The sequence below is a fragment of the Phocoena sinus genome, chromosome 8 (genome assembly GCF_008692025.1).
Source record: "Phocoena sinus isolate mPhoSin1 chromosome 8, mPhoSin1.pri, whole genome shotgun sequence".
Lineage (NCBI taxonomy): Eukaryota > Metazoa > Chordata > Mammalia > Artiodactyla > Phocoenidae > Phocoena > Phocoena sinus.
The window spans coordinates 69,939,872-70,084,050 of NC_045770.1; positions in this window are offsets into that span (position 1 = coordinate 69,939,872).

Here is a 144,179-nt window from a genome sequence, read left to right on the forward strand (position 1 = left end):
AACCAAATAAACAAACACATGGCAGAACCCCAGGCGTGCTGCTCCTACACTTGGCACCGCTAGCTGGCACGTGGCTGCCCCTTCCCAGACACCCCAGCTCCTCCCTCCAGAGTTACGATGCCGCCTAGAGGCTTGGCTGTGGACTTGGGAAGCCCCCTCCCCTCTCCGGGGGCAGCAGCAGCAGCAGGACTCCAAGCACACACTGACACGCTCCTTTTACTTGGAGGGAATTTGAAATCACTTTTGTCTTAAAACTCCGGAGAATTGGTTGGCAGCCCCTAAGAAAATGAGGGCCCACCGACAGCGTGGTGACCACAGTACCAGGACAGATTTCTGACCTCCTGTCTCCAGCTGAGCTTCCTGGCTCCATTATACTCATTCCAACTGGATTAACTGCCCAACCCCTACTGACTGCCCTCGTGACCCCTAGGGTTTCCTTCTGTGGGGCATGTCTGGCTCTTCGAGAGCCCCCAAATCTGTGGTCTCAGTACGGTGCTCACCCTCTGAGGTCTTCTTGTATTTCCCCCAAATCAGTAAATGACTGCCCGATTTCTAGGTCAGGAACTGGGGACTAATTCTAGACTCCATTTCCCTCACTCCACAGCCCTAGTCACCAGGCATTGCAGAGTTGCCCACAGAGCTGCTTCACAAATCCATCTCCCTCTTTCTATACCCTAGAGCTGCTGTCCTAGTTCACGTCCCCCTCATCTCTGTTTGGACATGTACAACTACCTCCTACTGGTCTCCTTGCCTCCGTCTCCCTTCTATGATCCCATCTTCTTTCTAGGCGCCATATCACTCTCTCTAAATTACTGATGTGATTCAGTCACTCCTTGACCTAAAGACAAAAATAAAATATTAAAAAATAAAAAACCTTAAATGGTCCCTATAACAAAAACTGTATGTTGTTCTTCAATCTCCATTTTTCTCTAGTAATACAACCCCCACATTTTAGGGGGCTACTCGAATTAAGACTACATTTCCCAACAACCTTTGCAGCAAGGTGTGGTCACGTGACTCAGGTCCGACCAATGAGATCTAGCTAGAAGTGCAGTATGCAACTTTTAGCAGTGTCCTTAAAGGGAAGTAGTGTGCACTTCATCTTCCTTTCTTCCTTTCTGCAGGATGGAAAACAGATGTGATGGCTGGAGCTGGCGTAACCATCCTTGATCATAAAGTGCCCTTGGCAGTGGAGGTCACACAGGGTAAGATAAAAGTGTATCATGGATCACCATACAAATCCTGCCTTTTTCTTCCCAACTTGCACATGAGAAAGAAACCACCTTCTATCCCAATGAAACCACTGTTATTTCAGGGTTTTCTGACACTCCAGCTGATCCCAGTTTTAATGAATTACCACCTACAGATGGAGTCTGGAGCACAAATGCCAGCAGGAGCCAGGTAGGCAGCATGACTTAGTGATGCCTTCAGGGAACAGGAGACTAGGAATGGATTTGTTTATTCATTCATTTTTATTTATTTATTCATTCAGTTTTCCATTTAACAAGTATTTATAAAACCCGGCACTCTTAGGCACCGGGAAGGCAAAGACAATCATATCTGGTCCCTTCTTAAAGGAGACCTAGTCTGATTGGGGAAGACATTTTAAACAGATAAATGTAGAAGAGTGTTATGGAGATTGTAATAGTGATGTAAAAATGTGGTAGAAGCACAAAAAAGATTGGATTCTAAATAAAGATCTGAAAACAAAAACTTCAAAGAGAAGGTAACTTCCTCCCAAAAGATGAGTGATGAAGGGAACTATGGATAAACAAAGGTTAGGAGGATTCTATTCCCTGTTGTTGCAATTGCCTTCCCTTTCGGGGAATTGCAAACATTTTGGTGGAATAGAGCCCAGGTGGGCTCCACCCAGAAGGCAATGGGAAGGAACATTAGTACAGCATAAGGAACTCTAGGACTTGATCCAGTTTGTTCTGCAGACATTTTGCTCACTGAGCCCTTTACAGGATTTGATAACGCTGGGGAAATCATAGCTCCTTACCAACAGCACTACATTGTAGAAGAGCTGATGTTTAGCGACTGCAGGCACCATGTCTAAAGATCTGACACATAGTAGGTGCTTAGTAAATTTGGGTGTAGTAAGAGAAGACTTCCTGAGGGGTTTTGTCTCTCTGTTACTCTCTTGCTCCAACACCCCAAGTAGAAAGTCCTGGAAGTTTGGGGGACATTACAAATATGTAAAAATCCAGTATCACATAGGACTGGCTAACCCGATCAGAAACTGGGTATAAACAATCCATTTGTCACTATCTGTGTAGACCCGGTGTACATCAGCCCTGCCTGGTGGAGGCTGTTTAAAATAACAGTGTAAAATTGACTTACCTGCATTTTTTATGAGCATTGAAAGAAAACGTCCAAAGCAAGAACTACAGAAAGCACGAGGCACATAGACGATGACCTCTCACTAATTTTCACTTTGCACTTGTTGCTACTTAATCTTGGGATGCATCCCTACTCTAATTTCACCCTAGTCCAATGGAGTCAGTTTCCAGAGGCTGGACAGGGTGAATTAGAACCCTGAGCAGATCAAGTCATCTCTGGGGCTCTCAGACTTCCCTCAGGGGCTCAGAGCCCAGCTCCCTGCACAGTGGTCCTTTTCACTCTTCAAACAGAGCATCGGATTCTCACTACAGACACAGCATGACCCTTGCTCTTGCCCTTTCCATCTTTTACAATTTCTTGTGCTCCAAATGGCCCTAAAGATAACCATGGGGAACACATACCTGACATAGTTTCGTCTCTGAAGCACTTTCCTCATGGGAGAACTCTCTTCAAAGAATGCTTTAAGAGAATAGAAAAGAACAAGGCTGGGCTGCATTCGTCAGCCAATAAGGAGCTTGGAAATAACTCCTCCAGCTGCTCATTTCTAAAAGTGGAAAGCTGAGACCCAGAAAACTAGAGTGGGTTGCCTAAAAACACACAGAACACTTCAACACAATTCTTCAGCAGTTTGAAGTGTGTGTACTTTCCAGTCCTTTTCTCTGCCTACACCTTGTAAACATGTTCTGAACAGATGGAAGAGTGATCCACCCCAGTTAACCCTGGGCACACACCGAGTCCCCAAGCTAAGGGCACGGTTCAGGACAGAGCCCTCTGGGATCCTCCTTGGTCCAAGCATGTCGGGAGACCTGAGTGGCTCTGGAAAGCCATGTGGATGGAGGGGCTGGAGTTGGGGTCAGCGAAGCAGCAGGGAGCCCAGGTGATGGGAGCAGGGCCGGCCTTCTCCTCCCTGGTCTGCAAGCTTTGAACCTCTTGGGCCCAGCAGGTGGGCATCAGGGTTGGGGGCATTACCATTTGTTTTTCCACTTTGATCTTTTGTCTTTTAAGTGTTGTGGAAGATCTTTTTGGCTGGAGCCTGAGAAACTGAGCATAAGAGGCTGTGGCTTCAATACTGTGAAACTCTTCTCTTTGCAAAGCCCACTGCCTGTCTCATTGCATCCCCACAAGTCATTCCCTTGCCCTTCCTGCCTCTCAGTTTTCCTCATCTACAAAATAGGAGGGTTGGACTCATCCAGTGATTTTCAGACTTCACCTTTTAGCAGCAGAACCTCACCTTTTTCCCCTCAATTTACCCCCGGAAACCCAACGCTCAAAGCAAAGTGCAGCTGCTCTGCCTGAAGCTGGAGGTGGGGGTCTCTGTCTACTTGGGTAACCTCGAGGCCCCTTCTTTAGTCAGTTGACCCCCAGGTCCTGCTAGAAGCACTAAGAACACAGTTTGAAAATCTCAGGACTAGATGACCTTGAAGTCCCCTTCCGGTTCCCCTTTATAATTGTAAAGCGAAGCCCTAGGAATTGTGGGAAGGGAAGCCAGGACCTCTAGTCTGATTATATAAATGAACTGGCTGAAAGTCAGAAGTGGCACGTGACCGGCCTAAGTTATAGGGCAGCTCTGCCTCTTTCTGTCAAGTCTTACCCCCTGTTCTGCCTCCATGTAGAGACCATGCATGCAAGCATGCAGCCAAATAGAACTACTTAGAGTTCCCCAGACATGACACTTTTACCCCTCTCTGCTCCTGTTAATGCTCTGCCTTCTACTTGGAACGCAACTCATACTCTTTTCAGACTCTTGAATGGGCACGTGTTTAAACGGGGTTCAGTAGCACCCCTTCTCTGAAGACTATCCCAAATCCTACACCCTTTTCTTTGTGCATGCATAATTCTCTGCCTCTGCCGTAATAACAGTCCTTGGTGATTTATCCCCTTAACTCTTCCACTAGAGGACCCATAATGTAACTGATTTATATTTTGGGGACTTTTCAGGGTAGCTTGCACATTGTAGATATTCAAATATATGTAGTGAATGAATGGATAAAGGAATGAGGGGCATTGTTGGGACTGGCTGAAGTGCTGGCCTTCTGTCACCACGACTTCGCCATCACAACAATCATGGAGCGATTTTCGTCTTCCCCTCTTTGATGTTGCCCGATATCTTCCTCCATAATATTTCCTAACATTCAGCTCCAAGGAGCAAAGGCAATTTAAATCTAAGGTTGTCCTCAGCTTGCTTAATACAACCAACCTCATCTGCTAAGGATAGATCAGTGTGGTCAAAACTCAAAACCCACAGGGCAAATTTCCCCCAGGGAAGTCATTCAGCATAGGTCGTAAAGGAAGAAAGAAATGTTTATCTATTGGTGCCCTTCTGTGTGATGGATGCTTTATGCAGGCAGAAGAACCAAGTATGCTACCCTCTTCATCCCTTTTGTCTTGCCTACTACCACCATCCACGTCCCCATCTGGGAGAAAGTTGGTTTTGGGCACTTTGAAACATTAAGATATTCCTAACAAGGTGACCCCTATTTGGGGAGTTTGTTAGCCTCGTGTAAGCTTCTCTGAAAATTATGAGATGAAAAGGAAAAAAGGACTTGCCTTCAGAGATCACTTCCAGCTGCAGCAGTGGGTGTCCAGGGCCTGCAGTCTGGAGGAAGTGTCCAGCAGTGCCCAAGTGTCCTGAGACAGTGGCCTCAGCAGTGGTGTTCTAAGCCAACCATTCCTGGGCAGGATCTGGGCTGTACCAGCCATCTCTTGCTTCCCACTTCATCCTCCTTGATCTCTCTCCTCCTCAAAGTATGAGCTACCTGATAAAGTCTAATAAGTTCCTTTTGTGTTTACACTTAAAAAATAAATAGAATTTGCCAACTTAGACTCAAGGGGTCATAACTTGGAACAGAATTTGCAGACTGGAGCACAGTGATAAAGCCCAGATTCTTCAGAGACAGGATAAGAAAGAAGGGAGGCCAAGGTGGAGGGAGAGATCTGAGGAGCTCTATTCAAGGTGAACTTGACAGAACTAGAAGAGGACCTAAGGAGAACAGTTAAAACATGTTTGCACCATCTTCTATATTCCCAGTAGCTTTGGTGGTGGACTGAGCACTCATGCAATTCTCACGTTGGAAGACAAAGAACCAGCTTTGCATTTCCTCATGTCATTCTCACAACAGCCCTCAGAGGTAAGTCCTCCTGGTCTAGCACTACTCAGAGGACAAGAAGCCTTTCCTCAATGGCCTTTTGCCATCTGGCCTTTTCCTGGAGGCCAGGACCTTGGGCCAGAAGTGAGGGGCAAGTGGAGGTCTGGAGGAGGGCTTATGTTCTGATATTGAAAGAGAGAACGGAAAAGTAGTTCTCTAAGACTTTTTGGGGTGATGGTGCTTCCATCACTGAGAAGTCTACCAAAGTCGGGCAGGAGGAGGCATTGTCTACAGAAACTTAGTTGAGAGGCTGGTGTTGGGGAGGAAGACATTTTCCTCTACCCTTCTAGGCTTTATTGGCTGGTCTAAGAGTTAAACTGACATGAGACAGATTAACAGGAGAAAATTAAAAGTTTAATAACATGTGTACATGGAGGAGACCCAGGAGAACTGAGTAACTCATCAAAACAGTCAAAGCCCTTACCTTAAATACCATCTTCAGGTAAAGACAAAAAAAAAAAAAAAGGATGTTGGGGATAGTGGTTTGGGACTTCAAAGGAGAGAAAGGAAATTCACATGGATGTGGAAAGCAAATGTTTGGCAAGTAAATGTTTCCTGGGCCTTGCAGAGACAGTGGGACACAGAGTGGATGGTGATCTCTAGGGCCCGCTGAATGTCCCCTACCACACTTAGCCCATAGTTTTTGCAGATATCTCTGCTGATTGCTCTTTTCCAGGGATAGAAAAATTCCCTCTATCTAAATTCGATTAGGCAGTTAGTGAAGGAGGTCACAGTTTTGTCCTGAGTCTTTCGGGCCTTGATTGTTTTCAGCCTGAAATAATCCACATGCTAAAGATTTTGGGGTGGCAAGTTTTGCTCCCCTACACTGGTGAATTTGTTTAAGCCCCTTTCACGTGATGACAGGCCAGAGTTCAGATCCTGGAAGTGTATTGAGTTCGTACCATGTGCCAAGCACAGTGCTACACTGTGCGGCAACAGCTGTGAGCAGGACACCCCTGCCCTTGACGGTCTGGAGAGCAGATGTACTGCCTCTGGGGGTTCCTGGGCTCTTGTCTCTTTCTCGCCAGAACATTGTTGGAATTCTTTATCAAAAGTGAACCAGAGGGATCTTGTGGTCCATTCTTTTATCCTCACCCTCTGTTGTCTGTTGACGTGATTGTGTTTTTGTCTGAGAGCTGAAGCTCTTTGCAGTGTGTTCTCAGTCTTTCATCTGCAATTGCTCAAGCTTACTTTGCCTTCATCATTTTTCTGCATCAGCTGTGCTTACACTGCTCAGTTGTATTTACATTGCTTGAGCCTCTTCTGTCCTTGTTTGCCACAGAACCAGTACATGAAAATGCAGCTCCAAAACAATGGAAACAGACTACTGTTCTCTTCAGTGATGTCCCCCATTAATAACTGGTGCAACGGAGGATTCAATTAAATGAAATAATATATAAAATGTATTAAGATTGTGCCAGGCATGTGGGAGGCACTCAATGTATGTTAGCCATTATCATTAGAAATCTGTATTCTTCAAGCTGACGGTTACCTGGAAGAAGTCCATTATGCAGAGGTCCTTCTTGGCTCTCATTAGCAAATGGCCTCTTGACCATAGCAGCTGGGGTTTGGGCCACCTGCTTCCTGCTGCTGTTGGTTTCCCTGCCTAGCAGTGTCATTCTCACCTTCAAGCAGATCATCCCTGCTCTTTACTCCTTACCACACACTTACCTTGAAGTGTCACTGGGGGCAGAGAAACACGCATTCCCTATTAAATTTTAACCACACATTGGGGACAATGTGAAGTCATTTATCCATTCAGCGAACATTGTGAGCACTTACTCTGTGCTGGGAACTGTGCTGGGTGCTGAGGCTACAGAGATAAATGAATCACAGCTCCTGCCCTTCAGGAACTCCAACATGTAAACAAAGTGGAACATGTTAACTATGTCCAGGTATGAACAAAGTATCCCTTTGTGTTATGGCAAGTGTTCCTGGAGATTCCTATTCAAATGAAATTATCCCACCTAAAAAGATGAACCAGCAACAGCCCCCCCCACCCCATTTTCTCCAGAATCAAAACAAAATTGCATGGTACTTGTGATAGGTTACAGAATTTTTAAACAGCTATTAACTCACTCCCCCCACCACCTCCTATGGGAAAGAGCTCTTTCTCCCCATTCATGTTGAGTATGGCTATGTGACCTGCTTTAGTAGAAGTGAGTATTTAAGTTCTGAGCCCAAGCTTTGAGAAGTATCCTGTGTTTCTTATTGCTACTCTGAGAGGTTCCAACCCCTTCCATAAGAAGAACACAGCCCTGATAGCTGCTACCTTCTGTCCTGGACCCACAGTGAGATATATGGTACAGACCTGAACTTGCCCCCAAGCCTGAAGAAGAGCCATTACTATGACCTAAAGATGCATGTGCAAGAAATCAATGATTATTTTTTATGTTCTGTAACTCTGTACTTGTTTGTTATGCAGCAAAACTGACTAGTACTGTCTTCAAGACTCAGTGCTCTATATGACTACACCCACCCTCTCTGGCCTTCTCACACTTAACAATTCACCTGTTCCCAAGCCCGCTGTGTGAGGTATTCCCTCTGCCTGGGCTTGTCTTCTTCACTTACGTATGGTTCAAAGCCTGGATCAAATGTTCACCTTTTTAATGATACCCTTCTTCTTTTTTTTTCTTTTTGCGGTACACGGGCCTCTCACTGTTGTGGCCTCTCCCGTTGTGGAGCACAGGCTCCGGACGTGCAGGCTCAGCAGCCGTGGCTCACGGGCCTAGCAACTCCATGGCATGTAGGATCTTCCCGGACCGGGGCACAAACCTGTGTCCCCTGCATCGGCAGGCGGACTCTCAACCACTGTGCCACCAGGGAAGCCCAATGATACCCTTCTTAATCCCCAGCCCCCAAATAAAAATAAATATGATGATAATAATAACACTGATAATACATTGCTAATTCATTCAGTAAGTATTGATTGGCTGCCTGCTCCAAGCAGATCCACGTTCTCCCTGTGTGCCTCCCAAGGTCTTCATCCAAATTCATCAGACCCTCACCACATTGCCTTGTAATTTGCTGTTTAGGAGGCCTGTTCTCCCACCAGCTGTTGCCTCTTCCAGAGCAGAGGCTGTCTTTTTTGTCTCTGTGTCTGGGAGTGAGGACAAGCACAAAGTAAATGTCAGTTGAATTCAATCTCCCTGTGAACAGTAGTTGACAGTGTATGTGGCCACTTCCCTGAATGAGAGAGAAAGAGGCCAGAAGGACCAACAGCTGGAGCTGATGCTGTTCCCACCTGCAGCCCTGGCCCTGCCTCGGGGCCAAACCAAATCTGACCAGGGCAGGAAGTCCTCAGGCATCTTCAGGATCTAGTCCAGTGGAGCTTAATGTTGATTCACCCTGTTTATTGGCCTCGTGTGTGAGTCATTTTCCCAGCACTGAGTGCAGGACTCCACTATTTTATCTGGATCACCTCTCCACTGGCCTGACCTGGGAGGTGGTCTATTTTACCCCCATGCTTCTGGGATGCCTCCCTCACACTTCCCACTAGCTAAAGCACCTCCACAAAGAGCAGGTTCTGAGCTAGACCCTCTTGCTAGGAGCTGTCTGGACAGGACCGGTCTGTTTGGTCCCAAGTTCTGGTAGCTTCTCTAGTCACTAAGTTCCTCTAAAGAGGGATTTAGCTTTGTTTTTGCCAGTCCTTTCTCTTGTTACTACGGTTCTGCCCCCTGGGACCCAGCTGGTCTCTGGGGCCTGCTCCCAGATGGCAGCCACCTCTGACTTTGAGAAGGAGAGTATAAAGTACCCACTAGGACTTGGTGAATGCGACCACCACTAAACACTCAGATCTTTGAAGACGGGGAGTTCGTTCCAAAATAGAGATAGGGCCTGTCTTCTATATGCCACTGAAAAAATATTGAATGAATAAATGGAAGGATGAATGCCCAGCCTCAGAACTTACCTTCCAAAGGATAAGGGAACCAGAGTGAACACAGTATTTGATATTTCAGGCTGAAACGTCATCTTTGTCTCTCTTACTCTCCGCTCAATCTGTTCAGCACCTCTTCCTGATCCTAACTCTCAACCTAAGCCCTCCTGCATCCCACCACCCCCAATTCCCAACCTCCGACTCTTTTCCTGCCTCCACTATTTTGGCCAGTCCCTTCTGGCACAAGGCTTGTGTGGGTGGATCTGCCAATGGTGAGGCATGTCCCCATCTGGTGAGTTCTGGGACCCTAGTCCTTAGGTCCTGCCCATACTGGCAGGTCCTGGTAAGATCCCCCAGCCATTTATACTGTGTCTCTAGGGCCCAGTTCTGTACCACTTGCCCTTCCCAAAACCATGATGCTGGGCTGGTTGAGGGGAGGAGACTGAGTGAGGCTTTGGTGGAACTCAGCACTTCCCCACTTCTCTCTAACATCCTGGTTAGCAGCCCTACCTCATTGCGGAATCCTGAGATGGGCCACAGAAAAGGAGAAAGCCCAGAAATCCTGTTCCATCCCTGTGCTACAGGTCTCCGTCCTCACAAGACCCTGAAGCAAGTGATTCTGCTAAGAACCCTCAATGTAAGATCCTGCCCCATCTGGAGAAGTTGAGAAGTCTGAGACTATCCCCTACATCAAGCAAGAGGAAGGTCCCTTCAGAGGGAGTGTTGAATTTCAGACATAGGACCAGTGAGGGCTTCAGAGGGACACCAAGAGGCAGACAGCACAGGGAGCATAGCTCCTTTGCTCACCACACAGCTCTGGCCGTTTCAGCTACACCCAGATCCAGTTAGCTGCTGAGGACCCCCAGCTCAGGGAGGCCCCAGGCTAGCAAGATGCCCCAAGAAACAAAGTCATGGAAGAAGAGAGGGCAGCCTGGACTAATCTGAACCACACAATCTCAGAATCTTGGAACTGAGAGGAACAGAGCCACATTGCAATCCAGCCAGTCCTCTATAACTCCTCTGATAAAAGGCCATCCTACTTTAGAATACCTCAGGCAGCAGAGCCCTTACTACCTCACAGAACCGTGCACATCTTCTTCTTCACACATTATATTCGCCCTTAAATTGAGCTGAAACCTGCCTCCATGTGAGATGAAGTGTCAGACTGTCACTCAGCTCTTCCATCTGAGCTCCCATGATGCCCCAGCTTTGGGAACATTTAATAATCCCCCAGTTTACTGCACTCTTCTAAAGCGGCCAGAAGGCTATTTCTCTTTAAATGTCCCTCTGGGGCTAAGAAGAGTGTCTGAGAAGAAGATAACATTGTGAGTTGGGTCACTGAAACACGCTGATGTCTTCAAGGCATTTGTTTATGGCCCTGTCCTAAAAAGAAGCATCACCCCAGCCTTAGTTTGCTGGTTCCCTCTCACTCCTGGTCAGGGTAGGACATGTGGCAGCTGAGGGCAGCCCCACCCCACAGACCCCCCTTCTCCCCCTCCCCCGGCTCCACACCTGTGCACACACTTCTCATCCCTAACACCCCTTTGCCCCTGGGGCTGCCTTTTTTTACATGCAAATTTCACAAAATCCTTCAAATGAAAACAGGTACTTTTCATTTTGCTCCCATAAACAGACACTTTCTAAATATTTAGACATCTGTATATAATGCCCTTAAACTGTTTGTTCTGAAGCATAAATAGGTATCTCCGTGTTTGAGTTAGTGCCTGATATGTTTCTCATTTAAAGAGAAAACGTAAAAAATAATTGGAATAACTACAGCCAGGAACAATGCTTAACACAGCATGTCAGTGTCTTTTATTGTGTCTTAAAGTAAAAGCTTCAGCTGTAGGAGTATTTTCTTCCCTGTCAAACAGAAGCACAGCTCTTACTTTTAACCCTTCACAGGACTTGGCTGCCTCAGGAAAGGGGGGCCAGCAAAGGACCCATTTTTTAGGGCCTGATTTGCTATCTAGTTGCATTCACAATTCTTAGGGGCAGTACACTGATTCCTCATCCTCAACTTTTCATTGAGGGGAATGAATTCCCATTTTATTCCCAAGGAGGAAAAAGTACAAACCCTTCTCCAGCCCCTAACTGCTTCTCATGGAGCAGATGAAATGAGGAAGGACTCCAGCACTTAGATCTGCCCTTCTGAGTTCCCTCTTTTTGGAGTCTACCAGAGGGATCTGTGATTGTCCATCCACCTCTGCCAGAACTGGGTGGGGAAGTACAGTTCAGAGGGGGAGGAATTAGGGAGCCGGTATGGATAGACATCTAAGTTATTTCCTCCAATCAGCTTTATACTAATTTTTTTAACTCCATCTCTCTGATTCTGGTTGCTTTCTTAAATGGTCTAAATGACAGTATGAGTAGAAGTGGAATTAATATTACCCCCAATCCTTACTACCAAAAATGATATTCCAAACACTTGAAGCTCCCCTCTGAACACACAGATGAAACATTATATTTTTGCTGCATCTTTAAAATGGAGCCTTATACAAGATCATTATTAGTGAATGGTGTTCCTGGGGACCTAATTCAGCCTTCACTGGATTGTCTTTAATTGTTCTTCCAAACAGTTATCTAGTCTTGCTTGGACCTCCTAGTGATGGGGCATTCTCTATTTTTAGGAGGTAGCCTCTTCCATTGTTGGACAGCTCTGACTGCTAGAACTTATTTATAAATAAGTTGAAATTTCCTGTAATGTCCATCCATTGGCCCTGCTATGGACTGAATTGTGTCCCCCCAAAATTTATATGCTGTAACCTTAATTAACTCCAATGTGATGAGATTTTGCAATGGGTAAGATGAGGTCATGGGTGTGGGGACCTCTTGATGGGATTAGTGCCCTTATAAAGAAAGACACCAGAGAGCTTGCTCTTTCCTCACAGGTACAAAGAAGAGGTCATGTGAGCACACAGCAAGCCCGTGTCACCCACAAGGTGACACTGAGGAAGCCTCAGACTAAAACTTACCTTATTGCCACCTTGATCTTGGATTTCTAAGCCTCCAAAACTTAAATTTCTATTTAAGAAATACCTGTCTATGGTATTTTGTTATAAGAACTTGAGCAGATGAAGATAGGTCCTGTTTATTCATTCTTTCACTTATCAAACATATAATGAAACTCTAGTCATGTAAGACACTCTGCTGGGTGCTTGAGATTAAAATAAAAATGAGGAAGTTTCCATTTCTGCAGAGTCAGTTTGGAAAACAGACCAAAAACCCAGTAATTTCAGCACAAAGTATACTTTAGTATAAAGACTACTGTGATCAAGTGAGGACCCAGCAGAAAGATCCGTTTGCTTCTGAGGCAAGGCCAGCCTCTGAATCCACAGAGGATGAGGGCAAACCATGCCGTCTCACTTCCATAGCATAGGACCTGATCTCCTCCAGGAAATGCGGAGCAGGGTAAGCATCCCCACAGAAGCAGTGTGGGCCGGAGCCCCCAAGCCTGAAGGAGAGCCCAGAATCCCATGACAATCCAAACATTTGCAGAGTCAAGGAGTGGGTTCTTCACCTTCATTTGGGGAGTGGCTGCAGGACGGACAATGGTGCCCATGAATCATGCACTCTCTGTCTCAATGCAGCAGCCAGAGGGATCCTTCTAAAACATTAGGGCACATCATTCCTCATCACATAGTCTTCCATGAACTCCAGATTGCTCAGAGGAAATGCCCAAATTCTCACATGGCCGATGAAGATGGTACAGTCCTGCCCCCATTACCTTTCTGATTATTCTCTTGATCTCCTGGTCACTCACTCCTCTCAGCCATGCTGGACTCCTTACTAAAATACCCCAGGTCTGCCCCACCTTAGGGCCTTATCATAGGCTGTTTCCTCTGCCTGGGACACTCTTCCCCAGAGAGAGCTATGTGGTGACCACCCTCCCCTCCTTGACATCTCTGCTAGAATACTGCCTTCTCGGTGAGCCCTCCCTGACCACGCTTTTAACTACAGAGCAGTCCCACACCGTCTTCCTTACTCATAGATCTATTTTTGTTTTCTCTTAACAGTTTTTATTTTCTAAAATAGCTTATTTGTTTATTATGTCTGTTTGTATTTCTGCCCCTCAACCCCCTGCAACACACACATACATATGTACACACATACACAGATCTAAGTCCCTAAATGCAAAGCTTTTAATCTGTTTCATTCACTGATACATTTCAATTATCTAGAGCTGTGCCTGGCACAGAGTAGGTACTTGCAATGGACTGAATTGTGTTCCCCAGAATTCATGTTGAAGCCCTAACCCCCAATCAGATGGTATGTGGAGATAAGGCCTTTGAGAGGTACTTAGGTTTAGATGAAGGTGGGGTCCCCATTATAGAATTCGCATCCTTATAAGAAAAGACCAGAGAGCTCTGTGTGTGTGTGCATGTGTCAGTGTGTGTGTGTGTCATGTGAGGACACATCAGGAAGGTGGTGGAGAGCCAAAAACAGATTCTTCAGGAACTGAATTGATCTTGAATTTCCCAGCCTCTAGAACTGGGAGAAATAATATTTTATTATAGCAGCCTGAACAGACTAAGATAGTACTTAAAAAAAAAAAAACTTGCCAAATGAATGAACAAATGAATAAGTGTAATCAAAGGGACAGCTCAAACCAAATACTGCTTTGATGTCAGACTTTTCTCTTGATTTCTCTTACAGCTTGTGGAAAACCAGAGCTTGCCAACCAATAATGCACACAATACACATATATAGTAAACCTCTCTGACTCATTTAAGCTCAAGTAAATTCCTCTGTTCATTTTTTTATTTAACAAATATTATTTCCTTCCTATCCCAGACAAGCCCTCTAATCTGGCTACTAATCTTCTGCTTTGGTTTCCTTTTTACACACTTATTGCCTCTGATCAGAGCTTTGACTTGATGCTGCTATGACTTGGAGGGAACAAATGCAGTTTCTTTGTGGACAAGCAGGATGACAGCTCTTAGATCCAAAATCCAAGGAAGCCCATGTCTCCATCACCCACGGTGGCCTGATGCCTGCAGATAACTAACTCCATTAGCCCCTTCCGAGGCAGAGGGGGAAATCAACTCCCATGAAGATACCAGCTTGTGAAGTTGAAGGGTCTCATGGGACAAATCCCATATAAACACAAGAAAACCTGGTGTGCAAATCTTTTCTTTTTCTTTTCTGAATTTCAGGCTTTTCATCTGTACAATGGAGTTAAGAAGTGCCTACCCTATAGAGTTGTCGTGAGGATTAAATGAGGTCGTCTATGGTGCAGACCCAGCACAGCATCTGGTTCATGACAAGGTTAGTTGCTATTAGCTTTGATCTGAAGCAGCCAGAATGGCACCTGAAGGTATCTTGATTTCATTAACTCAGGACTCTGTCCACCTACATCCTGGCAAGAATCTAGGATTTCATTCTTTGTTAAGCAGTGTTCTGTATAATTTACATATCCCTACAAAATAAGGGCTGGAAGTTTATTAAGGAGTCCCCTTGGGTTCAACACTTGAGAAAGGGAGGGGAAGAAACTAACAGAAGGAGAAGTCTAGCTGTGGTGCAGGTCCAGTGGCAGCCTTGGGCAACCACTTGGAGGCTGTGGAGATGGAATTGCCCTTTAGGGTTGTCCTGGGTGGGCTGAGATGGCCAGGTCTTTACACTCCTGCACTGATCAATCACTGAATGTGGGCTTGGTGGGAAGGGTGTGACCTTGGACAAGGGGATCTCTACAGCCAAGGCAGATCCTAAGGGATTGACAACTGAAGGCCCATCTGCCAACAGCAGTCTCAGTGGCTGAGGCAACAAGCTCTTCACTGAAGAGGGAACTGGGAGGCGCATCACGGCATCCACACCGTATGCTCCCCAGCCAACTGGGCTTCAGCCTCAGCTTCCCATTCAGGGTACTAGTTACCCAAGCACACCTTCAACCCTAGCTTATTTGGCCATGGCCCAACAACTTTCAGGTTCTTCCTGACTTTGGGAAACTGGACAGAATCACTGTGTCCCAGCTCCTTGGCTGGCATCATGCTCTCAATGGGATGACCACTTCAGACCTGAATGCCAGTACCTCTTGGGCTTTGGCCATTATATGCTGCTTAGAAAGTACAGCTCTGTAACCTGCTGGGACCTCCTTGGACACTGACCCCAGCTAGGATAAAGCTTAATTTCTATACCCATGGCCTATGCACTGGGTCACCTCTCAGGCCACAAAACCCTCCACAGTCAAGTCGAATTCCTCGAGCCTTGTTTCTATTCAATGGGGCTGAGTCTGGGTTTATTCCATTCTCAATATATTTTTTAATAGATCTTTACTGGAGTATAATTGCTTCACAATACCGTGTTAGTTTCTGTTGCACAGCAAAGCAAGTCAGCCATATGCAGACACATATCCCCGTATCCCCTCCCTCTTGAGCCTTCCTCCCATCCTCCCTGTCCCACCCCTCTAGGTCATCGCAAAGAACCAACATTCTCAATATTTTTACAAAGTAATAATAATAGTAATACCAACACCTCTCATTTTTATGATACTTTATAATTTACCAGATTCTTTACCGCCCATGATCTGGGCTTTCTGTAGAGTACCCCCGGAAGATAAGCGTCACTCCTGTTTCCCTTCTCTAGCTGAAGTTCAGGGTGACACAGTGACTGATGTAGCCCCAACAAGTGGAGTTAGAAGTGAACCCAAGGGCTTTGACTCCCAACTCTTCATGGCCTGCTGACTCCTGCTGCCACAGTCAGCTCAGCTTCGTGTCCTGTGTCCCCTCTCCTCTCCTTTTCTCTGCTCATTGCCCTCCCAGGTCTCCCTTCCTCCCAGCCTAGGTGCAAGCAGGAGCTCTTCTGAAGTTGCCTGGGTTAAACCAAAGGACAGATTATTTTTAAACTTTAGCAGAGAGGGGTGGATGCTGAGGATTTCAATTGTCGTTTGCACTCAACAGAAAAGCCTATGGAGCGCCTTGTTTAACCCAAAAGAAAGACTACTAGGTTGTAAGACTTGAAACAGGCCAGGAGGCCCCTCCAGTAGGTGATCAGGCACCATGGGCAGCAGTGTGATGCGATGCGATGTGGAGGGCTCTCAAGTTAAGTCGAAGTTGGGTGCAAATTTCACCCCCCTTCTTATTTATGTTTGTGACTTCTCTAAACCTTGGTTTCCTCATCTGTTCAATGAGGTTAATATTTTCTACCTCATAGAGCTTTGTATTTATTCAAAAAATGAATGCAAAGAACTGAGCCCAGTGCCTTGTTGTAGCATTCACTTGTTTCTCAGAAAATGGAAGCTCTCCCTCTTCTTCCTTTAACTCCCCTCTTCCAACCCTGGCTGGGAAATATGATGGGAGTGAGTTTGAATGGGAAAGAAAAAAGAGTATTCCAGGAAGGAAGAGCAAAGTATGCTAAGACCTTAGTCGGGAAAGAGCTTGGTGTCCGCCTGTGGGAGGAACAGAGAGGTCAGGGTGGCTGTGTGTCAGGAGCAAGAAAGATGGTGGCCCAAACTAGGTGGCCATTGGGCGGGTACTAGATCACACTAACACTTTACCAGCCAGAAATTTGTTTTTATTCTGAATACAAGAAGAAGCCACTGGAAGGTTAAGAATAAGGGGAATGATGTGATTTGGTTCTCACTGTAAGAAGATCGCTTGGGCTATTGGTGGAAATATTTACAAATCAAGCCTTCCCTCCTATGATATCAGCTCTTTGAGGGCAGGAAATAGAACTTGTATTAGTTAGTTAGTGTTTTAGTTTCCTAGGCCTGCTATCATAGTCCATTTGGGCTATTATAACAAAGTACCATAGACTGCGTGGGTTATAAACAACAGAAATTTCTCACAGTTCTTTTTGGAGGCTGGAAACTCCAATATCAAGGCACCAGCAAATGTGCTGCCTAGTGAGACCTTGCTTCCTGGTTTATAGATGGCTGTCTTTTCGCTGTGTCATCTCATGGTGGAAGGGATGAGGGAGCTCTTTGAAGTCTCTTTTAAAAGGGCACTAGTCCCATTTATGGTGGCCCCAGCCTCATGACATAATCATCTCCCGAAGGCCCTACCTATTAATACCATCACATGGGAAATTAGTTTCAATGTATGAATTTTGGTGAGATATAAGCATTCAGTTTATAGCAACTGCCATAACAAAATACCACCGTCTGGGAGGCTTAAACTACAGAAATTTATTTTCTCATAATTTTGGAGGTTGGAAGTCCAAGGGCAAGTGTCAGCAGGTTTGGTTTCTTCTGAGATCTCTCTCCTTGACTTGCTGGTGGTCACCTTCTCACTGTATCCTCATATCTATATGTTTCAGTGTGCATGTCTTAATTTCCTCTTTTTATAAACACACCAGTCATATTGGATTAGGGCCTACGCTAACAACTTCTTTTTAACTTAATTATGTCCTTAAAAGCCTTTTCTCCAAATACAATCACATTCTGAGGTCCTGGGGGAGGGCACAATTCACATTTTGTGTCCAATGATGGAATCCATCATACGTGATTTTTTTTTATGGGACGGGGGTAACATAATTTAGCCCATATTAGTTAGTTGATTACTCAGTCATTTAGTAGACTGAGTAATAAAGCTAAAACAAACTAAATTTGTAATTCCTCTATATCGCACAGTGTAGTGTTGGGTTCCCATCAGGAATTCACTATAGGATTGTTGAACAGACTCAGATCTCTGGCATGTAAACAAACGTACAAAGGAAAGCTCTTATTTCGGTCCATATACTTTGGTGCCATGAGTATAAAGACTGTGTCATGAGACCAAGGACAGACTTTCATTCATAGGAATTCAGGTACCTACAAAGCCTAAAGCATGGTCAAAACTTCTTACCTGGTATAAGAGGCCCCTTGTGTGGCATCTCTGACCCAGATCCTGCAGCTTTTGCTTCAGTAGCACCAGGCACGGAATCCATCACTCAGCAGGCAGCCCGTTCCATGCAGTTCTGGGTGTATTAAAAACAGGGCTAGCAAACTCAAGTTTTGGTACTTGAGGTAAAGGATTGGGGGTCAGGGGACATCTTTATTTCTCTAAAGGGAGCAACCATTCACTTACCCCCAGCTAATTGCCTCCTTGTTGGAACATGGGGGCCAGTATTATCAGATTTCCCAGTTTTTCCATAGGGCTCAGAAATCTGGATTCTAATGCGAAATCTCTCAGACTTTAAAATTTAACAGCTAATCAATCTAAAAACAAAACTAACTAAATAAATAAATAAGTAAACAAATATAATATACAGGACAACAAAGAATATCAGTAGCCCACAGTTTGTCATGGGCCACAGTTTGGAGACCTCAGTTCAGGGCCACTACCAGATTATATGATGGCTTTGTGCAAATAGAAAAAGCACCGCCTTGAAGCAGATGCAGCCCTGTAGTTGCACAGTTTGAGGAGCAATGTAAGGCCTAGATTTCAATCTTCACGCGTCCCCTCAGCTAGAGCCTCTGTGCAGTACACAAACTGCCTGACTACAGGCAGTTACAGGCCTCTCTTTTGATCATAATGTGGAACTCAGTCACCCTACAGTTCACATCCATTCGTCCTATTTCAGACCAGTTACAAAACCCCACAGTGCCCATGACCCTCCTTGTTTAATCTTTTTATTACCAATCATACTTAAAATTACTCATTCAATGTTTATCTTTCCAACTAAGTTACAGGCTCCAGGAGGTCAGGAGATCTCTTGTTGCCCAGTCTACTCTCGGTGATAAGCACAGAATCTGGCACATAGAAGACACTCATAGATGTACATAGCCTATTCCCTCAAGCACTGAGGGTAAACATAACCTTCTAAGATTCTGGGAACAAAACTGGTTTCGTCTTCTCTTGGGTTACCATGGGACCCCAAGGGGCCTCAGCTACGAAAGTGGCAGAGTATGGGGTTATGTAGACCTGCACCTTGGAATCCTTCTAGTCCTCATGACTGAGCTTCTTAACCCACACATGCATGTTCTGTCCTACCTCAAGACCAGATCACCTCTTAGAGAAGGAAAGAGTCCCGTGGCAGCTGCTTCTGGTTTTTGCATGGAGGTGAGCATGTTGGATGTCTCCAGGAGCAAGGGGTTTGCCTGACTGGTGCCATGGTCCTCTCCCCTGCCTCACCACCACCCATTGACCAAGATGGACTCCTAACTCTGAACTCTTAACTAGTTCATCCATGGGGGATCTGGAAACTACCCACTAAGATTTGAACCAGACTCCTGCCCTTCTCTCATGGGGATAGATATGCTGGGTCTTTAATTTTGTTTGGACTTTCTGTTAAAATGTGCGCGTCTTACCCACACTTTGCCTTGTAAACTGATTTTCTGGTTTGGAATCTGATCTAGTAGCTACTCCCAGAATAATCAACCCAGGATGGTGTGTCCATGTTCAGACCTTGGCTCCTTTTCAACCCTGCGGACCTAAGTGGACTCCTGGTCATAGCCAGGAGAAGTAGGGTGTTGGTTGGGGAAGTGGCGGCTTCTTTCCACCTTATAATGTGTAAAATATCTCATTTATCATGCCAACCTGTTTAAGAATTACTGATCTTAAAATCCCAGCTATGGAGCCCCAATGTTCTCTTTAGTAATGGCTCACCCAGCCATTGTTACCAAAGCCCCAGGGTAGAAATAAAAACTCCTTCCTAGCCCAAATATAAGTATTACTGGGAAAGAGTCCATTGAAAAAAAAAAAAAGAAGACACTCAATAAATATTTCTTTAGTAACAGAGGAAGAAAAATAGAACAAGTCAGCTCCCTCTTTCAGATTTGAGTGAAGCATAGATGTGAAGACAGTCATTATAGCTCCTTGATCTTCTCTACACAAAATGTGTTCAGTTGTTTCACCGGCTCCTCACAGGGACTGGCTTCCAGACCACTCATCATCTTGGTGAGTTTCCTCAGGACCCAGTTTAGTTCATCAGAAATATTTTGAAAATGTTGTTTCAACACTTGAGTCTGTGACACTAGCAACCAATGGAATAGGAACTTGAATTTATGCTACCAGTCACTTTGCATCTGATACTTTATTCAATCCACAAGACAGCCCTCCAAGTAGGAATCACAAGGAGAAATGAGGGCTTCTGGAAGTTAAGTAACTTGTCTAACCATTGTTTGTAAGCAGAGGGACTGGGATTCAAACTTAAATTGCTCTGACTTCCCGAAGCCATGCGCTTTCTACTATGCCAGGCCTCTCTGTTCCATTAAGTTATATTTAGCCACCAAGTCAGGGACTGTCTTGGGTCTAAATATCTCAAGCATGAATGAGCTGAGATTTTCCAGGCTTGAAGGGTCAGAATTGGTAGTTGGGTCCATGGAGAGCAATGCACAGGCCACTCCATCGAAAACCATGCAGCAGCCTCACAAAGGGAAAGATGTCTCGGGCCAGGACAGCTGAAAGGATGTTTATGGGAAGAAAACCTGGCGGAGATTAAGTCCTGTGCACCAACAACACCCTTGATCCCAGACTGTTGTTTATGGCCAGAGCAGCAGAAAGCCAAACAAACTTTTTTTTCTTTTTCCTGGTAATAGCTTTTGGGATTTATCTTAGGACAAAGAAAAAGGGTTGCTGACCTGGGCCAACTGTCCCCACCTACCTCCCTCCACCCTCCAAAGAAACATAACCCCCAAATCACAAATGGAAATGAGGGCAGATGAAGTCCAAACTCCTCAGCTTTTCCCTTTCAGCCTGGTTTCCAGCCCTGGGTCTTTGGGAGTTGTCAGTGACTAGATGAAGTATTTGAATTTGGGGGTGATTGTTGTCATTCTGTCTCTTTATGAAAGACACTTCAAGACAGCTGGGAAAGAGAAGTGAAGCCAGAATTATTCTTATAGTCCAGTTATCTTTGAACAAGTCTCCAAAACCTCAGTTGGAAAAATATCAAAATAATGTTTGCAGAGCCAGCGAGCATAGTTTCTGTCATTTCCAATCTTATTTTTATCTTTAAAAAATTTAAAAAGAAGACAAGCACATTAAAAAGAATTGGAGAGAAATTTTGCAGAAGCAAATTAAAAAACAGACAAACGTTACTTCTAGTCCCATCTTCCTTAACCAAATACTCTGCATTAGTGTGTGTTTTCTTCCCATCTTTTTTCTCTCCTGCATGTTACCAGGTTGCAGTCACAGTGTTCGTACAACACTTGTTTAGGTCCACATATTTTCAATTAACATTATACCATAAACTTAAAAATTAGTCTCTATTATCATTGAGAGCTGCATAATATAGCTTAATTGTTCCTTGACTCCAGCATTTAAACTGCATTTTTATTAACGCATTAGATTGCTATTATTAATCTAATAGACTGCTAGTAAATTAATTATTGTTTAAATTTAGTTGTCGTTCTCAAAAACCAAAGATATATGACAAAAGAGCCCTTATTTTGTAGGGATATCTAAATTACACAGAGTACTGATTAAAGAAGAATGAAATCCTAGATTCTTGGCATTAGCAGGAGATGTCAAAGTCAAACTTTGAATGAAAATTCAAAATTCCAATTGATGAAGGTCTCCTTTATGTTTATGGTGAACATGTTCAGTCACGGGAAGCTCTCTCCCAAGAGAGGCAGCCAGTTCTGTCTTGAACAGCTCTGATGTCTTTCTATCTATAACTTCCACAGGGTAACAAGAAAATGTCTCCACCTCTTTCCATTAGTGGTAATCACTCTTCCCCCATCCCAATTAAGGGAGCAATCCCACACGTCACTTAATTTGTATCTAATCATTCCATAAGTGTTTATTGAGGGCCTTCTATATGTCAAACCCTTCAATAGGCATTGGAGATAGAAGGAGAACACAACATGCAAGGCCTTTTATTCTGGTGAAGACAGGTCTGGGAAGTAAAAGACATATAAAATGGGCACCTAACGCAGACCGGAGGCATGGGGAAGGCAGCCTAGAGGAAGTACCACTAAAGCTGAGATGAGAAGGCTGAGTTAGCCAGTCAGAAAGTATGGACAGTGTTTTAGGCAGAGGAAAGTGTGCGTGCGTGCAGAAGCCCATAATAGAGACACTAGTCAGAGATGCAGACACTAACCCAGAGATTCAGGCAGCATGGGTCTTGCTCACGCCCATCATGATAAAGATTTTTGTTGATGATTCTCCTGCTAGAGAAGCACATACTATCCTACGACCTCAGAGATTATCTAGATCACCGTTTCCCTGAGGGCACAAACAGCAGTGCCGAGGAGGATTAGTTCCTTGGGTGATAAAGGCTTGTACTGGAAAAACAGGACTCCTATGTTTAAAGATATTCTGCAAACACAAGGTTAAACAAAGAGAAGCAGATGTTTTCATTGCAGGGTTTTTGGAGCCTTTCACAGGCACATCAGTGATGTCATTCTCTGCGGAGCATCACTACACATGGTGTTTCCAAACATATTTTACCATGAAATCATTTTACGTGAAGTACCTAATGGGAATAGATTTCCCTGGAACTTTCTTTATAAAAATGCAGATATAGACTAATCCTGGATTTTTACAGATGAAGAAACTGAGACCTAGAAAGAAAAAGTAACTTTCCCCAGATCACACAAAGGAATAGAACAGTAGCCAGCTTCTCATGACTCTCAGACCATTGCATGCTCCAATATAACTTAATATCTCACTAAGCTAATGTCACTATAAGCTCTTCTTCAGCATGTACTGGGAACCTGGAATGTGTCCATTGCATTGCCCATGTCATATTATGCAGTTCCCACAACTGTCCTGAGAAGTTCTGGTTTGCCTGCAGAGAGTTTTAGTGGATACCCACACCTGGAGTTACAATTATGCCTGCCATGGGGGCGTCTTCCTGAGGACCTACTCATCCCTGACAGCTGTACCTAGGCTCCATATCCTATTGGGTCCTTCCTTGAAGAACCTTCTGTTCTGACGCCATTTCAAGACAGGTGGCAAAGGGGCCCCGGATTCAGGAGTCTTCTGAGTAAAAGGGCACTTCAGCAGTCATCCAGTGTAATTCCTCAGCCAATTGAGGTGCATTTATCCTCTATGCAAACCTTTCCAGGAATGGGGAGCTCTCTACCTCAACCTATTCTGGGTCTGGATGGCTTCCAGAAAGGACAATTCTATAGGCCCATTATAGAAGCCTAGTCAGCAACCAAGCATGGACTTCCCCTTTCACCCTAGAAGACAGTGGTTCGTGGGTACGAACGTGCACCCTCAGACACCACCGCTTCTCCTTCCCTGGCTTCCCAGCTGTACTGCAGAGGCAAGGATAGAAGCTGACTCTGGGAGCTCAGTGTTGGCAGCCAGCGATCACCATTTCTGACTTGAGTAGCAAATGGTTTGAAGTTGATTTGTCTCAAGAGAAGCAGCTATGGCTTTGTCTTTGATTGCTGTTAATTCTCTTAATGAGAAAACCTATAAAGAGAACTAGGAGGAAGAGAGATTTTTATTGTCTTTCTTTTATTTTAATGACAACAGGAGACATAATGAAGAAAAAAAAGGCTTTCTTGTGGGCACTGGGCCTATTCGCCACAAGAAGAGGCTGGCTGAGTCCCAGCTCCCCAGGAAGGAACTTGTGAGAAAATGAGACGGTGGGGGAACAATAAAACTTCTAGGAAAGGGCATGTGTCTTCAGAAGGAAAACAGGAGCAGCTGAGGGAACAGAGAGCTCCTGATGAAATCAAGATTTGTGTGTGGCTTAGGCCTGGGGCCTTGGGACAAGGGAAAGGAGAGGCTTGGTGAAAGAATCTTCCCTGAGAAAACACGGGAAGCTTATAGACACCATAAATTTGCAGTGGGCCTTGTTCTTAACCTAATCATCACACCTTGAGAGGCTGCAGTTGCCCTGTCAAGGAGAGGGTCAAGAGGTGAGAGTGAGGTGTGTTCATCCATGTATCTGTCTGTCAGCAGCTGGTGTGGCCAAGCCCGCCCTAGGCCCTGACTTTGTGGGCACAATTGTTTGCTTCTCTAGTGCCTGTGGGTTCTTACCTCCCTGGCTGCCCTCAGGTGCCATCCCAGAACAAGGTCATGACTATAAATCAGCCCCCAGAGACCCAGGAGGAAGCTTCCAACTTCCAGACCTGGCCTAGCCCTTGCTGGCCTTGTCACAGGCCAGCCTAGAAGGACATCAAAGGAAATCCAGCTGCTATCTAATGGATTCATGGACTGGTGGAATGTTAGGGCTGAAAGGCACCTCTGGGATAATTCATTTGCTTGACCAACTAACAGATGAGGAAACTGAAGCACAGGCAGAGGGAGTAGTTTGCTCCTACTCGTATGGTTGGCACGAGCCAGAGCCAGGTGTTGGATCTCATGTCAGCTCCCTTTCCTGGATTCACGACAGAATGGCACCAGGTATAAACAAAGAGAGTTATGCTGCCTTCTCACACATCCCCAGTCCACACAAACACACATGCTGACACACCATCAACTAGAGCTAGTGGGGAGAAGCATGACAGCAGAGCTGGCCTCCACTTCAGGTAATCAGACACCTCCAGGTGACATCCTCAAAGCAGGATCACATTAAAAAATGAGGTAGTTATCAGCATCACTGCTGGATAGGTTTCTGGGTTCCCAATATGCAATTTTCCTTAAGTATTCCTTTTATTGTGTGACCTTCTAGTCCAGAACATTCAGAAGCTCTCCATTGCCCAGCATATTAAGCCCCTGTATCGGTTTACATTCAGTCAAGAAAATTTAGCCTCTGTGCTATTATGGGAAGAAGAGGATTAATATTGGAATTAGGACTTAAATGTAGGAAGAGTTGGGGGGGATGAAGACGTAGAAGGATCTACCATCTGAGGATCAGAGAAACATTCACTAGAATGAATCCTGATGAACTGGAGCAAGGGTGTTCTCCAACCACTGCTACCATGAAGGGGTTGAGAGGGGTCTGAAAGCCTACAGTGTCTGACTACCACAACTTTCTGAAAAGAATGACCACTCCATGTCCACCTTCCAAATCTCATGCATCTTCTCATTGGCAAACTAACCCAAACTCTACAGGGAAGGAAATTCATCTTTAGAGGGATTTGGTAGTTATGCTGCCAAGACGGCAATAACACAGTCTTAATTCTGCAACCTGGTTTTAAAAGGCATTTACAGCTCAATCCCTCCAGTCTGATACCCCTTCTTAATAAGACAGGGACGCAGAAACATGGTGCCCCATGCCAGCAGTTATGTGTGTGTAGCTGAGGTTATCACAGGGACCTTATGTGGTCATCACTGCAGAACCCAGGTCAGTAGTCTAAATTTAGGTGATCACATCCTAGTGGAGCAAAATGAGATAAAAGAAGCCAAGATGGGCCCAGTGGCTGGGACCATGGGATACTGAGTGGGTGGTGAATAGAATAAGTAGAGGTGATGTGGAGCCAGAGGCCTGAGACAGATTCCCTAAGCTGGGTTTTAGGTGTCTTCGGGGTTTCTTTCGATCAGTGGTTCATAACAGTGGCTGTGGATCAGAATCACCTGGGGAGCTTTTACAAAATACCAATGTCCAGGGCCCAAGCACATGGCGAGTGTTATAAAGTACAAGAAAATGCTATTGGCTGAGAGTTGGGACGGTGTGGGGTAGGTAGAGGCTGACTAGGAGGCTTGCAGAGTAGGGAAGATTGGGATAATTTTAAAGAAATTGCTAGAAGAAATTGAACAAAGATGAGGTTAAAGACCATGAATTTCTAGAATACCAAAGTTTACGGTTATTTGTTTTTCTCCAACATTGCTCAGCCACACAGGTGTAGTAGACTAAAAAGAATGTGAAATAGATCTAGAGTTGAAGTTTTATCAGGCAGATAAAGCAGAAAAATACAAGGGCAGGGAAACTGAGGATGCCTTTGAGAAGGTAATGGCAGTGATCAACCATGGGGTCCTCGATGGATAGGGAACTAGGAGAGAGAATGGCAGGACCAAGGAACAGTCTGTGCGGGGATAGTGACAAGGGGGAGATGAAATTGATAGCAGGGATTGGGAGTTGTGGTCAAAGTAAGAAGCAGAAGAGGGACTTTTCTGAGGGAACAATTCCAGGTGATAACATGTGTCTCTGAAGCGTTGTAGAGAGGGTGGTAAAAGAAATCAAGGAGGCCCAGAAATTAGGAAGCAGGTCATTTGATAGGTGACCTATGTAGATATTGAAATTGCCTGAGGTTGTGGAATGGAAGAATTGTGGTTAAATCTCCAAATCCTCAATAACAGCAAGGAAGGGCCTGGACGTCAGCAGATGACAACTGTAGGTGGGGGACAAGGGTCTCAGAGTGGATACTCTTAGACTGCTTGGTCTCAGCCAATACGTAGCCACCAGACATGTGAACTGTGGTACTAACTGACCTTGTCTATGACTCAGAAGTCAACACCTGAGAATGTGTTTGGGACAAAGTAAACTACATTCATAAATTCTTATTATGTGCCAGGCCCTATATCAGGGGCTTAGGAAGGTACAAAGATGAATCAGTGATGGACTAAAGAACATTCTCTCAGCTTGAAACATATTTTCTTCCATGACCCTTTCTGTGTTGTTTAACACTTACTGTACTCATTCTTATCAGGTACGTTATGCTCAAAGTCATCATCTTATTTCTTGTTATATTTTGAAGCATGTCTTTGACAGGCAGAGAGGGAAGGACTGCCATCATGTGATTTTCCAAGCTTGGATTTGTAGTGGAGAGCCGGTGGCATTTCATACCTTCTTTACTGTCTTAAAGAATGTTGACTGGAAAACAAATGCACAACCTAAAAGTTGAGAATTATGTTTTATTCAGCAGCCTAACGGAGGACTATAGCCAGGGAAAGCAACCTCTCAAATAGCTCTGGCAGACTGTTCCAAAGTCTAAGGGCGGAGCTAGGATATATAGGAGTTTTTGATGAAACAGACAAACAAACAAAAACCATGTAGTCAAGCCTCAAAAGATTACTGCTAATCACAGAAACAGACATCTCAAGTTAATGATTTTAGTGCTTTTCTATGTATGGGAAGATGTAAGAGTCTGAGTTCATTGAAATGATCCCTTTGGCATGCCCTTTAACTATCTAGGCCAGTATCCTGTTTTTCCCCTCAGGGAGCACCAGGGGGCTGCCAGATGGCTTTATGGCTGCAGCATCCTTCTTTGTTTACCAAGACGATAGACAACATTCTTTGTCTACAAGAAGAATAATGAAAAATCAGAAGCCCAAGCCTTCAAGAGAACACAGTTTTGCATATTCCATCTGAACCATCTAGCCTCCAGGATGTGAAACTTATATTAAAGAATGTTAGAATGGATTCTTCTGTCTTAATTTTAGCTGAAGACAATATATGCAACATACCAGAGTGAGGTGAGAAGCCACGAAGCAGGAATTGAAGAAAGATATGCAAAAGCCGGGCTATGTAACTCCTTTTTTTTTTTTTTTTTTTTTTTTTTTTGTGGCCTCTCCCGTTGCGGAGCACAGGCTCCGGACGCGCAGGCTCAGCGGCCATGGCTCATGGGCCCAGCCACTCCGCGGCATGTGGGATCTTCCTGGACCGGGGCACGAACCCGTGTCCCCTGCATCGGCAGGTGGATTCTCAACCACTGCGCCACCAGGGCAGCCCCAGGCTATGTAACTCTTAACTCTTACCCACAAGAAAGATTAAAATGAGTTGAGTTGAAGATTAGAAAGGGATTTTTAGAGGAGTCTATGTATTTTGAGTCTCAGCTCCCTAAGGGAGAAATTGGAAGGTTCTTCTACCTTTACCCTCAGGTCAAAAGAGAGGAACTTAAAGGAAATGACTAGTGAACCTTAATATGTGTCCTCTGGGCATGGGGTGAGGGGATTTAGCAGTGTGGCTGTATCTAATACCTCTATAGGAACAGATATTACAGCCAATATGCTGCTCACATGGAGGAACAAAGGAGGGAGAGCTACATTTGGGGTAACCTCTTCAGATTGGAAGAAACAAAGAAAGCTGGACCACACTTGGGCCCATGTAAGAGAGAGTCTGCATGGGGTCATCTTAAGTCTCATCTAAGAGGACCTGAAGGGATAGAGAGAACTTAGCAGAAACAAACTAGGGACACCATTAAGTGTCAGGAGGCTGCAAAGGAGTAAACAAGGAGCTGGAAGGAGCTGGAAGAGAGCCTTCATCAAGAGTGCAGCAGGGCTTCCCTGTTAGTGCAGTGGTTTAGTCCGCCTGCCGATGCAGGGGACGCGAGTTCGTGCCCCAGTCCGGGAAGATCCCACATGCCGTGGAGTGGCTAGGCCCGTGAGCCATGCGTGGCCGCTGAGCCTGCACGTCTGGAGCCTGTGCTCCGCAACGGGAGAGGCCACAACAGTGAGAGGCCCACGTACCACAAAAAAAAAAAAAAAAAAAAAAAGAGTGCAGCAGATGAAGACCTCCAGCAATGAGGGTAGGGGTGGAGACTCCAACCGTGTGTGCTCTCACTCAACAGGACTACTCATTTAGGAACTCTTTTGCATCTCTTCCCTCTTCTGGTTCATTGTGTTCCAGCTCCAGAGGTATAGAAAGCAGGAGGGGGAGAGAAGAATAAAACTACTGTGTAGGGAAAGAAGAAGTGGCCACCCATACCCTGCTGTCTCACCACAGCCTGGCCTCTGCAGCAGACGCAAGGTAGGAGAAGGAGAAAAGTCATAACAGTAAATCTAGATGGAAAATTTCACTGTTACATGAGATTGGATTATTTGATTTATAAATTGAGAACATGTTTTGAGACTTTAAGTGACTGGTAAACATTTTTTATTACTTAAGAATAATTCAAGGGATAGCCCAAGTTTTCATCCAAGGGCAGAAACGCAACTGGTCTCACAAAATAAGCTTAAAGAAGAGTAGACACTAAAAATTAAGTTGGTTTCTAAGGGTTACAGAGGGTCATAAAGAAATTCTGAGGAGAGATTGGTGTATGCACCATCTTGAGGGTAGAGATGGTTTCATGAGTGTGTATATGTTGAAAGTTATCATTGTGTCTTCTAACATGTGAAGTTTATTTTATGCCAATTATATTCCCCAAGAAAGCTGTTACTAAAAAAATTTTGCTTTCTGAATTTACTGAATTTACACCAGTTGAACTTGTTCACTGTAACACATGTGAAATTCCTTCTACTCCAACCTTCCTTCTGTCCAGATCATCCTGTCCTAGGGACAGACTTTCAGTAAGTGGGCTCCTGTGATACTTTAATTAAGTCTGGGCAAGAGTGACTATCCAAATCGTATATATATATTTTTATGTAACACATTTTAAGTATTATTAAATGTGTTTCAGAGCAATGTTGATGGATAAAAAATTTAGACGGTGAAGATCTGAGAAGTCTTCATTTCCCTTCATAAGTCTTCTCACCATAACTTGCACTTTTCCTAATTTAACTTAATCCTGACTTTAATTCAGAATATCTGAATACACATGTGAACCCACAAAAACAAATCCTTCTAGGCTTCAATTTCTATGAATATTATAGACCTAACTTTAGCCATGTGGAAACCCAGGAGTCAACAGAATTACAAACTGTTATGAAGAGCAGAAGAATAAAAATGATTTGCTTCCCTTCTTTCTTAATCTACCAACCAGAGACACAGCATTATTTTCTTAAATGTTATTTCCTCTGCTGGTGGTTTTATAGTGCTTCTGTTATACCCCCCCATTTTTCTCATGAATAATATTTTATCACTCCCTAAGGAACTTTGTTTACATTCTATTATAAAGAGTCTGGAAAGGTTAGAAATCTTTTGAATCCAAATTGTTTAATTGGAGTGTCAGGAGAAAGTATCAGAAGTCACTCCCACTGACCCCCCATCTGTATTACAAGACGTGAGTTATCACGGTACTGGGACTGGAGTAGAATCAGGAGGACATTAGAAGAGCTACTATACTATTTTGTGGGATCTCATCCATAAAATTTCTGTTAATGTTTCTTCCCTGGGATTGTCTCGTAACCAGGTACCCATTATAGTTTGCTCCCTTGATGTCCGTGAAAGCTTCAGTCAAAACAATCTGCTAAGGTTCAGAAAGAGACACCCGTATCTGTCTTCCTTACATCATTATGGGACCCAAAGAAGAAATAATGAAATGAGGGTGGGGAAGGATCATGGTCATACTCTGCCTGCAAGGGACAAAGCACATTTTGTGTGCTAACCACGTTCCTGGGTTGGGATCCATCCACCCACTGGCACTTATTAAATAACATTTAAGAAAATAATGCTGTGTCCCTGGTTGGTAGATTAAGAAAGAAGGGAAGCAAATCATTTTTATTCTTCTGCTCTTCATAACAGTTTGTAATTCTGATGTCACTGATGTAGACCTCAGCCCGTCAGCACAACTCCATCCCCTTCCCTTTGTGATTGTTCAGGGGTGGGCTTTGACTTAAGCTGGTCCAATATGGAGCCCAGATTGTTTGCTCGTTAGGGAAGAGATTCTGTGGACATGGACCGAGAGACAGTACAGACCCAGGAGCTATTGGTAGACATCTCATGACCATGGAGCCAATCTGAAGGTGAAGATGAACTATGAAAGGTGAAACAAAGAGATGGAAAGAAGCTGGTTCTTGTTGATATCTTTGATCCCCTGAACTAAACCTGCCTCAGGACTTTTCCTTTACACGAGCCAAGGTACCATCTATCGATGAAGCCAGTTTGAGATGGTTCTGCTCCTTGCCACATAAAGAATCTTAACAGATATAGTTAGTGTATGCAAAGCATTTAGTGTAGGACCTGACATATAATAAGTGAAACACAAATGGTGCATATAATTACACAGAAGGAAATGATGGAGAGTGAAATTAAATCTTACATAAACCTCTCAAAGTTGTGTGTTACATTTGTATACACATGGGAATAAGAAGAAGGTATATAAAGACATGAAGAAGATAGTACATGATCAAAATTATCAGCACCTGCCCATCTCAGCCAGCCAAGCCTGAGAAAATGAAGAGCTTCAACATACCCCTAAGTCAATGAGAATGCCCACTGGGCGGAACTGCCCATCACCCCAGCAAGTGTGATTAATCTTGCTAGCCAGGACGTGGAGGAAGTTCCTACTCCCCTAATGCCCACTGCAAAGGCACCCCTCAGGGGTCTGCTTCCTCAGTTCCTGCTTAGCCTCTAGCTCCCTGCCAAGTCTGCAGCTTGAGCTGAAATCCACACACTTGGCCTGGACGCTAGCAACTAGATCATCCCAGCTCCGTGCAGCCAGCTCGGCTTATCTTTCACATGCATGCTCCTCCTTTTCCCAAGGAGCACCCACTGTGGCAGGGTGGCTGAAGTTGAGAACCAGCTCTCCCCCAGGATTGTGGGGTGGCGTCTGCTCTCCCTGAGTCCTCAGATTATTCTCAGTTCCCTGAATTGTTGCTTGTTAAGACAAGCAGTTAGGAAACAAAGCATCCACCACACTTACTGTCCCTGGAACTACCATCGATGGCCCAAGAATAGAACAACTTGAAGTTAGGGGCACAGCTCACCTGGCCTGCGCCATGAGTCAGAGTCACTCACCCCCAGAATCATTTCCCAGTCTCCCAGGGCATCCCCATCCCCCCATCCAGCCCCAAAGGCTAGAGGAAGTATCTCCCTTCTTTGTATCTAAGATTTGCTCTATTTCCCACTCCAGGACAGACTCACAATTGAAATTCTCATGATAGTCTCCATTATTTCTAATAGACAATTGGGAGAGCAAAATAATCTGAGATGGTTACATTTATCCCCAAAGTTTAAGAGGTACAGCCATATACCATGGTTTCTTCATTACATAATTATATATAAATGTGTCTTCCCCTCTCTTTGGAAAGAAGGTCGTTGGAGGCAGGAATCATGCTATATCTAATTCATGCCAATATTCCTAGCTCCTGATTGTATATCTGGTACATAACATAAAGTCAATCAACATTTATTAAATAAATAGAAAGCTAGATAGGGGGATGGAGACATGGATAGATAGGTGGGTGGAGAGATGGATGATAAATAAATAAATCTGAAACTATCCCAGGAGCGAAAACAATGCCTCATGGGCCAAGCCCTTTGTCCCAGAAAAGAGTAACAAACACCAGTATTTTCTATTAGAGCTTAGAAGACTTTCTTGCAGAAAATCATCTGTAGACCACACCCCCCATTACAATGTATAGATTCTTTTTTTTTAAATTAATTTATTTATTTTTGGCTGCATTGGGTCTTCATTGCTGTGCACGGGCTTTCTGTAGTTGTTTCAAGCAGGGGCTACTCTTCATTGCAGTGCACAGGCTTCTCATTGCAGTGGCTTCTCTTGTTGCAGAGCACGGGCTCTAGGTGCGTGGGCTTCAGTAGTTGTGGCTCGCGGGCTCAGTAGTTGTAGCTCGTGGGCTCTAGAGCACAGACTCAGTAGTTGTGGTGCATGGGCTTAGTTGCTCCACGTCATGTGGGATCTTCCCGGACCAGGGCTCGAACCTGTGTTCCCTGTGTTGGCAGGCAGATTCTTAACCACTGCACCACCAGGGAAGCCCCTGAAATGTATAGATTCTAATCTAATTTTATAGATGAGGAAACCAAAATTCAGAGAAGTTAAATAATTTGTCTAAGTCAAATAGCCAGCTAACTACGGTTGCATCCCTGGCCTAAAATCAAGTCCTATGCTCCAGGGTCCAGACTATCTACCAGTGAATCACCTCTCATAAGAGAGAGTGGGAAAACCTCTCATTTCTTGAAATTACATTAGACTTTTTACAGAAATAAATGTTTAGTGTATAGATTAAGGATCTGACGGTAACATGAAAGAGTACAGGGTAAAATGAACATAAAAACAGAGTGAGGTATTGCAGAAGAAATGCACATTTGTATTTAATGTGATTTTACTTTCTTTTCTATTCTTTTTTTATAAACCACCAACTTGCAACAATTAGGTTATAGTTATAGGCAGCTTGGAGAAGGATGTTTTGAATTAACAACCAAATTGTCAGATTTCTTTGTGGAGCATTTTATTGTTGGGTACAGTTGGAGGGAATCAGTCCTGGGGGGAGGCCCATTTGTCATTCACATCATTCTGCTGAACAGATGACTTAGCCACAAAGCATTCCTCTTGCCTTCCTCCTCCCAGCTCTCGGCACTCCAGCCATGCTTCCTTGAGCCACCAGGACTGTGCACAGAGTTTCAGAACTGGAAGGGACCTCAGAGAGCAGTGAGTGTTAGCCTTGGTTCACATAGGAATCCCTCTTCAGTTCCTCCAACGTGAGGTCACACAGACTCTGCTTGATCACCTACCATAATAGGGTCCGTGTGAAGTGATGGAAGTTCAAATCCAAGCTCTTCGCTAGCTCTTCACTAGCTCTGGCATCTCAGACAAGCTCTATAACTTCTCTGAGTTTCAGTTCTCTCGTCATATAAACTTTCAGAAACAAGGTGAAGACTTCATGATCAAAGGCACACAAAATGCCTCATACAGACCCTGGCTCATAGAAGGCGCTCAATAAACAGGAGTATTCCATTTCCCCTCCCTTCATTGTTGGAACCCTTAAAATGTTGTGGGAATATTTTCATTTGCATCTTTCTAGTTCTAGGTTCTCTGATTGAAGAGCAAGTCTTCCTCATATTCACACTTCAGATATTGACAAACAGCTCTCATTGCCCTCGTGCCATATTTTCTTCCACATTAAACAGCTCTGGGCTTTTCAGCTTTTTCTCGTGACATGGTTTGTCATCCCCCCTGTATCCTGATCTCCCTGATCTGCATGTATCCTGCTTTGCTAATGGTCCTGGTACAGTGTCATAATTCTAATCAACAGATCAGCTGTGAGGGTGGTAAAGTTTGTCTCTCGCATCTCTCCATCTTTTCTTCTCCCACCACAATCCCAAACTCTTTGTGCCTTCATGTGCCCCTGACATACCTACTCACTGATGGCCCGGCATAAGGAAGGCCATATTGTTGAATCTGGTTCAGTTGCAAGAGAAGATAGTGAGAGGAAGGTGGGCCTCCCAATGTCCCCATGAGCAACTTCCCCCTGTGTCCCCATAGCACCAACCGTCCCCACCCTTCTTAATGGGGAGGGCCCGTATCACCTCCCTTGCCTTCTGATGATGATGTTAAGGGTGATTTTACTTCTCCAAGGGCTTCTGAGTTCCCGGAACACATGAGAAGAATCTGTGGATTTTTCTACAATGCTTTTGATTCCTCTTAAGCATCAGGAGTTATTGCCAAGAGAGGTCAGTAGTTGGGGCATCAGCTAAAGTCGGTCCCTTCTCATTCCCATGCCAATTAGTGATGCATTAGTAAAAAGCTAAGGCAATGTTCAAAACCATAAATATGGGCCAAAGACTTTAATGTATATCCAAAGCATCTGAACATATAAAGAGATTTGCAATAAACTGAGGGCAGATTTCTGAGATTTCAGCAGCTCTTACTCTAATCTGTGATTTATTTATTATTGGAAAATCAAAGATCCCATATACTTTATGCCCAATGAAGTCTCCAAGCCAGGCCTTAAAATGTGTAGACCTAAAAGAGAGCTCAAGGGGGAGGTGTAAAATTTGGCATCAGCTCCAGCCTAAGGGCTCTAAACCAGGCCTGGGAAAGCCAGGGCTGGGCGATAGGAGGCAGCGTGTTTCCTAGGATCCCCAGCTTGGTTCAAAGCTGAGGCACCAAAGGTGAGTAGAGGTAAGTGGGACAGAGAAAAGCACTGAGCTCAGTGCACACTGCCGTAGTTCCTGTTGCCTTCCCTCCTCCTAGAAATGGGGTTAGAAGGCTGGCATGGGTCTTCATTCAAGCGCTTAGAAGGGAGCAGACTGGAGAGTCATAGTCACAAATGATATCTTGCAAACTCAGGGGTTTGAAAATCCAGCCTTTCTTTAAAATCAATGGTCGGTAGCAAAAATGCCTACTCACTTGGATCATTTGGAAGTTGAATACTACTCTGATTTAAAGACTGATGTTTAGAAATGATCTAATAGTACATAATGCACTTTGAAACAGACTAAGCTGTCCTTTTGTTTTCAGGATGGAAGAAAGAAGTGCCTCTGCTCTTTCCTGCCTTTGGGCACAAGCTGAAGCCCAGAATGGTGAGAGAGAGGGTAGACTGACCCATCATCCTAGAACAAGGAATTAATTTCTTTCGAGCCATTTATTTTGAGACATTTTATATATGTTCTAACAATTACTTCTTACAAAGTCCAGTCCTGTAAGGTCGAACTGACTTCTCCCCAATGAGAGCACCAAGATACAAAAAGTCTCAGAGTGATTTTCCCAAGGTCCCAGGGCTTAGTCACTAAATCCTGCATGATTTCCACTAGACAGTGTCAGTCAGCGGTGTCCTCCAAAGGCCTGGATCTCAAGGGGAGAAGAGGCAGCTTGGAGTAGAGGAAAGAACTTCAGTGGAATGTGTACTCACCAGTTGTGAGGTCTGGGCAAGTCATTTTCCCTCTCTCAGTCTCAGGTTTCCAATTTAGAAAATAAGAATGTCCTTCCTTACTTTACAGAGTTGCTGTGATGATCAAATGGGGCAACACGTAAGAACATTCTGTACATGCTTACTGTATATGGTCAATGTTCCATGTAAGTAAGTGGAATCTGATTCTGTCTCCAGAAAATAATTTCAACAAAGAAGCTGGGAAGAAGTTACACAGAAGAGGCACAGGGCATAGTAAGTGAGAGGAGGACCCATGGTCCATCCTGCAGGGCCCTCAGAGGCCAGCTGCCAGGGCTCTGACATCTGGACATACCTGGTAGAACTGGGAAAGCATACCAGAAGCTGTCTTGCCACTTCCTCGGCTTGTAGAGACCAAATATCCCACTGTGCGTGATGTCCAAGGAAGAACAAATATAGATGCCCTCATCTTCCCTGAATCATTGATTGTGTTTGTCTTGTGAAAAGTCCTATTGCTGTCTTTATGGCAAACTGTAAAAAAGTATTTTTGCTCCTTGTTTATCCAAGAATAACACAATCCCCCCTAAATAGCTATTTTATTATGACCACAATCAAAGCTGAAAACAATTTCATTTTCCCCTTTGAGGTCCTTGGAAACGATTTTAATTTCATAATAAAGTGAGGCAGCCCAGGGTTTGCTTCCCAGAGACAGCAGCCGAGGGGTATGAATCCAGGAACCCAGGAGTCAGAGTTGGGCCCATGCTGGGGGGCTTCCCCTCAGCCTGTGCTCCAGATGGCTTGGAAAGCATTGCAGAAACCATTTGCAGTGTTCTTCCTCAGCAGGCTCTGACCGTATAGGAGGGCAGAGTGTGGATTCACATCACTTGGAAGCAGGAAAAGAAATACCCCATGCAGGAGAAATCTAGCACTTCAGCAGATCTCAGGCCACGGTGGGGATCCAGAGAGGAAAACGGATCTGTGGCAGAGGATGGGTACTTCACCGTACTGCCCACTCAGCAGCAAGGCTCCACCTGGGACCCCATGCAGGAGAATGGCCTCACCACTCCCACTGCCCCAAGTTAGAAGCCTGAGTCCTACTAGATATCCCCATGTCCCCACATGTCTTCAAGTGTCAAGTCTTCCTTATTTCTCTCTTGGTTTTTTCCCTAAATTCACCTCTCTCCCTGTGACCATCTTTACTCTGACACTATCATATCACTCTCATCTGGACAATTACAGCATCCCCTAATTTGTCTCTCTGCCTCCCCTTTGGTCCCACCCGTTCTTCCTCCATGTCACCAGGCCTACCTTACATTTTAGTCCTCTACTAAAAATCTCCAAGATCTCTCAATTACCTGGAATTAAGTCCCAATTTCTTAGCCTGGTGTACAAGATTAGGCATTATTTGGTCTCTGCATACCTCTTGTTACTTAGGAAGAATTATCCTTTTGTGAGATTATTTTATAAAAGTGAATCTAGATCCTTATTGGCATATTTCCAGACATTTTGTGATGAATATTTTCAAACACAGAAAAGTTGAAAGAATTGTACAGTGAAACCCATATACCTGCAACTTGGATTCTACAATTAACATTCTACAATATTTGTTTTATCACATATTTATCCATTCATCCATCCCTCCATCCATGCATAAATTTAACTTATGTTTGATGCATTTCAAAACAAGTTCTGGACATCAGTGCTTTTCACTCCTTAACCTTCATCATACGTATCATATGACCATTAGATTTGTTTACATCACCTTTTCCTCCAAAATGGCTTCTGAAAGCATAGATATGCTAGGACTAACGGATTTGCAAAAGGCAAGTTAAGCATAAAAAATAAAGGCGAGAGGGCTTCCCTGGTGGTGCAGTGGTTGAGAGTCCACCTGTCGATGCAGAGGACACGGGTTCGTGCCCCGGTCCGGGAAGATCCCACATGCCTCGGAGCGGCTAGGCCCGTGAGCCATGGCCGCTGAGCCTGCGCGTCTGGAGCCTGTGCTCCGCAACAGAAGAGGCCACAACAGTGAGAGGCCCGCGTACCGCAAAAAAAAATAAATAAATAAATAAAGGCAAGATAAGGGAAGAGGTAAAGTTTATAAAGAATCTCTGACTGAAGAAAATTATGCAAATGAATGCAAAAATACCTCTGAGCTTCCTAAAAACCAAAAATCATATTAGGTATATTGCTTTAATCTTCTTGTAGAAGGCCTAGTAGGGACAAATTTTTCAAGTCTTGAAATCTTTGAATTTGTCAGAGGGGTATATTTTTCAAAGGGCACTTAGAAATGTAGGAAACAACGTTAATAGCATATAATGGTTAAGAACTCAGACTCAGAAGCTGGAGGTCTTGGGTTCAAATTTATCTTCCACCACTTACCATGTGTGGGTGCTTACGCAAAGTCTTTTAACCATTCAGGTTCCTCATCTGCAAAGTGAAGATCTCACAGGGCCACCTTCATGTTGTTTATTTGATGACTTTAATCAGATAATACACTTAAATCACTTAATATAGTGCTGAGCACATAGTAAGCACTCAATAATTATAGTTGCTATTTGAGCGAAGAAAAGAAATGCTTCAGTGGAAGGTGAGATTATAAAATTAAAGCATGGTTTTATAAAAGATTTTATATGTAAGTGGACATGTGATAATCTTCAGAAAAATGTTTTCTTTCAATCTGGCTTAGGACAGTGAAAAAGTTAGCTACTCTCTGAGGAATGTAGAAGATACCATTGATTGCTTACCCACTCATGATCCCTGCTTCTACTTCTAGGAGAATCTAAATTTTGTTCAGGTAACAGACACAATTTAGGGCAATATATTCACCGCCACAACATGAATCATTCCAGTTCAAAACCAGTCATGCTAATTCCATTCCCATAATGTAGTGATTGATCTAGAAACAAATAATTAGTCTTAAGGAGCAGCGTGCTGGAGTGAGTGTGCAGAGAACCATCTTGATAAAAAGAGAGAGAAAACTTCAAGGGAAAGGCCAATTTCTCACTTTCTGTTTTAGATGGTATGTGAGGATGTGATGCATGGTACTGCAGCAGCCACTTTGTCACCATGAGGAGAAAGCCAAGGAATTGCAGAGAAGCTGACCCAAAGCTTTGTGTCCCGACTTCTTGTTATGTGAGCTGAATGAATATCTTTAAGCCATTCTTAGATAGTCATTCTACAATATTCAGCTGTAAGCATTCTTAATTAATTATAAAACAAAGAGCTAATATTTCCCTTTAGCTTATCTCTGTTGTTCACTGGCTTTCTCTGGCTGGTTTGACAATAGCTGAAAGGGCTTTAAAATGGGTTATTCTTGGGGCTTCCCTGGTGGTGCAGTCATTGAGAATCTGCCTGCTAATGCAGGGGACACGGGTTCGAGCCCTGGTCTGGGAAGATCCCACATGCTGCGGAGCAGCTAGGCCCGTGAGCCACAACTACTGAGCCTGTGCGTCTGGAGCCTGTGCTCCGCAACAAGAGAGGCCGCGATAGTGAGAGGCCCGCGCACCGCGATGAAGAGTGGCCCCCGCTTGCCACAACTAGAGAAAGCCCTCGCACAGAAACGAAGACCCAACGCAGCCAAAAATAAATAAATTAATAAAATGGGTTAGTCTTACATTGTACATAATCGCTGAGAGGAAATACCAGCCATGTTACAGGAACCCCAAGTTTGAGTAGATCATGGTGGTCATTTTCTGCAGCAGTTGCAGAAGCCCTGCTCACTGATTTTGGCAAATGTTTTGTCAAATAGACATACAGTAAGTCCCACATACGAACCTTCAAGTTGAGAACTTTCAAAGATGCAAATGTGCCTCTGTATGCCACCTGTTGTACTGGACTACTGTACTTTTCAAGATGCTGTACTGTAAGATTAAAGATGTTTTGTTTTACAACCCCATCCAAAAATGGGCAGAAGACCTAAATAGACATTTCTCCAAAGAAGATATACAGAATGCCAACAAACACATGAAAGAATGCTCAACATCATTAATCATTAGAGAAATGCAAATCAAAACTACAATGAGATATCATCTCACACCAGTCAGAATGGCCATCATCAAAAAATCAAGAAACAATAAATGCTGGAGAGGGTGTGGAGAAAAGGGGACACTCTTGCACTGCTGGTGGGAATGTGAATTGGTTCAGCCACTGTGGAGAACAGTATGGAGGTTCCTTAAAAAACTACAAATAGAATTACCATATGACCCAGCAATCCCACTACTTGGCATATACCCTGAGAAAACCAAAATTCAAAGAGAGTCATGTACCAAAATGTTCATTGCAGCTCTATTTACAATAGCCAGGACATGGAAACAACCTAAGCGCCCATCATCGGATGAATGGATAAAGAAGATGTGGCACATATACACAATGGAATATTACTCAGCCTTAAAAAGAAATGAAATTGAGCTATTTGTAATGAGATGGATAGACCTAGAATCTGTCATACAGAGTGAAGTAAGTCAGAAAGAAAAAGACAAATACCGTATGCTAACACATATATATGGAATTTAAGGGAAAAAAATGTCATGAAAAACCTTGGGGTAAGATAGGAATAAAGACGCAGACCTACTGGAGAACGGACTTAAGGATATGGGGAGGGGGAAGGGTGAGTTTTGACAGGGCGAGAGAGAGTCATGGACATATACACACTAACAAACGTAGTAAGGTAGATAGCTGGGGGGAAGCAGCCGCAAGGCACAGGGATATTAGCTCGGTGCTTTGTGACAGCCTGGAAGGGTGGGATGGGGAGAGTGGGAGGGAGGGAGACGCAAGAGGGAAGACATATGGGAACATATGTATATGTATAGCTGATTCACTTTGTTGTAAAGCAGAAACTAACACACCATTGTAAAGCAATTATACCCCAATAAAGATATTAAAAAAAAAAAAAAAAAAAAAAAAGAGAGATATCAAGCAAGCGAAAAAAAAAAAAAAGATGTTTTGTTTTTTGTGTGTTTGTTTTTTATGTATTATTTGTGTGAAGAGTATTATAAACCTATTACAGTACAGTACTATACAGCCGATTGTGTTAGTCGAGTATCTAGGCTAACTTCGTTGGACTTATAAACAAATTGGACTTAAAAACGCACTCTCAGAGTGGAACCCATTCGTATGCAGGGGATTTACTATACCACCAAATGGCCAATTACCCAGAAACTTTAATGAGAGAGTAAGCTTATAACCTGTCAAAGGCATTGCCTGGAAGCATCTGAAATAGTATCTTCAAGAGGCTCTTGCAGTTAGGGATTCTTGCTAGCTGCTAGCAGAAAGACCAAGCAGCTGTGGCAGATGGATAAGTCAAGCCCCATGGAGTAGGGAAATGTCCGTTGACCCTATGCTGTTAATTTATTGAAATCGATGTGTGAGGTCATAGAAACCAATTGTATATTTGGTCACCATATAGCAGGGTTTGAGTGGGAGGAATCAAATTCTATTGTCAAAGTTGGGGTACTAGTTGGTGTAAATGTAAGTATTCATAAGTGGGACCTGTATTCTGTGTTTGGTAACATATCTCCAGAATCATTATGGAAGTAAGGGGGAAATACATGGTTAAATATAAAAAATACCTGGAAACATGAAACTCTTCACGAATGCCTCAAATATGAGGGATGCCTATGAGAGGGGTTGTGTGCACCCCAGCACAGTTGTGATCAATGTTCTCTGTAGAGCGTGAGGAGGGGAAACGGGAGGGAACTAACTTTAGATTGATGTGGCACAAACTGCTTGTTCTCCACCAAAACCCATTCCTTCTTCTTCCTGGGCACACAGCAAATGCACTTCCCAGTGGCCCTTGCAGTTGGACATGACGATGTAACTAAGTTCTAGCCAGTGGGATATGAACGGAAGTCATATGTTCAGCATTTTCAGGCCTGAACAACAAAACCTCCCACATGGCCCACTCCATGCTCTTTCTGTTTCTGCCATTTTGTTGCAGACGATGGCCATACCCTACAAGACAACGGAGACTCAATATGGAAGAGGGATGGATCCCTGAACTGCTGAGCGGAAGAGAGCTGTCAAGCACACACCCTGGACACCTACTTGGGATTACCACGTGAGTGTGAAATAAGATCACATTGTGTTTAAGCCGTCATACGTTGTTTGGTTCTATTTGTTGCAGCAGTTGAGCCTGCACTAAGGGATACAATTGTGTATCTGTTAAGTGCATGGATATTTTCCCCCTCTGGAGTCCCATATCTACTAGAATATATGTATGAATACATACAATAAGACCAATAGAAGTATATTGTGTTATATATATATTGTGTATAAAGACTTTAGTCTTTAATAAGGTAATTTCCCCTAGAAACTCGATTTTGTTAAAATAAATAAAAGAATGAGTATTTGAAAAGCCTGGTAGGAGCAGAGGTGGCCTCCTGGGGCTTTGGACTCTACAGCCCCTTCCTATCAGGCAAGAAGAGGGTCCAGAAGGGGAAAGAAGCAAACTAAATTGCTGAAGCCAAGGTACCAAATAATGTTATTTTTCCCCCTTGGACCTCATATTATTCACAAAATTTGCATTGCTCATGGATACTTTTGCTTGAGTAGTACATCCCTAAAAATGTTTATTTCTAGAGGGCATCCATAAAGAAGTTTGGAGTTCTGCATTCACTTGGATATGGAGAAAGGGGCAGGCATTTCAAATACCCACTTAGTTAGAACTCTTCCAGAAAAATGCACAAAGGGCTCTCAGAGTGCAGGAGAGGAAACGTTTTCCCTGGCAAAGTCAGAGAAATCTTCAAGGAGGAGCTGAGTCATCTTGAGAGATGAGTCGGAACCCACCAGTCTAGAGAAGGAGCAAGGGCATTCGAGACAGAGAATAACAAATGGATTTCAGCCTTGTCAGGCCGTGGCCTTCACGGATTTCCCTGATTACTGGGCCTAGGTGTCTGACCCTGTCGCCTTACCGTGGTAAATGCAGTTAACATCACTCTTAGCATAGCGGCTTGTATCTCTGTGGTTACCTAAGGACAGGGCTGTAAAGCTCCTCAGATAAGGGGCTCGTGTGCATCTCAGCAATCCTGTCAATTATCCCTGGGCTGATTTGCACGCCTGCTCCCTCTCAGCGTTAACACTGGCTGGTGAAGGAGACACTTCCTTTTATCGGTGCCTATTGTGCTGTCAGTCTTGGTTTACAACACAATAAGCTTACAGACATTTACAATTAATGAGCTTCTCATGAATGTTCACAAACACATTAAAAATGAGCCGGTAGCAAATTATCTATGGATCTCGATAATCTGCACTTACATACACATCCAGTTCTAGCCAGACTGGAATTGGCTAAAAGTCTGCCATTTGTCAGGTGATGTGTCAGCTTAATGGGCCCCGGAGCTCATTTATGGGTCACCATCTCCCACTAAACTGTCTAAATTGTCTGCCTGAGTTTCCAGAAATGCTTGCAGGGGTGGAGCTGGAACATGAGCCTTATCTGAACTTGACATCTGTGTGGGCCCCAGTTCTTAGGGAGTCCATTATGGAATTCAGGGAAAAGTTACCTGTTTGTTTTTTTTTTTTTTTTTTTTTCAAAATGTACATCCACGAGAAAGATACAAGTGTGGACAGTATGGGGAAAAGCACCCATGGATTTGGTTTGAGTCTCTTGGTTTACTTGCTGTGTAATTTTGAGGACTGTTAATGTCTCTGAGCATGTTTCTTCATCTGTAAGTGGAGATAATCACAGAAGATTTCATATAAGGATTAAGTGAAAGAAAGAACGCAAGGCATACCAGATTTACAAAGCACTATGTGCGAAGTGTTGTGAGCACTTTACATTAACTCAGTTTATCCTCCTAACAATCTTATCTGAGGAAAGTACTCTTATGTAATCCCATTCTGCAGCTGAGAAAACTGAGGCCCTGAAAGATTTAAGTAATTTGTTTAAAGTCACATAGCTAGTAAGTGATGGACCTGAGATTCAAACATGGACACCGTGATGCCAGAGACCTTTCTCTGTTGAAGAATACTATGCTGGGGCTTCCCTGGTGGCGCAGTGGTTGAGAGTCCGCCTGCCGATGCAGGGGATGCGGGTTCGTGCCCCAGTCTGGGAAGATCCCACATGCCGCGGAGCGGCTGGGCCCGTGAGCCATGGCCGCTGAGCCTGCGCGTCCGGAGCCTGTGCTCCGCAACGGGAGAGGCCACAACAGTGAGAGGCCCGCATACCGCAAAAAAAAAAAAAAAAAAAAAAGAATACTATGCTGTGCTACCTGGTGCAGAACCTAGAAAGGGGTTAGTTCATGCTCTGTGAATGTAGGGGAGCTAGAGAGATGAATAAGATATGCACCCCAGCTTTAAGAAAATACCAGTCTGTCAGGGAGATTTGTCTTGACCAGTCTGTCAAAGCCATTTGAGCCCTTGGTTAGCGTTATAACTGGGGCAACTGCATGCATCAGTTTTGATTGCTGCAAACAAATGACCACAAACTCAGTGGCTTAAACCAACACCCATTTATTAACTCACAGTGTCCATGGGTCAGGAGTGTAGGCACAGCTCAGTTGGGGCCTCTGCTCAGGGTCTCAAAGGTTGCAATCAAGAAGTCAGCGGTTTTCCTTTCTGGAGCTCAGGGTCCTCCTCCGGCCCACATGATTGCAGACAGAATTCAGTTCCTTGCATCTGCAAGACAGAGGCCTTCAGCTCCTAGAGGCTGCCCAGCTTTCCTGGCTGCAGTTCCTGTGGCTCTTTCCACGGGCTGCTCAACCCTAGCAGCTCACTTCTTCAAGGCCCATAGGAGAATCTCTCTCTTTAGTCACTAAGACGGAGTCTTAGATAAGGTAACATAATCAAGGGAGTGACTATCCTGCCACCTTTGCCATATCCTGTTGGCCAGAAGCAAGTCACCATGCATGCCTTCATGCAAGGGGAGAGGATTAGAGAAGAACGTGACTCAGTAGGGGTCACCGCAGGGTGTGTCTGTCACACCACACAATCTGTTGTTCAACTGGGACAATTTGGAGAGCAAAAAAGATGCTCTTAATAAATGCCGGAAGAACAGGAATAAACTGGAACTGTCCCAAGCAAACTGAGACGCATGGTCATCCAAGCTAGAAACAACACGAGCCACTTACTATGGGACCAGTGGAGACACAGTGTAATTCTGACCAGGTGGATCTGATAATACCCCTTTGAGCGGATGATTTCTCAATCAGGCTGTGAAGAATGGGTTAAATTTCTACAAGCAAATATGGGGTGGGGCAGGAGAGCATTCTTCCAGGTAGAGAAAGCATTTTGGGTGAAGATGTAGCAGTGAGAAGGAAACAGGCCGGGTTCTCAGAATGAGACATTCCAGGAGGGGCTTGTGAAATGTGTTTCAAGGCCTTTTATTCCAGGGAGGTGGGCATAGGGGTCTATCTTGCTCTGTGGTCTTTGGCTGTGGTTTCTGAATAGAGGGCACCTCTCTAATCCTTAATGCATCTTGGATATTCTAGGAGACCCACAGATCAGGAGAGAGAGGCCCTCAGCTTTCTGTTTCCTAGGAGGGCTTCTCTTGTACATACCTGTGGCTCAGGAGCGCTTCACTTCATCACTGTTATGGAGAAAACTCTAGAGAAAGGAACAAAAAGGGGTCAACTAATTCCATAAATTTGATCAATGATTTGTTAGAATTGAGATTCAGTAGCCACATTATTCCACGGATCAGCTCTGCAATTGTCTTATTCAGAACTGTGGTAAGTGCAATTTCTCTGTGTCATTGTTTCTGCTGGGTTATTTCTGTGAAGCAGTGTGTGCCTGGCTAGCCTCCCTGCTTCAGGGGAGGTCTTGTTTATTTCCCATCCATCCGTCCCCTTCTGTGACTCAGTGTCTGCCATGAAAAGGGGGTTTCCTAACCTCCCACCACTTCATCCTTCACTTAGATAAGCAGGAGGGATCCTTGACATGGCCACCGATGGGCCCTCTGCTGTCACTAGCCCACTGGCGGGCACCACATGGTTCCCTGGAGTACCACATCCAGGGAAGGGCCAGAGAAGGTGCCATGGAGGATGAGGCATGTGGTTCAGACAGGATCTGAGTCAGGCTGGAGCAGAGAAGTTGGGATGGAGATATTGAGTCACATCTGTGCCAAACTGCCATGGCTTTGGCTTCCTGCTCAGGGGCGGCACACTAGCCGTACCCTATAGCCACGGGGAGAATGAAGCCAGTCCACATGGTTGGAGCAAGGAAGGAAGAGGGAGAGCCAGACAAGTCCAAAGAGCTGCAGCACATGTCTTCTTCTCCACCATAAGGCAAAGGATACACATTTCCTGGGATGCATTTACTCCTTTACTCAACAGCTAGTGACTGAACTTCATCTGTGTGCCAGGCACTGGATGTTCAATGGTGACCAAGACAAAACCTCTGTCCTCGTAGATCTTACAGTCTCAGGTCAGGGCGGAGCAGACATAAGGAAGAAAACAAATAAATACAAGGTAGAATAAATAAAATGGGGTGGGGGGTACCTGGTTAAATAAAGGGAAAGGAAATTTTCTCTAAGGAAGGGACATTTTACCTGAGATGAGTCAGAAACATCAACAGCATTGCAGAGAGAATGTGCACAAATACCCTACAGTGGGGAAGAGAAATTGGGAGAACAAAACAAAACAAAACCGTGTGGCTGGAGTTAAGGCGTGAGCGAGAGTGTGGGCTGAATGAAGTACAGCTGGAGGCAAGTCACAAATGCACCTCCACTCTCAGGGGGTGTTGAAAATGGGGGTGGTTATGCAGGTGTGAAGGCAGGAGGTATATTCCTATATCTCTATACCTTCCTCCTGATTTTGCAGTGCACCTAAAACCGCTCTAAAAAAACATAAAGTTTAAAAAAAATGCTAGGAGGAAGTTGGGACTCTCTTTCGAAGGTAGAATACTGGATGATTTAGATATAAGCTGTATTCCCTGGTGAAAACAATCTGACAAGGAACAGCATTCCAGGGGTCAGAAAGCCACAGTCATCACCAGGGAGACTGACAGAGTGGCTAGACAAATATTCTGACTGTCAGGGGCAACAGACACAGGATTCTCCTGAAAAGGCAAAGCAGGATGATGAGCGCAGCCCCACCGGTGGAGCAACTTTTACGGGCAACAAGTCCCCTCTGGTCTTCAGAGGACAGTGCCTTCAGGGTAAAGGATCCATGGACCCCTAGTGAAAAACAGAGCTTTGGAAAATACATCTGAAGGGAAGAAGCGGGCAGGGAGGAGGTGAAATGGTCCAAGACTGGGGATGGGGCTTCCAGCAGGTGACATCAGGAGAGGGGTTTCCGGCTGCCTGGGGCAAGTGACACTCCCAGCAGGGCGGCCTGGAGGAGCACAGAGAGAGATGGGAGAGGTGTGCTTCCTTCCTTCCCCATGCTTCCAACAAGAGAATGGCCACATTCAGAGTTCTGGTCCATGAAGCGCAGACTCTTTTAACTGAAAGGAACTGTTAGTTTTACCTCTTTCCCAGAAGGCATTTCCCCATGTGAAAACAAAAAGACCAATGGTGTGGCAGACACTTCTGCATGTAAATTCACTCCAAAGAAAGAGTTAAAGTGCTTTCTAATATAAATTGGTTTTCGGTATTTCAGTGCCAATATAATTAGATTGTAACAAGCAAAGCCCTGTAACATAACACAGCGAAAATTTGAAAATTTGATTCTGTCTGGCAAACAACCAAGTCCCTGCGTGTGCGCAAACCTGACATTAATAAGCTACAAGAGATTACATGATTTAGAAAAGAAGCACTTGGTGTTACCAAATCAAATAATAGATCTCTAGGCTATAATTAGGAGAATTGGGACTCAACAATGAAGTCATAATACTGTAATTTAGCTGTGAGTAACAGCCATGGAGGCACATTAGGAGGTGGGTGGTGTCTCCGGGGTGTGCAGCTCCTGGGGGGCGCCTGCTCCAGCACCCCACACGCAGACACCTGTTGGCACCACGATGCCACAGGATGGACCCTGGTCCGCCTTGGCTGAGTGGCAGGGGCTGGGGCCCTTGTACTTAAGATGTATGACTTTAAAGATGGAGCTCCCCAGGGACAGCTGAGGGAGGCAGAGAGGCCGCTAGAGCGATGCGGGCAAATTGCTACCCCGCGGTGCTTTCCGGGCTAACGAAGGACACATTAAGAACGCAGAAACATAAACAAGGCAAAATAAACACTGGAAGAAATAAAAAGAGAGTGAGAGAGGCCAGCAGCCTCATTCACAGTCCCTGAGCTGCGGGGGATTGCCAGTTTGGGCGAACGCATTTTTCCTCTGAAATAGTTTCTGCAGAGGCTGTGCAGAACTTAACCACCTCCTGGCAGAGTAACACAATCCATGCTCTTAGGTCATCAAACCATATAATTTCACGTTGAAAAGAAACCTTAGCAGGGCTTCTTAATCTGGGGTACCCCAAGGGGCCTGTGGATAGAACTGAATTTCAATGTAATTGGTTTTCATTGTAATCCTATGAATTTTATTTTATGCATTTCAAAACATTATTCTGAGAAGGGGGCTGTAGCAGATGTTGGAAGCGCCCCTCTTCATATCCCCGGACCTTTCTGGATGCTCCAGCTGGCTTCTAACTGCCAGTCTCTGCATCTCTGGGGCTGACAACTCTCTACCCCACCAACTATGCAAAGCAGCATTGCTTGGTGCCCACGTGGTGGACAGGCTGGATGTGCCAGGGAGGTAACACCCAGGAGCAGGTATGTCATTACCCCAGCTCCATTCCCCTTCCGGGGTGAAAATGCTGAGAAGTGGTTTTGCCCTCCTTGTCCCAAAATAGCCCGCAGGATTAAGCTCCAGTTGTCCATCTTTTTGGCTGCCTTTCCCTTCCCACTTCTCTATGGTTATTTCCTATATCTCCCAAATAAATTACTTGCATTCAGGATCTGCTTCTGGAAGAGCCCAGACAAAGATAGGGCCAACAGGTAGGTCAACAGACTGCCAAAAGTGTCAAAAATAGATTAAGCAGCCCTGCAAAGTGTGATTCAGGTCTTCTCACCCTCATCGCCGTTTCACAGATGAGGACACCAGAGCACAAAGAGCTAAGTGTCTTGCCTACAAAAGGGAGTTATGAAGTATGACATTCACTTTCTATGGCTATTGTTGTTACGACGATTTTCCACACTCCATACTTTCAATTTGACTTTTCTTTTCTCCTCATTCTTTCCAAAATCCTCTCCAACAGCGGCCATTGGCCTACGACTGCTTGAAAGCAGGGTCCGTGGCTGGATGCCCTTTTGCTTTCTCCCTGAATGCAGGCATCTGGCAGGGGCTTCGTACTGCATGACCCTGTTCCTGTTCCCAGGCCTGAGCTGAGTTCTGGATGTAGGATCAGCCACAGCAAAGTGTGGGAGAAGAGTCTCTCCTATCACATTCAGCACAAATACCTTTTCCATTCACTTACCCCTTCAGCCAGATGGTACCTGTGTCTAAGCTTTATCTGGTCCAGGATTCCACAATGGGATTTAGCATGGGGGTGGCAAATAGTATTCTTTTTTGTTTGTTTGTTTATTTTGGTCACACCGTGGCATGTGGGATCTTAGTCCCCTACCAGGGATTGAACCCACGTCCCCTGCTTTGGAAGCGCGGAGTCTTAACAACTGGACCTCCAGGGAAGTCCCAGTGTTCTTGTTATATTTACATATTATATATTATTTACTTATAAAGGACATTGTTCCAATTATTATTTTAAACAGATTTTAGAAATACTACAATATAATAAAATGATACAAGGATATCAAGTAGAAGGAAAATAGAGATATAATTATAGTAGGAAGCCAGCGTTAAACTACGCAGAAACACACAGTAGTAGTAGTAGTAGTAGTAGTAGAAAGGCTCTTTAATATATTGATTATCTCATTTAATCCTCAAAAAAACCTCAGGAATTTGGTATTACTATTTTTAGATGGGGGAACTTCCTCAGATGAGAAAACTTCCAGGAAGCGGTTTAGTATTTTGCCATTCATTCCTCATTCTTAAAAGTTACCTCTTTTTCCTTTATTTTCCCTTCTCATAATAAAAGCCCCCTTCCCCTCTTCTATCCAAGTTGAAGGATTAATCTTGGCTTGCTGTTAGGACAACAATCTGATTAAATTTTTTAACCTTATTTTGAATGATTTGTTAGATCTTCCTATGATTGCTTCTTAATCAATATGAATCTCTAAATTTTATACATTTTGACACAGAAAATAAAGCAAAACAAAAGCCATCTCAGGTATCAGGGTAAATTGTCCTCAGGCAAGGTGACTTTCCAAGAATTCCACAAAGCCAGGAATTCCAGCCAGGTAGTAAGTATCAGAAAAGGAAAGAAGCAAACAAAAAAGAAAACCTAGGCCAGGCAGACTTTATATGTGGGTCTTGAAAGGTGGTTCCTTTGACACAACAGCCTTGCCCTCCATTGTTTATTCCCCAGCACCTCAACGTGATGATTGAAAAGAAGAAATCCAACTATGTGATTTCCCTGCCCTAAAACTTTCAATGCATTATCAGAGAGGATTAAGATTCAGTCTTCTTAAAATAGCATTCATGGCCAGCTCCTGCCCGTGTAGCTTTACTTCCTTCCTCCCTCCTTTTTACTCTCCTCCAATCAAACTCTAACAAATGCCTCCAAATACACCATGTTTTCTTATACTTCTTCTCATGATGCTTCCTCTTTCTGAGGAACCACTTATACCTCTTTCTGTTCTCACCCTTCTAAAGGTTTGGCTGCCCATCCTCTGAGAACATACCGTAATAATATGTTCAAATATCTGACCTCTCCCCATTTCACGCTTGTCTCCCCCTGTTTCACTCTGCTCCAAGCAGATCCACTGTGGATGCCTCCTCCTACTCATAAAGGATTCAGCTCAAGTGTCACTTTCTCAGGCAAGCCTTCTCTGACCACTTTAAGTAATGTTTTTCACTCACGTGTTCTTAAAGTGGGAAAATATTTTGAAAAATAGTGATGTAGTTCCCATTTTTGATTTTATGTCCATGACCTTCTCCTTCATTTGTCATCTTCTGAACATGTGGAGGTGGGATGGGAGGGGGGTGAACTGCAAGGAGAATTAAGAACGTTGCAGAAGGTAAAGGAAGGAAGGAAGGAAGTTGATTTGTTATCTTTACTATTTTGAACTTTTCAAAAAGTCAGGGCTTGCAAGTCAGACTTTTCAAGATTGTAGAGAAAGAGAGATTTCTAAATCCCTCCTGTTTAGCATGTCACGTGCCAAGTGGGCTAGACTAGATCATAGTCCCCACAGCCCCGCTCATGTTTAAGCCATGAGCACTTTTTTCCTGTTTTTTTTTTGAACACAACGAAGTTTTTATTTCTATGTTATTCCAAGTTTCTATAATTAGCATAAATTCATTTCATAATTATAAAAAATAAAAAGATTGTGGCAAATGTCCACAATGGTTCTCTAGGAGTAGAAAATTTCTGCTTGTTTCCTTAGAGCTTTTGTCCTTATTTTTGTTATTGATGACAATTTTTTTTTTTTTTTCGGTACGTGGGCCTCTCACTGTTGTGGCCTCTCACACTGCGGACCACAGGCTCCGGACGCGCAGGCTCAGCGGCCATGGCTCACGGGCCCAGCCGCTCCATGGCATGTGGGATTTTCCCGGACCAGGGCACGAACCTGTGTCCCCTGCATCGGCAGGCGGACTCTCAACCGCTGCGCCACCGGGGAAGCCCATTGATGACAATTTTTTAAACAAAATTTTTATTTTAGAAATTTTACATTTATAGAAAAATTGTGAAGATAGTACAGAGAGTTCTCATATGCCCTACACGAAGTTGCCCCTATTATTGACATCTTACGTTTGTATGGTACATTTGTCACAATTAGTCAACAGTGATAGATTGTTAACTAAAGTTCATACGTTATTCAAATTTCCTTCATTTTTGCCTACTATTCTTTTTCTGTTCCAGGATCTCATACAGGATAGTACATTACATGTAGTCATCCTGTCTTCTTAGGCTCCTCTTGACTATGACAGTTTCTCAGACTTTCCTTGTTTTTGTTGACCCAGACAGTTTTGAGGAGTACTGGCTAGGTATTTTGTAGAATGTACCTTCATTGGGATTTGTCAGATGCTTTACTCATTATTAAACTAGGTTATGTGTTTTTGCAGAGAAAAGCCACAAAGGTAAAGTGCCATTTTCATCACAGGAATATCAAGAACACCTGCCATTAACATGACTTATCATTGTTGCTATGAACCATGATCACTTGCTTGAGGTAGATAATTGTCAGGTTTCCTCACTGTCAGGTTCCTCTTCTTTCTCCCTTTCCATGCTGTGCTCTTTGGAAGGAAGTTACTATGTGTAACCCATACTTAAGGAGCAGGGGTTTATGCTCTACCTCCTTGAAAGCAGAGTATTTACATAAATAATCTAAAATTATTCTGCAAGGAGATTTGTCTCATTTCTCCATTTATTGTTTATTCAATTATTTATTTATATCAGTATGGAATCATGAATATTTTTTATTTGGGGTTATAATCCAATACTATTTTATTTACTTGTTGCTCAAATTGCTCCAGCTTTGACCATTGGGGGGCAATCTTTCAGTTGGTTCCCGTGTCCCTTTAACATAACCTCTATCATTTTGTGTGTGTGTGTTTGTGTGTGTGTGGTTTGAAATTTTTTAGCAATTACTTAATTTCTCTCACTACGAGATATTTCAGGCCCATCTTATATGTTTGCTGCCCCGCTTCTAGAACCACCCATTTCTCCTTTTATTGGAAAATGTTATTAGAAACTAAGAAGACCGAGGTACTAGGGGTGCTCATTGCTACTGGAGTGTCATTGCTTCTAGGCCTTCTCAGCTGACAGAGCAAGGAATTATATATGTGTATACTAACCTACATTTATACACATATCTATAAATATTTCTTTATGTAACCATCTATATCTATATGAAGCTAAACACGAATTCATACTGATGTCTCCAACACTAATCAATTACCACATGGGTCATTCTAGTCTCTTTCCTTTGCTTATCTCTAACCTCCTACTCCAACAGTGAATCTGGCTCCCACCATCCACCATCCATTTATTCATTCAATTCTAGATACATGTATAGTGGTATCAGAATTGTTAACACATACTAGCATGGGGAACAATTTCATCAACTAGAATACAGTGTTTATGTACAGTTCATTGGACTTTAGTCTTCCAGGATCCTCTTATTTCCGAAGTTACTTCTGTCAGCACCTTTTTACCCCAACCCTTTCAATGAAGTTGTTTCACACATTTGTAAAACAGTCATATTGTTCTGTCACATTCTGCATTCCACCTTGGGGTCCCTGACCTCCTAAATGATTTTTAATTTGCATAATCAAGGATTATTCTTTTGCTATAAAACCTTTATAAAGGGTGTTTACAAACGCATAGTGTAAAGGTACTCACCATTACAGCATCACACAGAATAGATTCACTACTCTACAAAAATCCCTTGGATAGGGACTTCCCTGGTGGTCCAGTGGTTAAGAATCCATCTTGCAATGCAGGGCATGCCAGTTCCATCCCTGGTTGGGGAACTAAGATCCCACATGCCGCGGGGCAACTAAGCCTGTGCGCCACAACTACTGAGCCTGTGAGCCACAACTAGACAGAAGCCTACGCATCACAACAAAGAGCCCACATGCCACAACTAAGACCTGACACAGCCAAAAAAAAAAAAAAAAAATCCCTTGGATATCATCTATTCAACCCTTCCTCTCTCCCCCCAAACCTCTCTTGACCACTGATCTTTTCACTGTCTTTGTACAATAGTTTTGCCTTTTCCAGAACATCTCATAATTGGAATAGAACTTTATGTGGTTCCATTTATCTCCTCTCTGAGCATATCAATTATACTTCTTTAAAAAATAATTTTAGTAGTTTCCCTGGATCTTCCAGTATACATTTTTACCTAGTCTAATTACACCTTCAAATAACACTTTACTGCTTCATATGTATATAGAAAGACAAAGAGTATTCCCAATTCCTCCCTCCCTTCCCTTATGCATTGTCATCATTCATCTCACTTACCTGTATGTTATACATTGCTATACACCCAATACATTGTTACTATTATTACATTAAACAGCTATCAATCAAAAGTAAGAGAAATTTAGAATTTTTCATTTACCTTCATTTATTCTTCTATGTAAGTCCAAATTCTTACTTATAAAATTCTCCCTCTACCTGAAAAACTTCTTTTAACATTTCTTGTGATGAAGATTTGTTGGTAATGAATTCACTCAGTTTTTGTCTATCGGAAAATATTCTTATTTCTCTTTCACTTTTGAGGGATAGTTTTACTGGATATAGAATTCTAGTTTGGTATTTTTTCTTAAAGATTTAAATAGTTCACTCCATTCTCTTCTTACTTGCATGGTTTCTGAAATCTGCTACAATTCTTATCTTGTTCCTTAATAGGTAAGATTCTTCCCACCACCATCCTGCCCTGGTTTCTTTATTTTCTCTTTGTCCTTTTTTTTTGGTAGCTTGAATATGATATGCCTAGGTATAGATTTTGGGTATTTATTGATGTTCTCTGAGCTTCCTGGATCTGTGATTTGGAGTTTGTCATTAATTTTGGAAAATCCCCAGCCATTATTAATTCAAATATTTCTTCTGCTCCATCCTCTCTTTCTTTTCCTTCTGGTATTCCAATACACATATGGTACACTTTTGAAATTTCCCAGCAGTTCTTGGTTATTCTGTTGCTCTTTTCCTTTTTCTTTTTTACATTCATTTTTCTCTTTGCATTTCACTTTCAGAAGTTTCTGTTGACCTATTTGCAAGCTCACTGATAATTTCTTTGGCTGTGTCCAGTCTGCTGATAAGTTCATCAGGTCATTCTTCATTTCTGTTACAGTCTATTGAATTTCTAGCATTTCCTTTTGATTCTATCTTAGAATTTCCAGATCCCTATGTATATTATATTACCCATCCTATCTTTCATGTTGTGTGCTTTTGCCATTAGGCCTTTAACATATTAATCATAGTTATTTTAAATGCCCTGCCTGATAACTCCAACCTCTGTGTCATATCTGAATCTGGTTCTCGCGCTCACTTTGCCTCTTTGGACCAGGGTTTTACTTGACTTTTAGTATGCCTTGTAATTTTTTTGTTGTTGAAAGCCAGACATGTTGTATTGAGTAGTAGGAACTGAAGTAAATAGGCCTTTATGTGAGAATTTCTGTTAAGTTGGCTAGGATTTGGCTATGTTTAATGTTTGCTGTAGGTGCTAGAGATTTTAAATTTCCCCCATGTCTTTGGTTTTGTCTCCCTTGTTGTCTTTGGGCTTCCCTAAGTACTTTTCCTCAGGGAGAATCTTACAGTTCTTCCCAATAATATCCACCATTATTATGCTGGAGCCCTGTGGGTGTGGTGTCCAAGTAGGTAGGAGGGGAAGCATGGTATAATTTTATGATTAAATCTTGGTCTTTTAACAGGCCTGTGTCTCTGGGCTGTGACGTTTACAGTGTTTATGTATTGGTATGGCTTTTTGCCCTGTTAGGTGGGACAGGAAAACTAGAGAGGGCTGGAGCTGGCTACTTGCCTTTCTCCTAGGTGGGATAAAATTCTGGATCCCTCCTGGAGAATTGACCTTTGTTATGAGGAATACTCTCTATATGGTTCACAATGATTACTCTTCCCCTTTCCCTGCCAGAGCCACCAGGGAATTCCTGGATCTTCACCATGAGAACCTAGAGGGGTTCCTAGAAGGAAAAGCCATGAGAGTATGGCTCCCCTAAGACTGCAGCCCCCAGGAGTTTTCCACCCTCTTGCTAGCTCACAGTCAGCCTCAAACAAATCATCAACATTACCATTTTAGTGTCCCTACAAGTTTATGGCTCCAGCAGCTCTGGCTCTAGGTAAGTAGATCTCACCTGTATCTCTCTGGATTCACCCGTCTCTCCAGATCTTGGGGTGTTGGCTTACCCTGTTACTACAGGTCTCTGATGGGTCTAAGAAAAGTCATTGATTATTGGTTTTCTCTGCTTTTCTAGTTGTAAGCATGGAAGTGATGACTTGTAAGCTCTTTACAGTCATGAGGCTTTTAACCTTAGAGTAGAAGGAGGTTATGATGTAGAAGAAGGAGAATTCTATTCTACCTGAGGGATTTTGAGAGAAAAAATAGAGACAGAGGGAGACGAACAGAAGGTCTGATGTCAGGGTTTTCATTTGTCCCTCTCCTCATCTGAAGGCTGAACTTTAAAGAGAGAGGCTTAGAAACCGATTGGGGTGAAGAGAGCATGGACAGGGGGTTTTCTGCCCTGCTTCCCTCATAGGACTCTGGGGAAGGAGCACCTCCTGGCAGCTGTCCCCTCCCCTGCCTCTCTGACAGTGCAAAAGGGTTATTAGAAGGAGGTGCTAGCTTACAGCTCTGCTAGGCTTCTCCTGGTTTCCATGGGGTATGTAAAAAACTCAGCAGTTCCTGAACAGTGACTCAAAAGGCAGTTGATGTGCAAGCCAGTAGACCTGCCACGGAGTCTGCCATAACAATGGTAGCAGTGACTCCCAGCAGAGGATACAAATGGAGGCCATGGCTGGTGGTGTCTTGGCAGAGGCAGAGCCTCAAATGCATATGTGGTGCCAAGGAGTGCTGAGATGAAGACCAGTTAGCCAGAGAGGGCTAGCAAGTCCAGATTAAGCTGAGAGAGAAGCAAAGCCAAGAAAACACTCAGGCACAAATGGGATGAATGTCATTAGAGAGAAGACGACATTGCTTCAAAGACCAGAGAAGCTGGAGGATAGTACAAGAATGCCTCAAGGATCTGAAGACCCTTTCTTCTAGAATAGCTCAAGGTCCCAGATAAGACACACTCCTCTAAGTTTTTACCTTGATTTGCAGTCAAAGGTAGGGCAGCAAAATTCTAGACTTTTTAGATTTTTGCATCAGATCAAAATTACAGATTGGACTAAGAAAGTTAATTATTTTGCACGCTAACCATCAGGAAACACAAGAAGAATGGCAAAGAAGTTTTAGATAAAAGACGTTTCTCTCTGCGCATCTGAGTATAGTGGGCAATTTGTGACTCCACTGCATTCTCCGTTCCGTTACTCTAATGCATGTTCTTTATAACATCTTTTATTCTCTAAAGGCATCTTATTTATTTGTCTGATTAGGCTGTCTACCTAGCAGAAAGAGAACTTAGAAAAAACAGTAGCCTGGCCTGTCAGTCACCACTGGGTCCCTAGCCCCTAGGACAGGGTCTGGCACATTGAAGGTGCTGAATTAATACTTATCAAATAAATGGTGGTCTTTATCAGGTGAGACAAGTGGGTATAGGATTTTGAACCTTCAATTATTATATTAACTAATTATATTAAGTGCTATCTCTTGATTCATTTAAATACTTAAAGCAACACCATGAAGCCAGTTCTATTATTATCCAGTTTCCAAATGAGGAAATGGAGACACAGAGAAGTCAGGCAATCTTTCCAAAGTCACAGAGCTTAGAAGAGCAAACAAGGCAATCTGACTGCAAAGCCTGCGTGCCCATAGACCACACCGCACTGCCTCTCAAAGTCTCCTGTGTGGCCTCAGCTCACCGCCTCCTTCCCCTCCTCCTTCACACCAGATGAGCCACAGACGGCTAAGTAGGCAGCGAACACTCCTCAAGATGTTTTCATCGATTTTGCCAACACTCAGCTGCTTTATCGGCTCTGATGAAACATTTGTGACAACCACAGCAATTGCAATGATCATTTCCATGCTGAAAACATTTGCCTACAAAGCAGACATTTTCTCTTCAAAGTAAACATTGGTGCTGCTGAGAAGCTGCCACCCACGCCCATACATGCTGCTTCCTTAGAATTCTGAACGCCTCCAAGGCAGAATCCCCCCGAATCACTGATGGCAACACACAAGAGGAGGTGGACTTCTCCAGGTGACCTCACCTGTCACTCCCAGGCCAGTCGTGAGGTGTCGCTCTTCATCCCCATCCCCCCAAACCAGCACTTGCTTCACACACACTAGTAACAGCAGGCACAGGGATTAACCCTTCCTTATGACGTGTCTACTTCCTGTCTTGACTCGGCGTGATATGGATGATGCTTTATTGATCTTAAGCCCAGCACTTAGTTCCTTTGTTTAATTAATTAGTTAATAGTAAACAGAAGAAGACCGTGAAACCCCCTAAAGCTGGTCCTTTTAGTGTCCAGAGGGAAATGAGACAGAAGGCAATAGAACTGGATAGAAGGAGAGCTTCCCAAAGTATGTTTCAGTAAGTCCTACTCTAAAGGATATTAATAAGGCATTTGGGGTGGGGTGGGGTGGGGTGGGGTGGGGAGGCCCTCATTGCCAAATAAGATTAATAAATGCAGAGTTAAGCTGAATTTAAAGTAAAAGGATTTCTCGTCTGCAGGACTTTTCAGAGCCTTTGGCATGCCAAGGTGCATGGTGAATCTCTAAAAGGGCCATGCCACGTGTAGCGTTTTGCGAATGTATTTGACTACAGAGACATTTCTTTGCCAGGCTCTTCAGGGTCCTAGTGGACATAAAACCAACTGAAGAAATGCTGTCTGCATAGGCAAGGGGAGAACATCCACGGTCTAACAGTGCTTTGCATGGGCGTGTATGGGCAGACCACTGGGAGCCTACCGTTGGCACGGATGAAGTCTTTTTGAGAATGGAAAGCCCCTCTTTAGGCCCAGATGGCATCTCTGTAGGAACAGTCTCCCAGATACATGGAAGAATGTGCTGTAGACAGGACCCAATGGACAGTTACTTGCAGGCATCGTGCTGGGTCCTCTCAGGCAGCTAATGTAGCCCCTGACAGCCCTGTGAGATTGGCATTATCTTCCTATTGCACAGAAGAGGAATTCAAGGAGGCTGGGCAGTGGGCTTAAGCAGACAATATAAAAGTCTTCTGGATACCAATCCAGCCTTCTCTACTTCTCCTAGCTACTCAGATAGAAAGTAAAACCCAAAAGGTTGGGTCAAATTTGGGAGCAGTTACCTCTCTTTCAAAGGTCTGGCATCTGCAAGACCCACTCTCTCCTGCAGAACCTGACCAGAAATGACCTTTACCTATAGGGCAGCCAGTAGGCAGGATGGGGACCCCCTCCCCAAGGCAGACAGAAGCCCCTCCTCGTACTTCATCTACACACCAAATCACGGACTCTGCCCGCGCTCTTAAGTGATTGTGACTGTTTCGTTTTCGAAATATCACTCGGCCTGTTTGAGTAATTTTATACTTAAATTATTTAAATGCAATCTATCCATTGAAGCAGTTTCCCCTGCACAGGAGAAGTGTTTTCTTTTTTAGGGAACTGAAGCATGATAGATAAATGAATAAAGACTTGTAGCAGTGTCTCTCTCTCTCCTGAAGAAAGCACTTCGGCTGCAAGCCCCTTCTGTCAGAAATCTTGGAACTCGTAATATTCCCTGTGGTTCTGCTGCTCAGCATTAAAAATAACCAAAGACTCAAGTCACAGGTTTTTTTTTTCCCAGACACGAAGCACATTTTGCGCCACAATGCCCGGGATGACACAGGGACTTCTCAGAGCTTGCTAACCTTCTCCTCTGCCTCTCTCCCCAGGCCTGCAAGCAGTTAGAATGGCTTAGTGGTGATCACAAATGCTGTCCCATTTGGAAAGCACTTCTTTAAGGCAGCACGGATTAAAATTCATGAAAGGAGGCTTGCTTGCATAAATAAATTAAAAGCTGCAAAACTAAAGTTTAAACACCCATACACAACTAGCATTTTGCAAACACCATATGCATCGTGGTTCTTAATTCTGAGCTGTCATGCAAGAAGTCGGGAAAGAGGCCTCATTGGGTTTGAACGCATAAAACTGGAAGCACCTTGATCACCTTTGGCACAAAGGAGCCTCAGCCGCAAAGTGTGAACTAATTGATTTGAACCTTGTCTAAATGCATATGGATTTTAGGAGAGCATGCCAATATCTGGAGAGTATTGTAAAAAGGAACCGAGAGAGAGAATGAGCACAGGCTTTGTGATCAGACGATGCCAGGTTCAAAACCTAATTCTTGAAATGACTTTGTTGCCTTGCATAGATCATGGGAAGTCTTGGATACCCAGTTTTCTCAACTGTAAAACAGATGTAAGAAAATTAACCTCTAACCTTAGACTGTTGTGTGGACAGTAAATGACATGCTTGCCTAAAGCAGCTGGCAGAGAGGAGGCACCCACGAGCTGTGAATCCCCTTCTTCCTGCTTTTATCTTACATTGTACAGTGGTGGCATAGTGGAAGGGAATGAGCTCTGGGGTTAGAAGCTTCAGGTCTGAACCCCAGCTCTGCCACTCACTGGCTGTGTGCCCTCAAAGAACTCATTTCCTCTCTCGGAGCCTCAGTTTCTTCATTTGTAAAGATAGGATGGTAACATTACCTCTCTCCCTCACATACATAACATCTGTGAGGTATCTGGTCCTGGCAACACTACAGGGTAGGAATGGTCAGCAACTTTATCTCCATTTCCTTAGTAAAGAAACTGATGCTTTCTTAGAGGGGGCAGAGTGAGCCCAGAGTGATTTGTCAGATGAGTGGCAGACCTAGGACCAAAGGGCAAATGAGCCTAACTCTCCTGCCAAGGCATCCTGGGCCCTCCTCCCACTTCAGTACCTTCTAGCTGCCCCATAGCTGCTCAGGGTCTGCTAGGGAAGCACCTGGTCCCAGATGTAGGCATTTAGGGGTCTTCCCCACCCTGATGGAATGAATATATCTTCATCCCTGTGCTCCAAAGCCTTGCTGCCAAATTCTGATTATTCAGTGCAATTGGCAACAATGGGTTGAATTTCAGTCCCTCCTAAGTAACAAGTATGCTTCTTGGTATGATTTCCTGAATTCCCAAGCTGCTAGTTTCAGACAAGGTGAGTGCTAGAGCCAGAGTTCCACAACGCTGGCATATGGGAGTAGTGATCTCATGGGGTAACTGCCTGAGTCGGCTTACTCTAGTAGGAGAATCATATCAGGAGCCTGGAAGTACCCATCTGTCATCGTCTAGCTAGAGCTCTCCAGCAAGATGTTAAACCTCAGGACTCAATAAGAATCAAGCTCAGGCCCAGTGGGGGCAGATTCTGAAACACAGATTGTATCTGCCAGTAGTCTTGGAGGCAAGCAACAGAAATAAAATTCTAGCTTTTATACTCAAATTACAAGTGTGAAAGTGTAGACTGGTAATCTGAAATCATCCTGCTACAACATATCTAGAGATACTGGAAAGATATGATAAACACAGTATATATGAGCTTGTAAGAGTTGGTGAGAAAGTAAAAGAAATCCCAAAGTGGATTAAAATGAAGAAGAAACTATACCCCTATAACTGCCTTGGTAAATAGGTGGGGGTGGGGAGGTGGGAAGGGGCCCGAGGCGGGGTCAGTCTCATTGACCTAAAGGTTTGGATTTACTGCCTACATTGGAACAAAAGACCAAGCCCTGGGCCTGTACAATCTGACTCTTGAAAAAAGTCCCTAAAAAAAGCCAGGACCCTCAAGGTGTTACTCTATGAATAAAAGAAGTGACTTAAAAATCTACTCAATTCATTCTGTGTACAAGGTTGCTTATCTTGATTGAGTTCTAGGAGAGAAAATATGATCTTCTCTAAGACTATGTAACCATAAGGATATAACTCACCCAAGTTTGGAGTTTAAATTTAAACTATCCATGTTGCTTGGTGACCCTGCCCTCCCAACTCAAGAAACTAACAAAAAAATTAGATCCCGAAAAAGGGATACTTTGGGGCACCTAGTAGAAGCAAGACTCAAAAACTCTTTTAAAGGATGACCCTTCAATCCAGGTAGTATGGAATTTATACAAATAAAACCCCACTAAATGTGGGCACATAATTCAATATTATGAAATATTTGAGTATAGGGGAGACTCTCTGTTGCTTATCCCAAGAATTTCCATCCTCCCTTGCTTAGGTCCCTGGCAACTGCGGGTAGCCATATGACTAAGTTCTGGCCAATAGGTTATAAGCAGAAGTATTATATGAGAGCTTCCAGGAAATTTCCTCAGAAGACAGCTGCCATGTGCCTTTTGCTCCTTCTTCTTGCCCATTCTGCTATCTGGAGCATGGGTGTGATGGCTATTGTTCCATCTTGGACCACGAGGACTACTGTGGAGTGGCACCATATCAACGTATATCACACCAGGACTTTTATATGAGAGAGAAATAGACTTCTATTGTATGAGTCATTATTTTCCTTATTTTTGTAATTCACAGTAAAACCACATCCTAACTTAAGCAATGAGGGAGAAAATCTACCACAAGTCAAGTCAGCAGGTAAAATAAACAACAAGGCTGTTCTCAAAAAAATTAGATGATATAAATATTGGAAAGTGATTACAAAATAATTGTCTATGTAGTTAGAGGCATAAAAGAAGAAATGGACTATATTAAAAAAAAAAAGTAAGACATTAAGGAAAACAGGCAGATTTTTAAAGAACCAGTAATTGTAATAGAAATTAAAAATGAAGTCATTGAAGCAAACAAAAACCCCCAATGGCTGAATTAAATAACCCATTATACAGAAAGGAAGAAAGAGTTGGTGAACTTGAAGGTATAGCTGAGAAAATTACATAGAATGCAACACAAAAAGAAAAAGAAATGGAAAAAATATAAAGGAAAGTTGAAAGATGTAAAGATCAGAATGAAACCGTCCAACACACATCTATTAGGAGTTCCAAGACAGTATAGAGACTGGGGGAGAGGCAATATCTGAATAGCTAGTGGCTGAGAATATTCTATAATTAACAAAAGCCATATGAAAGAGATCAGATAGACAGATAGTATAACTAGATATCCACAGAGATAACACTATAATGAAACTGTGGAACTCCCCAAAGAAATCTCAAAAGCAGCGAGAGAAGGAATAGATTAACTGACAGAAGATTTCTCAATAGAAACAAGAAAAAACAGAATACAGTAGAATAATGTATTCAAAGTGCTGAGTGACAATAATTGTCAACCTAAAATTCTATGTCCAGCTAAATATCATTTCTCAATCACAAGACTGAGGACAAAGACATTTCTGGACATACTAAAACTAAGAGAATTACCACTAATAGATTTTCATTAGAAAAGTTACTAAACATTATATTTGAGAACATTTAAAGAGTGAATGATGACCAAGTTGCAAAAATGAACGGTGAGCAATGCATTCGGAAAACATGTGAGTAAATCTAAATAAACATTAAATTATTAACTTTTTAAATAGATAATATTAATTAGGAGGTATAAAAACAAGGTCAAACTAAAATACAGGACAAGAATGACATGTGAATTGGGAGAAGTGTGATTGGCACTAAAGCACCCTAAGATCCCCTTTTTTGCTGTTATGTTTACACCCTGGTGACATCAGGCAAGCATGTTAAAAATTAAGGGTAATAATTGAAAGAATAAATATAGTATAAAAAGTTTCCAAACAAGTACTGGGGGTAGGAGAATTAAAAAAATAAACATTGTCAATTTATTAGAAGACAGGGATTGAGAAAACAAGAAACAGCATAGAAAAATAAGAGGAAATAGAAAAAGTGAGAAAATAGAAATAGAATTTATATATATTTAATATAGATTATATATAGATTTATACACATATATAGAATTATATATATATGGGGGATTGCTGAATATATATATATATCCCCAAATAGAAACATACTAAAAATATAAACATTCTCAAAAATATAAACATAATAAATCCATAACCTAAAAGAGAGTATCAGGTTAGATATAAGATAGAAGCTTATTGGGAACTTAAACTACCTCCAATAAAGTCAGATTTGTAAATTCAGGCTTTGATGAGACCCTTCTCCTCTAAACACATTGGTAATATTAGGCCTTTTGGGGGCAAATGCATAATCCCTGCCCCCATCCAAGTTCAGTACAAACTGAGAAACAGACATAACAGTCAGACGTGTGGAGATCAAAGCATCACTTTTATTACTGATAATAGCTCTGTTGTGTTCTCAGGTGTGTGACAACATAGGCTTCCTTATTCTGAACCCCCGAACTTAGACTGACTTGCCCACGCAGTGACAGAGTGCTAGGCTGCCTTAAGCCTTCCCCTAAGGGACAGAGTCTGCCGTGTTAAAAGTTATGACATTGGGAATGAGAGAAGAATCCATGTTTTCTGCGAGAGATAAATAAACAAAAGAGAGAGAGGGAGGAAGGGTCTGAGCTGACCATGCTCAGCTTCAGCACCCAAAGTCTCTGGCCTTTGGAATGAAGGGTGGGGCAAGAGAGCAGGCGTGTCCTGCAGTGGCGCATCAGCCACAGGGCACCGTGAAGTCTGGAGAGAGTAGATTCCTATCCAACAGCCTTAATAGGCAAAAAATAAAAACCGAGAATCAAAAGCAGCATAGCCAGGCTAAGAAACAAACAGCTGTGTACCAGAAACAGAGCAGAAAGGTAAACCCCTAGTGGGTAGGTCACATGGGCCTGTGGTGCTTCAGGTCAGAAAACAAGCCGTGATGTTCAGTTTAGTTCCAGCAGGGCAAAGGGGACTTAAAGTGCTCAGTACAAGATGAAGAAATGTGCTGTGGTGTGCTGCTCAACTTGGAAAAGAAAACTGAAAATGTTTCCAACCATCGACTGAAGCTGGGGAGGTTAGTAGACACGTGTATAGCCTCTTAATGAGGAAAGTGCTGGCTCAGTGGCTTGCTCATCAATAAACCCAATATTCCCATGTGCTGGAAGCCCTGAAGTATTGCCATGTGACAGGAGACCTGATTCTTGACTGGGGATGTGAGGCCCAGTAAAAGTGACCAGGAGAGCCTCCATGTAGGGAAAGGGAAGCATCCAGAAGGAGAAGGAAAATTAGCCTAAAATAAAACCTCCAACTTAAAATGATCATATTAACCAAAAGTATAAAATACATTTTAAGAATCCAAACCTAAAAAAGACAGAGAACAAAATTAAAAGTTAGTACGTGTATTCTCCCCATGTAAAATTGATTTTATTAAATTGGTCTGCCAAAGCTATTAAAGCATGAGTATTTAAAATTCTCAAAGAAAGCACTAAGAAATACATTCCATTAAATAAAGAGCAAGAAATGAAGAAACCAAAAAAATCAGGAAATGAATGAAGCACATATGTGAAAGGGAGCCAACTCACATTCTTAGAAGTAAATAGTCATTAAAATAAAATACTAAATAAATTCTGAGTCAGACAGTTGAAATGAGAATTAACAAACTACAAGATAACCACAAGGAATTCACCCAGACCTCAGCAAAAAAGAGAAAAAAAAATTGTTTTTTTTTAATTGGTGGAAAGAACTGTTAAGAGACATAGAGAAGCTTTAACATACATCTAATTGGAGGTTCTGATAAAAGAATAAAGGAAATGAAAGTGAAGAAACATTTGATAGAACAAATGTCTCCAGGACTGAAGAAAGATGTGAGGACTTTTGGTTAAGGACAGAGGACTGGATGCACTCATTAAACTTTCATCATTCCCTAAATCTCACTAAAATGATAGTAGAGTGATTTTAAAAGCCATATATTAGCAAAGGAAAAAAGAAGAAAAGGAGGGAAGGAAATAGCAACAAAATTTTGGAAGCTAGAAGTCAAAGAAGAAAAATCTGACTTTGTAAACTTGAAAAAGCTGAATCTTAAACCAGTAGTGGGAAAAGTCAAGACTCAGTTAATATCACGGAGCTATCCAAAGGCTCAGGAATTCACAGCAGCTAAGAACTTCTGAAAACCTCAGTGAAGATGGGGCTAAAAATAGGTGAATTGGTTGAAAGTCTGTTTAAAGATCAGTTAGACCCCATACTACTCTTCACAGCCAGGCAAACGCTGCTGCTCACCCAGCGGAAGATTGGACTGTCGTTCTCTAAAACAGTAGTCCTCACAGTATAGTCTCAGGACCAGCAGCTTTGGCATCACCTAAGAATTTGTCACACGTGCAAATTATTGGGCCCCATCTCTGACTTCCTGAAGCAGAAACTTCAAATCTGTGACTTAACGGGCCCTCCAGGTGAAGTCTGAGAACCACTGTTCTAAAACAAAGGGCTTTTGAACTGCAGGGCATTAAACACAATTGAGATAGATGCACATACTAAAAATAGGGAGATTTAGGAAAAGTTTATTACCAAATGTTGAGCCTGAGAATTATGTCCTCCTTGACTGCAGAATACTGGCAGGTAGAATGTATACAATCCCAGGAAAGAGACCGATCTTCTCTGGGAAATCTGACAAACACAAAGGGAGATATCTTAAGATGCTGACGTGGAGGGTTCTACAAGTTAAAGCCCACCCAGATCGCCCTACTTTAAAACTCACAGTTGACAAGTCTCATATGTGCTTACCTCCTCTATTCAGCTTTGACGTCCCCCATTCTGAAATATGATCAGACAACTGAGGACCATCAGAAATCCATCCAGACAACAGGTGAAAGCTTCTGACATCATAGATATTAAAAGGAAAAAATGGTGAACATACAGGACATAGAGACTGGGGAGAAGCAAACTTTGAAAAATACCGATCATTCATAGCTTTTGAAAATTAATATTGCGACCATGCAGAGAAAACTGGAGATTGAGAATATTCAAGGGACAAAAGGGAGATCTTGGAAATTAAAAATAGGATAAAAGAAATGAAAAACACAACAGAAAATTTTAAATGTAACATCTCCAAGAAAGCAGACAAAGATGAAGAGAGGAAAAATTAGAAAGTAAAGTATAAAGTAAATTAAAACATAAATCTAAGAGATCTAATAACCAAATAGAATTTCTAGGAAATTTGAGGAAATAAGATGAATGCAGCCAACAAAAATGTAATTCAAAAAAGTTTCCCAGTACTAAAGAACATGAGTTTCTTGATTAAAAGTTGCACCAGAACAATGGAATTTTTTAAAACAGACCTACAACAAGGCATATTATTGTGAAATTTCCAAATAATAGGGACCATTAAAAGAATTCCCTAAGTTTCCAGAGGGAATAAAAAAGGTCACCCAGGCTTGGGAATTAGAATGGCTACAGGCCCATATCAAACTGGAAGTTGGAAGACAATGGTGCAATGCCTTCAAAATTCCAAGGGGAAATAATTTCCAACCTCAAATTCTATTCCCAGACAAACTATAAATAGATAAAATAAATAAAGTACAAGGGTAAAATAAAACATTTTTAGAACAGCCCAGTCACAAAAAAATTACCTTCCATTCAACTTTCTCAGGAAGCCACTAGAGGATGCACTCCAATAAAATGAGGGAATAAGAGGATATCATGGGGTACAGTAAAGGGGAGGAGCAGCCTAGGACGGAGGTGAAGGCAGCCCCTAAGATGATGCAAAGGCAAGTCCCAGAAAAATCGTTATGCACAAAGCAAAGGTGATTGAAGTGTCAGGAGGTTCATGGAGAAAAAATGCTGGAAAACTTGATGTAAATGGAAATCTTGAGGGGAGAATTAGACATTTGGCAAAGAGTTTGGAATTTCATTACTGATTTGTACATACAATCCTGAGCAAGTGAAAAGTATGACAAATATTAACTCTAGGAAAAACCAAACCTGAGGGAAGGAAAAATAATCAGTTTGCTAAATGAATCACCTGTAAAGATCATTACATGGAGATAAGAATATAAGCACTGAATATTTATCTCTCAAAATTGTAATATTACTGTATTGTAATTAGAAGGATGTGCCGTGTGGGAAGAGTGTGAGGTGGGTTAGGGGGAGCAAAGATTGTTAACTTCTCCTTTTCCGTTGTGGGAAGTCCTTAGATAATGCTTAAGCCGAACACTCAAAAAGTAGCAATGTGAGCATGTTGCTGAGAGGTATGGGGTAAATAACAAAACTGTCAGATTTTAGGGTACAGTGGTTGCCTCTGGGAAGGTGGGGGTGACCACATGGGGACAGGATGCTTCTCTTTGAGGTAGCTGACTTTATAAAGTTGTTGAATTCTCCAAATTTTGTCCATAATTAACTTAAAAATATAAAACAAAAGAAAAATTTAAAGGGGAAATATAGCTCAGATAAAGGCCTGTGATTTGGGTTAGGACTTTACCTAAAGTATTATAATCTTGTGGGGACAATGTATCCCAGGAAGATGTGTTAATATTTTGCCTACTTAAATCAGTTCATTTTCGTAAATATATTTTTAGTGGGGAGAAAAAGGTTGTTTTGCAGATGAAGTGAAATGTTCCAAGGACAAGTTGGTCTTTTGACTGCTCTGGGAAGACAAAGTAGGGGAGAAGGACAGGAACCCTTTCTTTCGGTTGCTGGGAGACCTTTCTGGAGTAATGTGAGAACACCATTTGAGACACGCCTGATGATGTCAAAACAGCAAGTGGCCTCATCTTCCACTTTATATTCTGAAGTAGGAAAGAAAACAGATGAAATAGCTTTTTCATTATTTTCCATGTCCCCAAAGGAAATTCACTTCAATTTTAATAACATCTCTTTCTTATTTATCATCATACAAACCTTATAAAAATTGCAAACTCCAAATGTGGGGGGATAGTCTGCAAGATGAAAAAGAAAAAGTTTCTGTCATCTAGTCTTTTTTTTTTTTTTAGTATTAAACTAAAAATAAAACCTACGTTATTTTGAAGGAGAAAACAGATGGATAATAGCTAGTTCAGCGAATGGCCATAAAGTCTCAGGAACCTGGCTCAGGGCTACACAGCCAAGAACAACACCCAAGGTCACAGCACAGACACAAGTCCTGCCTCACCTTGCCCTGACCTTTCAGCTTACACCAATGACACAGCCAGCCCTGTCCAATGTCCACCACCACTCCCACACAGCCACGAGTGACACTGCACTCTTCCACCACCAGGCTACAAGAAACACTTCCTCCTGGTCCCTGCCTCTTGCATCACTAGAAATGATTTGAAGGCCAGGTAGTACTTCTACACCTGGGGCACATAACAATTCCAGAGTTACAGAGAAAGCTAGGAGAAAGAGTATCTGGCATTTTCAACTACCCACTAAGACTCCTAAGTGGAAGAGGGGCTTGATATGAACAGCAGTGACATATATGCAATGATATAAGAGCAATAATGACTATTATACTTTGAGCCCCATTCGATGGTAGTGAGGCATATAGACTCTGTGGTCAGACTAACTGGGTTTAAACCCTAGCCCTTCCTTTCCTTAGCTATTCAGCCAAGCAGATTCCTTCCTCAAGGCCCTTGTTTCCCGCTGTTCCCTTTCTCTGGGATTCACTTTTCTCCAATATGGGGTTCTTCACCTGCCTTATTATCTCAGTAAGGCATGCTGTTCAAAGCCACATCCTCCCTGACATTCCCAAGTCCCCTTCCAGGATTTATGTTTCTTCCTAGAATTCATCGTCATGGGATAACCTATATGGTTGACCTGTGGATCTTTTTCCTTCTTCTTTCTTCCCTCCTCCCCCACCCCGCTTGGAGGTAAGCCCCATGAGAGCAGGGATTTTGTCTGTAGAGTTTATTGCTGTATTCCCCAAAAGCCAGAAGAGTACCTGGAACCTAGTGGACATTCTGTAAGTATCTGGTGGCTGAATGAATTGGCTTTGAACCTTACCTCATCAACTGTAAAGTGGGGTTAATAATATTAGCTAGAGGAGAGGATTGTGCGAAAAATTAAATAAGACTTTTTGTGTGTAGGAGAGTGAGTGTCCCCTAACTCAGCCACCTTGCATTCCTTGCTTCCATCTCAAACTCCACCCCAGACTGAGTCAGACGGAAACACCTACCACTTTAGGAAAACTGTCTTGGTAGAGCCAGAGAACAGGTATCACATTCTGGGGTTTTAGGTTCAAAACTCTCAGTCCAGGAGTAAGACAGAAAATATTCAGGAAAATCTGTGATCCACTGGAACCAGTTTTTCCTGCCTTACCACCCATCCCCATAAAATCTTCCAAGGTGTGGAGGAAGGGGAGAGCATGTGAGAGGAAGCAATAGGGCTCTCATAAGTGGCTCTTCCATGCTGCACCATACTCCCTGCCCCCGAGTGTCAGTTGCAAAAGGGGAAGAGTGGTCAGGATACTCAGGCAGAAGCTGTGGGCACTCAAGAGTCTCCAGTGGCCCCAACATGTCACTGGAAAGCAGCCAGCATTTCCTGTACCCCATAGCATTGTGTTAGGAGAGAAAGAAGCCACAGCAGAAAACAACAGAGACCATGCAACCAGGGACAAGGTGGGACATAGCAGTGCCTGCATGCCTGGGGCAAGGATGCCAGTGACCAAAGACTAGGAGATACATCTTGGCAGATGCCATCATTGGAAAAAGAATGACCTGCAGCCAGAAGCCTCAGCCTTTCCCCCACCCACACTCATGCCAGGATACTACTCAGAACCAGAAGGCAAACACCACACCAAGGGGAAGGAGAGAAAGGGAAACATTCTGAATTTACTGAGCTTAAGCCCAATGCAACTTAGAAAACACTGAAGTGACTGATTCCCCTGCCAGGACTAGAATTGGGTGTCTGCCATCACACACAATGGGAGCTTGAAATAAAGTTTTATAAACAAGTAATTAATAAATAAAAATAATAAAAATGAAGATTATAGAAAAATACACAGAGAGTTATATTTATTTGACTTGCAGGATGTGTGGCCTATGAAAACCACCCCTACTCAAACATGTGAAAGACGTTTTACAGTGTCTGGTGCTCAGTAAGCAACAAAGTAGATGGCAGATGCTATTAGCACTGACACGACCAGCTAGATACCAGGCCACTCATTTGACACGCATCATCTCTAACTCCCCCAGCAATCCTGCAAGGAATCTTACAAGACAGGGAATTATTATTTATAATTCTTATAAAACAGATTATTACTTCTATTTTGTATTTAGTAAAAATGGGACTTGGAAAGATTCAGTGATTTGGCCAAAATCCCATGCTTGGGAGAGGTCAGAGGTGGGGTTTGAACCTGGGTTGCCTGTTTCTCTCCTAGGTGCTCAGACAACACACTGAATCATAGGGGAGGGCAGTCCTGCTCAGTTAGATAGGTGTTTGCTCTGTTGACAGGCTAGATGGGGCTGCCCTGAACTGGGGGGCTTCTAACAGTTAAGGCAGGGGTCCTAGGCAGTGAGAGGAAGTTCAAATCCACCTGGCCTTTCCAGGGCTACCCAGGTAGACAGGCATTGCTCCATGATGTAGAGAGAATCCAGGGGCCTGTGGACTTTGAACTGGAACACTGGTGGATATTCCCTCAAGGGTCTTCTTTTTTGTTGTTTTTGTTTTGAATTGTCTATTTACTTATTAATATTCAGCTTTGATCCAAAAATTTAGGAATAAGCTCTGATGATCTAATTCTTTCACAGCATTAATAAATGAGCTTTTTTTCCTTTTCCATTATGGTTTATTACAGGATATTGAATAGAGTTCCCTGTGCTATACAATAGGACCTTGTTGTTTATCCATTCTATATATAATAGTTTGCATCTGCTAGTCCCAAACTCCCAATCCATCCCTCCCTTCCCCCACCCCCTGGCTACCACAAGTCTGTTCTCTATGTCTGTGAGTCTGTTTCTGTTTTATAGATAAATTCATTCATGTTGTATTTTAGATTCCACATGTAAGTGCTATCATATGGTATTTGTCTTTCTCTTCCTGACTTTGCTTTGTATGATAATCTCTAGGTCCATCCATGTCACTGCAGATGGCATTATTTCATTATTTTTTGTGGCTGAGTAATATTCCATTATATATATATCTTCTTTATCCCTTCATCTATCAATGGACATTTAGGTTGTTTCCATGTCTTGCCTATTGTAACTAGTGCTGCTGTGAACATAAAGGTGCATGTATCTTTTCGAATTATAGTTCTGTCCAGATAGATGCCCAGGAGTGGGGTTGCTGGATCATATGGCAACTCTATTTTTAGTTTTATGAGGAACCTCCATATTGTTCTCCGTAGTGGCTGCACCAATTTACAGTCCCACCAGCAGTGTAGGAAGGTTCCCTTTTCTCCACACCCTCTCCAGCATTTGTTATTTGTAGACTTTTCAATGATGGCCATTCTGACCAGTTTGAGGTGGTATCTCATTGTAGTTTTAATGTGCATTTCTCTAATAATTAGTAATGTTGAGCATCTTTTCATGTGTCTGTTGGCCATCTGTATGTATGCTTTGGAGAAATGTCTATTTAGGTCTTCAACCCATTTTTTTTGATTGGGTTGTTTGGTTTCTTGTTACTGAGTTGTATGAGCTGTTTGTATATTTTAGAAGTTAAGCCCTTGTTGGTCGCCTCATTTGCAAACATTTCCTCCCAGTCCATAGGTTGACTTTTCATTTTGCTTAAGGTTTCCTTTGCTGCACAAAAGCTTATAAATTTGATTAGGTCCCATTTGTTTATTTTTGCTTTTATTTCTATTGCTTTGGTAGACTGACCTAAGAAAACACTGGTACGATTTATGTAAGAGAATGTTTTGCCTATCTTCTCTTCTGGGAGTTTTATGGTGTCATGTCTTATATTTAAGTCTTTAAGACATTTTGAGTTCATTTTTGTATATGGTGTGAGGGTGTGTTTTAACTTCATTGATTTACATGAAGCTGTCCAACTTTTCCAACACCACTTGCTGAAGAGACTGTCTTTTCCCCATTGTATATTCTTGCCTTCTTTGTCGAAGATTAATTGACCATAGGTAGGTGGGTTTATTTCTGGACTGTCTGTTCTGTTCTATTGATTCATATGTCTATTTTTGTGCCAATACCAGGCTGTTGTTTATATTTAAGATTTTTTTGTTGTGGACCATTTTTAAAGTCTTTATTGAATTTGTTACAATATTGCTTCTGTTTTATGTTTTGGTTTTTTGGCTGCAAGGCATGTGGAATCTCAGCTCTCTGACCAGGGATAGAACCCACACCCCCTACATTGGAAGGCAAAGTCTTCACCACTGGACCACCAGGGAAGTCCCAATACCAGGCTGTTTTGATTACTGTAGCTTTGTTGTATTGTCCAAAGTCTGGGAGGGTCATGCCTCCTGCTTTGTTCTTTTTCCTCAGGATTGCTTTGGCAATTCTGGGTCTTTTATGGTTCCATATAAATTTTAGGATTATTTGTTCTAGTTCTGTGCAAAATCTCATGGGTAATTTGATAGGGATTGCATTAAATCTGTAGATTGCTTTGAACAGCATCCCTCAAGTGTCTTCTAATCAATCACTCAGGCCCAAGATCCTTGAGACAAAAAAGTATGGATGAGAAGGGCAAAGTCCTCCACTCGGAAGCCTAAAAAATGAATAGGGACACCAGTGGGTGGAAGTCCTTTCCATCTCAGCTAGGGAAGTATCTGGGCAGCACAATCTAAATGCAGTGGCAATGATGGGCTGGCCCCACTTCATGAGAGCAAGAGAGGCCCAAACAGGGACTCAGCATCCAGGGCAGGAGCTGCAGAACCCAAATGCCCACGAAGGAGCACCAGCGAGTCACGTGGGTCTGTGCTGGAGCTATGAGGGAACCGGCTGGGGAAGTCAGGTAACAGCTCCTTGGGCATGAGGAGATGAGGATTTGGGACAATGAAGCTGTAGACTGTGGAGGAGTTTCTGTTTTTCACAAGGACCAAGTACCAAAGCCACAAAAGCGGGTACCAGAGTTAAGGCCAGCTAAAACTGCCTGATAAAGTTCCACCCCTTCCCTGTCTTATAAGATCTCAATGTCCATACATAATGGAGGGTGGGGTTAGGATTCTTTGAATGGAAACTTTCTAGACAGAAGCACAGGAGGGCAGAAACAGACTCCTTGGCACTAGGATACTTCAAGAGATGAAGTGAAAGACTGGCCAATGACATGTGCTTACCACAATCAGCAAAAGAAAGGGGTCTCTATGTCCAAGACACAGGCTGGAGTGTGTGTGTGCTCTAAAAGGGGGAGGGGGCGTGTGTAGGGAGGTGGTGGCCAAACCTGCTTCAAAGTACACCACCAAAAACCTTATGCCACCGCCCACCCCCACCAATAGTGGCTTCTCTGAACCACGATGTCTTCATTCTCATAAAAGCTCACCACTCTGACAGAGAAAGAAATTGCCCAAAGCCAAAGCATCAGTTAGATCTCAAAGAGCTCCAAGATAATAACTGGGCTTTACTGAGCCATTACAACGTGCCAGGCCCCATTCTAGGTATGATTCGGTTCTTACGCCATGGAATCCATACACCTACTCTCTGAGGTAGGTACCATTTATTATCCCCATTTTACAGTTAAGGAAACCAAAGCACAGAGAGGTTAACAAAGATTACAGAGCTTGAGGTCACACAGCTAGGAAGTGACCAAGCTGGGATTCGAGCCCAGCAAGCTTGGCTCTAGCACTGAGAGCTTAGCTACCTCACCACACTGCCTCACCTGTGCTTAATTCTATCAGAGCCCTCAAGCCAGTGTGTTGCCCTTTTGTCTTCTGCCCTTGATCATGAGCTCCTTGAAGGCAGACACCACATCTTAAAAAATGACTCTAGTAGGCATTCAGTAAATGCTGAGTTGAACCGATGCGTTTAAGCAATCCTTATAAGGCTTGCACTATTGCAGAGGAGAAAGGTGACTAGGAAAACAGAATATTTGTTGAACTCTTGCCATGTAAACAGCACCATGCCAAGAATATTGCATTTATTTCCCCCCTTAATTCCTTAGAATTCTCTGAGAGGTAAATACCCTAATTAGCCCAGTTTTGCAGAAGAGAAACTGAGGCACAGAAAATTTAAGTGGCATGCACAAGACCCCACAGCTAGGATTCTCATCTAGACATTTGACATTGCCCATGCACTTAATTACGACCCGAGGTACTGCTCTGGGCTACAATGGGCTACAGGAATGAGGCAGGACAACGAACAGTCTAAGGAGGAGGGTATGCTCTCCAACCAGAGGATCAAGGAAGTCATTCTGGAGGAAGCGGCATGTGGCCTAGATCTTGAAGGATGGGTAGGATCTGGACATGCAGAGATGGCAGGGTGGGCATTGCATGCAGAGGAAATTGTGCGAGCAAACACACAGGCAGAAAAATACAGCATGTGCAAGAAAATCAGAATTCTCTTCACTTGGCTGCAGCTCAGAATGAGTGAAGAGGAATGACTGAGGTTCAGTCAGGAAGGAAGATGGGAGCCAAACTGAGGAGAGTTTGAATGATAAGCCTGATGGAGTTACTAGGCAATAGGGAGCCATTGAATGCTTTTGAGGAAGGAGTGATATATTAGAGCTGTGCTTAGGATGACTTAGCAATCAGGAGGAGGATAGTTGAAGGCAGGGAGATAGGTGCAGGATAAAGAGCAATTAGGACTACTAGAAAAATGAGCCCAGGGTCTTAACCAGGCAGGGAGAGGAGAGAATGGAAGTAATAGATAATCTGAAGCCAGAACCCATTACTTAGCTCTGGGTAAGGTGTGAGAGCTGTGATGGAGGAAGGAGTTAAGAGAGATGTTAAGATTTTCCTCGGGACTCAGAGAATGACAGTTCTCTTAGCAGAAGACGTGTACGTGGGAACGCAGACCTTGTCAGGGCTGGTGGGTGAGTGAGGCTAATGAGTCGAACCCCTCACACTGAGAGCATCTTCTAAAGGGTCAAATCTAAATTCCAGGCCATCTGCCCCCTCAGCCAGCAGAGCTCCAATTGGTTAGTCAGGGCTCCACTTCCTTTGCTTAGACAAATTCTCTTTCTAGATATGATTTATGCGGGGCAGTGTATATCCGATATTCGTGTCAGGCATCAATAGCTGCCCGACACACACACACACACACACGCACGCACGCACGCACGCACGCCCACCACAATTAATGACCAGCAGCTTAATGAAACCCCCTCCTCTGTGTGAGCATTAGCGAGTTGATCCAGTAATAGAAGACAAGCCGTACAAATTGAAAACTAAAAACTTCCAGATTTCATCCTGCTTTTCCTTAGGTCACTTATTTTATGCTGCATGAATTGGATATTAGTTTCCCCGTTTCGCTGAAATGTCGGATCACTGGGGTAGCTTGAGCAGACTCAATTTCGCTTCGAGTAATAGAGTGAGATTATTCCAAATTATTTCCAGTGGGCTGAGCCTGCCTGTTCCTTCTATTATGAGAATAGAAGTAAACAACTCGCCACCCTCCTCGCAAGCTGACATCCTTGACACAGCACCCCTTTGCCTAGCTCCTTAATCGCCAGAGCATTTTGGTTTTAGCCACGCTCAATTAATTCATCCAGGAAAGGGTCCAGTCAGAAAGAGTTGATTTAATGTGAGATAAACTGGGCATCTGCTTGGAAAACCAGATGATCCCAAATATGTCTTTCATAGTAAGAAAATGAAGAGCTCTCTCCACGTTTAGAGCAGTAACTTCTCAGCAGCATTTTCTTTTTCCTTGAGAGTTGAAGCAGTAGCAGTGGCTGAAGTGATCAGTGGGCTTCCTCTCCTGGAGTGTGACGGGGCTGTGCTCCTGGGGATGAAGAGACCTCCAAGCCACCCACCGCCTCTGCTTGCCTCTGGGTCTGGCAGGATCAGGTGAGAAGGGGTGGGAGTCAGAGTAGGGTTTTTATCCCCAACTAGATACACAGCTGGTCCCTCTCGCCACTGAACACAAAACAGCTGAGCTAGCACATGGGAAAGTGGGATGTCAACATTTTTTGCTCAAATTTGATAAGCAGCGGAAGATTAGCACCTTCCTCAAGTCTCTGTTTCAAACAATGTTCCTTTCAAGGCATCCAAATTTGGCAGAAAATCCAGACCCTGCAGACAGCCCTGAAGCTTGTGGGGAGAGGAGAAGGGTGGGAGGAATCTAGCATGGGAGGGAAGATATATGGTGACAAACCCCAAACCCACAGCTTTTAATGCAGCAACGTTCACTTGGGAGATGAAGGAAGCTCTACCACGTGGATTTTCCACCGTGGGAGCCCTCCTTGGGCTGGTTTCAGGGTGTTCCCAGCTAAGAAAGGAGGCCAGACAGCAAAGCATCTGTCCAGTGGGCAGGCAGACCCAGGCCCCTGGTGGCCTCGAGTCACCCCAGGCATCCTGCTTCACTGTGCCGAAAGCATTACATGGCACAAACGAGCTGGGGAAATCAGGGACCAATCAGAGCATTAAAAACAGGCTTTTCTGGGCTCCCAGGGAAGGCTAGGATTTCGGCTCTGCTGCCATCTCCTCACATTTTCCACTGATGTCACCCCAGGCAAATAATTGGTGGAGAGGAGACTTAAAGGGGAAGAGAGGGGCTGTGTGAACAGAGCAGTGGGATGGAGAGGAAAACAGGGCTGGGACTGGCCCCAGCTGTGACCATGGGGATCTCACCCTCACTTGGGAAACAGGCATGAGGGCCAGCCATTTGCTGCAAAATGAAACCTTTCTCTTGTTCCTTGATCAAAAACATGCTAGAGAAGTTTGCTTCTCTCAGGAGTGGAGAGACTTCTGCTTCTCGCCGGCCCTGGCCATGGCTCCCACTGTCCCAGACCATGGTCCCACTGGAGCAGCCAGCAAACACAAGGCTGCTGATCGGGAAGGGGGTTCTGGCCCTGCCTCTACTGCCCTGTGCGGCGCTGGGAGATCCTGGGCCCTCTCTGGCCTCAGCTGCAATGAGTGTGCTAGGCCTTCAACTTTAATTGGGTAATCAGCTGTTCAGTGAACTTCTTCAAACCAACTGAAATTCAAGAAATACTAATTAAATGTCTCCTATGTGCCAGGCATTGTGCTAGATACCTTCATATTAATCACCGACATATTTATTTAAAAAAAAGTATGAGTGGCCTGTGTTGTGTGATCACTTTGCTAAGCTGGGGATGGGGGGTGAGGGTGGATAAAGCAATAAGCGAGACAGATGCCTCTCTTACCTCTCAGAGCTTATGTTCAAACTCCCCCATTCACACCTGGCAATACCATGATATAGTATATTAGCTGCGTTTTACAAATGAGATGGTAGCAGCTCAGAGAGGTAGAGTGACTTGCGCAAGGTCACAGAGCACTCAAGAGCAGAGTCAGGAGAGGAAAATCGGCCTTCTGGCTTTAAACTCACATCTTTTCCCATTATGCCATCCTGAATTCCCATGCACAGAGTAGCAGGGGATGCTGAAACAATCTCACCAGCCATCAGGAAGAAAGGAGAGAGAGAGAGGGAAGAGAGAGTGAGAGAGAGTGGGCGGGAGGGGAGAGAAGAGAGTCAGCTTCTGCTTTGAAATTCTCACAGCAAAATATTTCTTTAAATGCTGTCTCCAGCCATCACTCTCCAAGAGGCCAAAGCTCTGACCTGCCCAAATTCTATTCCTCTATTCCAAATATTTCTTATACCAACCAGGCAAGAAATGCTGAAGAGGCCGACCAAAAAACTAAGGCTCTAATAATAATAATAGGCTTACATTAAACCAAATACAGTCATTCTGAAATGACCTAAGAGAAATAGCAGAGGAGAAATGCCCCTGGGCTCCCACTCTGTTTATGCACCGCACATACCTTTTCATCACAATTACCTAAAGTGGTACATTTGTACTTCCATAATGTATGGAATTCATTACATAGTTTTGCAATGAAATTATCACACTGTACCTGGGACACCTGCACCCTGTCATACATCATTCTATTCATTTCTAGTTAATTTAATCCCAATATCTGCCCACATGATAAGACAGATGTTCAGCTACACTGCAGCTTCAGTGGTTTTCTGCCTTGAAGAAACTTGAAGCCGTTGAAAGAAATGACATCTTTCAGGCAAAAAGCTTACAGTATTACGAAGTTTGGGGGCTTTGCCACTTGACTCTTATCAGCTTTATCATCGTTGGTCTATCGCAGTGACCTCTGCTGTGAGGATCAACATGTGAGATTAACAGAGGCATAAGTCTGTCTAACGGGAGTACTTCTACAAGCATTTCTACAGCCACTGAAGATGAATCCCCATCAAAACTGGTTTAAGGATATCTGCATGTCACTCAAGTAGAAAGAAAATCTAGACATTTCACACATTATATTAGTCACATTTGCTGTTCACCGGGGGAGGGAAGGAGGCCATCGTTGCTTGAGTTTTTAACCGTTGGCCAGCATCAGTCTGGACGCCTGGCTCACATGATCTCCTCCACTCTGCATTGCCATCCTGGGAGGTGACCACTACGTGATTTCCCCACCAGAGTCTGTGACTTGTATCCCTCCATGACTTCCACTACTTCCCTGATCAAGTGCCCCATATGAGTAAGTGCACGGGCCTTGGAGACAGCTCTCTGTGGGTGTGAATTATGGCTCTTCCACTCACTGTCTGGGTAACTTAGGGTGAGTTACTCAACCCCCTCGGAGCCTCGAATTCAATATTTGCATAAGGTAAATAATGACAATTATTTCATAGTGATGTGACGATTAAGTGAGATAATACATGTAAAGTATTGAGCACAGGGCTTAGCTCAATAATATCAGTAATACTTTTAACAATAAAAGTAGCACTTTTCATATAGGAAAAATGTCTAGCATAGTCCCTACCTGGTGGGTAGCCTCCAAGGATGTTACAGACATACTATTCCACAATAAATCCTGTTATACAGAAAATAATTTTTACTCCCCAGAAGCCCCAAGTTAAAATCATTTTTGATATTTTGTGATGGTCAAGTATTGTCCTTATTAGATCACAAAAATATTGCCGTGGACCCTGGAATTCTGTGTGCATTAAAGCAGCTTTAGGTAAGGGAGTCAGAGTGAAATAAAAACATCATCTGGAGCAGGGACAGAAGGGCATAAATGCATCATTTGTACAGCCTTCAAGTAGGCTGTCCCCTGAGGACCGGAGGAATCATTGCACTATAGAAAAAGAAACATTGTTTCCAACTCCATTTATTTAAGAAACATTCAGTGAGTAGTGAGCCCCAGCTAAATGCCAGAAACTGTGCTGGGCTATTTCGTGAGACAGGACTGATAAAGATACAGATTCTATATTAATATGATCATGACGATAGTTATATTGTATATATACATTATATATATATACACATACATATTTTTATATGTGCTATCATTTTAATATAGGGATATATTTTAGAACAAAATCAGGGACTAGCTCATGGGTCTAGACGGGCCTCTTCATATTTTGAGATCCCCTACTACCTTAGCAGGCAAGTTGCAGACATGACGCTTAGGAGGTATAATGTAGCTTCGCAAGAGAACCTTGCAAATCCAACCTGTTGAACTTTGTCAGCAGAAAACTTTCGACATCCTTTTTCTACCATCTGGTGAAATATCGTTCAATATAGGCTTTCCATTCTCTGTTCTTACTTCTTTTCTGTTCTGCTCTGAACTCCCTTATTTATATACTCATGCATTTATGGCTCTTATCTTCTTCATTGTACTTTAAACAGACCTTCTAAATACATACATGTATACAGTGTTTTCCTTAATTTTCTTCCTTCTGACTTGGTCATAGGCACAGGGAGTAGCTTTTTGTTTATTTCACTGAAGGAGTGCTTAAAGTCTGGCTCTATATCTGCCACCCAATTCCACCACTGAAAATTACTCCTTCTTGAGTTGCTCTTTAGTGACTTTGAGAGGAATGGTACACTCAACAGCTAACCTACAGAGGACCTGTAGTCAGGGAAGGGACAAGGAAGGTACATACACTGTCTCTGTTTTCTCTCATTTAATAGGAAGTCAGAAGGCATGTGCCACGGGGTGGGCCAGTAGGAGATAATGATTCAAACACTGAGCCAAAATGGATTAAGTGTCTCAGTGTTTGAGATGCTGGACAATGTTATGGGAGGTGGGGCGTGGGAATGGAATTCACCCTCAGGCAAGCAATCCTGACCACCAGGCCTTCCCAGCCAGCAGAATCAATGAAAAGCCAAGATACAGAATGACCTGGTTCCCTGGCGAGAGTCAGGAGTCCTGTTCCTGCGATGGCTGCCCTACATGGTATAGAATATCAGAGATGAAAGTGGCCTTAGGGATAGCTAGTCCAATCCTCTTTTACAGAAGAGAAACGTGAGACTGAAAAGTATCTGTTTCCTAATCTAACACCTCTTCTCCCTGTACGCATCCTTTTGTCTTTGTGTCCCAAATGCCTAGCCCAGTGGTAGGCCCGTGGCAGAAGCTCAGTGACAGTTCAATGAGCTAAAGTGAGGCAAGGCCCAGAGAGCTCCAAGGGCTTACCACATAGTGGCAGAGTCCTCAATGGGTCCCAGATTCCCCAGCCCAGATGTCCTTATTCCTGGTTCTGGTCACCAGACAGATTCACCTTCCCAGAGCCGTGAACCCAGAAGGCCTTGTGGTCAGGAATGACATGCTGAGGGCCAGTCTTATCTCTTCCATCACTCACAATATTGCTCATCATTCCAAGCCCTGCCACATGTACCTCATCAGGAATCCAAGGTCCAGTCCCTTTGCTCTCTAGGTGTGTTTTTCACCATCTGTAGCTTGAGGGGATTGGTCTACATCACTTGAATATATCTTCCAAGACTATACATTTCTGTTCACTTCTGAGTCCCCAGTACCCATCATCACATAGTAGGTTCTTCACAAATATATATAAATAAATATAAATGAACAAGTGAATGAATATACCAGGCATTCAAGGAGGTTTCAGCTCATGGGCCAACAACTACTAGAAACAAATTCCTAGAGTTCTGTTTAAGAAGATATCTAGGGCAGTCCCTGGGCTTTCTGCGAAAGAAGGTTGTAATTAATTAGTAAGACCTGGCCTGGGCTCAGGGACACATGGTATGGCTCGGGTATTCACTGTCGCCAGACAACATAATTAGGTGGTGCAAAGAAGAGAGTAAGGAGAGGGTGCATTGTGGTTTTACAGAAGGACACAAAGAGTGAAAATAAGAACCAAATGTGAGATGAAAAATAAAAGCCACTGTCTTCCACCTCCAAATGACTCTGCTGACGATGCCGGGTCATCGGCATCCTTGGCGTTCTAAGTGGCGTTTCCCTTCTGCCCACATTTGGCTTTCACTCGAGGCCTAGCTAAGTGCTCCCATGAGCCCCTGGTATCTCTGATGTCTAAGTGGCGGAATCTGATCACACTGGCAGCAACATTTCCAAACAACAGTGGAGCCCTGCCTGGAGACTGGTTCTGGTTACAAGGAGATACCTAGCTCAGGGTCTGGAGTCAAACAGATCTGGCTTCAGCAACCAGCTCTGCAAATGATGCCTTGCTTGACATAGTTACAAGCTACATATCTTCTTTGTGCAAAATGGAAAAACTTATAATGCTACCACACCTTAGGAGTGGACAAAATGAAACAATCCCTTTAAAGGGATTAGCGTGCTTTGTATCTTTGGGTCAGGATATCGTCATCTCCCTAGCTCTCTTCTGCTTTAGGCCAGCCATTTATAAGCAGCACCAATATTGCTCCCAAAGAGCCACCATTGCTTAAGTGGATGGAAAAAAGGGGTCTCTCCTCTGTGGTTTGCTGCAGTAGTAGCTACTTTTCCTAGATCCTGGAAGCCAGCTTAATATTGAGTTCCCTGGCTGGGGGCCTCCAGATAAGCCCTGAGCATATTGAACTCCAGCTGTTGAGCTGAGGAACAGCTGGAAATTACACAATTGACACCTAAATGGAGGCGATGATCCCTGCACAATCACCTCTCGATTACCTGCACAGAACTTCTGCCTCAGCCGTGCTGATTCTTCTGTGGTTGCCCAGGCCCATGCTGACTTCCCAAGCTGGTCTTGTGTCTGCATGGTGGTGGTCACGGTGGGCTGTGTGTGTGTGTGTGTGTGTGTGTGTGTGTGTGTGTGTGTGTACAAAGCTGACTATCATAGTCAAATTCATATGCAGCCTGGGGAATGCATATTGATTTTTATCATCTGTGCCTCTGCTTCCTTACATATCAAGAAACCCAGAGCATTCCTCCAAATAGTCATACACTGGGCAGAGCAAAACCATTCTTGGTTACTTTTCAGCCCTGGGGCCTGTAACATTGATCGTTCCTGAGACTCTGTCCGGGGTGGGGGTGTAGGGGGGAAGAATGGCGTGATAGGAAAAGCATAAACTTCTGCTATGGCCAAGTCCAATTCCCAGCTCTGTCATGTCCAGCTCTATGACCTTGGGCAAGTTATTTATTCTCTCTGTCTTACAGAATCCTTTCCCAAGGTCACATTTGGGATTCCTGGTTCTAAAGCCCTTCAGTCCAGCCACTGGGTGATAGTGCCTTTCACCCTTCTGCACCAATCTAACCTCATCCCATACAGGTATGTGCACCTACAGGCCTCGCCTACATCCCTCCATCCCACCCCGCTACCACTCCCTCCAAAACAAACCGGGGTCGTCTTTGTGGTCCAGATAGAGATGGAAGCCAGTCTGTCTTTTCCTTATAAAAGGCAAGGGAAAGAAAATAAGCTTTGATGGTATAATTACTACCTGCCAAGGGCCCTAGTTGCTGAGACATCCACCAAGCGTCATTCCTGATTTATAGATGAGGTTTCTGAGGATCACAGAGGTAGAATGACTTACCTGTTTCGGTGGCCAGCAAGGGTAGAGAAGCAGCATCTCAGACAGATGGCAACATTGCGAAACACTGGCCTGAAGCTCACCCCCTAATTCTGTGTCAGTGACCTGGGAGGAGGCCTGTGAGGGTGACCACAGACCCAAGGTGACCGCAGGAGCAGGACTTCAGTTGGATCTGGAAGGAACTACATGGCAGAAACCAGAACAAGTGGGAAGGAAAGGCTCTGTGTCCCCACATCGCCCTGCCAAGGAGGGGAGGGATGGGACAGGGGACTGGGGAGTGAGGAAGGCTGGAATGAGGCTGGGGACTTCCCCCATTAGTTTTCATTGCGATTGAGACCTATCGCCTGACTTCCTTGAAGCACCAGAAAGAGCCCCATCTTCCATGTGCATTCAGAGAATATGTATCGAGTGTGTGCTCTGGCCAGGCAATTGTTTGACTCAGGGGATACAACAGTGAGCAAGACAGAAAAGGTCCCTGCCACAGGGGCTCTCGTTCCTGTGAAACCAGACAGATGATAAACGCATGGATTGGTGGTTCTGACCTTGGGCTGGTATTGCCTGCCAGGTGGGACGTCTCACGTTCGTGGGAGATATGGGGCAGGGCGGTGGGGGGAGGGTTGGTTGTCATAAAGACTCTCCCTCCCCACCTCATCCTCACTCTGGCATTCAGGCTGGGAATGGGAAATGCCGAGAGTGCTGCAACGAAAGACTTGTTTCTGCATGGTGAAGATTTGCCAGGCTCCAAATGCCAGAAGCACCCTGGTTGGGAACACTGTAGTTGGAAACACATAAAGAAAAAGAGGACTCTAGGCAGTGAAAAATGCTATACAGGAAAGAAACAGGGTAATGAGATAGAGGGGCCAATGGGATCTATTCTGCATTGGATGATGTAGTAGGTTGAATAAGATGTCCCTGTCCTAATGTCCAGAACCTGTGAATGTGAACCTTATTTGGAAAAAGGGGCTTTGCCGATGTGCTAAGTTAAGGATCTTGACATGAAGACATCACCCTGCATGAACCAGGTGGGCCTTAAATCCAATGACATGTGTCTTTATAAGATAATTGCAGAAGGATATTTGAGTCAGACAGCAGAGGAGACACAGACACACAGAGGTGACAGTCATGTGAAGATGATGGCAGAGACTGGAGTGGTGTGTCTACAAGCCAAGATGGCCCCAGCCATCAGAAGTGAGGAGAGACGTGGAACAGGTCCCTCCCCAGAGCCTCAGCAGGGAGTGGGGCCTCCGGAACTATAAGAGCCAACGAATCTAAGGAGGTCACAGTTATGCTGAGACCTGACTGCTAGGAGGGACCAGCCACACAGAGAGACACCAGCACACTCCACAAACTTATGTCTCTAGAAATGAGGAGAAACAATGTCCCCAGGTCAAAAAGGTCCATGCAAGGGGCAGAATAGAGTATCTTAACTGTATGGGCCCAGACCTGACTCCTGGGGTTTCAGTCCTGGCTTGACTAATGAGTAGCTGGGTGACTGTGGGCAAGTTGTGATCTGAGCCTCTTTTCCTCATCTGGAAACAGGCTTAATTGTGTGCTTCTCCTGAGTTGAAAGGAATGAGTTAACAGTCCTTAACTCCATGCTTGGCACAGAGCATGAGCTCTCAATAAATGTTAGCATAATCACTATTATTAGTGTTATTATTTCAATTTGAAGTCACAAATGGCCATAATTCTCTTTCTTGATCACAAAGACTTAAGTGGGAAGGCGGAAGCTGTTTGTAAAACTATGGAAGAACCACCTTTGGCCAGCTGAGTCTTCGGAATGGAGCCTTCCCATTTCAAGTCCGCAGTCTTGATGGGGGCGAGAAGGTGGCCACCAGCTCACAGCTCGTGGGAGGACAGGGCCAGAGGATGACAGCTTGGTTGGAGGTGCACGCGGCTTGCAGATTCCTGCCTTTCTGAGATCTGCGTACGTGCCACCCAGCTCCCCCTTTAAAGGCATAAAGCTGCCTGATAAACAGATAACTGACAGATCTCTGATCTTGCACCTGAGGGCCAGAGGGAAGGGAGAGGCCCGCTGTGGCTCCCTTCACAGGAGCCGAGGAGCTGGCTTGGCAAGCGCAGTCCTGCACCACACCCTCCCCTCTTCAAGCATTTGAGGGCTCCAAGAAATGTCTCCTGGTGCAGAAGAAGAGGTTTCAAGAGGAGGGGCTGCTGTCCTCTGCAAGTCACTCTCAGAGAGGCACCACACTGATTCCCAGCCTGCAATCAGCAAGTCCATGCACTGTGCCCCTCCCCACTCCAACACAAGGCTGGACAAGGTCACGCTGGGTCCCCGTGGGATCAGCTGAGAGAGGATGCCAGGCTCAGGCTGAGGAGGGGAGGCCACTGGGACATGTTGAGGGCTGAACAAAGGTTGAGGTAAGGGCTTCCCTGGTGGCGCAGTGGTTGAGAGTCCGCCTGCCGATGCAGGGGACGCGGGTTCGTGCCCCGGTCCGGGAAGATCCCACGTGCCGCGGAGCGGCTGGGCCCGTGAGCCGTGGCCGCTGAGCCTGCGCGTCCGGAGCCTGTGCTCCGCAACGGGAGAGGCCACAGCAGTGAGAGGCCCGCATACCGCAAAAAAAAAAAAAAAAAAGGTTGAGGTAAGGACTTGATTAGGAGGCAGATTCATTTAGCACACGAGTAGTCATGGTGGACTGGCTGCATTCCAGATCTGTGCTAGGTTCTGGGATAGAAATATAAGCTGAATTAGACAGCCCCACCCTCCTGGAGCTGATGCTCCAGTGCAAATCTGAGTCTAACCTAATAATGGCACAATTACAAGTCAGATCAGCTTGCTCAGGCCACTCCAGTTTCCCCAGTGCTCCCCCTGGGGCTTCTTGCCATGCTCCAGACCCCCCTAGACTCTGCAGTTAGCCCTCAAAGTCCAGCCCTGATCTCCACCAGCCAGACGCGTGACTCCTTCCGCTGCGCTTGTCTGTCCTGGGCCCAGAGAGGGGTCTCCCCTTGTAACTCTCTCTGGCCTTAGTCTCTGAATTAGTCTTTCCCTCCAAGATGTGCAAATTGTTTTCCTCTTTATGGGTTTTCCAAAAGAGAAAAGGTAACAATTACTTAGACAAGAGGAGACTGATCACTTTTAAACCGAAAATTCTGTACTTATCAAGCACAGATAAGTTGCCAGGTGTGGGCTGAGTGTACCACCAAGATTCACACAAACACTCCACCCTTTTTTTCTCTCATAGTTATAAGGTTGTCAGGTGCTGGCTTCTGTTCCCCAGAGCGCAGCCAAAAACGATAACTCAGAGGCTCATTTCTGCTGATGAGGTAAAAAAAAAAAACACTCCCCAGTTCTAGACTGCCAACAATTCCAAAGGTTCCTTTGCTTATGTTAATTTTACTATTTCTACGGAATAGGAAGAGTTGCCATTTTTAAAAGTGTCTGGCTGTTTATACACTGGTCAGTCCAACCATGGAGGCAGGCACCCTTAACGGTGGCTGGCAAACAAGGGTGGTTATGCAAATCCAGTAATTATCATGATTTGAGGCAACAGGATCATTTGGGATTGGCTGCTGCCTTTGACAATGGGTGGCATTACCAGCAGGCCTGAAAGCTAATATGGTTCTAAGATTAAAGTATCACATGCAGGGTTATGAGTAAAAGTGTACCTTATTCTCTCTTGTTTGCCAAGACATCTCCCAGTACCTCTTAGGGCTGAGAACTAAGATTAAGTTCTGGATTAAAAAGGTCCACTGATGGGCACGCCATCTCAGGTATTTCAAGTGCCAGACTTGTGTGTATGAATGTGCAAATGGTATGTATGAGTGTGTGTGTGTGTTATGTGTATGCAGGTATACATAAGCATTAGAAATGGGCTTTGTAGACTGCCCCCCATCTACTTGACAAAGATTAGAAGGTCCAGGTCCATGCACTCGGACATACAGATGTAAATAAGACACAAAGAATTCACACCTAGTCAGGGAGACTCGGTAGGTGCACAAATAACGATGGCACACAGCATCACAGGAGTGTCGTGAATGAGGTCCAAACAGAACAACACAGGATTCTGGAGGGAGGGGAAAACATTACCTCTGGTTGAATTCATGGGGCCTCAGAGGTTTCATCTGTCTTCGAGGGTTTCACTGTACGGGTGAGGTCCTTTTAAGCAGACTGCGTGGCATGAACAAATGCGTGGAGGGGTAAGAGAGGAGAAAGGTCAGAGAGCAGTGAGCCAAGCCGTCATGAAAGCCATCGCAGGTAACAGGTGCTCATTTCAGGGGGGTCTCCTGGAGACTTCATCCTAAAGCACCCTTTGCATCCTTCAACCCGTCACTTCCCACTTCTTAAACATTCTTCATTCTCCTTCTCAGCTGTAATGACTATAACAGCATCTCCACCTGGACTCCTACAGGAGCTTTAACTGCCCTGCAAGTGGTCAGGCCAGGCTTCAGGACCGGCTACCTGAGGAGGTAACAAGACCCTAATCCCCATAAATATTTAAGCCAAGGGAGAACATCTCCTTGTCTGAAATTTTGGGCATTATAAACCAAAACAGGGAGCAAATATTAGTTGTTGATGTTAGGGTGGTAGCGGTCACATTATGGATGACAACATAGGGAATGTGTTCATCACAGGAGGGGGTGGACTAGAGACTCATCAACCTGAGAAAGGGAAGCTGGTTTCCAAGAGAATAAGTGACTGGCTCAAGGTCATCCAGCTAATGAATGGTGGGACCCACATCTTCTGAGTCGTTTTCGCAGCCCATGCTGCCTAAATGGTGTTGAACATTCATTTCCATCTGCCTGAATAAATGACAGTTTTCTAAAAATGACACTACTGGGTGTTAGCACTGATGTTAGAAACCCCGAAGTTAAAAACAGTTTTCAAACGTGCTGGATTTTTCCTTCAAAAGTTGTGTTCAGATGATTCTGTAATTTGGGCAATTAATGCACTCTCATTACGTGTCCCTTGACACTGACTTCCTGTCCGTTTGGAGACGTCTAGTGTAGCAATTGAGGACTCTGGAACTTAATATCCTGGTTTTGATCGACACACTAAGGTAAAGGGCCTTAAGCAGGATTCTTAACCTTTTTGTATCTGAGTTTCCTCATCTAGAAAATAGTGATAAAAACAGTACCTATCTTATAAGATTGTCTTGAGGATAAAAAGAGTTAATACATATTAATAGTTAGAACAGTGCCTGGCATGTGCTAAGAGTATAATAAAAGCTTGCTACTATTATCATCATCAGTAATTTTGTTATTTTACATGGCGGAAGCTCTCAACCCCTATATTAACGGCTCGGAACTGATCAGAATCAAGCATGCCACAAACGATCCTTGTCCGTGCATCTTTACTCCTTGTGACTAGAGCTGGGTGACTCAAAACCCTAAATCAGTTAGGGTCCAGGCACAAAAAGAGGTGGCATACTCAACCAGATAATGGAGGAACTATTTATAGAGGTGTGGGAAGGTCTGAAAGGCCAAGTGGATAGGGGAGTGGTCGGGGGAGCCAAAAGAGGGAGCTAGAACTGTCAAAGGGTCACCTGATAGGAGCTGCAGCCTTCAGAAAGGGGTGTAACCGCCCACGGTACCCTGGCAGAGGCAGAGCCAGGCCCCGTGTTCCATTCTCCCGCTGGTGCTTCCGTTGACCAACCACAGCCAGAGGGCAAGAGAGTCTGTAAAGCAGTCAAGAGAGTTAGCCTCCTGGGGCACGGAGCTGGACAGAGACTGGTGGAAGGGCTGGAGGGGCCCATGGAGAATATCCAGCACAAGATCCTTTCTCACTTTGCTATGATGTCCTATAGAAAATGTACCAATGATAGCAATACAAACCTAACCATAATTAGGGGGATAGGAGTTGTTCCTTAAGCCTTCCCAACTGGAACGTGACTTTTGAAAAACTTTTTGGCTCAGTATTTTCCATACAATATTAAATCCTACTAGAGTTTTGTTGCAATTAGACTAGTGAACTAAATGAAACACACACCAGACTGCAAAAGATAAGAGACTTGGCACCTAAATTCTGAGTTTAAATATCAGCTCTACTTCATGTCACCGGAATGACCCTGGGGACTGAATGAACTAAATGCAGTGAGAGCAGGTGAAGTAAGATATGAGAAACAGCGTAAGCAACAGGTCTTGATGAATGCGTACATGTTGGGGGTATGTACTGAAGAGTAAGGTGGAAGAAGCCAGGAAGATGGCGAAGCCATGGACCGAGTTAGGGGATCCAGGGGAGAAGATGGTTTTTCGTTCCTTGCAGGAGCACCTATTATTCCCACTCTCTTCAAAGCCCGAAAGTCCTTCACTTTCCTGGTTAAATGGACTCAGGGGGAAATATTCATGCCGGTGGCCTCTTGGCAGCTGAGGTCTGTACTGACCCAGGTCGCCAGGACACAGCTGCCACCTTGGAAACTCAGTACGTAGTTTGGACTGATTCCCCTATTAACTAGGAATTTGCAGTCTCAGGAGAGGGATAATTAGCACAAGTGATGCAATTTGGCTCATCCTCAACTGAAAGCTAAAAGGAGACAATCAACATCAAAAAGCCTCTTGGTCCAGAAGTATGCAAGGAAGTGACTAAGGATGGAGGGATTTTGATTTTGTGCTTTTAGTTTTCAGCTGAACCAGTCCCTAATTGGAACAATATCATTAATTGCACGTTTGTCCCCATGTGGTCTCCGGGCCCCTTCATCTGCTGCAGATAAGGATCCCTACCATAGGGCAGTTTATCACCATGTCCTGTGTCTCGTGTTGTAGTTGAAGGCAGTGTGGGATGGCATGTTTCACTGCTAGGATAGCAAATGCAGCTGGCAAATTTACTGGGTTTACCCCTCCCTATCCAAACAGATTGCTCTTCTCTTCCTCCCTCACTGATGGCATCCCGTGCAAAGAACTGCAATAATTAAGACGTCTGGTCACCAGTGTCCAAAAAGGAGGGAGCTGTGCTTTAATAGCTAACTCCCAGTGGAAAAACTTCCCAAGAATTTGCTTGGGTCAAAGACTTTTCGGACTCTCCCGAAGCAAGTGATAAACTTCTCTTGAGCCCGTGCGGTGTGCTGGAATTGTGGAGACACAATACACAGTAAAACACAGCCTCTGCCATCAAATAGGTTAGATTTAAGTTAGGAAGCAAATGCATACACATAAGCAGGTGACAAACAATGTAAGCCAACCAGAGGATCTAGGCTTCATCCGAGTTCCACTGAGCTTAGGATCATGGAATACCTCTGAGCCACTATCTTCCCCTGTAAAAGGGCATCCTAGGACTATTGTGAGAATTAAAATAGAGATTGCTTATGAAAGCATCTTAAAAACAAGTGTAGGGTTTCCCTGGTGGCGCAGTGGTTGAGAGTCTGCCTGCTGATGCAGGGGACACGGGTTCGTGCCCCGGTCCGGGAAGATCCCACATGCCGCGGAGTGGCTGGGTCCGTGAGCCACGGCAGCTGAGCCTGCGCGTACGGAGCCTGTGCTCCGCAACGGGAGAGGCCACAACAGTGAGAGGCCCGCATACCAAAAAAAAAAAAAAAAAATAACCATACGTATTCATTATTACTATTACTTACTGTGATTTACAAAAGTAAATCGGAAATAACTTAATTTTCCAATGACGCCAAATGCAAAAGTAATTTTTGGCATTAAGCATTCATAGAAACTATCTAATCATCTACAAAGTTGCTTGGAATAACCAGAAAATACTCCTGTTATACTCTTAAGAAAAATCAGGAATAAAAATTTCAGCGTGGTTCAATTTCAAGTTTGTAAAAACAATTTATAGGAAAAAATGCAAAGAGAAACACCAAAATGTTAAATATTAAATGTTAAAATGACATCTTCCTTGGTAGCAATAAGATCACCTAGCACCCAGATCTTGGTTTCTAAATACCATTCCCCACTAGAAGGGACCAGGAACCCTTAGAAAAATGGCTGGCTCCAGGGCTGAAACTGAGAAAGCATAAGATGTGCTTGGGATATTGTCTTATCTCAAACAATATGGAAGTGCTCAAAAAATGATAGGGAGGTTTCAAAAGGACAGAGAACCCATTTTGAAGCAACTCCCACTGGCCAAATCTAGGATAAATGGTGGCGATGGAGAATCTGAATAAATGACGGTAATGGATTGTTACCCATGGAATAAAATAAGAATCCATGAACTCATACTGAAATTAATTAAATGATCTCAGCATGGTACAATTTCAAGTTTGTAAAAATACTGTATAGGGGGAAATGTGTTAATTAATGAATTTAATTAAATACAAAAATTGAAAAGAATGGAAAGTTCTTCCTTACAGTAGAATTTCAACTAATCAATAAATAAAAAATCATAATATTAGAAGTCACGATTTGACAGCCATAGTAATAAGTTATTCAAGAAGGAATTATCAATATATGCTAAAACTAACGTATGAAAACTTCAATGAGAAACATGATATCTACTTTGTCTCAAAGCGTCTTCTCACAAAATGCTCCCTAATTTCAAAGGGAAAAAGAGTAACTTTATATGAAACAGCCTGTAGATACCACCTTAACCAAGTGATCTAAGTTAACATCCATAGTAATGGGACGTATCTACATCCGGTGGCTGATATAATGTAATGATAAGAATACTATATTTTATTCCTCTGATGTTCATGACAAAAATGCATAATTTGAATCCGTTATTAAAAAAGTCACATCATATTGAGGGATGGTGTACAAAACTGACCTGTATTGTCCAAGAATGTCAGATCATGAAAGGCAGAAAATTTAAAAACTGAGGAAACTGTTTCAGTTTGAGAGACTAAAGAGACATGAAAACTAAGTACAGGGTTTCCCTGGTGGCACAGTGGTTGAGGTTGAGAGTCCGCCTGCCGAGGCAGGGGACACGGGTTCGTGCCCCGGTTCGGGAAGGTCCCACATGCCGCGGAGCGGCTGGGCCCGTGAGCCATGGCCGCTGAGCTTGCGCGTCTGGAGCCTGTGCTCCGCAATGGGAGAGGCCACAACAGTGAGAGGCCCGCATACCGCAAAAAAAAAAAAAAAAAAAAAAAAAAAACTAAGTACAATGCATGATCATAGATTAGATCTTGGAGTAGATTTTTTTCTTTTGCCATAAAAGACATTATTGAGACAATTAGAGATATTTGATTAAGGTTATATATTAGACAGTAGCATTGCACCAGCATTAATTTCCTAATTTGGCTAAAGGAACATTTGTTATATAAGACATTATGTTTTTTTAAAGGAAATAAATACATCCTTAAGTATTTATGAATAAAAGCCATCATGTCTCCAATTCATTCTAAATCGGTTCAGAAAGAGTAATGATTGGCACACACACACACACATATGTGTGTGTAGATATATACATATGGCAAGAATGATGATACGTATGTGATAAAATGTAAACATTTAGGGAATCTGCGAGGTAATGTAGAATTATTTACACTATTGTTACAATTCCTCTGTAAATTTAAATTATTGAAAATAAAATGTTGAAAATATAGTAATATTAGACAATGGGGTCATTTTTTCTTCTTTATACTTTCCTGTACTTCTCATATATTCTGTAGTTAATGTGTGGGATGGATAGAAGCATACGTACATACACACACGTATGTGAAATAAGGTTTTTATATCATTCCATTAACACTACTCTCGTACTTTATACTCTGTTGTACTGTAATGCATTGCTGTATTGTACATTAATACATTGTACTGTAATACATATCCAGTGTAATACAAATTATGACAGTTTCCTTCAGAAAAATAGCATCATCAGTCAGCTATGGGACTTCAGTAAGCCTAGAAAAACAAAACTCCCAAAAGTTCAGAGACTTCTTACAACAGGGCCTTACTTCTCACTCACGTTACCTGTGGACGGTTAGTTGGCTGCATTCTGGGGCTCAGTTGCATATGGCTTTCCTATCCTGGAAATAAGCATTCTCTATATTGGTATCATGGCAAAGACAAAAGATCAAGAGAGGTAGAAGAAAAATGCAAAGAAAAAAAAAGAAAAGTGCAATGGTTCTTAAAACTTCTGTTTACACATGGCACATGACAATTTTTCTCACATTTCATTAAGCAGCGAAATTACATGACCAAGTGGAAAATGGGGCAAAGAACTATATTTATCCCATAGGGAAGCTCTTCAAATCACATGATAAGAGGCAGGGATATATAATCTTCTTGGAAAGGAGGAATCAAAAGTTGGGAACAGAGATACAGTATTCCACAATAAGTATCTTGATCATAAATATTTGCTTCCCTCCCTTCTGCACACAAAATATACCACTCCTCAAAGGAAAAGCCCAAAAAGTCTAATGGGATATGACAATAAGTGGAAAGCCCAGGTTCTTATAATAGTCTCTAGGTTAAAGGTGGTCAAATGTGGCTCCTCTTGATCGAGAGACCCATGAACCAAAACAAAACAAAAGACAGTTAACTTTTCTTCCCCCAAATTCAACGTGCATTGGTGGAACAGAACCAGGATAACTGCAATGAATTCTCCCATTTGTAAAGGAGAATAATAACGTAGAAGCATCAAGCGATCACTTGTCCACAGCAATTCTGAAATATGTCTGGGCAAATACAGTTAAACCCATGTGCTGAAGTAAGGAATGTTCTTTGATTAAATACCAGGTCTTCTTCTCCCTGGGTGCAGTCATTGCTCTCCATGGCTCTTGGCTTCATACTTGGATAATTTCTTCCTTTTCCATTATCTTCTTGATACATCTGTAGAGAACATTAAGGAATCTTCTGTCCTTGGGAGCTGAGTGGCAGAAATTTGGGGGCCTTAAAGTTAGTTTATGTCTTTAACAGTTGCAGTCTCTTAATTCATGCTGGTGGCTCTTTTGGAAATAAAAGTCTCTCAAAACCATCATTGGCTATTCACCAACCAACATTATGTGCCAATAACGACACCCAGAATTCTTTTGAAGACATGCCTCTCTTTCTAGAATTAATTAGAGGTGCTTCAAACTTATCATGCTTTCTCATGAGAGAGCAAACCCTTCGTTTCCTTTCCCTGAACCAATGTAAATAATTTACTCAGGATCACCTTAATTCATTTAAACATTTTAACAAAGGATATGGAGGTTACACCCTTAATTTGGACTTTGCTTGGGGCCTTAATATAATTATCTTTTGTTGCTCAACACATTTTTCAGTTTAACTTTTACAGGTTGCATATGAGAATCACTTATATCCTACAAGTCCTGAAAGTTCTGGATTCTCTCTTTTCCCTTTTATTCCTGCTTGAAAACTGGACAATTACTTCTGAGCTCATCTCTTTCTTATAGTACCTTGTCACATGCCGCCAAGAACAAAAAAGTACACAGGTCTCATTCTGTTTGCCAAACTCTTCACCTAAAGCCACACCTTCATTAGGTAAATTATTATCCTCCAGGTTATCTCAGGAAATAGTTTTACCAAATGTTTAGCCACTGCCTGACATGAGTCACTTTGTTGTCAACTTCAATAATAATTTCCTCCCTGCCCACTGCTTGACTGTGAGCCAGTGCCACATAATTTGGTTGTTTTTGTTTCATTTTGTTTTGTTATGGTAACACCCCACTCTGGTACCAATTTCTGTATTAGTCAGCTTTCACTGGGTATGACCATGGTAACAGCCCCAAAATCTCAGTGACTTCCAAAAACAGTGGTTTATTTTTGTTCATGTGTAATGTGAGCCTTACACCCAGTGAAGACTGACTTATACACTTCTATACTAGAAATGTGAGCTCAAAGGAAAAGCTCCAAAGCTTCAGAGATGGTGTAGTAACAAGAAGGAGTTCTACAAGAGGGGAAAAACTGCCTCCTCCTGCTGTATTCCCTAATACAGTAAATGACTTCACCATCTATCGGGCTTCCTGAAGCTACAAATAGATAGATGAGTAATCCTCTACTTCTCCCTCTCCTTCATCCCCTGCATCCTCCAGGCTTCAAATAAAAATATTCTTGGCAACTAGAACATTACCTGACTTATTGTGTAGTCTCTCAATAGTTGTTAAGTTAATGTACAAAATTATCTGATTAAAAGAAAATCTAATGCTTATTAAATCCCTACTCTGTAGCAGGGACTATCATCCCATAGCTGTTAAGTGATAGTACAAGGAACCAAACCCAGGTCTTTCTCACTGAAATGCCCCTGTTCTTATAATATACTTTATACCTCTGTCATTGCTTTGGGACTAACGGGAGGTCCATAAAAACTGGCATAGGCAGATCCTCGTTTGCCATTGTCCCATCTCTGTGCATTCAGACATGCTGTCTACAAGGGGCAACATGGCCTACTTATTCACTAAGGCTAACAGGGAACACACGTCCAGGGTCATCTTTATCTTCATCTGAAGGACTTCAGAGCATCTCTTTGATTTAAGGGAATCTTCTTGAGAAGTGTTAGTACCTCCCTCCAAACTCTAGGATTACCCAGGAGGAAGAGCCTTATGTTGCTGCTTTAATTACCTGGCCATTCTTCTCACTAACTAGGAAATTACGAGAGAAACACAGCACTGAGAGCACTGTATCTAAGACAATGTTTACAGATCACAGTAGCTAGTCGTCAAGGATAAGAAGGCGCCCAGTATTCATGCCCTGATATAGTCTCCCCCAGCACTGAATCTGACTTGGTCTGTGGCTTGCTTTAATGGATAGAATGTGGTGTTATGCTGTGCCAATTCTGAACTTAAACTTTCAGAATGCCTCACAACCACTTTTGCACTTTTAGGAGCCCTGTAGAAATCTTGTTACCTGCTGGAAGGCACACTTGCAGAAACCAGGTGGAGAGGCCACTCAGAGAGGAGGAGGTCTCAGATTACATGAAGACAGAAAGAAAGACCCAGCCATCTCAGCATCCCAGCTGAGTTCAGCCTTCTAGTCAACCTTTCCTCATTTCCACGGCCATTGTGAAAAGTCAGATGAAATAATGGCTGGGAGGGTGCTGTCTAATCTCTGCCGGAGCACACAGGTTTGTGTTATCACACATTCAATCAACCATAAGTGTGTGTTGAGCATTGAGTTCAGCCAGACAGTAGTAGATGGAATAGGAAAGGGGATGTCAAGTCTATCCTGGAGGACCTTCCACTGGAGAACAAAACAAACTCATGCACAGAGATGACACTGTGTGCTCAGATATTCTCCCTCTCAGCTCTTGGCAGAACCACAGGGATGGGAGGGAAGCAAGGACGATCAGGGGTGGGTGACAGGGCGGAGGGGTCTGTGCCTCTGAAGGTCAGAACACATAATGAAGCAGTCACACCACCTCTCCTAAGGGAGACAGATTTGTTATGGCACATTCTGGGGAAATCAACTAACTTGTCATGGGCTTTTCTGGTGAAACTTGATTTCAGACATAGGACCTTAGAGGAGAGAAAGCAAGGTGACGTGGCAGTATCCCCAAGGTGCTAGAATTCTGGTAGACCCTTCTCCAGGGGACACAGGGGATTTTTGAAGCCAATTATACTCTAAATTAACTTGCAGCTCCTGGAAATGCCTTCTGGTCTTTGGAGAGAGATCAAGAGTTCCTGGAAAAGAGCCACGACAGGGGCAAAATGAGGGACACACTAACAGGAAGTGGGCCGCATGGCTTTACAATGTGTGCAGTCAAGAACTAAAAAGGACATAAATAAGGGAAAGTTAAATTCACTCCCAGCTACAGTGGCCACAGCAGCCCTCAGGGGTCAAGGCGGCTCCACAGGCTGCCGGAACCACTAAACTGGGTCCTGGACAACCTGCCAGGGCTAATCCTGTCCTGCGTTCCCGGTAACCCCTCCACATGGCTGATCCTGCCCCATGAAAGAGGCTAGGCATACAGAATTCTAGAATAAGCAGAGCTTTAACGTTCCAGCCAAAACCTTGCTGCTTTCTGAGCATCTCAGCATGGTTCATGGGTATAAGTTGGACAGACTTATCTCAAGACATGCTGGGACCTCAGCAGTACAGACTGATGGCCTAGGAAAGAAGAGCCCTGACTGCACCAAGAGGAATGCCAAAGGACCTTCAGAGATGCCCAAATGAGTGTGGTGAGCCCAAGCTTGAATGAGGCTGCAATTTCTGTCAAAGAAAATCTACTGAGTGGGTCAGTATAACAACAAGAAACCCGCTTGGAATGGATCCATGTATCAGGAATAATGGTAAATCAGCAATGCAGAGTGCGCGTGGGGCTGTGAATGACGACCAGGCCCACTGACTTATGGGCTGAAAGCAAGAAGGCCAATTCTAGGCTCCACTCAATAGAAGAGATGATCCTACAAATGCCCTGCCAAGTCTTGATCAGAATTTCCTCAGGGCATGGGACTGATGGAAGACACCAGTGCCTACAACTTGGGAAGTCAAGGACTGATCATCTCAGTGATGGAGTGCTCGCATTTGCCTCCCGTTTTCTGGAAATTTTCATATTAGATCCATTCAATCCCTGCGTACACATAACTATATCAAAGCTTGGCTCATACCCTGGAGGACCAGCTCTCTATACGTATACATCTCTATATTTAATGCACTTTAAATTCCACTTCAGTGCTCTAATGACTCAACATCTCTCTCCTGCCAATGCTTAGAACCAAAGACCCCGTCTCAGATGGAAACTTTACCTTGACCACGTTGATCCTCCCCTCGAAGGTCTATAAGTCAGTCAAAGATTCCCTCATTACTCTACCCCAGCAAGTTACACGAGAAGATTTCTTATCCTATTTGCCCCTTTCATACATGCCTAGGCCTCTTTTCCACCCAGGTAAACCCCATATCCCTCACAGGGATATTTCAAAAGTGAGGTGGAAGTACAGCTCAAACAGACGCCAAAGGACCATAAAACTATTTTAGTTGTCAAACTTTTTTTTCCAAACCATATTTTCCACAGTGGACTGGCATGTATACGTAACAGATATGTGCCGAGCTGCTCCAGATGAACAAAGGGCAGGGGAAGGAGATCCTTAGGCCTCCAAGGGACTCAGGGGCTATCAGAGCAGAAGAGGAGAGCCACCGACCTAGACTGTGTCGCTTAATTTACGAAGGAGAGCACTGAGCCCTGAGAGTGGAAGGAGTTTGCCCGGAGTCACAGAATAAATCGGTGCTAGAGCCTAAACCAGAAACACTGTCTGCTCTGACTTTATACATGGAGATCTCTATGCTCTCTCTCTCTCTAAAATTTATCCAGGATATCCATGGAATCAGATAATCAAGTTGTTCAAATATATCCATTTGACTTGATCCATCTTATTTGGGAAATGTGTAAAATAACAAATCCAACATAATGTCAAGCCGTATTTTATTAAATTTCATTGGATCCCTATTAGGATCATCATAAATCTTTTATTTTAGGAAAATCAGAAAATGCTCCAATTGAATAAAAAGTATAAGTTGATTACATTAGAGAAAAGGGAACCCTCCTGCACTGTTGGTGGGAATATACATTGGTACAGCCACTATGGAGAATGGTATGGAGGTTCCTTAAAAAACTAAAAATAGAGCTACCATATGGCCCTGCTATCCCACTCCTGGGCATCTATCTGGAGAAGAACATGGTCCGAAAGGATACATGCATCCCAGTATTCATTGCAGCACTGTTTACAATAGCCGAGACATGGAAGCAACCTAAATGTCCATTGACAGAGGAATTGATAAAGAAGATGCGGTACATAGATACAATGGAATACTACTCAGCCATGAAAAAGAATGAAATAATACCATTTGCAGCAACATGGGTGGACCTAGAGATTGTCATACTGAGTGAAGTAAATCAGACAGAGAAAGAGAAATATCATGTGATATTGCCTGTATGCAGAATCTAAAAAGAAATGATACAAATGAACATATTTACAAAACAGAAACAGACTCACAGACTTAAAGAATGAACATATGGTTACTGGGGTGGAAGGGTAGAGGGAAGGGATAGTTAGGGAGTTTGGGATTGGCATGTACACACTGCTATGTTTAAAAAGGATAACCAACAAGGACCTACTGTACAGCACAGGGAACTCTGCTCAATGTTATACGGCAGCCTGGATGGGAGGAGAGTCCAGGGGGGGAGAATGGATACATGTATATGTATGGCTGAGTCACTTTGCTGTGCACCTGAAACTATCACAAGATTGTTAATCGGCTATACTCCAATATAAAATAAAAAGTTAAAAAAAAACTTTCATTGGATCCCTGTTAGGGTCATCATAAATATTTTAGGAAAATCAGAAAATGCTCAAATTGAATAAAAAGAATAAGTTGATTACATTAGAGAAATAATTCAAATGTGCTTTGAAAATGCATTTTGCTTGTTTATTCATTTATTTATTATTGGCTACCTTGGGTTTCTGTTGCTGCACGAAGGCTTTCTCTAGTTGCAGTGAGCGGGAAGTACTCTTTGTTGCGGTGACAGGCTTCTCATTGTGGTGGCTTCTCCTATTGCAGAGCACGGGCTCTGGAGTGCAGGCTCAGTAGTTGTGGCGCACCAGCTTAGTTGCTCCGCAGCGTGTGGGATCTTTGCGGACCAGGGATCAAACCCGTGCCCCTCTGCATTGGCAGGCAGATTCTTAACCACTGTGCCACCTGGGAAGTCTGAAAATGCATTTTTCTAATAAGTCATTGAAATAATCTTTCTATGGAAAACTAAGTTATTAATTTAAATAGACTTAATGTATCTGCTCATGATCAATGTAAAGAGCTGGAATCGGCACTTTTTCGAAGCACATGTAGAAAATTTAGCAGAATATGAGATTTAGTAATAGCCGCACAGAAGGGTGAAATTAGTCTAGGGACTCAAGTTTTATGACGTGCATATGGTGACCATATTTTCTAAACAAAAAATCAGGACACATGGTTGACAAGTAAGAATACCCTTATGGGGACAATGGTCTGTTCCAGAGAACCTGGTCTGTTCCAGAGAACCTGGAACATATGGTCCAGGCTGCAGAAGCAATTTTGAGAGGCTTGTCTCCTTCACAATTAATCGTCTTATTCGTGGTTTGAGAAACCAACGTGTATTCCCAGTGTCTGTGTTCTTAACTTTCACTTTGTCCTCCTCAGGCAAACTTTATTAAGAAAAAGAAAAGTCTTTAAAAAGTTAAAGTTCTATAGAAACCTGAAAGTCCATAATTATTAACAACACTATAAAATATATAATTTATGTATTGATATACTGGGCCAAATATTTGTTTACTTATCCATTCAATAAATAGTTTATCTGCTCATTTTGTATTAGGTACTGTTCTGGGCACTGAGGTTACAGTGATGAATCAACCCTGATCCTTTCCCTCATGGAGCTTACAGTCTAAAAGACAGTACACTAACATAATAATAATCATGGCTTACTAGTCATAGTCATAGTAAATAGTCCACTTGCCATCCTTTCAACCAATTTTGTGTGATGTAGCAGATCGTGCATGCCTATATTATCAGACATGTTGGAACGAGTCACTTCATTGCTTTGCACCTCAGTCCCCTAATCTACGTGGGGATAATTAATAGCTTCTCTTCATAGGATAAAAGAGAATGGGATGTGCATATAAAATGCTTTTACTGAGACAGTCTGCAGTTTTATTCTTTACAATAAAGGTAAACAAATAAAATGCAAAAATAATCTCAGTTTATTAAGGCGTCCAGATAAACAATCTTTGCAGAATACATTATGAGCTCCCTAGAATACACAGCCCTCGTATACATGCGCTTACACAGCTCTTAGTCCAATTCACTCAGATTCAGAAAGAAGTAACTTGCTTCAAGTAAAGAACTCGCCTGTCTTCACTACTGTTTGTATACATCTCTAGTATAAATGTGCTCAAAGGTATCACACTGAAGTTTGAAAAACCAAGCAGCGGGTATGGCCTAGCAGTCATCAGCGTTCCTGCAAAGAGCTAGGTCCCCATGCAGTAAACAGGAACCATTTTGCAGGTGGGAGAGGGCTCCCCACTTTCTTTAGGGGATCTAGATTTGAAGAATGATTGATAGATGTCTCACCCTAGGAGTTAGATGGTGAAATGGCTTTTGTCAGAAGGAGGCAGGTCTGGAGGTAGGATGGTGTAGGTCTCTGAGGAAGATCTTGCCAGCCAGATATGATAGTTTTCCAACTTATTCTCTGGATGCATTTCCCTTTTCTCATCCCCAGCTTTAATAAAATTGCGAAAGCAGCCAAGCCTTTTTTATAGCTTTGCAGAAGAGTATTAAGACAACATCTAGCAGGACACTTTCAGCCCTTACCACACCACAAACACACTCTAAAATGTTTTCTATACATCTTTCTGAATGCCCGGGATAGCACATCCCCTATATTATGTCCTGGTAGGTTAGTCCTTAACTAGAGAAATGGCTGTGGTTGGTCTTCAGACAAAAGAGATACGGGGGAGGTCTTGATGGAGCAAGATGATACATCAACACCCCTGCATCTCCCTCATGCTTATGACATCATCAGGTAGCCCAAGACTGTACCAGTTGCTTAAATTCAGCCCGTTGTGGTCTTCCTCCCCTTTTCCTACATGCCAGTAGTCAAAGGAGTGCGTGTAGCCCCACATGAACCAGCCCGTGGTTGCAGAGGAACGGGAGTTATTCTGCATGCAACACAAAGTCCTGAAGAAGTCGTAACTGAGTGATGAAGAAAACGGTAGGGGTCACCAGAGGCAGGAAGCACGTGACTCGGCCAGCATCTCAGCAGCAGCGTGTCAGCCTGTGGTTCTCAGCTGGCCGCACTCCAGAGGGCCAGACTCCAGACATGTAGGCAGCGCAGACAGAAAAGTAATTCTCTGGAGGCCAGAAAAGCCAACCGGGCACCTGGGATCTTAGCCACCATTGACATGTACAGCATTCTTGCCATAACAACTGGTTAAAGGTAATAAACCCCCTCTTACTTAAATGGCAAGTGACTAGGACTGTTCGTTTTTGCTTTCAACAGAAGTGTAAAAGAAAAGGATTCAAAGGGAAGAAAAATAACCCTGACTCATTCCCTGAGCAGTGAGGCAAGAATTAGAAGAGACAGCCTATGTTTACATAGAGCCCATCGATAGGTCCCCAAACGGGTCTCCTTGCTTTCATTGTCCCCACACATTTCTTCTGTCAAAACTCTTAAGCAGGAGATTTTCTTTGGGGAAACATGATAAAAATTATGATTGCTAAGCTATCCTGCTTTTTAAATTTATAGACTCGAACTCCCTATGCGTACTCCTTCAGGGACCACGTACATTTATTCTGACACCACATATGCTCAAATGACAGACGTGCCCACTCAGGTGTCACACCTATTACCTGCATGATGAGAACTGAGGTACCCACAGATGGGTGACCAGCTGCTGATGAGGGAAAGTTCTGCTCTTTCTTGGAAGTTCCTCTTCTCAGAAAACTCTTTTCTTCCTCCTCCTTCCTCACAAAAGTTTTATTGTCCTCATCATTTTATGTTACCATGTCCCATGTTATAATAGGACCAGATCTCCTCTGTCTTCATGGACTGCAGCCTCATCTAAAAATCTAAGGACCAGCCATGTAGTTAAAGTTTTAACTCTCAGGTAGATTGCTTTTTACCAGTAGACTTTTGTATTTGTCATTGGTCGTTTCCAAGTAACTTTCAGCCATCTTCAGGAATTGTGTGTACTCTCTCTCTTTCTCTCTCTCTCTCTCTCTCTCTCTCTCTCTCTCTCTCTCACACACGCACACACTGAAATACAAACACCATTCATGCCACTGGTTGGTTGACTCCCATCTTATAATTGTCTTAGAACAGATGCCTGTAAGTCAGCCTCAGCTCCCTTTTTGAAAAAATGCCAATCCCTCCTGCCTTTCAGCCTGGGTAAGCCCACCTGCATTACTAAAAGTTACCACATCATTTGCCCTGGAAAACTCCATGGACCTCGAACAGATATTCAAAGTGTTTAGGGGGAAAATAAAATACATTAACGGCATTGCCAAATAACTGTGGGGAGGGAGCCTCAGAAGTCACCACGGGCCTGACTGGAAGCCTATGAATCTTTGCAGAGTAAAATCCTTTTAGCCCAGGATCCCTCCAGGCCACAGAAACTGCCCTTGAGTACATAAAGATGGATCTGAGGCTACTGGCCACACCTCGGGCTGCAGGAGAACTTGTGCATTTTTTAAAACGATGTTTATCGGGCCTACGTTGTTTTTCTAGCTCAAAACTGAGACATGAAAATGGAATTTTTAGCCAGTAACTCATACATTTAGATTCCTGGTTTTTAGGTTTTGGGAAAAATGCACCTAGTTGTTTTCTTATTACAATACTGCTGGTTTTGTTCACCGGTCCATGTTTTTCTTGGACTGTGGTGGAGTGGAATGTTTTAAATTATGGGCTTTTGCTTTTTACCCTCCGATGTCTACTAAATAAGTCCATCGTCTAATTCTAAAATTGTGAGGCAGCAAACATGCACTTGTAGCCAACAAAGCTACATTTTTATTCCAGAAAGGGTATTTCTGTTCTAAATTTACAGCAAAATAGCTCTGGAGACAAAGGCAGGATTTCAGCCAAACCAGACGTGCTTCTTTATAATGGCATGTGGCTTCCAGTACGTTGCTAAGTAGTCTACCTTACTGAATGTTTCTCTTCGTTATTAAAATCTATCGTAAAGTGTTTTGAACCTTCAGCTGATGTTAAAAAATAACATTGGCTATGTTTTGATTTAGCCATTAAGACAAAGCTCAACAACAAAGACAGACCCACCACTCTGCGGGATAAAGAAATCTGATATTATTTGGAATCAAAGACTAAGTCATATTTTAGGCTTTTGTTACCAGCAATGTTACAAATCCAAAGCAGTCGTAAATTAAATTTAAGTGAAATGGATTAAATCGCTCTTGGTAGAGCTACTGCAGTTTGGCTAGGCTCCCCGTCCCTCTCTTTTCTGCTGTAATCCTTTCAGGCAAGGGGCTAGGGGTGGACACTGCATGGCCTTCAATGCCCTTCCTGATCTGAGATTTCAGGGACTTTATAATTCTGAAACTACAAGCTACTCTGAATCAGTAAGTCTGATTCTCTGCCTACCTGACTCTCAGACATCATGGCAGGTCACTGGGGTGAACTCCTAGCCTTCAAAAGGAGCTACGGGTCACAATGAAGCAGAGAACCCGGGTAAATGCCACCTCGCCTTCTAAGCAGGCATCGAATTATTGATCCTGATCCTGCCAACTCCTGGGGAAGTCAAAGGTAAAATGAGAAGAACTTATTAGAACTTTTGACCCTAAGTTGCTTATAAGTAAACAACAATGAGAACAAAGCCATGTCAAGGTTTAAACTCTTAAGTTTCAAATGTAGACTTGAAAGAACCTTGGCAATCTTTCCCTTCTTCCAATGTCTTTCCTTTTGTTTTTCTTTTAGAGTTTGAATTAGTCAGCTTCGCTACTGTTGGAAAACTGTGAATTGGGACGAGCATGATTGTGTTGCTGTTTGGATGTTGATGATGGTATGTCTTGGAGGAGGGAAGGGGTGTACAGTGCCCGCCACCTCCCAGCACTCAGATTAGCTTCAGTTAATAAAAGGCCAGACTCTTGCTTGGCACCAGAGCCGAGGAGACAAGCACATACTTTCCTGTGTCGTTAGAACATCGCGTGAAACCAGTTCCACTTACAAAGACTCCTTTCTTCCATCCTTGCTCTAAGCCACATTTCCCCATTTCATGTCTACTATTTACAGATTAGTACTAGAAATTGGGATCCTGATTGAAAGTCCTACTATTGGGAGAGAGGGGAGGGAAAACAAGCCTCATGTTAGTAAAACGTATTCTGCAGGAATCTAACTGGTCTGCCCTGCTATCCTCCTCCAGTCCCTGTCTTCTGCTACTGCTTTAGCTCCTGCTAGTTTTTGACCTTGGCTATCACTCAAATGCTAGCTCTGGTATGCACTGTGCAGGCAGGCCCTTAAGTTGTCCATCAGATGTAGCTTCTCCTGATGCCTCCCCAGCCCTTCCCGAATAACCATGATATTTGTCTGCTGTAACTTCAGAATCCACTTGCCCTGTTAAGCCATACTCTAGTCTGGGTGGGAAGCCATAGGGTTCTCAGTCTTTTGGCGCTAAGAGAGAAAGGAACAATTTTTTGCTTTAGCCAAAATGCTATAGGATTCTAAACTTGGGTGTTATATATTATAATCAGGTTGACAGATGGCAGCAATGTGTGGTTTGAAAGACACAAAATAACCCTCTCTTCCCTCTTCCCCCCAATACTGATCATGTCCTAGGGTCGGGAACTCTCGACACTTGTTCTGACCCTGGGTCACCCTGTGGAAGGTCCTCGTGGAAATGACGCAGGTAAGCTTTCTGGGAAGTGTGCATTAGCCTGAATTTGTTTTATATAGAATTGCAGAGAATAGAATCTCAGCATTTAGATCAGGCCCTCAGAGTTTCTTGCTCTATCTACTCAAACTACCATGAACCCCACGGAAATCTCACTCTGCTTTGCACAGTTCTGCTTCTTACAAACTCCATCCTGGTGTTAACAGTGATCGTCTCTACATGCTATAGGGTCATGGCTGATTTTTAAATTCTCTTTATACTTCTGTTTTTGTATGTTATAAAATTCTGTAATGAGCAGATATTATTTAATTTCTGTAAAAAAGTAAGCTTCATTGTTTTAAAACCAGGAAAAAGAAAGTTCTTTCCTATATGAGCCAAATTCTGCATCCCTGACATTTTCCCTCATAGGTTTTGTTCTGACATCTGATCAGTGAGCCTAATTCCTCTTCCCTTGACAACCATTCATATACCTTAAAGTATCAAGTACATTCTAGATTCTGCTCTTTCTAAATGTCTGCCCCTATTTTCATATAGTTTCTGGTGCCTTCTCCAGCCTGGCCAAACACTAAATGATCTCTAGCCTACCTGCAGTATTTAATAGTGGTTTAGATCTGAATATAGTAACAGCTAGTGTACATTTGCTCAGTGCAGATAACAGCGCAATATCACCTCCTTTAATCTGAGCAATCTACTCCTATAAATATAGCCTTTAGCTATCACAACACACTTTGGTTTCTGTTGACTGTTTAATTCATCTAAAATGCTTAGGACATCCCGCAACACATATGTAAACAAGATTTTTTCCGGCTTAAATTGAACAATTGATTTTTCAAAGCTAAATAAAAGACACTGCGTCCATCTTGTAACATTACCTCTTGTACTTTGGGCTCTTTATTTTAGCCCTTTAACGTTATTCTGATTCCTGGTCCTACCACCTAAGCCTCAGTGATCACTCTGCGCTTTGTGTCACCTGTGAATGTACTGCTCATGAACTGACAAGCCTAAGATGGGCTGGGAGACTCACCACTTGGAGGGACTGCCCTTTGAGCCAACAGGTGATTCTGAACATACTGGAAAAAACACTGGCTAGAAGACGCTAATTAGCATAACCAAGTCTCCATTTCCTCATTTTGTGATTTTTAATTTCTTCTTTTCAAGACTGTTGTGAGGATTAAATAATTTTAAGATAATGCCTTGAAAGATGTCTGTCACACAGAGGGTGCTCTTTACTATTAGCTTCACGTCCCATGCTGGTAAATTTGTTCAAGTAGTTGGGAACCAATGTAACCATGTAATAATCTAGCCCACACTTGGCTAAAAGCCTCGCAGGAAACCATCTCTGCCCTGCCTATGGTAACCCTTCTCACAGTCTCCCAAAATACAGAATAACAGGACAGCCTTCAGAGATGCACTTGAAACACCACTTTGAACTTTCACTTTTTCACAATGGCCTTGTACCAATTGTCACAATGGTATGAAGTTTAAAATGTAATAATAATGGCATCTTATATTTATGCAGATTTGGGGGGTTTCTAAGATACTTCTGTGCGCATGATCAAGCCATCTGTTACAGCAGTTCGGTTCGTTAGGATCCCTAACCCCCCACATTACAGATTAGCAACCTGATATCTGAAGAGTTCCAATGACTCGCTCAAAGCCGAGTAATCAATGACTGAGCTGGTACAAAACCCAGGTCTTGTGATGATTGGTTTTGTCCTCTTAACTTTCATTCCACCCAAGTTTGTTTTGGTTCTCAGAATGACCAAACGTCTCAAGGGTTACCTCTGAGTAGATCCCTATAAGAGGGCTTGGTTTAATAAAATGGGACCCATTTCTTTCTGACCTACACAAATTCGTTTATCCAATTAGCCTAAGGAAAGAACAAAATTCTAAGGACTGATAACTTTTCATTAGGGGAGCAGAAGGAGGGACAAGTCAAAGGTACAAGGAGTCAATTTAGACTGAGATATGACAGCAAAAAACCCAGAAAATGAAGTGAGGCAATAGACTGAGATATGACAGCAAAAAACCCAGAAAATGGAGTGAGGCAAAGTGCTAGTGAAGAGCAAAGGAGCACTGAGGACAATCTTTGTTAACATCACGCCTGTTTCCCAAAGCCACTACTACGCGTCATTTTTAGATCTATATTCTTCTGCCCTAAATCCTAAATAGCACCTTTCAGCTCTCCAATATTCTCCATAAGCCTTCGCTCACTCCTCCAAGGAACTGTATCACTCACATGCATGCATTTGCAAAGTCTTGCTCATGGACAGTGCCAAGGAAAATACATCCACAATGTGGCCGTGGTCAGGGTCTGGAAGACATGTTTTAACACCATGGTTCTCAAGCTTTTCATTGCCAAGGACCACTTTTCATGTTTTCCCCCAGGGACCTCAGAAAGTCCTACAATGGCAGCAGCAGACAATCGGAACTTCTGATCCACATGAGATATCCAGGGTTACCAGACACACTCAAAGAAATTCCATTCCAAAGCACAGAAATTTGACGTATTTGTAGGCTGTTTGACTTTATTTGGGGCAAGTGTACATTTTCCATTAGCCTTATTTATTTATCTGAATATTTATTTGTATGTATTTATGCCCCATTTCTTCCCACTAAGAGTTTGAAGTGACCGTATAGCAAAAATACAAACATCGAAATAAAAACAAAATGAAATGAAAAAGTTGGGAAATGCAAGTATACATGGAAAATCAAGACCAAGAAAAAGAAGGCTGGAAATATGCAACCATTAGGATCAACGTGAGTGCTGTAAAAGGGCATCTTATTTCATTAAGACTGTCCTGTAACCCAGGGCAAAAATGGGAAACAAAACCAGTTCTTTGGTTTTCACTATTCAAAAGGGAGTCTCGTGTGGGACTTTCTGCAGCATTGGATGTAGGCCTGAAACTTCTGCTTTAACTTAATATTTTCAGACCTCAGGCCTTCTATACAATAAAGCCAAAGATTCATTCTTGTCTGGGCACCTGCTCCCCAACCTAACAAGTCTTTACTGAGTCCACCAGTAGTAACAGCAAAGGAAACAGACCCCTGGACCACACAGCTCTCCTGTTCTCTCCCCTAAATAAGAATTTGTAGGGAGAGAGCAGGATACCACCCCTCCCCACAGCCACAGGCAAACTTTATAAAAAGGACGTGAAACCCAAGAAATCATTCCATTACTGTTGTGTATATACATAGGGGCTCACACATGCTAGAAACTGTGCCAGGATATTTACGTCTACAAGTAAGCAACTTGCGAAAAGTTTAGAAAAGCAGCGCTAGAATTAATATTCATTCCTGGGCTTTGGGAAAGTAAGAAATTTCAATAAAAAGTGCTGAAGTGAGCTGAAAAATACAATAAACCAGGGTCAGCAAACATTTTCTGTAAAGTCTTATAGATAGCAAATATTATAGATAGTAAATATTTTAGATTTTGCAAACCATACATTTCCATCACAAATATTAAACTCTATCATTGTGGTGCAAAAGCAGACATAGACAATATGCAAATGAACAGATGTGGCTACATTCCAAAAAAATTCTTATTTACAAAAGCAGGCCAAGGGCTGTATTTGGCCCACAGGCCATGGTTTGGGGACCCCTGCTATAAATGGAAACAGAAATAACATGCTATGCCTCTGAACAATGACCCTAAACAAACAACTTTACGAGTTGCCATGCATTAAAGGCTCCATTGGCTGTTTCTAAAACTCTTGGAGTTTCTGGCATCTCTACTTTCACTTCTTTTCAAGCTTCTTCCAAAGGTGCTGGGTCTGATATTAGTTTTCTTGCACAAGAATGGAGAATTATGAAACATGCATTCCAGTGAACACACTGATGACACACTGCCTGACACACACTAGGTGTTTTATCTGTTGACCTCTCACAGTCCTTTACAAAAATGCTGACTGCATTTGGGGGAGGGAGAATATGATTATCTTCATCGGGTTATCAGCCCAGCATGAGATCTTGGGCAAGTCACTTGATCTGCCCCAGACCCATATTTTTTTAAAATTAATTAATTTATTTATTTACCCTTGGCTGTGTTGGGTCTTCGTTTCTATGCGAGGGCTTTCTCTAGTTGCGGCGAGCGGGGGCCACTCTTCATCGCGGTGCGCGGGCCTCTCACTGCCGCGGCCTCTCTTGTTGCGGAGCGCAGGCTCAGTAGTTGTGGCTCACGGGCCCAGTTACTCCGTGGCATGTGGGATCTTCCCAGACCAGGGCTCGAACCCGTGTCCCCTGCATTGGCAGGCAGATTCTCAACCACTGCGCCACCAGGGAGGCCCCAGACCCATATTTTTTTAAATTAAAAACATTCTATTATACAATACAGTGTTACCAACTATAGTCACCATGTTTTATATTAGATGCTCAAAACCTATGCACCTTTTAACTGAAAGTTTGTACCCTCTTACCAAACTCTCCCTATTTCCCCCACCTCAGCCCGCAGCCCCTGGCAACCACTTTTCTACTCTCTGTTTCTATGATTTTGACGTTTTTCATTTTGTTTTTGTTTTTAGATTTCACATATAAGCGTTTCCATGCAGTATTTGTCTTTCACTGTCTGCTTATTTCACTAAGCATAATGCCCCCAAGGTTCATCCATGTTGTCAGAAATGGCAGGATTTCCTTCTTTCTCATAACTGAATAGTATCCTATCGTACATATGTACCACATCTTCTTTATCCATTCATCTGCTGACAGGCACTTAGGTTGTTTCCATATCTTGGCTATTGTGAATAATGCTGCAGCAAACCTGGGAGGGCAGATATTTCTTCAAGGTCCTGCTCTTACTTCCTTTGGATATATACTCAAAAGTGGAATTGCTGGATCACATGGTAGATCTATTTTTAATTTGTGGGGGTAACCTCCATATTGTTGTCCATGGTGGCTGCACAAATTTGCATTCCCACCAACAGTGCACAAGAGTTCCTTTTTCTCCACATCCTCTCCAACACTTGTTATCTCATCCTTTAATGGTAGCCATTCTAACAGGTATGAGATGATATCTCACTGGGGTTTTGATTTGCATTTCCCTGATGATCATGACACTGAGTACCTTTTCAAGTGCATGTTGGCCATCAGTACATCTTCTTTGGAAAAATGTGTATTCAGTTCCTATGCCCATTTTTTTTTTTTTTTTTTTTTTTTGCGGTACACGGGCCTCTCACTGTTGTGGCCTCTCCTGTTGCAGAGCACATGCTCCGGATGTGCAGGCTCAGCGGCCATGGCTCATGGGCCCAGCCACTCCACGGCATGTGGGATCTTCCCGGACCGGGGCACGAACCCGTGTCCCCTGCATCGGCAGGCGGACTCTCAACCACTGCGCCACCAGGGAAGCCCCCTCTGCCCATTTTTAATCTGATTGTTTGGGTTTTTATTTTTATATTGAGTTGTATGAGTTCTATATATATTTGGGTATTAACCCCTTATTAATATATAATTTGTAAATATTTTCTCCCATTCTGTAGATTACATTTTCATTTCATTGATGGTTTCCTTTGCTGTGCAGAAGCCTTTTGGTTTGGTTGATGTCGTTTGTTTATTTTTGCTTTTGCTGTCTGTGCTTTTGAGTCAAATCCAAAAAATCTTTGCCAATACCAATGTCAAGGACTTACCCCATTTTATTCTAGGAGTTTTATACTTTCATGCCTTATATTCACGTCTTTAATCTTTTTTGAGTTGGTTTTGTGTACAGTATAATATAGGAGTCCAGTTTTATTATTTTGCTTGTGGCTGTCTAGTTTTCCCAGCAATTTTATTGAAGAGACTATCCTCTTCCCATTGTATATTCCTGATTCCTTTGTCATGAATTAATGAATTAATTAAGCATATATGTATGGATTTATTTCTGGGCTCTCTATTCTGTTCCATTGATCTATGTGTCTGTTTTTATGCCAATACTGTACTGTTTTGATTACTGAAGCTTTCTTTGTAATATAGGTCAAAATCAGGAAGTATGATGTCTCCAGCTTTGTCTTTCTTTCTCAAGATTGTTTTAGCTGTTTAAGGTCTTTTGTGGTTCCATACAAATTTTAGGGTTGTTTTTCTATTTCTGTGAAAAATGTTATTGGTATTTTGATAGGGAATCCCTGGAATAAATCTCACTTGATCATGATGCATGATCCTTTTAATGTATTGTTGAACTTGGTTTGCTAGTATGTTGTTGATGTTTGCATCTATAATCATCAGGGATATTGGCTTCTAAGTTTCTTTTCTTTTTGTATCTTTGTCTGGTCTAGGTGTCAGAATAATGCTGGCCTCATAAAATGAGTTTGTAAGTGTCCTCTCCACTTCTATTTTTTGGAAGATTTTGAGAAGGAACTTTATTAATTCTTCTTTAAATGTTTGGTAGAATTCACCAGTGATGCCATCGGTCCTGGGCTTTTCTTTGTTGGGAGGTTTTTGATTCAATATCCTTACTAGTATTGATCTGTTCAGATTTTCTATTTCTTTATTACTTAGTCTTGGTAGGTTGTATGTTTCTCGAAATTTATCCGTTTCTTCTAGGTTGTCCAAATTTTGGTGTATAATTTTTCATATAGTCTCTTAATCACCATTTGTATTAGTGTGCTATCAGTTGTAATGTCTCCTCTTTCATTTCTAACTTTATTTATTTGAATCCTCTCTATTCTTGGTAAGTCTAGCTAAAGGTTTTTTTTTTAATCTTTTTTAAAAAAACATCTTTTACTTTTGTAGAGTTTTCTTCCTATTGTTTTTCTGGTCTCTATTTCATTTATTTCCATTCTGACCTCTGTCATTTCCTTCCTTCTACTAATTTTGGCTTTAGGTTGTTCTTTTTTCTAGTTCCTTGAGGTGTAAATTTAGGTTGTTTATTTGTGCTCTTTCATTTTTCTTAATATACGCATTTATCACTATGAACTTCCCTTTTAGAACTGCTTTTGCTGCATCCCGTAAGTTTTGGTATGTAGTATTTCCATTTTCACAGCCTCAAAATATTGTTTTATTTCTTCTTTGACCCACTGGTTGTTCAGTAGCATATTGTTTAATCTCCACATATATGTGAATTTTCCAGTTTTCTTCTTGTAGTTGATTTCTAGTTTCATACCATGGTAGTCAAAAATATGATATGATTTTAGTCTTTTTAAATTTATTAAGAACTTATTTTGTGGCCTAACATACAATCTGTTTTGGAGAATGCTCCATGTGTGCTTGAGAAAAAAATAGATATTCTGCTGCTGTTGGAGAAACTTGTTCTGTCAATGTCAGTTAAGTTCATCTGGTCTAACGTAGTTTAATATTTCCTTATTGATTTTCTGTCTGGATGAACTATCCATTGTTGAAAGAGTGGTACCGAAGTCCCCTAATATTATTGTATTGTTGTCTAATTCACAGTTCAGGTCTGTTAGTATTTACTTTATATATTTCGGTGCTCTCTTGATAGCCTTTGATTCAAGATAAAAAATCAAACAAACCAGGGTTCATGCTCTAACATTTAACTGTTAGTGGGTCCTGGGGAATTCCGCTTCATTTTGCCGAGTCTCAGTTTCTTTTTGTGTCAAATGAGGATAAAAATATAAGAAGTTAAATGAAATAACACATCTAGCATAGTGCCCGGCATATAATCAAAGTTCAAAAAGTGTAAATTCTGCCACCCGCATCTCTGTCTTCACTGATCTGTGAACTGGAAGTGGTGGCTGCTTTTCTTTTTTTTTCAGGCTCCAGACGCGCAGGCTCAGCGGCCATGGCTCACGGGCCCAGCCGTTCCACGGTATGTGGGATCTACCTGGACCGGGGCACGAACCCGTGTCCCCTGCATCAGCAGGCGGACTCCCAACCACTGCACCACCAGGGAAGCCCCGGTGGCTGCTTTTCTTATGGGCCATTTTCAAGAAGCCTGAAGATGCCTTTTGTAAGTAGTGGGGAGATGAGAAGCTGGCCTGCAGCCACCCTGACTGCCACGGCCCTGCCACCTCTCTCTGACTCTCCCCCTGGTTTCTTAGAAGATCTGTCTTCCTTCTCTTCATATCTTTCTCCATATCTGCACTACAAGCCTGGGGACTTATTATCAAACCAGGGGCTTGGCTATGAGTCTACCCAACAAGCAATAACTTGTAAAGTCCTTGAAATTCTCCTTTGGATCAATCCAGTGCCCTTGGATACAGTAACTTACGAACAATTTTCCTATTGGTTCTTTGTTAGGAACAACATGGAAGAGCATCTATCTTGTATTGAGGAAGAATTCACTGTGCATACTGGACTGGAATACAATAGTTGGGGAGAATACTAGAGGTAGAGGTCCGAGAATTCCTCTGCATCCCTCACAAATGACAAATAGTCACTGATTTAACATTTCCAGCAGTGGGGACTTTACTACCTTAAAAAGCAGCAATTTGGAACAATACTGAGAATTATATAGTTCATTTCCATTGCCCATGCTGTTTAAGTCCTTTAAGTTCCTGATTCTTGTTAAACCAAGATATTTACTATTACTTCCAGCTCTAATTGTCCACAAATTGAGTACCATGACATCTGTGACTTTATCTATGACCTCAGCAAAAATGTGGGCCTGAACAGTAACCATGGACAGGGTCTGTTGCCTGCCCTCATTCTCCTCCCGCCACTTTGGGTAGAATCATTCAGCCGGGTATGAGACTCACGTACACCCACAGGGCATACTTCCTAAAGATCTGTGAACTATACCATATTCAGACGCAGAATCTCCCCGAATAACTCAAAAAGACTAAGAACAAAAGGAGATTTAATCAGTTGGCCCTGACCAACCAGCCTAAGACCTTAGGCTGGATTCCAGGGAAATCAGGCTATGGACAAAAGATAGCAATAAGTCTCAGTCTGAAGCTACTCTGGGCTGGATCATTGGTGGGGTTGGTTTATATTCATAGGGCAAATTGCCGTGGAAGAATAGTGTGACCTAGTAGATTGATCTTCAAACTTGGCTGGAAGCCTGATATATAAAATAGACTAAAGCAGATCTGCTCTGTTTGAATTCCATCTGCATGGACCCCTCGCTACCCATGAAGGCCCCTCAAGCAAATCAGAGACACTCTAGGAGAAACACATCAGAGAGCAACTTGCGAATGATGGTTGCCAGACCAGTCTCAGGGCTGCCATTTACTCACTGCTCACATCACTTTCCTTTTTGTTTTTTAATTTTTATTTTATATTAGGGTATAGTTAATTTGCAATGTGTGTTAGTTTCAGGTGTACAGAAAAGTGATTCAGGTATACATATACCTACTCTTTTTCAGATTCTTTTCCCATTTAGATTATTACAGAATTTTGAGTGGCATTCCCTGTACTATACAGTAAGTCCTTGTTAATTATCTATTTTATATATAGTAGTGTGTATATGTTAATCCCAAACTCCTAACTTATTCCTCCCCCACCCCCACCTTTTCCTCTGGTAACCATTAGTTTGTTTTCTAAGTCTGTGAGTCTGTTTCTGTTTTGTTCATAAGTTCATTTGTATTATCTTTTTAGATTCCACATGTAGATGGTATCACACGATATTTGCCTTTCTCTGTCTGACCTACTTCACTTGGTATGATAATCTCTAGGTCCATCCATGTAGCTGCAAATGGCATTATTTCATTTTTTTTTTATGGCTGAGTAGTATTTCATTGTGTATATGTACCAGATCTTCTTTATCCATTCATCTGTCAATGCACATTTAGGTTGCTTCCATGTCTTGGCTATTATAAATAGCGCTGCAATGAACATTGGGGTGCATGTATCTTTTTTTTTTAATTTATTTTTGGCTGTGTTGGGTCTTCGTCGCTGTGCAAGGGCTTTCTCTAGTTGCAGCGAGTGGGAGCTACTCTTCATTGTGGTGCGTGGCTTCTCTTGTTGCGGAGCACGGGCTCTAGGCGTGTGGGCTTCAGTAGTTGTGGCACATGGGCTCAGTAGTTATGGCACGCAGGCTCTAGAGTGCAGGCTCAGTAGTTGTGATGCATGGGCTTAGTTCCTCCACAGCATGTGGGATTTTCCTGGACCAGGACTCGAACCCATGTCTGCTGCATTGGCAGGCGGATTCTTAACCACTGTTGCACCAGGGAAGCCCCCATGTATCTTTTTGAAGTATGGTTTTCCCCAGATATATGCCCAGGAGTGGGATTGCTGGATTATATGGTAGCTCTACTTTTAGTTTTTTAAGGAACTTCCATACTGTTCTCCATAGTGTCTGTACCAATTTATATTCCCACCAATAGTGTAGGAGGGTTCCCTTTTCTCCACACCCTCTCCAGCATTTATTGTTTGTAGACTTTCTGATGATGGCCATTCTGACTGGTGTGAGGTGATACTTCATTGTATTTTTGATTTGTATTTCTCTAATGATTAGCAGTGTTGAGCATCTTTTCATGTGCTTTTTGGCCATCTGTAGGTCTTCTTTGGAGACATGTCTGTTTAGATCTTCTGCTCATTTTGTGATTGGGTTTTTTGTTTGCTTTGTTATATTGAGCTGCATGAGCTATCTGTATACTTCTGAGCATGATTTTCCTGAACTATAAAGTGAAGTTTTGTTTTATCTCAGTAATACTATGGCTCCTTATATTATATCACTACATCTACTAAACCATCTTGTGGTTACATTTGGGCCACGAGAGAGTGACCCCTCCACCATAATAACAATGGGAATATTTGGGAAGAAAAGAAAATGATTCTAAATTATACAACAGTCTTACAGGCCTAAAGTACAATTCTTTATACAACTCAACTTGAAGCAGTTGTTTCTACTTTAAAATCTTTGCGTAATAGGAAATCTGGTAGGAGAAAATTAAGCATTTTTCCAGTTAAGATAATTCCAAGTAAATGAAATGTTTTGTTCACAAAATAATTTTAACAGAGTCATTGTTTTGCAATGAGACCTCTGAAGATTTTATTTTTAAATAAAAAACTTGGTGTGGTATTTTTGTTTTACGTTTTGTTTTGTTTTTTGTTTTGCCTGCACAGATAAGTGTACCTTCATTGTAGAAAATCCAATATTACATAAAGGTATACAAAAGACAACAAAATTCTGACAAATAGACAAAGCAACAAAAATCATCACTATCCAGAGAAACCAGCATCAAGCTTTTGATAAATATTTTACTAGACCCCTCAACATCTAATCCTTATTTTTTCACTCAACAGTAATATATAGGAATTTACATGTTTTAAGGGTAAGATAGATTTTAATGAAATTTGAGAAGCCACTAAAGAGATATAAATCTATATAAGTATCTTTCATCTATACTCCATAGGACAGATGTACCAAATTTTACTTATATACTCCACTTTCTGTGACTATTTCTACTGTTTCACTATTATACACAACTCTTTAATGAACATGCCTGTGTGATTAAATTCATTTTCAATTATCTCCATAGAATGAAGTCATATTAGAAGGATCTCAGGACATGTACATTTTAAATCTTTATGCACCCTATCATCCAGGAAGACTGTACTAGCTTTTATATCTATCAACTTGTACTTAATGTTCCTGTTTCCCTATATCCTTTTCAACCCTGGATATTATCTCTATTTTCCCTCTTTACTGATCTGTTACGGTACAGCAAAAACAAGTCATAGGTTCTCCATGCATTTATTTTATTGGAGGCTAAGTTGAATATCTCTTCTGATGTTTATGGGCTATTCATATTTATTATTTCCTCAATGGCTGCCTGTAATTTTTATCCAATTTGCCATTGAATCGTATGGTATTTTTCTTACTTGAGAATGTTTCACAGTTTGATTTTAGAACTTTGACTTTCTATATTTTTCTCTATATAGAAATGTTTAACACAATCAGTCTCTTCCTTTATGGTTTATGAGTTATGGCCTCCATATCCCTAAGAAAATAAAAAATATTCATCATCATTTTTAATAACATGACTTTAATATTTACATTTATGTAATAGCTATCTGAAATTAATTTCTAATTAATAAAACAATATTAATCATCTTCATCATTTTCACTGTTTATTATTTCCACTGTTAACACTATTTATTAAACAGTCTATATTTCCTATCATCAATCTGAAATACCATTTTGTCATATAATACAGTCCCATATTTATTTAAATCTACTTATTAACTAATCAGTAGTCAGTTATCTTTCTAGCCTAAAGTAATATCACATTGTTTTATTAATAGAGCTTATAGTTTTTTAAAAAAAAAATATTTTGTGTGGTATTGTTCTTCCTAATCTTGCATATTTGATTTCAAAGATGAATTTTAGAGTAATTTTAACAAATTTCCATTACCAAGACAGTGTATAAATTGTTTTGGATTTTGTTAAATTTAACAGACTACAATATTAAGACTGTTAATATCAGAACAAGGAAGTAACTTCATTTTTTCTTTTTTTTTGATATTGTTCAATATTGTGTATCAGTTTTCTTCAAACACACTTCGCACACTTCTTGATGAACTTATTATGTATTTCATGGCCTTTTGCTATAATGAATGGAATCTTTATTGGATTATATGTGCTGTTTATTGTTGATATATAAGATAGGTATTGTTGGGCTTCCCTGGTGGCACAGTGGTTGAGAGTCCACCTGCCGATGCAGGGGACACGGGTTCGTGCCCCGGTCCGGGAAGATCCCACATGCCGCGGAGCAGCTGGGCCCATGAGCCATGGCCGCTGAGCCTGCGTGTCCAGAGCCTGTGCTCCGCAACGGGAGAGGCCACAACAGTGAGAGGCCCACGTACCGCAAAAAAAAAAAAAAAAAAGAAAAAGAAAAGTATTGTCTTTTTTACATTAATCTTTAAATTATCTTCTTGGCTGAACACTTGATATTTTCTAACAGATTGTTGATTATTTCAAGTTTTCCAGCTATCCAACCATATGATCTGCAAGCAATGATGGCTGTTTCCTTTCATCTTTACAGTGTCTCATACTCATTGTGGAGATGGTAGGTGTGTTAGTTTTTTATGGCTGCCATAACCACCTGCCACAAACTTAGTGACTTAAACTATACAAATGTACTGTCTTACAGATCTGTAGGTAAGAAGTCCAAAACTTTTTTCCCAGGTATCACTGGGAAAAAAATCAAGGTATTGGCCCAACAAAGGCTTCCTCATTTTGGTTACAGTGTTTTTGATCTCTGGCATTTCTTCTTCGTTCTTTCTTAGGATTTCTGTCTCTCTGCTTACATTGCCCATCTGTTCTTGCATGCTGTCTACTTTATCCATTAGATCCCTTAACATATTTTCCACAGTTGTTTTCAGTTCCCAGTCTGATAACTCCAACATCCCTGTCATGTATGCTTCTGATGCTTGCTCTGTATATTCACATCGTGTTTTTTGCCTTTTAGTAGGCCTTGTAAGTTTTTCTTGATAGGTGGGCTCGATGTACCAGATAAAAAGACCTGCTATAGGTAGGCCTTTAGTAATGTGGCGGTGAGGTGTGGTGAGAGGGGAAATGTTCTATAGTCCTATGATTTTGGCTAGTTTTTTAGTGAGCCTCTAAACTGTGGATTTCACAAGTGTTTCTAGTTTTTTATTTTTCCCCCTCCCTGAGGTGAGAGATAATTGCTAGAGTGTCGTGGAGTTGGATATTTTCCTTCTCCCTCATCAGGCTCTGATAATACCTCAGCAGATTAGGCTCTAATTAACTGGTTTCTTCTGAGGACAGGCCTCGTTCAGAACAACAGAGTGCTCTGGCTCCTTTTCCCATCCCCCTGCCAGAAGCACGAGGGGATTTTTCTCTGATATTTACTGTGGGAACCTGGTTGAACTCCTAGAGGTAAAACATAAAATTGTGGGGCCGCCCTGTGATTGATTCCCCTGGAGTTTTTAACTCTTACAGTCATCCACACTGAGCCTCCAGCAATTCATCAATAACAATTCAAGTTTTCCTCCTTGGCACTGGTTCTCCCGGCCCTGGTTCCCACTGAGGTTTCCCCTTGTGAGTCTCTGCTCCAGTAAGCCATTACTCCTTGTATTTGCCTGTCTGTCTCTCCAATCTTGGGGGCAGGGGTTTGCCCTATGTTCTCTTCTCTCTTAAAATCTAGGAGATTTTTTGGGTTTTTCGGTCTGTTCAGCTTTTTCCTTATTTTTAGGGCAGAGTGTGATTTCCAAGATCCTTGCATGTACAACTGGAAACCTTTCCAAGATTCTGAATTATATTCATAGCTGCCATAGTGCTAACTCATATTTGCTTTCCTGGCATAAATCATTCTTGATCATGGCGTAGAGCATAAGCTCCAGGAGAGACAGGAATTTTATGTTATAGTCATTGTTATATCTCTAAAACAAGAACATAATAGAAGCTCAATAAAGATTTGGTAAATCGATCTGAGTTGTTAATATTCAATTTGTTTTGGATTTTTATATCAATATTTATAAATGAGATCAAACTACATCCTTCAAAACCACATCTACTGACGGTCATCAATCCTACCCTTACCCTCATGGTAAAATAAGATATGAAATATAATGACTCTGGGATACTCTGGGATTCCTCCTCCCCAATCTACTATAATGTTATTTTCAGGATCTTGTTATTATCATTTTGTTTTTAATTTAACATTATTTTTTTAATTATAACATTTAAAACCATTTCTAACTATAATACCTTTAGATATAATTATACATTTATCATACTTAATTTTCAATTCCCTTTCATACTCAGATTTTCCCATTCTTCAGCTTTTTTACTATTCTTAAAAAGTTCCTGGCTGCCTAAGTTGTATTTTTCGGTACATTTCTCAGGAGGAGTACATGGATAAAATATTCCCCAAAACGTTTTATATTTGAGAATAACCTTCTGTTGGTTTTACTTACACATTTAACTAGTTATCTGCGTTGGCCAAAACATTCATTCGGTTTTTTCCATAAGATGGTTCTAGTAGCACTTAGTCATCTTTCACTTCATTCGAAACAATTTTGTTAGGTTGTATGTGACAGCTGTCATATCAGTGTGCATTTAAAAAAAGACATCAAAATTGGTGAATTTTTGTGTAGCCATTTGAGTATTGAAGATGGAAGAAAAAAAGCAACATTTTCAGCTTTATTATTTCAAGAAAGGTAAAAACGCTACCAAAACACACAAAAAGGATTTGTGCAGTGTATGGAGAAGGTTCTGTCGACTGATCGAATGTGTCTAAAGTGGTTTGGAAGTTTCGTGCTGGAGATTACTCGCTGGACGATGCTCCACGGTTGGGTAGACGAGTTGAAGTTGACAGCGATCAAATTGAGACATTAATTGAGATCAATCAATGTTGTACCACATGGGAGATAGCCGACATATTCAAAATATCCAAATCAATCATTGAAAATCATTTGCACCAGCTTGGTTATGTTCATCGCTTTGATGTTTGGGTTCCACATAAGTTAAGTGAAAAAAACCTTCTTGACTGTATTTCCGCATGCAGTTCTCTACTTAAATGTAACAAAAATGTTCTGTTTTTAAAACAAATTGTGACGGGAGATGAAAAGTGGATACTGTACAATAATGTGGAACAGAAGAGATTGTGGGGCAAGCAAAATGAACCACCACCAACCACACCAAAGGCCAGTCTTCATCCAAAGAAGGTGATGTTGTATATATGGTGGAATTGGAAGGGAGTCCTCTATTATGAGCTTCTTCCAGAAAACCAGACAATTAATTCCAAAAAGTACTGCTCCCAATTAGACCAACTGAAAGCAGCACTCAACGAGAAGCGTCTGGAATTAGTCAACAGAAAACGCATAATCTTCCATCAGGTTAACGCAAGACCGCGTGCTTCTTTGATGTCCAGGCAAAAACTGTTACAGCTTGGCTGGGAAGTTCTGATTCATCTGCCATATTCACCAGACATTGCACCTTCAGATTTCCATTTATTTCGGTATTTACAAAATTCTCTTAATGGAAAAAATTTCAATTCCCTGGAAGACTGTAAAAGGCACCTGGGGGCTTCCCTGGTGGCGCAGTGGTTAAAAATCCACCTGCCAATGCAGGAGACACAGGTTCGAGCCCTGGTCCGGGAAGATCCCACATGCCACGGAGCAACTAAGCCCATGCACCACAACTACTGAGCCTGTGCTCTAGAGCCTGCAAGCCACAACTGCTGAGCCCATTTGCCACAACTACTGAAGCCCACACACCCTAGAGCCTGTGCTCTGCAACAAGAGAACCTGCTGCAATGAGAAGCCCATGCACTTCAAGGAAGAGTAGCTCCCACTCGCCACAACTAGAGAAAGCCCACGCGCAGCAACGAAGACCCAAAGCAGCCAAAAATAATTAAAAAAAAAAAAAAGGCACTTGGAACAGTTCTTTGCTCAAAAAGATAAGCTTTGGGAATATGGAATCATAAAGTTGCCTGAAAAATGGCAGGCGGTAGTGGAACAAAAGGGTGAATACATTGTTTAATAAAGTTCTTGGTGAAAATGAAAAATGTGTCTTTTATTTTTCTTAAAAACTGAAGGCAATTTTTGACTAACACACTAGAATTCCTATTTCTTGCACAATTGCTTTCTAGCATCTTGAACTCAACGTAATTTATTTGCCCTTTTAGGTAACCTGTCCTGAGTTTAATAGCTTTTTTTTTTTTTCATTTTCTTTGAAATCTAGTTGCTTCACTAGACCATATTTGGGGGATTTTTTCTATCTGCTAAGTTTCCTGGAATAGGGTGAACGCTTCAAATTAGAAAATCAGTCATTCCTTCAAATCTGAAAGGTTTTCTTCTCTTAGGTCTTAGAATGCATTTCTATCCTGTTTACACTGCTTCCTTTCCTCAAATGTCCTGGGCTGCTCTCCAGTGTCAGTTCTCCCTGTCATGTTATTATATTGGTGAATACTTTCATCTTTTCCTATTTGCTCTGCATCCTGTTTTTATTTTCCCCCAGTGCTGTGTCCACACACCATGGACTTGATATTTTCAGATATTAATTTTGGTCTTTGAAAGTGTATTTTAAAGTTTCCAGTATATTATTTTTCACTTTAATTCACTTCCTTACTTTTACCAGCTTCCTTTCTATTTTAATCAGTTGCATAAATATCAATATATGTCTCATTCCATAAAGTCTATGTTTGCCTTGAGAGTGTAAAGTAGTTGCAACTAAAATGTTCTTCTATTTTCTTGAATACATTTTTTGAAATTTATTTGTATTTTTCATGTTATTTTCCATTTATTCACGTATTTGTTTATTTTTGCTAATTCTTATTGTGGTTTCCTATTGCAGGGATTTCTTTTTCCTCATCTTTGAACAGAGCCATTGTATCTCAAGCTGCTCTTTTTCCAAGTTGTTGTGGATTTACAGTTGCCGTGAGCACTGTGTAAATCTTTTCCTTGGAATATGAGCTGAAGCACTGGATATTTTGGGGTTTTTTTCTCCAGTCACATAAATGTCCAAAGGGTGTGGACAAGGAGCTTGGGCTTTGTGTAACCAGAATTAAAGAATTTTGTCTTTGTTCTTTTTCTCTGTACTTTCTGGAAGTAACTGAGAATCACACCACCATATTGATGACTCAATTCCCCCGTCTCAAGGAGGAATGGGTGGTGAGCTTTGGACTTGGGTTTATACCCTTCTCTGGGTGACTGGCTATAAGAAGGTGCTGTCCTTATTTCTGTCCTTGTTTCTCACGTGATTTTTTAAAATTTTATTTATTTACTTACTTTTGGCTGTGTTGAGTCTTCGTTTCTGTGCGTGGGCTTTCTCTAGTTGGGGCAAGCGGGGGCCACTCTTCATCGCGGTGCGCGGGCCTCTCACTGTCGCGGCCTCTCTTGTTGCGGAGCTCAGGCTCCAGACGCGCAGGCTCAGTACTTGTGGCTCACGGGCCCAGTTGCTCTGTGGCATGTGGAATCTTCCCAGACCAGGGCTTGAACCCATGTCCCCTGCACTGGCAGGCAGACTCTCAACCACTGTGCCACCAGGGAAACCCTCTCACATGATTTTGATTTGAGTTTGACATGCATTGATTGCCACACCCTACCGAGCCTATGTTTGCTGCTGTTGGATCAGCACAAACAGGGAATCTTAAGAAATGATTCCTCCATTTCTCTCATACCATCTGCCCTGCCAAAGGCCAGAGGAAAAGCTGGCAGCAATCCAAGCCCAGGCCTATAGGGCTTTTGAAAATCAACAGTGAGAAAAAGCTTCTTCAACAGAAGATAGTCCCCATTTTCCCAGTGGAACAACCTGAACCTTAGTCCTAATCTCTCCAACTCTGAAAATCAACAACATTCAGCTTTACCTCCCCTTACTTCCTGTTCTGTTGCAATTTTGTTTCTAAGGGGAGTCATGCATCTGTGCAGCCAGCATCTTCTTTCAATTCTGTGCAAATTGTTCTAAATCTGAAAACCCTTTCACAACACTCAGAGTATGAGATTGGGATACTTCACTAGTTTTGCGTTAATGGTTTAGCTTTGCTTCAATTTTTTTTACTCTTGTTATTTTGGGAAGAAGAAAGTTTTATAAATCTTCTTTTTGGGATATCTATCATTGATTTCTTTTTCATACTCTAATTCCAAAACCTTTTTCTTCTTTTTTATTCTTCGGTTCAACCTGTACTGTTTTACAGTGTACTTTAATAAAATTACAGCATACTCAAAAACATACTATCATTTTTTGGTTTCTGCTTATGACTCAGACTCACTGTATAATCTTCTTTATACACTTCACCCCTCTGGGCATTATTTTGCTCAGGTACTAAGTAACGCTTTGGCATTAGGTGGTCTCTCAGCATGCTGGCAGTACTAGAAGTCCATGAAATGGTAAATACTAAACCTGGATTTCTGAGAATTGCCATCGTCCTTGGTTTCTAGGCTGCCCAGGGAGGGGCTGGAAGGGCAGAAAGTTGTTGGGTTCTTACGTGTAACTAAATCATCCTGGATCTGAGAGCACACAAACTGCGAACAGTAAAGGGGTTACATCTTGAATCCCCAGCCATGAGACTGCAGGAGTCTGACAAACAATCCCAAAGGGAAACAATGGTTCTGATTTCAGACATTGGCCTAGAAAGTTAACACATCCACTTGGCAAGACTTCCAAAATCATAGCAAAAGGAGAAGACTCTGAATCTGAAATTCACATCTAAAAATATGTATTATTTGAGAGTTGTGGAGAAACTTGATCCAACGAAAATCATTCCGCTGTCCATTGGCACTGGTTCATGGTGAGCAAATCATGGCCAATCCAACCTTATCTAAATATAGTTTAAGAAAATAGACAAATATCAATCCCCCCAAAATTTCATAGAACCCAATCCTGTTTTGGAAGCAGCTCCACCTCCAAGGGTGGGGAGTAGGCTGCCCTGCTCCACAAAGTTCTCATCTTATTTCACTTTTCCGAAGTTTGGAGCCAGACAGTAACCCTGTCACTAAACGATGTCAGGCCTTTGGATTTCTTGACAGACAAGATTCTCCAGAGCTTGGCATTCCTGTGGTCTGAGTGGACATGAAAAAGCGGAGAGGGAGGTGGCAAAACAAGAGCCAGGTTGGGAGTCCAGCAGGACCTGGAGGGAGACCTGTGCTTCAGGGCTGGCTGGATTGTTGGTTTGTTTTGAGCTATAATGCCTGGTAACCCTGAGGTCGGCAGGAGTCTCCCTGCACCATTACAGTCTAGACAAAAATGAGTCAAAATCTCATTGCATGTCTTGTGTGAGTCTACTACAAATTCCCAGGGGACTTATGTGCTCTGGTCATATTTGCCTTGAGCTTCCTGCTTTTGTGGGTGTGGTCTCTTTTGTAGCAACTCAGGTATGACATTCATCCTTTTTATGAAATTTCGCTGAAAACTGATTCTCACAAAACACTTGTGATTTAGGGGTGGGGCTGAGATGAATAAGCGTTTCCATCATGGCTAAATTAATGACTTCAAATTAGATATTGGGCATTTCTTTACCAAAAATCACCCTTACCACTCTGCCTTTAGGAGTATTCCCTGGTCACTCCCCACTTGGTTTCCTGCTTCCCGCAATCTGTATTAGTCAGGGTAGACTAGGTGCTGTAACAAACAACCCCAATATCTCAGTAGTTTAAAAAAAAAAAAAGTGTTTCTTACCCACATCACAGTCCAGATGGATATTCAGAGGGAAGTTGTATGCAGTGACCCAAAAACTGACTCTCTTTTTCTCTAGTGGTTCCATCTCAGAGTTTTCCTCTGGATCTTCTGCATTCAATTGGGAGACAAGGAAGTGAGTATGAAAAACTGAATATAGAGAACCTCACAGAATGTCTCAGGGGCCAAGCCAGAAAATGGCACACACTATTTCTGCCAGCATTCCATTGGGCAGAACTTAGTCACCTGGCCCATGCAACTGTAGAGGAAGCTGGGAAATAGAGTAATAAGTGGTCCCCGAGGGAAAATGAAAAGTTGGTGAAAATACAGCATTTTTCCTGCCATACCATCTTTTTGGTTCCTCCATCATACTTCTCCTTTTCCCTCCTCCTTTGCTGTCTATCTCTCATTATTTCATACAGAATAGTTTAAGCATTCTTTTGTTCTTTTGCAGTGTTCTTTCCCACCAAACATGGTCGTAACCTCAGAAATCTACTCCATACAGTAGACGCTGCCACCAGAGTTGGCCTAAGAATTCAGAATCATTTGCTATATAATCCAATTATCTCATTTCACAGAAAAGGGACTTGAGACCCTTAGGTTTTGTAAGCAGAGGAGCTTAAATCTGAATCGACATCTTGAGCTCAGCACTCTTTATACTACACTGTAAACTGTCATCTCTTCAGTGAGATTGTGAGCTCAACATCAGACGAAAGCTCCGTCTATATCCACCTCCAACCAGCCCAGCGCCTAGCACAGCGAAAAATATGTCAGGGTGACAGAATACTTAGTAACTGTTGAAAGGAGCAACGTTCTCAATAGGACAACAGAGGGGGTGTTCTACGTTGGTGGCCATGAAATGCCTCCCAAGGCAATACAATTTCATTTACCTGGGTTTAACTGAGGCCAGTTGGAAATGATAGAGCATCTTTTGATCCAATTAAAAATATTGCCCACAAACTGTGAAAGTTTTCACTGCGTTCTTCAGACCAGAGCACTGTTTTATAGCCAAGTTTCTGAACTCTTTTTTTTTTTTACAGGAGATTTTTATCATGGAAAATGTGACAACAGAACTCCAGGGGCGTGAACATGCTGTTGTAATTACTCCTCCAGACACAATGAAACCAACCCAAGTTAATTATTTATCAAAACCAACCCACTCTCGGAAAACATCTTTGTTTTGGCAGAATTTTTTTCTTTCTCCAGGAAATAGGTCAATAGTCTTTCCTCCCACATTTCTTTATCATAGTATCTGACTTTCAGATTTAGCTATGTCAAATCTTGAGACATTTGCCAAGCACCCAGGTGGGCTGGCAAGGGTGCAACAAGAGTCCTGGGGCTTCTGTTTCCTAGATTCTTCCCATTTCAGCATTCCTCATCAGTAAGAGTGAGCCTGAAAAAAGAAAAGGAGACAAAGTGTTGATTAAGTTATCTTCTATATGTCAGGCCCTATAAGAGGCACAATGTTACATTGTTTTGCTTAATCCTATGAGACAGTTGTGAGTATGCCCACTTTACAGATAATGGATTTAGGCTCAGAGAGGTTAAATAATTTTCACACACCATTGTCTATATCTATTCCATGTACATGGTTTTCCATGTCTGATAAGGAAGAGTATGAACTGTGTAAATGAAGTTGCTGTTGAACTAAGACTTGACCCTGATGATTTAGGGAAGCTGATGGGACCAGATATGAGAGATGGCATCACATACACCAAATGAGTTCATCTGTATTAATTTGGTATCTCTGATGTCATTGCTCCAATTTTGCCCTACAGATGTTCCTAAGTCCCCATGATAAGTTCTTTACTTTTGTGCTGCCCATGTCTGTGCTCACCGGTTTGAATCAGATGCAACAGAAAAGATCAGTTGAAAAGAAATACGAGAAAAGTAGGTAAAGAAACAAGAAGAAAGGTATGCTAGAGAAGAAGAGAAGAAAAAGGACCTGAACCTTGAGACTTCCTAGACTTCTAAGATTTTACTGTGAACAGCATGTCCCATAGCTAAAGCACTGAGCTGGGGGTAAGGAGATTTGGGGATGAAGCGAGCTCTGCCACTCGTCACTGTTTTAGCTCAGGTCAGCCTTCTGTCTGGGCCTCAGTTTTCCCATCTGGTATAATCAGTATGAATTTCTGTACAACTCTCGGAGCCAGATCTCCAAACTCAGTTTCAAGTACTAGAGCTTCTAGCCACCAGATAGATGATATATTCAGTGTCACACGCTTGAGCACTTTACCCTCCAATTGTCCAAGGACCTTGAGGGCTTGCATATTCTAAAAGGGTTCTACAGAACATCCATTTCTGAGCAAGCCCTCTCTGCCTACTTTAGCTGCCATCCTAGCCGGCAAAGCTTTCCCTGCCACACAATGCCGCTGTAGAGCACTGGCCCACTCCTCTGTCGCTGGCATTGCTGGTACATGCAGAACAATGTCTGGCTTGTCTCAGCTCTGGCACAGGCCAATATAATCCTCCAAGGAAGGGTGGACACTGGGTGACTCCACGCCCACAGGGCCTCACTTACCCAGGGGCTGCTCCCCACTGAATCCTGTAGGTGGTATCTCTTCGAGCCCAGTCTTTGCAATAACACCCAGCCATTCCATCTTCATCCTGCCCAGCCTCAGAGATGCTGTGCCCACGACGAACCGTTATACACAAACGGATGAAGTTTTCCTGGGCTTAATCTCAAAGCAAAGCTAAACATTTGTAAAGATTCCTGAGCCCTTTTTCTTAGATTTGTACGACGAGGATAGAACTTAAGACACCAGAGATGATTCTCGTACAGCATGTCCTGAGTTCCCAAATTAGAGAAAAAGTGATTTAGAAACACAAATTGTTCTATCTACTTACTGAGTTTATGTGGGGCGAGGGGGAGTATGTTTCATGAGCCGACCATCTAGGTTCTAGCCCACCCCATGCTGAGCACGGATAGAAGCTTTCTGGTCACTCTCCTGTTAAAGCAACAAGAGCCAAAACAGAAACTGATGCCTTAGTGGGTCATTTACCAACTCAGGAGACCCGATTTCCATGCAAAAGTCGACCTGGAAGTTCCCTCTGAGATTCCTCCAGCTCTGTTATTTGAAGTCATACAGGGGAAAGAGTGGGAGATATTTTCACAGCGAGTTACTCTGAAGCAAAGGACTGTGGTGAGAACTAACACAAGGAAGAATGACTCCATTTGTCAAGGATGACTTGAGACTTTAACCAGGAGAAAATATACTTGGTTTTTTTTGCAGTTTTTATATAGCTATCACTATTGTAGCAGAGCAAATAGTGCCAACCAAATATGCATGTCCTTGCTTTCATTACTTAGCTTCTCTGGCAGTTAGGCTTAGGCATGTAGCTAGTTCAAAACAGGGGACCGGGGCTTCCCTGTTGGTGCAGTGGTTGAGTCCGCCTGCCGATGCAGGGGACGTGGGTTCGTGCCCCGGTCTGGGAAGATCCCACACTCTGCGGAGCGGCTGGGCCCGTGAGCCATGGCCGCTGAGCCTGCGCGTCCGGAGCCTGTGCTCCGCAACGGGAGAGGCCACAGCAGTGAGCGGCCCACGTACCACAAAAAAAAAAAAAAGGGGAAAAACAGGGGACCGTGAGTAGAAGTGACATGTGTCATTTCTGAGTCAAGGCAGTTTTAAGCCTGTGTACCTCCTCCATGTCTCTCTTCCATTGCCGCAGGACCCTTGGAGACCTTGCATTCCAGACTGTGAGCTTACAAGACTGTGGAGCCTTTGTCAGCTTAGGTCCCTGAGTGCCTATGTGAAGCAGAATCCCTTGATTACTGCTGTTGATCATATCAAATGAGTGAAAAAGTAAACTTTTATATTATGAAGCCACTGAGACGCCAGAGTTAATGTGTTACTGTAGCATATCCTAGTCTATCCTGACTAATATAGCTAGAGTGGTAGAAAAAAACTACTAAAAATTAATTAATTTAGTAAATCAATGCTGCAGAAAAATTGGATTAGTAGGCTAAATGTTTTAGTCAGTCTTGGGAAGTGTCAGCATGTGGCAGGTCTTCTAACTAATCTGTGTGCCCAATCTGTCATATCTTAGTACAAAGGGGTAGGAAGTGGAGCTACCATTTATGGAATTTCTGTATGCTAGGGACTTTGTATAAATTACTGCACTTAATCCTCCCGATAGCCTATGAGTTAGGTCTTATGACCAATTTATACAAGAGAAAAGAGGTTTGATGGTCATACATTCATAGGTAAGAGGTATAGCCAGGATTTGAAGGCAGGAGGGCCTGACATCAGTGCTCTCTTTATTATATTACATTGTGACTCCCTAACTCTAGAAAAACAGAACTCCAAACTGGCACTAACTTCTAATGATTTTGAGGTGGGGGCTGGGATGGCTCAAGTCCTCTTCATTCTTGCTGCCTGGAGTTTACAAAGGCCTCCCCAGCAAGCTTCTGTACATCTGATCTCTCCCTCTTTAAAAATTCCCCCTGGCACACCAACTACAAGATCATTCTAAAACACAAAGCCTGTTGCCTCCAGGCTGGAAAACCTCTTTGGCTCCTCTTGTTCAAGTTCAAACTCCTTGGCTTGGCAGATAAAGCCTTTCTTGTCATCCTTTTTTCTGCTACTGCCCCACTGAACCTGAGGTGCTCCCCAGGCACAGGGCCTCCATGCTCTTTCATCTCCACACCTTTGCTCAGCTCTGCACTCTACTAGGAATACACGTCCTCCCCAGTACCTACTGTTTTTCTCCATATTTTTCAAGATCCAGATCAAGTGATGATTTGTCTTTCGAACCTTCCCTAACAGGATTAGTGGCCACCTTCATAGCTTCCCCTGCACCAAATATATATATACGATCCCATGGGAATTTAGCCTCATTTGGGGGGCTTCTGTCTTCTCCTTGGCATAAGGGTTGATTAAATGTGTGTAACTCTTGGATTGATTGCTGGTTCCATCTCTTGGAGGCTGTATGACCTTGGGAAAATTACCTATCAAATTTTTAGTTTCCTCATCTGTAAGATTGGAATAAACAATAATGCTGAGCTATAGGTCTGTTTCAGTGGATGAAATGCAATAAATAATACAATGCAAGTGCTTACTTTGGTGCTCGCATATAGTAAGGGTTAAATAAATATATTTTATTTACTATTTTATTTATTCTTTTATCCCTCAGCCTTAGATAGGTAGGTCCCCAGGAAATGTTTGTTAAGTGAATAAAGGATCAGATGAATAATTCAGTTCATTCTGATGAATGAGCAGAGTGAGAAGACTTACTAAGTACACAGAGATCTCCTGGAAATCTCAGGCTCAAATAGGAAGAGCACTCTTTCAGTTGTGTGTATGTGTGTGTGTGGGGGGGTGTGGGTGTGGGGGGGTGTGTGTGGGTGTGTGTGTGTGGGTGTGTGTGTGGTTTTGTGTGTGGGTGTGTGTCTGGGTTTGTGTGGGGGGGGGGGTGGGGGTGGGTGGGTGGGGGTGTGGGTGTGTGTGTGGGTGTGGGGGGGTGGGTGGTGGGGTGGGGGTGGGGGTGGGGGGGAGGGGTGTGCGCGCGTGCGCGCTTTCAACTCTTCAGCAAAACTTAGGCAGCAATTTGTATTTAATTTCAAAGTGAGAATTGCTTAGATGAGCTGAGGATTTTCTTCCTGAAATCCAGAGCTGAGGATTTTCTGTTCCAAATCAAAAATCAGGACTGCATAGATCTTGCAAAACATCCCTTGCGTTCATCCCTAATCAGTCTCTCTTTGGTGGAGTCAGTCATCCGTAGAGCATGGACTCTAACACCTGTCGTAAGGTGCTGTGTATTTGGTGGCATCAGGATTCAGCCAGATGACCAGCTGAGCACATCCCAATTCCCAGAGACCATCTAGAGTCTGGCTAGCCAGTCAAGAGGGAACAAAAACATCTCTCTCGGGAGATGCCATTCTTTCTTTCTCCAGTCTGTGTGATTTAGCAGGACCATCAAATGGTCAGATGAGATAAGATGAGATGCGATAAGGCTGATGGTGCCAAGCATCATTCATAAACGGCTTTCCCTTCCGGGCATTTCTATCTCTTTCTTACACTGCTTGTTTCCAAGACTCATCCTGCTTTCTAGACCTCTTTCTCAGGTTCTTGTCTCTCAATAGTGAAGTCAGACACATACCCTCACCTTCTCTTACATTCCTTTCTATTTCCAGTACAATCTGTCAGTGGAAAGCAATTAGTGATATCTCTCTGTATCAGGAATCCTTACAGTTGTAAGTAACATCATTAAAAAAAAAACAACAAACCCAGAAATCTCAAACCAACTTCCTGCATTATAAGTTCACTTAATAGAAAAGCTTTGAGGTCGGGGAGCAGCAACGCTGCTCCTCTGCTGTCCTCCAGGTTCTGCTCTCCTCTTGGTCTTGGTTTTGCCTGTATGATGGCTTCCCTCAAGTTTGTGGGATGACCACCAGCAGCAGCTGGGGCCACATGCCTCCTGGAGAGAGGAGAGTCCCACACACATCAACGCAAATAGCTTCACTTCACTCCACTGGGACCCCAGTATAAACACCGAAATCTCCTTGGCTTGAGCCTGGGTGGGAAGGAGGGCCCATCCACAGAGATGGGCACTGGATCAGTCCCTCCCAAACTGCAAGGCTGACACTGGATGGGGGACGCAGCACACTGCCCTGCATATTTCTTCCCTCACTCTCTCAATCGCTTTTATTTGCTGCGCTCAAGTTCAAATGAATTCCCACACTCATTTTTTTCTGATTATTTTGTTTATAAAAATAACACATACTTATTTTAACTGAAGAGAAAATTTAAAAAATAAACTAAAAATAGAATGATCCAAAATGTCCACTAAGCAGGGGAAACGCCAACATTTTGGCAGGTGTGCTTTTCTGCTGTGACTTTTTTATACATGGTCATATTCACTCTACGTGCATACAGGTTTGATTTAACACTGTGATGCTAGCATCTCCATAGGTTGTTGGAAATATTCTAAGGCTACATAGTCTCACATATAGAGGAACAATGGTTTACTTTAACGTTCCTCTATGGTGGTACAACGGGTTTTTCTAAATATTCATTATGAGAAATAGTACTTTAACAAATATCTTTAGATTCCAGATTATTTCCTTATGACAAATTCCCAGATACGTATTCCCAAATTATTTTCCAAAATGAGTGCCTCATAGTAGACGTCTCTCCACAGTATAAGAAGGTGGCTATTTCACTGTCTTTCCACCTGCACCAGGGATTGTTTGTAATTTTTACTAATTTGGGTGGAAGAAGGGGGAGAGGAGCGTCCTGTTGCTGTTTTCATTTTCATTGCTCTGAAGAGTATCACATACTTTTTTGAATGTTAATTAATCATGTATTTCCTCTTTTTATGCATGTTCATATACCTTCCCCATTTTCCATTGAGACCTTAGTGTTTTACTTATCAATTTTCATAAAATTTCCATACTCCAGCAAAGATATTAATCCTTTGACATTTGTGCCAATTTTCCATTTTCCACTTTAATTTGTTTATGTTAATTTTCACATACAGAAGTGTTATATTTTTATGTAGTCAAATATATCAATCTTTCCTTTTGGTGTTTGTGTTGGTTTTAAGATTATAAAGCCATTCCTAATTCAGATATTTAATCAAATTTTAAGTTAAATTTTTCTCTCATTTCTGTGGTTTGATCTTAACTGCTAATCCTAGGTACTTCAAGTGTCCTTCCTGGACAAGGTCTTTACTTAAGCATGTCTCAGTGAATGCCAGTTTAATACAGGACAGATCTGTCCTCTATATATAAAGAGGTTGGCTGACCCATGAAATCATCTGCTCTGAGAAATCTCTTCTCCTGTGTAGGTGGCTTGAAGGAGACAAGACAGCCAGCAATGAAAGAAGAATCGATGTAGGGTCCTGATACTGTTTTCCATCTCTGATGCTCAGTTTCCCCATTTGTAACATAGGAGCGTTTGACCAGGTTTTTTTTTTTTTTTTTTTTTTTTTTTTAGTTTTTATTGGAGTATAGTTGCTTTACAGTATTGTGTTATTTTTCTACTGTACAGCAAAACAAATCAGCTGTACATATACATATATCCTCTCTTTTTTGGATTTCCTCCCCATCTAGGTCCCATATGACCAGGTTTTCTTTAAGGTATGTCTCAGGTCTGACTTTTGTGTTTCCAGAAAATACTTTTTTGTTTCTATGCATGTCCTTATGGTTTCTTCCTTCCCTAATTCCTTCTCCTACTCCTAGGATGACTTGCATGAGATCAAAATCAGATGCACCCCTGTTTACAATGTGTATTTTATGGTGCTTGACCCCCAGTATCCACGGGCTCTGCTATCCAAATCCAACCCATCTACTGAGGGAAGTAGCCGTACATTGTTCTTAGTACCAGGTGACCAGCAATTGGCTGAACGATGGACATCCTATCCAAGGGGGTTTGCCCATTGGCCAGACTCTACCCCCATGAGGGTGTCATGAAGGACATTCTCCAGTGGGACCAACAGTAATTAGCTAAGCCAGTCACACAGACACCCTCCACAACTTGGGCTGCAGCGTACAGACATGACTGTCCACTGATCTTGGGATCTGATTGGAGCAGGTGGAAGTAGGGTTGCCATGAACACATGACTTCTCGCAGCTCATGAGAGAGAGATGGGGAGAAAAGTGGGTCCGTAGGCTGTCTTGATTTGAAGCTTATGCAAGTTCAATTCTGGTCTACACTCATCCTAACAATAAACCTCTCTTGTCTTAAGATGGTTTTTGTTTTTTGACAACAATAATCTGAGTAACATTCCCCAGAAGGTTTCCTTCCCACTCTTATTCACATCCTTTCATTACTCTGTCTGGGGCGGGGCTCTGCTGCTTCCGCATTACACCATCAGCCAGGAGACATCGAGCGTTTGGGGAATTGAGGTGACCAATCGGACACAGGGAAGACGTGACACTGAGAATGTGCACACAGACACATACTCCCAGCTGTCACTCCCACTAATGGTCCGATGCTTCACGTATACTCGGAACATCCTCCCAACCTCAGCTCGTCCCAGAGAGCTCTTTAACTTGGCAGGATGTACTTAACTGTGGAAAGGTACTCGTTGCCTTCTTATGCCAGCCTTCCTGAGAATTGTTTTATAGAAGTGTTATCATTGTGCCCAGGGCTGGCCCCAGGCAAGACTGGGAAGTGGGAGAAGTTAGCATTTGGCTCTCCACACACCTCTCTGGGCCCGCTCCCTCCTGCTGACTGCCAGCTGTGCCCGTGCCCTGCATCTTGCCATTAAAAACTGCCCTGACTGTCTCCGGCTTCTTCAGAGCCCTGCTCTCGGCTTGAAATGTACCACAGGGTTTTCCTTAACAGGAATCTCCTAAGAGTCAGTGCCTTAACCCCAAATATTTTCAAGTCTGAAAGATGACTTTGAATAGTAAGAAACTTGTCTGTTTAAAGGAACCAGCAAACACACAGAGCCAGCCCAAACCCTCATGCCAGCCACAGCTCGGAGCCTGAAGCCTTGCCCTGGTGCTCACCATGCTCCTTTCTGGCTTTTTCTGTTTGTCTTCATGGTGTGATGCCTCCATTTCTCATGCAAACGTCTGCCCTCCCTGTCACCCCAGTTCTCAGGGCTATGATCCTGGACAGGACCACTCTCTCCCCTCCCCTCATTCCTCATGCCCTCCCCAGCCTGGTCACCTCTCTAAAATAGCCACACCCTCATCTCACCCCATGGGCAGGGCTCTGCACTGGGGTTCTGACCAGGTCCCCCTGCGGGATCTGGACAGAAGTGACTCTAACACAGGAACCCCAGACTGTCAGGTAGGCTCCTGGCAAAACTCTCACGTCTTACCATCCTGGGGATAGAACAGATCCAAGCCTCAGTCTCCTTACTTATGAAATGAAAGTAATAATAGTAGCCACTTCCTAGCATTCCTATGGGAGGTGAGCATTTAGTAATATAATAGACATGAACAGTGCCTGGCACAGAGTAGGTGCTCTGAATCTTGCCTAGTAATAGTAGCAGTTACATTATTCATAGTGATATTTAACCTGTGTTAGATCCCCTGGGCCAGGCCCTGCATGTGAACTGTGTAGGGGCTCTGGGCCAGGTGGGGGCAGCAGAGAGCTATATGAGGACAAGCTGAGACCAGTGGGCCACCTGGGAGTCCCCGGTGGAGGGTTGGCATCCAAGGCCAGTCACTGGGAAGAGCATGGCCAGATAAGACATGGAGCTGGGTGGAGTCTATTCCAACAGCCATCCTTCTGGCCTCCCGGCCTCCTGTCTTTCTGCCGCCAATTTCCCTTTCACCCTTTGCTACAGTGGTCTTTCAAAATTGCAATTCCAATATAGTCACTCCCTTGATTAAAACCATTGTATGATTCTTCTGCCCATGGGGAATGACCAATGCCGTTAGGCTGCTATTCAAGGCCCTCCAAAAACAGACCATCACATCCCTATATCTTGCCCTTAACTCCACTCATCTTCCCACATTGGCCAAGCCAGCTATTCCCAAACACACCGCCAGTTTTCTTGTCTTTACTAAGGGCGTTCACTGGCCTTTTCTCTGCATGTCAAACTCCTGCTCGTTTAGCTCCAATGCCCTCTTTGCCATGAAGAATTCCTGGTTTACCCCGGCACTTACTAAAACACGTCTGTCTTCAGATCTCGCTCAGTCCTTCACGTCTGCCTTTCTAGTGGCATTTGTCATGGCCAGCATTATTCTAGAATGATAGAGATGACATCTCGCCTTCCCTGATGCAATGATTTCTCAGAATCTGTCTCCTTTTATGTAAGAGGGAGTAAAAACCGCTTCTCTGTAGTATGTTGAAGGATACAGAAGGTGATGCATGAAAAGTACCTCGAACTGGGCTGGGTGCATGAGAAGGGCTCAGTTAGCAAGGTCTCATCATTATCATTATATCATCATCATCACCTTCATCACCATCGTTATCACTAGAGGGACACTGCCCCTGAATGGTCAAGGATCTACAGGCTTAAGTCCTCAGCCTGCCCTGAAGACAAACTAATTTACAAAAAAAATAAATAAACAAACTACTAAAAACCTTTTGTTTGGGGCAGGAATGGCAAACTCAGATCACAGGGCTGAAGGGAGCCTGCCGGGAGCCACAGAGCCACGGAGAGGTAGGAAAACCTCCCGTGGAGAAGTGAGAGCAGGTAAAAGAACAAACCAGTGTACGGTGACAAGAGAAGAAACTTTTTGTTGTTGTTTAAAAAGATAGTGATGTTTTCAATAAAAATTTCAACCCGGAAATTAAAATTTAAACAACATAAGTGCCTCCGAGAATCGAGCAGCAGCGAGCAGTCCCTTAATGGTGCTATGCACAGCCTTTATTTTTTAATGTGGAGAAGGAAAGGATTTGTCATTAAAGTTTAAAAATAATCAGAATCAAAATCCCTTTTGTTCCTGCAGGCTGGCAGAGCTGAGGGGCCGATTGTGTGCGCTGAGTGGGTGTCCAGGAAACAGTAGTCATTTGTGTGCGTGTGACAGGAGTCGAGTCCAAATCTAAATTTAAGCAAGTGTTGGCCTTCTTGGAACCCATAATTTTTGGATCAATTATCCTGGACTAAGTGTCTGAGTTTCTTGCTCTCTCTCTCTGCTACATTTAATAATTACAGCACTTGAGCCAAGAATTTGCCGACCAGCTGTGGTGCCCTAGCTGTCCGGTTCACTCATAATTTCTGGAACTTGATACAATCACGGCCTTTGAGCCAATTAGGGCATTATTTGGTGTGTTGGAAGTCTGCTCCCCACCCTCCCACCATCTCACCCGGGTGAGAAACAAACAGCCCGTGTCTATCCTGCAAGAGAAATCCTGTGTTCTCAGATCTTACCCGGCCATCGCACCCATGGATTCTGCCTATCCCATTCCTCCCCACAGCTTGGGAAAGAATCGCACGACTGGTGGGCTGGAAAGAACCTGATCTAAGAGTCCGATAGCCCAACCCTACCCTTAAGCCAGCTGTGTGACCTTGGCTTAATGGCCTAGCCTCTCTGAGTCTTAGTTTTCTGTCGGTAAGTAGCCAGACTACTTGAGTTCAAATCCTGTCTCCATCATATTCTAGTTGTGCAACATTGGGCTAATTACTTCATCTCTCTGAGCCTTAATTTTCTCATTGGCAGAATGGGGATGATGATAATATTAACTACCTCATATAGTTTGCGAGAATTTAATGAATTAATACAATTAAAATCAAACACAAACACACACTCCTAGAACTTAAATGCCATAAGGGCATGTTTTTTGTCTAGTTTGTATGCTATTGTATCCCTAGGACATAGAATAGTGTCAATAATTTTCCATGGATGAATGAATGTATAGAATTTATTTTTATTTGTTCACTATTCACTCTCAGGTTATGTCCAAAAATGATTTATGATTCATGTTTACTACAGGGGAGTCATAATGAAACCAGAACATCAAAGACCAGGATAAGGAAGAACAATCAAAAGTGTGATGTCCTTTCACTTAGAGCTTCCTGGTCACCAAAGCTAAACTAAGCAGCCTAAGAGACTCCTTCCAAATCTAACATTCCAGGAATCTGACTTTTAGAGTCAGAACCAATAGTTCTGACTTTCATGTGACCTTTGGCAACTCTCTCACCCTCTCGTAAGTCTCAGTTTTTCCATCTGTAAAATGTGAGAACTCAACCAAAGGCACTAAGATTCTTTCTTGGATTTTAGCTTTTCTTTTCGCATTTGGCCATAGGGAGATAAAAATAAAAGAGATTTGATTTCTATCATCAAAGAGTTTATGAACCTGCAGGAGAAATAATGTTCATACATACATAACTCTCTAATTCAAGCTGGAAAATGATACTTTAAGAATGTTACCAAACGCTAAAGGAATGATGAAGAAAGATAAATATGCCTGCTTAGGAGGACTTGATAATAGCTTTAGAAAAAAGCTGTAGATTGTGGTGACCCATGAAGAATTTTAACAGATATTCACAAGAAAAGAATTCCTAACAAGTGAGAAGATGGGAAAAAGTAAATAGGTATAAAATTGCAGCTTAGCTAATAAAGTGAATGTAATGTACTGGGCAGAGATATGGAAGGGCAGATGTGTGTGCTGCTAACTCCCCACCCTCACCTATGGCAGACCTCACCAATCAATCACAGAGCTTCATCCTGCTGAGTCAGGATGTAGCCTCAGAATCTTTCTCAACACGGTGTTCCAGGCAGCCACTCCCAAGTGATCACAGTGGATACACAGAATGAGACCTCTTTACTATCTCGATTTAAGGTATATATAAGCCAGTAGTGGAAAAGAAGACTAGACCAAAGTGCAGAGGGCCTTGAATGTCAAGATCAAGAATACGAATAATGAAAACATTCTGCTGAATGTGGATTCAGCTGCTCCTTACATTGGTATGATAACCACGTAGTCTGTGGGCAACACACATTATTGTAAAATATATACACTGAGCCTGGAGGAAACGAATCCCTCCCCGCCGAGGCTTTCCGCCATCATCTGGGACGTAATCCACCGCCCAGGCGGCACAGTGCCTGGCTTGTGCTTAAACAAGGATTGTACTGTAGCAGTGTTCTCACATCACACTGCGGAAAGGAAAGCAGCGCTGGAGACCTTTGCCAAAGTTGTCAAAGGGGCTGCCCTAAAACGTAAATGTGGCCTCTGCACATTCTTAAAGCGACGCTAGTGATCATCTCTGTGGTACCAGGGCCGGCACAATTATCCTGTTACCATCCCATGGCTGCTCTGGATGAATGTGTCCCTGTGATGGTTCCATTTAACTTTCTCCAGGAAAAGGAAAATCTATCGAAAGGAACGTGAAACAGAATTCCATGAGCTCATGTCTGGTGGGGAAAGAAAAAGGCATCTGAGGGTGATGGGAAGTGAATCACATTGTTTCTCGGCTCCAAGCGAAATCCTATCCTCCTGCCCTCCTCCAGGGAACCTCCACTCTCAGCCTCAGTGTGTGGGGACATTCTGGCAGCAGGAAGTCAAGGGAACCCGGCCATGGAGTGGCCAAGACCTCAGCTCCAGGCCCTGTGTTTTTGAGTGGGTTTCTCTTTATATCAGCATTTGTTCATACCCTACCTCCTTACGAAACAGTTTCCAGGTGCGTCACTTAAACACTTTTAACATAATATAAGGAAATAAAATTAAAATAAAAGATGCACACCTATTAAGAAGACAAGATTAGGGGAATGTAAAGCGCAGGATTATAAAAATGAAACCTGAATTAAGACAGGCCATGTCATCTTTCTGAGCCTCAGTTTCTACAACATAAAATAGAAGAATAATACCTTATTTATAAGATTCTCATGACGACAAACAATTATTCCAAAAAAAAAAAAGGAAAATGGGTCAGAATGGGAAGATTACTGAACAGGTTGTCAGGAGACTCAGGTCTAGTCCAGCACTGCATGTGAATCAGCTGCTCCCTGGAGCTTCTCCCGGCTTGAAGAGTCTCTCATTCCATGAGGTAGAGATGCCTGAGAGGGCATAGAGGAGCAGGAAAGGCAGCAGGGAGGGCTGAGGAGTAGCGAAGTATCTAAAGTATCATTATTAATTGTATCTTTGGAATAGTTTTTTCTCATGACTATATCAGGGACAGTCATTAATGTAGCAAATATCAGGTGACTATCTCGTCTGTACCTGGTCCAGAGGGACAAACTTCCATGTGGATGTTCTAGTGCCTTCTCAGGCCAAGAGATAGGAAGGACCGACCCAGAAAACTGCAATGCAAAGTGTCTTGAGCTGAAGAAATACGTAGATAGAGGAGTACAGGGCAGAGTAAGAGAGGGAGCCTGTCCTTTAGATAAAGGAAAGTTTCCTGGGAAGAAGAAATTGAGTTTGGCCCCAACAGGTAAAGCGTCCAGGTAGGATGTTTCGAGTGGAAGAGATTAGGTAGGTCAAAGTGGAAAGACTGAAAAACACATGGGATTTGTGAAAAGAGTCGACATTTACTGGGTTTTCATAAGCTCATCATCAATTTCCTTTCTTTGGCTAACAGCATCTAAATTCACCTTTCAGGAGTACCCAGTCCCCTACTGTCAGTCCACCTGGTTTGGATAAGACTGATCCCACCCCACCTAGCTCCAGGGGAAATATATGGTCCTGACCCAGCAAATTAGCGTATTTCATTCCCCTTGCCACAATGATTGGTTTAATGATGGGCATGTGACTCAAGTAGAACCATTGAGACTCACACTGAACCTTTTGCTGGATTCCATCTTCCCACTGGACTTCGATGGAATGCTATTCAGAAGCTGTTAAGAGTTAGTGGATGTCTTGTCATGAAATGAATCACCCTGAGAAGGAAGTCAGTACAAATAAAAGTAGTGCTAAGAAATAAAGCATGGTGATTTCTCAGCATCATTTGAATACCTAAGTCCAGCCATACCTGAAGACTACACCTCCTGGCTTTTTTAGTTTTATGAGTTTAAAAATTCCCTTTTATTCTTAAGCCAGTTTGATTTAAATTTTTATCATTAACATCTGAAAGGATCTAGTGTAATATAAGGACCGTGGTCCAGAGGGGCTAAGGATATTAGCCATGGTTGACAGGACTGCCACTATAACCATTGAGGGAGTAGCTTTTCAGGAAAAAGACCAAGCTGTCAAGGACCAAGAGAACCTAACCTAAAGGGACTAAGTGAATGTGAATCTGGGAGTAGAGTGGAAGATTCATTAGATGAAAATGCTGTTTTACTATTGTTGGAGAAACACTTCTCTGTCAACGTGAGAGAAATTGAGATGGAGCAAAGACAAGGAAAGTAAAGGCTTCTCTCATATACAGGTCTCCCATCAGGTCCTTAAGCAGCTACTCCTGGTGTATCCAGGAAGCAGCAAGTCTTTCATTCACGTTACCGTGGCTATGGCAGCCATGTCGTTCAGTAAAGAGCACAGACTTTGAAATCAAACTCACTTGATTTCAGATCTCACTGGTTATAAACTCTCACTTTCTGTTAATTCAGTGTCCTTAACAAGAGAAGGCTCAAAGTAGTTTAAGCCCACTTAAATGAGTAGCTTTATCCTTCTAAGCCTCAGATTCCTCCTCAGTAAATGTGAATGGTGATACCCACCATCATCTCTCCCTGGAGGTACTTAATTGGCCTCAACTTATTTTCAACCATGCAGCCAAAACAAACTTTTTAAAGACAAGTCAGCTACGTCACGCCCATTAAAACATTTTCATGTTTCCTGTCATCATTAGGGTGGTGATCAAATTCATGAAATGGCCCTCAAGTCTCTGCATTGTCTAAAATCAAATCCTGCTTATCATTTGAGTCGCCTAGATACTTTCCTCCTTGTTTCACTCAGTTTCTTGAAAAACTGTTAATGGTAAAACTATAATAATTAATAAGTGTGATACAGCACATTAACAAAGTGAAGGATAAAAATCATATGATCATCTCAATAGATTCAGAAAAAAAGCGCTTGGCAAAACTCAACATCCTTTCACGAAAAACTCTCAACAAAGTAGGTATAGCGGGAACCTACCCCAAAATAATAAAGGCCATTTATGGTGAGTCCACAGCTAACATCATACTCAAGGGTGGAAAGCTAAAATCTTTTCTTCTAAGATCAGGAACAAGACAAGGATGCTCACTCCTGCTACTTTTATTCAATATAGTACTGGAAATCCTAGTCAGAGCATTTAGGCAAGAAAAAGAAAGAAAACAATTCAAATCAGGAAGGAAAGAGTAAAATTGTGTCTATTTGCAGAAGGCATGATATTGTATATAGAAAATCCTAAAGACTCCACCAGAAATAATAAAGGAATTCAGTAAAGTTGCAGGATATAAAATCACTATACAAAAATCAGTTGCATTTATATACACTGAAGACAAACTATCAAAAAGAGAAATTAAGAAAATAATCTTATTTACATTAACATCAAAAAGAATAAAACACTTAGGAATAAATATAACCAAGGAGGTGAAAGATCTGCACATTGAAAAATAGAAGACATTGATGAAAGAAGTTGAAGAAGACACAAATAAATGGAATGATATTCCATGCTTATGGATTGAAAGAATGAATATTATTAAAATGTCCATACTACCCAAAGTAATCTACAGATTCACTGCTATCCCTATCAAAATTCCAATGGCATTTTTCATAGAAATAGAGAAGATAATCCCAAAATTTAAATGGAACCACAAAAGACCCCAAACAGCCAAAACAATCTTAAAAAGAAGGACAGAGCTGGAGCCAGCACACTTCCTGATTTAAAACTATACTACAAAGTTGTAGTAATCAAAACAGCATGGTTTGGGCACAAAAACAGACAAATAGATCAATGGAATAGAATAAAGTTCAAAAAATAAACCCATACATATATGGTCAATCAATTTACGATAACATGGATAGAACTTGAGGGCATTATACTAAGTGAAATAAGTCAGACAGAGAAAGACAAATAGTGTGTAATATCACTTTGACATGAAATCTAAAAAAGCCAAACTCATAGAAATAGAGACTAGAAAGGTGGTTATTACCAGGGGCAGGGGGTGGGAGAAATGGGAAGCTGTTGGACAAAGAGTACAAACTTTCAGTTATAAGATGAGTAAGTTTGGGGGATCTAATGTACAGCATGTTGATTATATTTAGTAATACTGTATTATGTACTTGAAAGTTACTAAGATAGTAGATCTTAAATGTTCTCACCACAAAAAAGAAATGGTAATTATGTGACATGATAGATGTGTTAGCTAACCTATGATGGTAATTATTTGCAATATATTAGTGTATCAAATCAACATGTTGTATACCTTAAATTACACAATGCTATCTGTCAATTATATCTCAATATAATTTTATTGAGATATATCTCAATTATATCTCAATAAAACAAATAGTTAATAATAAATAATAATAGTTAATAATAAAAACTAACATTTATTGAGCACATACAAGATGCCAGGCACTGCTCTAAATGCTTTACTTGAAACAACTCATCTAATCCTTATGACAAACCTATGAAGTAGGTACTGTTATTACCCCCACTTTATAGATGGGAAAACTGAAACACAGAGAGGTTAAATAAGGTGTCCAATGTCATCCAGTAAAGAATCATTATAGTCAGGTTGCAAACCTATATGTCAGTATCCAGAGCCCATAGGTTAATTACTACATTATGCTACCTCTCTAAATGCATTCCACAGGCTTTTCCCCATTTTGTAGCTGTGGTAGACTGAATAATGGTCCCCAGCTATATTCACGTCATAATCTCCAGACCCTGTGAATGCTACCTTATACGGTAAAAGGGACTTTGCAGAAGTGATTAAGGATCTTTACTTTAGATGAGATTTATCCTAGATTACCTGGGTTGACCCTAATGTTATCACAAGTGTCTTTATAAGAGGGAAGCCAGGGAGATTTGACTACAGAGAGGAGAAGGCAATGTGAGGATGGAGGCAGAGACTGGAGTAATGCAGCCAGAAGCCAAGGAGTGCTGGCAGCCACCAGAAGCTAAAAGAAGCAAGGAACAAACTCTTCCAGTCTCTAGAAAGAACCAGTCCTGCCAACACCTTGATTCTCCCTCAGTAAAACTGATTTTGGACTTCTGACTTCCAGAATTTGTAAAAGAATAAATTTGTTTTGTTTTAAGCCATCAAGTTTGTAGTAATTTGTCACAGCAGCAATAGGAAACTAATACAGTGGCACTAGCACAGCTTGTTTTTTCTGGCGCATCCATTGCCTTCCTTAACTCCCACTTATTCTTCAGCTCATACCTTCAATTTCACCTCCTCAAGGCAGCCTTCCTTGACACCTTAACCTTATATTTGCCCATTATATCCTCACACAACACCCCAGACTTCTCCTTAATACTCATTGCGTTTACGATTGTCGCTCATGTGAGTAAATCCAAGGGACAGAGTACAGTGTGTGTCTGTCTTATTCCTCATTGTATCCCAAGAGTCTAGCTCCAGGCCTAGCATGTTATACGTTCTCAGTAAATATTTGGTGAAATGAATACATACATATATATATATATACATACATAGTTGTTCATAGGACTATTGGATGCTTTCTAAAGATTATGAATGTATAGAACTTGTTACAGGGCCTGACATCTAATAAGTTTCTGAGAAGTAGAGACCTGTGTGAGATCTGGGACTTATCTGTGTGTCTTTTGAACAAAATCACAGACCTGATCTTAGATAAGTCCCAGGAGGAGTGCTCTGTTGTTGTATCTCCTTTTCCCTAACACTCTAAGCACTACTCTTTACTGCAAATTCTGGTAGTCACCCAGGCTTGACGACCACACTGAGTATTTTAGAAGGGAAAGGAGCAGGGCATCCCAGAATACAATGAAACATGGAGGACTGCAGCAAAGCTACCTTCTGCTTTAAGACTACAGCAAGCCCTTTGGGCCAATCAGCATGGTAGCCAGAATGGGTAATTCCAGCCCTTCCTCACCTTTCTAGTGTGTGTGTGAGCCTCCAGCTGGGCCAGGGACTGATTTTTCCAGGCC